At 38.0% G+C, this 144,179-nt stretch overlaps 2 protein-coding genes across 2 annotated transcripts; both read right to left on the bottom strand.

The window, feature by feature from the left end:
- Nucleotides 1-28,267: 28,267 nt before the first annotated feature.
- Nucleotides 28,268-94,996, bottom strand: SLC26A7 (solute carrier family 26 member 7). Its single transcript, XM_040546449.1, has 18 exons — nucleotides 94,606-94,996; nucleotides 81,640-81,750; nucleotides 77,994-78,166; nucleotides 69,693-69,857; nucleotides 63,172-63,324; nucleotides 61,680-61,762; nucleotides 60,711-60,858; nucleotides 58,455-58,568; nucleotides 55,316-55,393; nucleotides 53,401-53,496; nucleotides 46,177-46,283; nucleotides 43,300-43,366; nucleotides 38,196-38,333; nucleotides 36,432-36,480; nucleotides 33,414-33,514; nucleotides 31,440-31,494; nucleotides 31,247-31,350; nucleotides 28,268-29,387 (listed from the first exon to the last, which is right to left on the bottom strand). The coding sequence occupies exons 1-18, from the start codon at nucleotides 94,793-94,795 to the stop codon at nucleotides 29,352-29,354; spliced, it is 1,968 nt and encodes a 655-aa protein (XP_040402383.1). The 5' UTR covers nucleotides 94,796-94,996; the 3' UTR covers nucleotides 28,268-29,351.
- Nucleotides 94,997-124,043: 29,047 nt separating this feature from the next.
- Nucleotides 124,044-133,395, bottom strand: OTUD6B (OTU deubiquitinase 6B). The gene is made up of 7 exons (XM_040546447.1): nucleotides 133,178-133,395; nucleotides 130,820-130,974; nucleotides 128,863-128,958; nucleotides 127,922-128,234; nucleotides 127,518-127,579; nucleotides 126,729-126,835; nucleotides 124,044-126,193 (listed from the first exon to the last, which is right to left on the bottom strand). The coding sequence occupies exons 1-7, from the start codon at nucleotides 133,269-133,271 to the stop codon at nucleotides 126,109-126,111; spliced, it is 912 nt and encodes a 303-aa protein (XP_040402381.1). The 5' UTR covers nucleotides 133,272-133,395; the 3' UTR covers nucleotides 124,044-126,108.
- Between the last annotated feature and the right edge of the window lie 10,784 nt (nucleotides 133,396-144,179).

Genomic DNA, 144,179 nt, shown 5'->3' with positions numbered 1-144,179 from the left:
TCTAAACCTCACTCCTTAAAGTCTTGGCTGTCACAAAATTCCCACAGATTTCAGCTGATCAAGGTAATATTTTTGAATACCTGCTTTTCAGATTAGATGGCACAATGTTGATAGAAAGCAATCATTCAGAATTAGCTATGAGTGATATTCCTGAGCTTTCAGTACTCGGAGTGCTTGAAGGGCACACAAATAAAAGGTGGTGTTCCTGATTTTTGTGTGCCATGCACATACAAGGAGCTCTCCCTCTTTGCACAGGGTAGCTGGGAATTGGTTCTCCTGGATTTATTAGACCACTTCTCTTGTACACCATCTGAAAATCAAATTGTCTTTGTTTGCACTTTTTATTTTTAAGGTAGCAGTGTACTGCCTATATGTTGACCTTGTGTGTGCCTGTGTCTGTGTGTACATCTATGTAGAAAAGCTTAGTGTAAAGCTTGGAATAATCAACTGAATATTAGGCAAACAAAGCAGAAAGAAAATCCCACTCCTTTCACTTCACTGAAGCTGTGGAAAGGCATGACAAGCAGCAAAACCCCAAGCCATACTCAACCCTGGTTCTGAATGCTGGCTCTGAACTAGCAGTGGACTTTACATCAGAAAAGCTGTGAGCCTAAGTCAAAGTCTAAAGAGTTAAAAGGTCAGGAAGGTAAACAGAATCAGGGCCACTGCAAGCTTTATAAGTCAGTAAAGGAATTTTAAAGCCATATGCTGCTTAACAGGCACTGGGGTAGAGGGAACGTGAGACTGGAGAAATATGATCTGTAGATCAAGTCCTAGTAACAATTCTGGCAGCAGCAACATTCAAAACCATCTGCAGCCAGTTTAGCAAACAATCTGGAACACCACCAGGAACAAATTAAAATAGTCAATCCTGGAAGTCATGAAAGTCTGTATGAACAAGAGCCTGAGCAAATGAAATGGTGTTTTCTTGAGAATATCTTACAATATTCTCAAAAACATCAAAAGAATTTTTTTGCCCTCTCTTTCATGTGAAGACAAAAAGCCAAAAGGAGACTCATATGGGCAAGCAGAGAGAAAGGTGTTGCAGGACTGGAGCTCCAAAGCAATCAAAATGCCACAGATTTCACTGGCAGTAATGTTAATACAAGTCAGGAAGAGTCCTCGTGTACACCGCAGGGCCTCAGACCCGGATATTCCACTACACTTTGTACCACATGTTGAGTGCAGGAGCTGGGAAGCAAGTGTGCTGAGAAATCCCACGGAGAGGGGTGTGGGTGAGAAAACTGGCTAGCATACGTGCGGCTCCAACATACAGCAAACCGAACTCTCACTACATGGATTTCATTGTGCGGCACCTCCCAGCAAGGGGGGGAAAAAATGTGCATGTGTGTAAGAGGTTAGGAGTTTAGGATGTAGCGCCAACAGGAAACGGAAAAGGGAGAGAAATAGAAAACCAGACATGTGTAGAAACTGCAAGGAAACACACCTCTGTTAATGCTATCCAGCGAGGAGCACTGCCTTGGCAAATGGCTGGGATAGCGAATTGTCAGGGAGAAGAACATGAGACGAAGTGTCTTCACAGGCCCACACACTGGGTGCAGCATAGTCAGGGTCTCTGCCATGGGCCAGGTTAACTCCCCCTGGGGACTTCTGTCTGCTAAGTCTCGCATCAGGTGTGATGCTGATGTTCAAAAGAGGCAGCTCCCACCCCTGCTGCTCTGGCACTGTCGCACCGCTCTGCTCCGGCAGTGAGGGCACAGCCCTGCTCCAAAGTGCCCTCCGCTTTACCTGAGAAAAGAGGGAAATATTTTCAGTTGTGCGTTTGCCTGGACTGTTTTCATCAAAAGGGAAGTTGAGCTCAGTCCAAGTTCCTAGCACATCAGATTCTCACTGGTTTAGGCTGAATATGAGGATCTCTCAGAGTGCTCTTTTCCCAGAGCAGTTTGACTCACCAGCAGAGATGGAAGGGCAGAACAAATGATCTGGGCCAGGTTTTTGCTCACACATTGCAGGATGTGAACAAGCAAGGTTCACGTAGGCTGTCACGAAAAGGAACCTTAGTGGGATACCAGCTTCCTTTCTGTGCAGTCGGGGACAACATGAGAACAAAAATTAATTTCATATTAATCCTGCTCTGAGCTTTGTATAGTTTTAGTCATTCGCCTCTCAGCATTGTTAATCTGGAATTAATAGATACTAAAGCAAAGTTTTGCTCAGCTTAATTGCAGATGTAAGTCCCACTGTCTTTGCCATAGACTGGTATGGGTGAGGAAGCCCTGCTCCTCATCCCAAGGAGGGTTTGTGTTCACCAGTTGTCACTGCAGTAGCAGAGCTGTGATGGAGCTCCCTCATTCCTCAGCCCTGACTTTAACCAGGAGAAGGGTGCTAAGCTCACCAGACATCCCAGACCAGCCTTGCACCCAGCTGTGAGGAGCCACATGACTCGTGCTAGGTGGCTGTTTCATCGCCATCTCTCTTTGTTGGTTATGTCATGGCTGCTCTTAATCTGGCTCTAAATCTGCAGTCAGAAAAAATAAAATTAAAGAGTGATTTATAACCAAGAAAGCATTTTCTGACAGACTGGGCTAGAGGAGGGGAAGCAAAGCAGGCACCTATAAAACACTATTTCAATTTGTGTATCAAGACTTTTATTAGCAAAGCTGATGGCAAGCGGCAGTCTGAGCTGATGAAGTTCACAATAAAAAAAACCATAGAGACCATTCCCTGGCTTTTTAATTGTCCTTTCTAAATCACCCATGGTATGGATTTTGGAATTAAGTGGTTTAATAGCTGACTCAACCGAATGGTTTTGATGATGGTTTTATTCAAATGAGGGACAAGCTGTGCTTGCAGCGTAGAGAGGCTCGGGAGGGAGCAGCAGAGGCCCTGGGGGCAGGCACCGATGACGATGGGAACAACTGGAAGCCAGGAAACATTTGTGCCCCCATGCAGAGACCAGCAGCCCCCCCAGAGTCTGCCTGGCTGCCAGGCCCCTGGCAGGAGCCTTGCATGCACCTCGCTGCTCCCCACCAGTGGTACAGGATGTGGTGGGACCAGCCAGGGTCCCTGCCCAGGCAGGGGCCATAGAGAAGGGAGAAGACTTGGCTCCTCCCCCTGGGGCTTCTCCCCCAAGCTGGGGTTGATAGCTAGGGGATTTCTGGGGACAGACTGCTGCCTGAACTCTCAGCACAAGCTAGTAGCTTCCTCACTGATGCTGCTGCAGGGAGCCAGGAAGGGGGGAGGTAAAATACGCTCTGCCCTGAGGTTCTGAAATGGCAAGATCACTCCTTCTTACCGAGGAACAGTTTAAAAACAGAAAGTCCTGTATTCATTCTCTCTCGTATCCTGCCTCATTTCATGGTCAAATTTCAGTATATTCCTGTACCTCACTAAAGCATAGCTATAAGGTACATAGCCCAGCACTCGCTGGGGCTGATACCAATGCAGTACCAGACAGATATGGAGAGCAAGCTGCATACCAAGAAAACATTTGGTGAAAGCCAAAACACCGGTCCCTGTCCTTGTCCCTGTCCCTGCACCCTGACCCTGTCCTTCCATCCTTGCAGCAGGAGCAGGAGGGGTGCAATATTTGGTCAAAAGGGCCACCAAAGGTAGGCAACAAAACTTTCAGTGTAGGTGTTCAGTTAAGTCTTTCTGGCTAAAGCAACATCCTGTAAAATCAATAGGAAAACCTAGATTCCTTTTCCTTCTAAGGCCCCCGGAGTGGGGGTTTGTCTGTCATTAGATGCCTCAGTTTGCCAGAAGAGATCTGCCTTTGAAGACCTTAAAAAACTCTTACCTTTTGTGGTCACTTGCAAGGGAATATAAGCACAGGGTTTAGCAGGGCTGTTTCATTAAGTACCCATAGCACTGATCTACATCTGACTGAATATGCTGTGACCTGTCATGCCCCATCTTTGGCAAAAGATTTTTTTCAATCTTCTAAGAATGTTTTATTCATACCTGTATCTAATTTTATTTGAAAGCACAGAGGATTTGGAGTCAAACAAATAAATATCTGAAAACTCTTAGTGGTGAGTATCATTTCTCATTTTTCCTGTAAAGTTCCCAACCCTCCATAACATCTAATGGGCTGCAGGAAACAAACATTTTCCACAGCTGCTAAAACCTCTGCAAATGAATTAAAGAAGTAGAAATAATGATAAAACTGTTTACATAATTTCAGCCAATATCATTGTATTGTTTTGTTCAGCTCAGACAGGCCTAAAATTTTGTAATACTAATAAACCACAATATTTAGAGCAGATTCAGTAGTTGTGAGCATATACCAAGACCTCAGGCGCAAGACATAAAATAAATTGAAAAAATAAAAATAAAAGAAGGGGAAATGTAACTTAAAGTTCTGTTTTTCTTGAAAAGGAAGCCCCACTTGCCACTCTTAGCACAAAATGGCCACCATAAGAAACAACTGCTTTTTTACTTCTTCTCTTTAAAGGAATATACTTTCATGTACTTTCTGCATATGTTGAGAAAGGGTGAATTAACCATGACTGTTTTTAAAGAGCACACACACAGATTTCCTTACCATTCCTAAGGAATAACTGAGATTCCCATAGCCCTGAGAGAGGGATACCAGAAAACCCAACAGGAAACTCATGGACAAATACAGTCACACGTAAAAACGCACAATGTATAAGCGTAGCAGGTGTATTCTGTGTTCATGGAAACATTGCATGAATCTTGGATAAAACTCTGAGGACAAATGTAAAAAAGAAGAAAAAATAATCTTTATTCCTTATTAAACTTTATTAGTAAAATTGTTTCACTGCTAGGAAGCACTTATTGAAAGAATTTTAAATTATTGTAATTAAGTAGTTAAAAACCCACCGATTAAGAAGTACCAGTGGTGGTTTTACCCTGCTGGGCAGCTGAGCTCCACCACAACCGCTCTCTTACTCCCCCTCCTCAAAGGGAATGGGGGAGAAAATTACGATGGAAAGGGCTCAAGGGTTGAGATAAGGACAGGGAGATCACTCTACAATTATCGTGACTGGCAAAATAGACTCACCATAGGGAGATTAATAAAATTTATTTCCTCTCACTAGCAGACTACATCAGTGAAAAACTAAAAGCAAAACAAAAACACCTTCCCCCATTCACCCTCTTCTACGTCCTCCTCCCCCCTGAGCAGCACAGGGTAACAGGGAATGGGGGCTGCGGTCAGACCCTGGCGCTTCGTCTCCGCTGCCCCTTCACGGTCACTCTCTGCCCCTGCTCCACATGGGGTCCCTACCATGGGATGCCATCCTTCCCGAACTGATCCTGCGGGGGCTGCCCACAGGCAGCAGCTCTTCAAGAACTGCTCCCACATGGCTCCATACCATGGGGTCCATCCCCCAGGAGCAAACTGCTCCAGCACGGGTCCCCCATGGGCGGCAGCTCCCCCCAGACCCCTGCTCCTGCGTGGGCTCCTCTCCACGGGCTGCAGCTCCGGCCCGGGGCCTGCTCCTGCGGGGGCTCTCCATGGGCCGCAGCCTCCTCCAGGCTACATCCACCTGCTCCACCGGGGGCTCCTCCATGGGCTGCAGCGTGGAGATCTGCTCCGTGTGGGACCCATGGGCTGCAGGGGGACAGCCTGCTCCACCAGGGGCCTCTCCACAGGCCGCAGGGGAACTTGTGCTGCATGCCTGGAGCACCTCCTGCCCTGCTGCTGCACTGACCTTGGGGTCTGCAGGGCTGCTTCTCACTCCTCACCCTCCCAGCTGCTTGTTGCACAGCAGATCTTTTTTTTTTTTTTTTTCTTTTTTTTTCCTGTCTTAAAAATGCTCTCACAGAGGTGCAAACAACATTGCTTATTGGTTCGGCTCTGGCCAGCAGCAGGTCCCTTTGGAGCCAGCTGGAACTGGCTCTGATCTGACATGGAGCAGCTGCTGGGCTCTGCTCACATAGGCCAGCCCTTCAGCCCCCCTCCTACCATGCCCTTGCCACGTAAACCCAAGACAGTACCCTAATCTTATGGTATTTTTAATAGAAAATCCGTTCTGTGGAAGAAACATCAATTATTTTTTAAAATCTTCCTAGATTCCTGACCCCCATAAAAGACAATTATGATTTGAACTCGTCAGAAATCTGTTATTTGGTAACATCACATAAAACCTTTGTCTTTCCTGTGCACTGACATCCATCAAACAAAATCACTGGACCATCTTCAATCACCTGGTCAAAGAAATACTACAGTTACTGTGATAGCACATAATCAATATATTCTGTTTTGAAGATAAATCTTGTTTCAGTAAATGCCTTGCTTCTTGGACACCAGGAGACTATTACTCAATGAAAATATTGTTTCATTCAGATTATCTCTTCATTAAAAGTTTATGGCTGGGAAAAAAAAAAAAAGTGTGGTTGGGAAGGCAATTTCTTACATGAATCTGAAGCTAACTAACTCTGTGGCCGAAACAAAAGGAAAACAGAAAAGGTGTTTTCTCCTGTCCATGAATCAAGGTACTACCTCCTGCTTATATGACTCCTCACACTGACATTATCAACAAAGACGATTCACACTGGCCATCTAGAAGGGCTACCTGATCTAGTAGGTGTCCCTGCCCATGGCAAGGAGGTTGGAACTAGATGATCTTTAAGGTCCCTTCCAACCCAAACCATTCTATGATTCTATGATTCTGACTTGTACTTATATCTCCCAGACAGATGTCTTAAATATGGATTTTCCACCGCAACTTAGCTTTACTTCAGTCTAAACTGAAACGGTTAAAACCAAGAAAACATTTATATTAAAAAAAAGAAGAAAGTAATATCTCAGAAATTGCTTCAGACTACATATTTTATAATTAATTTGGCATATTTTGTGTAAGCTAGGAATGCGTATTATTTATAATATAAAATAGATATACTTTGGCAGGAAAAAGTCATTTCAGATTCAGTAATAAGCTTGTTAGTGTTTCTAGGTGCTCTTGAAAGAGTATTTTGGAAGAAATTTCCATTCCATTCTTTTCTTAGGTGCTCTAAATATTCCACTGATCATTGAGAATTGCCACCGCGTGGACAGGTGAAATCCTGCACAGCAAAAAAACAGTGTTGAAAACTCTATGGACATGGATGGGGCAGGCACTGTACTTCAACAGTTTGAATTTTCATCATTGTAGTCATTTCTCTGGAAAATACTTCCCAGTATTTGGGTAACTGATTTATGTATAAAATCTGTTTTGCTACAAAATGCTCTCTGTATTATTTTAGAGCGGAAATATTTTATGTAGGAATTGCCTCGGTTAAAACTTAAAATACAATTTTCCCCATAGTTCTTTTCTTCCATACCCCCCACCCCCAAAAAAAAAAAAAAAAAAAAAAAAAAAAGGATTAGCACCAAGAAATTTAAGTGATTTGCACAAATGGAGGTGTTCAAAGATGCTCCAGCTCTGAAAGTTCACAGCAACTGAAAAGCTTTAAGTATCTGAACCATCCAGATAGTTAAATGGGGGTGATTCAGCATTCCATTAGACAATTCGTGTTATATCTCCAATTACATCTAAGATATAAATGGATATAAAGCTTACGGTACTCTGGAAGATTCCAAGACAGCTTTAATTGATTTCATTGGGAATTCCATTTGTGTACCTAAGGGGAGATTTTGGCTGCTCATATTAAAATGCAGCATCTCAACGTACTTAAATAGTGTTAGAAGAATCTGAAAGAATGGACAGCTTAGGTTTTTCTCAAGAGACATCAGGATGCTGCATCTTACATGAAGTATATAACAATAATAAATATAATAGTATATAGTATATATATTATATAGTATATACTATATACTATACTATACTATATAGTATATACTATATAGTATATACTATATATAGTATATAGTATATAACAATAATAAATATAATAGTATATAACAATAATAAATAACAATAATTTGAAAATATGAGTATTCACATCAACAAGGATTTCAGTGTAGTGACGCACTTTGGAAAACAGGGCTGCATCAGATAGCATTCCTGAGTTTACACTGGTTTAATTTCCAAGAGATTTCTGAAAGAAATAACAAAGCCTGATCTGAGAGTTAATGGCTAAGGACTGCTGTATATTCATATTTATTTGGAACAGTTTAGTAGGCTGCCTTGTTGTGCCTTCATGCCCCTCTGCAAGCAACAGTGGTGCATGAGCATGTGGTAATGAGCATCCTTAAGGCGGAGGGATTCCAGCCAACCCTGCAGAGTGTTCTCGGCTGTCCAGCAGCATGAGAGGGACTTCAGTTTGTGAATAAAATACTTGCATCTCCTTCAGTTCAATATACTGTCCCAGCTATTTCTTCAGGAACAGGAAGGGAGGGGAGAAGCAGCAGCACTGCAGGCCCCTCTCAGGGGTTAAAAACCTGGTATTTTTTGGCTTTGGCTGGATGGCTGCAGGTCGTGCACAGAAGTGTGAGTGTAGTGGAGTACTCACTGGGTGAGTATGCAATAGCCAGGGACAGTGGTGCTCTGTATTTTACTCTCAACAGATGCCAAGTCAATGGGCAGTAGGACAGCAAGAAGTAGTTTTCATTTCCTGCCTAAATGTTTTTCTCAGGGTAGCATACAGTCAGCAGAACTGCTCATTTATGTCAGTAAGTTCAGTGTCTGTTGGGCATTAACTGAGGCAAGTGTACCCTGCTTAATTTCATAGTTGCCAAGTAACTTTATTTCATGCTATGCTCTTTTCGCAAGAAAATCTGAACAATGTTTTAGAAGGAAGCTTGTCTGTCCCATTTTACCCTCTTGCATTTAGTCTCCTGACTGTCTTTAGCCCACTGCTGTCTCACAAAATCTCCTTTGGGCAGTAGTAGCATAGTTAAAAGCTCAGAGATTTATGACTTCAATTGTTTAGCTCAGTGGCAATAATGCATCATGACAGAAGCAATTGTTGGAACAGGCAGCTATGATACCATTCTTTTATGAAAAACTGTAGTTTGAGATAAGGAAGGCAAAAGAAGTCTCTTGTGAATATTATTATCCTCTGGAAATTATCCCCAAAAGATTTGCAGTTTCTCTATAGGCTATGGCTAGAGTTCATTGATCCACAGACTATCATCCTGAATAGCAGATTAAAAACAGATGGCCATAGATCTGCTCTTGGCTACAAATCTCAAAAGAAATGAGAGGGAGTACAGTGGTAACTGACCACAAATGAAAGGTTAGTAAGGATTATTATTATTTTTTTTTAATTCCCTCTTTGGTTCTTGTATAGTTTTATACAACGTCCATTGTAGTTAGAACTCAAATAATATTAACATAGAGAAGGTATGCAAAGTAAACCAAAGTAGATCAAAATTATACAAAGTACCCTAAAAATACATTACAAAATCTTTTATGTGGGGCCTTTGTTAGGTTATTGTGCTGGAGCAGCACATTGCCAGTGAAAAGAGTCTTTGTATAAACTGACTTGAATTAATGGTAGTACTTTTGCTTTAGTGGCTCGGGTCAAGTGAAGAGTAGGTATAAATTATGTGTCCTTATAAAAGTGATAAATATATACTGAAAAGTAAGGCAATATAGAGGGTGAATCCCTAAATATTTTAACTGTCAGGTCAAAATCCTTGTTTTCATTTAACATATGTCCATATGCAGATTTGTTAATATACCAAGTAATATGAGTCCTTTCGCATATAAGTGCAACCTCACAGACCAAGGTCTCCCATCTTCTTTTTTTTTTTCATAGTGTTTGGAATAAAGATATTCCATTTATTGTGGAGTTCTATTCCACATTGAGTAATATTTTCCTTTTTCTCTGCTCTGAATTTATTGAAATGGTGAGCCGAAACTCCAAAATTACTCATGATATAAAAATTCCAGAAAATGTTAGTACATGCTCATTGAAGCAATATATTTCAACACTGTTTTATTCTGACCTCAGTATCATCATTCTGACAAGATAAAAATCCTTCAACTCAAGACTGTAAAAATTCTGAATTTCCAGTTATTGTGTAAGACGTGTTTGGATTTGATTTTTTTTATTAAAACTATATAAAAAATCAATATTCAAATCATTTGAATAAGACAGTCAAACAATTAATCTTGTTTTGACTTTTTTTTCACAGTACATTTTCTCAAAATTAATAAATTAAGTATTTTGAAAATAAGGAAACTGCACTTTCTTCAGGAAGCTCTTCTATTAAATAGTTTTCAGGCAATACTACTCTTAGATAGTAAGTCACAAGCCTGGGTAGTCAGTGAAATTCGCATACAGTTCATTATTTAGTTTCAATTCAGCTTTTTTTAAAATGTTTTTGAGCACAAATCAAGTGCAAGCATTTTTCATCAGGAATATACTTAATAACAACACGTTAATGGACTCAATAATATTAATTGTAATTCTATAACAATGCATAAACTATATAATCAATATTATTGTTATAAACACCTACAGTAAATGGTTGTAGGAATCAAATAATCAAATTATATTGTTTCTGTTCTTAGATTGAGAGTATTTTTATATTTCATTTATTCTTGGATACAGTTTACAAGCACAGCTGCACATACTTCAGATTCACTTTCAATGAAGCAGAGCATCTGTAAATGTCTGTTGTTCAAATATTTGAAAGAATTTAATTCCAAAGAATGTAGCATGAAAAAATCTTTTTTCTTTTTAATGTTGATAGTACATGAAATACATGTCTACATTAGCTAGGTTTCTTTTTTACTATGATTGAAAGATGAAATATAAATAAATAAAACCATCTCAGCTCAGCTGATGTTCAGGAATTAGCATCAAATTATTGGAAGGTGTCAGCCCTTCGCAAGCTGCCCATGCTAGCATCTCCTGGAATGGTTAACAACTTAGAAACAAACCAACACAGAAGTTCTGGTCAAGACAGCTCTGTTTTCTGAATTAAAATCTGGATCTTGTAAGCGTCCAAAACATCAGATGCAACTCAGATGTTCAGCTGCAGACCCTAAATTAAACTCACTTTTCCCCAAGACATTATAATTTCATTTACATTGTTATTCTCCACCAATATGGAATGATTTATTTCTCATTTACATCAGACTAAATTGACAATTTTCTGTCAAAATGTTTTCCCCTGTGAAAATTACTTTGCAATTAACACATAAGTTTTACTAAAAGAATTCAAGGATATTAAACCTTTCAATTAATGATAAAAAAAATCAAATGGAAAAAAATATTTTAAAGAAATCTAAATATACTTTCCGTTAGTAGTGAACAAAAGGCATTTTATGTGCACATTTATTTTACTTGCCAAATCAATTTAGCTACTGGAAAAAGGTTTTTTGTTTGTTTATTTGTTTGTTTTTGTTTTTTAATGAAAACAGCATTTTTCCCCCCAAATCCATCCTAAACATATGAAACTATTTGTTTTTTAGAATAAAATATAAGAATTAATTTGTTCTGACATACTTATCCTCTCTTTAAACATCTCTGTTTTACGATGCTGCTGGGTACTGTCACAATTCACCTTCTAGACACGTTAGGGAATATCTCAGGCACATCAAATATTTTTCAGGGGTCATTCCATGAATCCAGCACTTCTTCAATTATCTTTTTTGATGACCAACGAAATGATCCTTGTTGTCTTGATAAAAATCCATTCTTGGGAATGCTCTGCCTTTTCTGTCACTACAAAAACTAGCTCCTCACAAATCCCAGATTGAAGACAGCACCACTGCCATTATTCCAGATGTAGCCCCACAAAACCATTTTGAAAAACTGTCAGTTCCAAAAAATGTTACCTCTGATAATGAGTATTCCCTGTTTTCACTCCTCTGTAGCTAAATTTTAATGTAAGTTACACCAACTGAATTTTTTAAGGACTTCTGGTGGAGCAGATCTTTAACAGATGTATCAGCTTCAAGGTTAAAATCCTTACGTAACTAAGTTTTTGGAACATAAAAGGAGACTGAGACTGTCTTTGCTGTGGGCTGTTACTTAGCACATGTGCATGTGAAAGCTACTACTTATATGGCATTATGTCAAGATCTCAAAAACCAGAGGCTCCTCCAAAATATGGAGAAGAGTACTTACATATTAAGGAAATAGTGTGCTGCTCAAAAGTGAAACATAGAGAGGATCAATCTTACTGTTTTGGTTCAGTAAGTCTGTGCAAAGAATGCTAATTCTGACATATTCATCCTGTAACAAAATGAATTCTTCTTTTCTCCTTATGAACCAGGTCTATGGACTTAAGCAAAGAGGACAGAGATGGGTTGTACATTGTCTGGAGAACGGGAAATCATAAACAGTTGATTCCTCTGTTGAAAAATGGTCCAGTCCTTCAACAAAATATTAGACAAGTTAGAGTTTAGCTACATGGTTTTGAACTCTGTGAAGGAGGTGGACAATGAAATTCGTTCATTAAAGCAAATGTCAGCCAAACTTGCAATACCTCTTGATTAGCAAAATGGCTTTGCATGTTACGCCTCAGAGTACTTCCTCAAGGTCCCATTTCCCTAATTTTCTAAACTTGTGCTAATTAACTCTTCATGTGGAGACTCGTTGTTACTGATGCAGTAATGAGCTGCACCAGTTACCAGATGCAAAAAAAAAAATATTCCTGACTCAGCTTCCAAGGCAAAGTCTTTGTCTTGTTGTTTCCCTTTTATAAAGCTTTCTCTTGTGTGTTTAGTACAGGAACATCCTCCAAAGGAAAGGTGGACTCCCACATCATGCCTAGGCCTCTGTTTAGGAGGAGGCTTTTACTCATTTGTATTTCCAAGCTCAAGATAGCCAGCACATGAAATGCCCATGGAGACATGAGGTGGGATTCTGCATGCTCCCCCAAGCCTTCAAACCTTTCTGATACAGAGTCTGGCTCTGCACTGTTGGTGCAGTGGTTAAAAATAATTTTGAATAAAAAATCCTTATCCATAGCCCAGACTCATATCCTGAAGAGTTTATTATCTGAACAATGAAGGTCTGTAATCAAAATATCCTGACGTTAAAGTTGCTGTTGTATCACCATATTTTTAAATATAGCCACAATTTCTCTCTAATTTAGTGTCTTATGCTCTGCAAAGACAGGCAACTGTTCAGCCAAGAGTGGTAAGGAAGGTTAACTAGCAGTTCCTGTCTTCAGAGATCAGCCGATGTCATTGATTATGGCAGTTGTATAAAGAAGGAAATGAGGAAACCACATTAATTTTAGTGTTGTTGAATACTCATCATAGTGAAGGGTGAAGGACAAATGAATGCTTAATGAAAACAATTAGAACTATTGGAAAGGACTAGTTGTTCACAAAGTAAAACGGAAAAACCTATGAAGAGGTGGGTGTGTTTCTATGTGCTATAAATGACATTACAGACTACTAAGTCTTGGGAGGTGCAAGATGTGTTTGGACTACCAATTTTTGTCTATAATACAGAGGTAGATGCTTAGAATTACACCTATATTCAAAAGGTTGATGGCAACTTACTCACCAGAGCCAGTAAGTCATAGCTACATGCACATTCAATGGGAATAGCACACTGGGAAGTGTGAACTGTCTGAATGGGACTCCCATGTCATTCGGTAGACTGCCCAAGGAGTCAGACAGCCTTTGCTTCACTCACTAACTGGTCTGTTGAACTTAAACATCTGTTGGGCATGCAGGGGCGTTTCAAACACTATAATAGCTGCTAGGAATATGTCTTGTTACCATTAACCCCTTTCAGTCACCAACTTCAAGGAGCAGAATATACACTGCAAGGTCTGGTACAAGTTAACATACTGCAATCTTTGCATGCAGACATAGCCCTGGCCAGGGATAATGAATTAATTCTCTCTGGAACTCAGACAAAGGCTGGCAAAACAGAATTTTGCAGTGATGCTTTTCCCCTTGCTGTCTTTGTAAGAGGCAGGCTGACTGTGGATTGCTCTGCAGTGACTGTTGAATTTAATCTCGAGCAATTTTTTTTTTCTTTGAAAGAATGCAAAAGAACTCAACCTGGTGAGTTTATCATATTCTTGCCTTTAATGCATTCCAAGAGAAAACAGATGACATCCTAAATGAAATCAGATACATAAGAGTATCCTCCACATAAATTTTAAGGGACAGAAATATTTTCAATTGAGGGACATTTGTTTAAGGTTGTATTAAAAATAAATAAATAAATAAATAAATAATGTTCCCATTTCTTTTGGCTTTAGGCCTGTTTTGAAATATAATGTGGCTATTTTGCCCTTCCACCCTTCTACTGTCACATTTTTATCTGGAACATTTTTTTATCAGATAGCAGTATCCTGTGCAACAGGAAATATGTATATATATTTCTCTTTCAAAAAAAATAATCCAAAGGTTTCATTGTGGAATGAGAAAGGGTCTGATGACATTTTCTAGCAGCCAGCAAATCATGCTGTCATGCATAGGGAAAAAGCCACTAAAATATCCCCAGCTAAAATATCGCAAAATTATGTAGAGCTCAATTCTAGGGAGCCATCTGCCATGTGAAAGCTCCACTGATTTCTAAAGGCGTTCATTGCAGGCAAGCTTGCAGGACTGGACGCATAATTTGTCCCTTTTAGAAACTGTAGCTGTCAAAAAGAAACCTTCATCACAAACACATGAGTGGCAGAGGCTGCCTGGAAAAAAAAAAAAAAAAAGGCCATGAATTCAACTGGGCAAAAAATACACCAACATACCCTCGACAGGAGTTTTTGTGCTGTCTGTGTGCGACAGCTACAGGTGTAGAAATGAGCTACCCATGAAAGGTCTGATCCTGCCACGCGTATGCATGGAAATCTGGCTGCTCTCAGGAAGTTTTCTGTTCAGAAAGTGTGCAGATAAGGTTCCTCTTCAGTAATTGCCCCTTTCTGAATTATAAGGCCCCTTAAAACAAAAGTTAAATAATGCCGGCCCACTTGGAAGAATCTTCATAATACAGATATACAAACTATAAACTACAGATCTATAGACTACAGTTATGTATGACTGAGATATGTATATGTGCGTATGTGTAAAATTTTAGTATTTCCAGTTGTTTTATTAACAAGTATATGCTGGAGATGGTTTTGTGGGTCCTACCTTGGGACAGAAAGATGGTCTAAGCCTCTCAGTGTCCTCCCTCCCAGCTCTATGTTTTTGGGAACACCGAACCTAGATGTGGAGGAAGAAATCTGCAGAGAGGCAGAAGGGGATGTGTTTTACAAATTGCAGCCTGATGAGGACTGCAACAACATTAAACACCCATGGAGAGTTTCTATAATACAAATACTAAATGAAAAATCTTTTATGGCAATAGTGAAAGCAAAGCCTTTGATATATATATATAAAATAGACAAAATTCCATTAATTTTCAACTCAGGACAGACGGTATATTTGAATTTACAGACATGCCAAATGGTAATTTTGGCTTCCAGTCTTTGAGATGTGGCTGATCTATTATGGGTGATAACAGCATATGCTACTTTCTGAGTCAGTTTCTGTTATGTCATGAGAGGCGCCACTGCTAGTAATGGGAGGTATTTTTACGTTAGCTAAATTGCAGAGTGAGGTTCATAACATAACAAATAGGTGGGCTTCAAAGGTATATTCAGTGCTTGAGATGGATGTCAAATTCAATACTGCTTAAATAAATCAACAAAAGCAAACCTCACATGACAAATCAACATGGTATGTATTTTGTTCAGGTTTTTTTTTTTTTTCTTTCTCGATGTCAAAGGGTTGTGTGCCTTGACAACTTCCTTTAGCTGGTTATGCCTGGGAGACTCAAAGGAGACATTTGGCCTTCATGAGTCTGTGTCTGAACTCGTATGTCCTGGGGAGGTACGTAGCTGCTTGAGACGCCACCGAGCAGCGATGAACAGCCAAGGAACGGCAACGTCTGAGTGCAATTTGATGGAGCAGATGTTGCATCCCGGCATTCCACAGCTGCCCCAAGGCTCTGTCTGGTGTCAGCCCTTCCCTAAATGAGTTTTCATAATGAATTTATTTGTTAATTGACACATAAAAATCTATGTTAATATAACATTAAGGACCTATCTTAAATTAACATGGCCAAGAAATTGGAGGGGAAAAAAAAACAAACAAAAAAAAACAACACAAGAAATCCTGAACTCGAATGTCACCAACACTTGTCTGCTGTTTTCCATGGGGAAGAAACTGCTGGTACAGACACACTTTACACCCCACAGAATTAAGCATTGCTGCTTTTTTTTTTTTTTTTTTTTTTTTTTCCTGCTACTTGCTAATGAAAATACTATTTACATGGGAATATCCTTTCTGATACCTGCATTGGCAGAGGCAGCACCTCCAAAGCTTGGTTGAGGTTTTGGCAGTTGCTCCTGACCTGGATGAGTGCAGCACCATAAGGACACTTTATTTGCTTTTACCTGGTGCCCAGACTTGCAGCTCTGGTGGCACCAGACCTGGGCACAGCAAATTTGGGGCAGATTTTGGTGATCTGGCAACACACAGCTTAAGTTCTCAGACCACACCTTGGAGCACACAGCCCAGATGGACAGGATGTTGCCCTTCTAAGCCAGGGACCAGGGAGAAGGTAGGTTCAACAGCCATCCAAACCTACATGGATGTCTCCTGATAAATGGGGCAGTAGGACTATTATCCTAGCTTTGAATTAATCTTATGACTGAACGTATTTCTCCTTTACCTTTCTCTCCTCTAGTTAACGCACTTCTAATCCTATCCTAAGTTTTCTTGGACACGTGCCATGGACTCTGCCTGACACTACCCCACTGGTTCTGGTTGAAGTATCTGAGTAGCTACATTGGTGGAGGAAAAATGACTGAAGTGCTTTGAGTGCTGTGTTTGCAAAGACTGTCCACAACACAGAGGTGTTAATGCTCAGGATACACCTGTTCCTCCTTATGGACCACCTGTCTCTCTGAAAAGGTGTAGTCTGTGAGGTTAAAAGAGGCAGATGTCAGCTTGCTCATACAAGTACTTCACACTGTTATGGATGGAACACCTATAAATACTGCATTTTGTCTGAAAGAAGAAATCTTACTCTAGAGAACAAAACAAAAACAAACAAAAAACCACAACACCCTCTTTTGTTGCTACGAAGTAATTTAAATGTTATTACAACTACATTAACAGACTCGATGGCAGTGTGGGGCAACTATCTTTGTGTGAGGCAAGTGGCACCTCTGCAGAAAAATTACTTTTCTGCTGATCAAGGGCCTGCCAATAGCAAATGGTTCAATTTTTTATCACATGCCTCCTCATGCAGCATCCCCGTGCAGCCTGATATCCCAGCTGCCCCACATGCCTTCAGCCTTTTCATCCATGCACAGTATCACACACCCCCATTCCCTTGATATTTCTTCTCTCATTTGGTCTCTTCCCACACCCTGCTGCTTCCTCTCAGTCCCGTGCACCATGGCCTCATATTTCACCAGCATTTCAGCCCTAGTCTCCAGCTCTGCATCTGAACCATTGCATGTGTGTCACAGTCACTGTTGTGCTTGGGCTACTCAAGCTGCAGAGCAGCCTATAGGAGAGAGGACAGGGGAAGAAGGAAGGAGCGAAGCCTTCAAGACTTCTGTCTGTACATCTGTAGAGCATCATGGGTCCCCTAAAAGTCACCATCTCAGTTTCATGGTGCGGGGAATTGAAGACATTAGACATGCTGGAGATATGTGAAGTGGAAGCAACAGTGGAGCCAGGCCAGCAATGAACCACTTTTTGGTCAGTGGAGCCAGGCCAGCAATGGCCACTTGCCGAGGCGATCGGCTCCGGGGCAGACGCGTTCTGCAGCGGAGAGGGGGATCGGGACAGGCAGGGCCTTTTTTCCGACATCGAGGCCGCTCGAGGGAGCCGCCAGGACCCGGCAGCCCTCGTGGGGGAGGCTGACGAGGCGGCTGACGAGGCGTAGGCGGAGCCAGCAGCGCCCCCTCCCCGGCCGTTCAAAAGGAGCCCCTAGGGAGCGCGAGCGACCACGAGCGCGGCCACCAGGATGGGCAAACAGGGCGTGGCGCGTCAGAAGGGCGGGGCACGGCAGTTCACGGAGGGAGGGCGAGCAGGGAGGGCGGAGAGGGCAGAGTTTCCCCCCGCCCATAAGAACAACACCTTTAACGGCTGTCGACTGCTAACTAGGCTGCAATGGTCTACACCAGGCAGACTGCTCTCTCTAGAAAGTCTGTGTCCACCCAGACTGACCGCCTGCTCAACAATGCGGCAGTTCAGGTCTCTGGGTGCAGGGAGTGTCTGAGCCTGTTGCTGCCATCTGAGGGAGGCAGAGGCTCCTTGTGTGTGAGGTGCGAGCAGGTGGATGACCTGGTCCGCCTGGTGACAGAACTCAAAGAGGAGGTGGATAGGTTGAGGGCTATCAGGGAGTGTGAGCGGGAGATAGACTGGTGGAGCGACTCCCTGCAGAGCTTGAAGGAGAGGTACCGGGGCGAGACACCCCAAATGGGGGTGGACCCCCTGCCCTGTCGCTGTCAGGCAGAGGGAGGGGACCTAGGAGTTGAGGAGGAATGGAGACAGGTCTCTGCTCGACCTCGCAGGCAACGCACCCCCCCCACCGGCCCCTCCTTCCCAGGTGCCCTTACATAACAGATTTGAGGCCCTGGAGCTTGAGAGGCCGTTGGGTGAGGACGAGGTAGAAAGTCTACCCAGGAGGATGCCTAGGGCGAGGAAGCTGACTCCACGCCTCAAGACAGCCTCCACCAAGAAAGACAGAAGGGTGATCGTTGTAGGTGACTCCCTTCTCAGGGGAACAGAGGGCCTTATTTGTCGACCTGACCCTACCCATAGGGAAGTCTGCTGCCTCCCTGGGGCCAGGGTCAGGGATGTTGCCAGGAAGCTTCCCAACCTGGTTCGCCCCTCTGACTACTACCCTCTTTTGATAGTCCAGGCTGGCAGTGATGATATTGAAGAGAGAAGCCTGAAGGCTATCAAAAGGGACTTTAGGGGACTGGGACGGTTAGTGGATGGAGCGGGAATACAGGTGGTGTTTTCGTCCATCCCTGCAGTGGCAGGGAGGGGTACCGAGAGGACACGGAAAGCCCACCTGATTAACACGTGGCTCAGAGGCTGGTGCCAATACAGAAATTCTGGGTTTTTTGACCATGGGGCGCTTTACTCGGCACCCAGCCTGGTGACCACAGACGGGTCCCTATCTCCAAGGGGAAAACGGATCCTAGCCCAGGAGCTGGCAGGGCTCGTTGAGAGGGCTTTAAACTAGGAAAGAAGGGGGACGGGGCTGAAATAAGTCTTGTTGGAGCTCTACCAGGGGGAACAATGGCAAGGCCGGGGGAGAAGGCAATGGCCCGACTGAAGTGCATCTACACTAATGCACGCAGCATGGGTAACAAATAAGAGGAGCTGGAAGCCATCGTGCAGCAGGAAGGCTATGACTTGGTTGCCATCACGGAAATGTGGTGGGACCACTCTCATGACTGGAGTGCTGCAATGCCTGGCTATAGGCTCTTCAGAAGGGACAGGCAGCACAGAAGGGGTGGTGGTGTGGCTCTCTATATTAGAGAGTGTTTTGATGTTGAGGAACTTGAGGCTGGGAATGATAAGGTTGAGTCTCTTTGGGTTAGGATCAGAGGGAAGGCCAACAAGGCAAGCATCCTGGTGGGGGTCTGTTATAGACCACCGAACCAGGATGAGGAGACGGATGAGGAGTTCCACAGGCAGCTGGCAGAAGCCGCGAAATCGTCAGCGCTTGTTCTTGTGGGGGACTTCAACTTCCCAGACATATCCTGGAAGCACAACGCAGCCCAGAGAAAGCAGTCTAAGAGGTTTCTGGAGAGCGTGGAAGATAGCTTCCTGACGCAGCTGGTTAGTGAGCCTACCAGGGCAGGTGCCCCGCTAGACCTTCTGTTCACAAACAGTGACGGACTGGTGGGAGATGTGGTGGTCGAGAGCTGTCTTGGGCAGAGTGACCACGAAATGGTTCAGTTCTCTATTCTTGGCGAAGTCAGGAAGGGGACCAGTAAAACCGCTGTCTTGGACTTCCGGAGGGCTGACTTTGAGCTGTTCAGGACACTGGTTGGCAGAGTCCCTTGGGAGGAGGTTCTGAAGGGCAGAGGAGTCCAGGAAGGCTGGGCACTCTTCAAGAAGGAAATCTTAATGGCTCAGGAGCGGTCTGTCCCCACGTGCCCAAAGACGAGCCGGCACGGAACTAGACCGGCCTGGCTGAACAGAGAGTTGTGATTTGAGCTTAGGAGAAAAAGGAGGGTTTATAATCTTTGGAAAAGAGGGCGGGCTACTCAAGAGGACTATAAGGATGTTGCGAGGCTGTGCAGGGATAAAATTAGGAAGGCCAAAGCTCATCTGGAGCTCAATCTGGCTACTGCCATTAAAGATAACAAAAAACGTTTTTACAAATACATCAACACAAAAAGGAGGACTAAGGAGAATCTCCATCCTTTACTGGATGCGGGGGGAAACTTAGTTACAAAAGATGAGGAAAAGGCTGAGGTACTCAATGCCTTCTTTGCCTCAGTCTTTAGCGGCAAGACCAGTTGTTCTCTGGATACCTGGTACCCTGAGCTGGTGGAAGGGGATGGGGAACAGGATGTGGCCCTCACTATCCACGAGGAACTGGTTGGCGACCTGCTACAGCACTTGGATGTACGCAAGTCGATGGGGCCGGATGGGATCCACCCGAGGGTACTGAGAGAACTGGCGGAGGAGCTGGCCAAGCCGCTTTCCATCACTTATTGGCAGTCCTGGCTATCAGGGGAGGTCCCAGTCGACTGGCAGCTAGCAAACGTGACGCCCATCTACAAGAAGGGCCGGAGGGTAGACCCGGGGAACTATAGGCCTGTTAGTTTGACCTCAGTGCCAGGGAAGCTCATGGAGCAGATTATCTTGAATGTCATCACGCGGCACTTGAAGGGCAACCAGGCGATCAGGCCCAGTCAGCATGGGTTTATGAAAGGTAGGTCCTGCTTGACGAACCTGATCTCCTTCTATGACCAAGTGACGCTCCTGGTGGATGAGGGGAAGGCTGTGGATGTGATCTACCTTGACTTCAGTAAGGCTTTTGACACTGTTTCCCACAACATTCTCCTCAAGAAACTGGCTGCTCGCGGCTTGGACTGGCGTACACTTTGTTGGGTTAAAAACTGGCTGGATAGCCGGGCCCAAAGAGTTGTGGTGAATGGAGCCAAATCCAGTTGGAGGCCGGTTACTAGTGGAGTCCCCCAGGGCTCAGTGCTGGGGCCGGTCCTCTTTAATATCTTTATCGATGACCTGGACGAGGGGATTGAGTGCACCCTCAGTAAGTTGGCAGATGACACCAAGTTAGGTGCGTGTGTCGATCTGCCCGAGGGAAGGAAGGCTCTGCAGGAGGATCTGGATAGGCTGGACTGATGGGCTGAGGTCAACTGTATGAAGTTCGACAAGGCCAAGTGCCGGGTCCTGCACCTGGGGCGCAACAACCCCAAGCAGCGCTACAGGCTGGGAGATGAGTGGTTGGAAAGCTGCCTGGTCGAGAAGGACCTGGGAGTACTGGTTGATAGGCAGCTGAATATGAGCCAGCAGTGTGCTCAGGTGGCCAAGAAGGCCAACAGCATCCTGGCTTGCATAAGAAGCAGTGTGGCCAGCAGGTCTAGGGAGGTGATTGTCCCCCTGTACTCGGCTCTGGTGAGGCCGCACCTCGAGTACTGTGTTCAGTTTTGGGCCCCTCGCTACGTGAAGGACATGGAGGTGCTCGAGAGAGTCCAGAGAAGGGCGCCAAAGCTGGTGTGGGGTCTGGAGAACAAGTCTTACGAGGAGCGGCTGAGGGAGCTGGGGTTGTTTAGCCTGGAGAAGAGGAGGCTCAGGGGAGACCTCATCGCTCTTTATAGGTACCTTAAAGGAGGCTGTAGAGAGGTGGGGGTTGGTCTATTCTCCCATGTGCCTGGTGACAGGACGAGGGGGAATGGGCTCAAGTTGCACCAGGGGAGGTTTAGGTTGGATATTAGGAAGAACTTCTTTACTGAAAGGGTTGTTAGGCATTGGAATGGGCTGCCCAGGGAAGTAGTTGAGTCGCCATCCCTGGAGGTCTTTAAAAGACGTTTAGATGTAGTCCTTAGTGATATGGTTTAGTGGAGGTTTTGTTAGTGTTAGGACAGAGGTTGGACTAGATGATCTTGGAGGTCTCTTCCAACCTAGACGATTCTGTGATTCTGTGAACCTGAAGATCGGCAGATTTAAACACAAATTTACTGCTGAAAATAAAATGAAAATGCAGATTGCAAATGCAATATTCCAAAACCTGTTTCAAATCTGGAAACACTCCAAGACCAAAAAAGAGAGGCTGATTTTTTTTTTCCTTATCAGTTAGGATTGCTCTCATTCTTTCAAAACATGTCTTCCCTTATGGAAGTACTCTGAATTAAGATTTTGGCTAAAGGAATCAAGCAGAAAGCTTGAAACAGAAAGCAATGAAGTTCCAAAGATTTAAAAGGAGTTAGAGAGAAAGCAAAGAGAAAAAGGAACCTGAAAGAAAATTCAGAGAGCATTTAAAATTATTAGTTTATACTGAAGTATAAACTAACTATACTGAAGTATAAACTGACAATTCCAGTACTGTGACTACTAAACTTTCTTGGATATGAAATGTCATAATATTATTTTAAAACATATTAGAAGAGTACTTCTGTAATAGAGATGTAAACACAGCAGGTCCACAGTGGCAGAAACTCTCCCATCTGTAGACTGCCACAGATGAATTGTTGCTATAATTACTCTAGCCTGTTCAGGCTTCAAATGTTTGTGATAGCAAGTCAAGTCCCTTGCCATCATGAGTTTGGTTTAAAGACCATTCTCTTGAGATTAAAAAACATGGTTACCAGATCACACCAAAAGTGCAGCTCTGTAATGGAACAGGTCCTCTCCTGTCCTCATGTTTCTATAATCACTTTTTCTATCACTGTGCTGGTTCAGTTCCTTCAGAAGCTGCAAGTGGTCCAAACCTGAAACCACCCCAGAGAGATTGTGTGTCATTTTGTAATGCTCCTGGCACTTTGTCAGTAGGCTAATAGAGACCTTGTTTCTTGAACTGATGAGCAACAAGCCTTTTTATCCACACTACCTGGGTCTACAAATGTCAGCTTATTTGCTGGTGGCTTTCTTTACATAAACAAAGCAATTTACAGACAAGCAAAACTGTGCAAAAAAATGACGTTCAACAAAATCTGACAACTATTAGTAACAATTAAAGGATCAAATTCTTTTCTGTCTCAGATGTAATAAAGACAGTGTGTCCAATTTGTGGGATGTACTTTGTGGGATTTAGGTGAAAGCACCGGGTGCAGCTTAATCCAGCATTGTGGAGTTTAAAAAAATTCTTAAGTTCTGGCTGCAGTTTTAAAGCACAACAGGCATAAAAAGCATTTACAATCACCAAGTCAGACAGAGGCAGAATAGACCTTTATGACCACCCGTGCATCCATTCCCTCAGTTCTTCTCAATCCTTAATCACCTGAACATATCCAGCACAAAAAGCCTTTTTATTACTGGAAGGCACATTAGGAAAATATTAAACAGCTATCCATTTCTCTGCTTCTGCAAGCATGCTTTCCAGAAATGCTGTGGAGTCTGAGGGCTCCTGTTAGGGAAGAAGTTGCTCCTCAAGCTACCTCTCAAGTCCCTGGTGAGAGCCCACCTTGGGCTTTGAGACACCAGTTCTGGGAATGAAAAGAATGAGGTTACTCAGCCATCTCACTCCAGAGTGCTTTCCTTGCCATTTTGTGAGTGTAATCAAGAAGCATAGCTGTAGAAAACAAACAACAACAACAACAAAAACACCTTTATCATTAAGAATATCCACTATAAATTGGTAACACTATAAGCCATTTATATTTTACAAGCCATTGTAAAATTAAATTTTAAAAAATGTAGAGGTTGTATTAATTTTGGTAGAGGTAAATGCTTTCATAAATTACCAGGCTTGAAAAATTAAGCTACTACTTTCAAGACCAAATTTTTAAAGGGATGTCAATCTTTTTCTGTTAATGCCATTGCAGTTATTAAGGGAGTGGGAGGATCACCCATAATTTCCCTTATACTGGGGTAAGCCACAGACTTTATATATGCTATACCATCAGCGTGCACCATCTGTAGATGTAAACTACCGAGTTAAACAAGACGTATTCAAATGACTGTATATGCATAGAGGCAATATTGGGAAAATTAGCCCAAGATTTCTGTATTCTTTATATAGGTAAAAACATCTGTTAGATGCTATACTCCCCTAAGAATTGTGAGGAAGCCAAACTTCTGAATATAATACAATTTCTCTTCTCTCATTATTAAGATCTAATATATTTTGAGGTTGGAGAAAGAAAAATATCTCATCACAGATTGGTTAGACCAAAATGTTAAAAAAAAAAAAAGCTGCTAAGTATTGAAATAATGAGGGCATCTTCCTGCTGCCACATGTAAATTGTCTCATATTCCAATTTATTTCTGTATGAATTTATTGTGTATGCTAATACACAAAATTGAAACAACAAAAAAAATATTAAATGCATCGAAAAACATATGGAAACATGCAGATTGTGTGATCTTTACTAAAAATCCATCTTAATGATGAAAGCACCATTTAGCATCCACACTGGAAGTGCACTTGTTCATTTATTTATGAGACGCTACTTTCTGTAGACAAAGAAAGTATCTTCCAAAAATAGGAGTGCCATATTTTCAAGGCATACTGTGTATTTTATTTTTGTAACTAGTAAATGTCAAACAGTATTCATACACAGTATCGATGCATTAAAGTTTTCATTCAACAGTGAAGATACCTTTCCTTGTTACATTATATATTTATGGCACACTGAGCTGTCAAATAAATTATGTCAAAGCAGCTGAAGTCAGACCTTGTGACACTTGAATCATAGAATCAGGGCAAATAACCTTTAAAAAGAAAGACATATGATGAGAATTAGAACCATTTAATTTGCATAAATATAATGTTAACAGTCTTTTCCTTATTACACATTTTATGCCTAATTTATAATTGTCACTATGTTCACTTCTTAACATCAGTTTGCACTCTATTTTTTTTCCTCATTGCTTGCTTTGTTTTGGAATGTGTGAAACACAAATTCTGTAAGAAGCATATGATCAGATCCCCATTTTAACATATTCTGATTTGCATATCTTAAATTTTATGGGAAAACTCTTCATTCACGTCATGTAATATCTAACATTTAGAATTAATTCCTAAAAATAGCTAAGAATTCCTAAACACATCAAACAAATACCAAATCTCTAAAAATATTGAGCAACTCTTGAAAATAATATTATATTAATATTTTCCTATGTAGTGCAGAATACATCAAAATGTGCAATATTGAAACGTTGATCTTTGTAACTCACATGTTCCATATGCTTTGAGTATAGGGCTGTAAAATCTGTGCATCTGAGTATACAGATAGGAACCAAAATGAATGGCCGGATTTTCAGAATTGTTTACTGCCTGGAGCCCCTGTTGGTTTCATTAGGTGAAACCTTGCAGAATGGCACGTTAGGTGAGGAGATGCTTCCTCGAGCCTCTGCTGTGAGGAGTGGAATCTCTTGCCTTCAGAAACCAACAGGAACCAAGGAAGCTCAGCACTTTGCAGGACTGGACTCTTCTTGCTAACACCACACGGCCTTAGGCATGCAAGCACAAGTAATAAAATTTTGCATTACTCTGAAAAGTCCCTATGTATATTCAGGTAAATCAGGCTGGAAGGTACAAAGATGCATGGCTGCCTTAGGGGGACAGAATAACAAAGCCCCCTTATTCTTACTGGCTGCAATTCATCTCAGTTGTGAGAGTGATACCAGGGCATCTAATAGCATCCAGGCTTTGGGCAGCCCCTTTGCTATGGGGTGGGTTTGGTTCACTCTGCCCTCCTGCCCCAGAAGAACAAGTACATTGCAGCTGATGGGAGGTCTGGGGATAAGGTGCTACAGACCTCAGCATAAGTTACAGCCTAATGCTTCCTGTGAGCCAGAGCCAGTGGATAGTATATACAGAAGAACATTGAGGAACGGGTTAAAACTGATATTGAACTCCAAAACTAAAAGGTTTAGGGTGTTTACTTGAAGCTTCACCAAAGAATCAGGCAGTTGTTTGCCAGTTAACAGTACAACTGGAGCGCACACACCATCAGCAGAGATTTGCAGAGTCACGCAGATGAGACACTCAGCATCTCACAGGCCACAAGCGGAGAGATCCATGATGACTCCCTGGCAGTCAGTCACTGCTGTATGAAATCTGACAACATCTGGTCACCTGAAGGCAGGCAACAATCACCATTTTTTTTAAATATCAATAATTTGATGGTAAAAAAAAGAGAAGAGGAGAGGAGAGGAGAGGAGAGGAGAGGAGAGGAGAGGAGAGGAGAGGAGAGGAGAGGAGAGGAGAGGAGAGGAGAGGAGAGGAGAGGAGAGGAGAGGAGAGGAGAGGAGAGGAGAGGAGAGGAGAGGAGAGGAGAGGAGAGGAGAGGAGAGGAGAGGAGAGGAGAGGAGAGGAGAGGAGAGGAGAGGAGAGGAGAGGAGAGGAGAGGAGAGGAGAGGAGAGGAGAGGAGAGGAGAGAGGGGAGAGGGGAGAGGAGAGAGGAGAGAGGAGAGAGGAGAGAGGAGAGAGGAGAGAGGAGAGAGGAGAGAGGAGAGAGGAGAGAGGAGAGAGGAGAGAGGAGAGAGGAGAGAGGAGAGAGGAGAGAGGAGAGAGGAGAGAGGAGAGAGGGGAGGGGAGGGAGGGGAGGGGAGGGGAGGGGAGGGGAGGGGAGGGGAGGAAAACATCAGCACTGAAGTAATTTGCCTTCCTAGGTCACTGGTAGGGAAAAAAAAAAAAAAAAAACAAAAGACTTTCTCATCCAGTAACCACTGCTCTGTAAAGCAGCTCTGGTCTGGCAAAGGCTAAATTCAGTACAGATATTTTAGAAGCAATTGAAAGGGAAGCTTCCATTGCTGCCCAGCTTCAAAACGCCTTCATGGGCTCCTCGAATGCTCTGTTCTGCTGAGAAACAACTGTCATTAGTAGTGCTACTTGCCAGAAAGGGAAGCTAATTAACAATTTATATTCTCAGAAATAAGAGGAAATTTAGGTTAATTATACAAAGTAAAATACATTACAGGAATATTACAAGTATCCCAAGCCCCAGTGCTGGAAGATTAGAGAAGTCAGAGTCATAAGGTAAGAAATGTATTTCATCCTTGATTCTACCCTGAGAGACAATCAAGCAGTAATCACAGCATTAAGACAATTTGAATTTGTAGCCTTACACTGATGAAACACATTTGTAAGTGATATTGTGCCACAGGAAGGTCTTTGACCTAATGGGAGATAAATGTCCATCTCAAAACAGCCATTTAGCTGTAGAAAAGTTATTTCTATTGAACACAGTGAAAAGAGGAAGATATTTTGATTAGTACTACAAATTTCTTAATTTGATGCAAAGAGCTTCATCAGGCACTAACATTACAAATAATTTTAACAGCATCTGTGTTGTTTCATTAACAAGATCATTCAGAACAAAAGTGAAGGTCTCATGGTCGATGCTATCTTTGCTAAAGACCACGGTTTAACAATTTCATTAACCAACATATCCACAAATCTTCAGAAGATACATTTAGCCATCAAAGATGAAATAATGAACTTAATAGAAAAGATAACTTTTATTCATTTATTCGGCTTGCAGTTAAGTAGAGATCTCCATTCAGCTGTGACATACAGTTGATTCTTCTACAATTAAAGCACAATGTAAATAGTTTCTAAAGTGTTCATAAATTACTAAAACTGTCTGAGGAAATTAATAATCAAATGTTATAGCCTGTTACTACGTCCAAGGATGTAATGAGTCATTTGCAATCAACTGCAGCATCTGACACAAATGCACTTGGCACAATGAACAGAACTTACTTCTGTGTATAACAAGCTTCTCACAGTTACCAATCAGCATTTTGCATAGTATTTTTGAAAATTTAGCTTAGTAGAACACGTAGAGAATGCTTCTGCTCATCTGTGGTACGATGTGTGAAATAACCCTAATAGTCACCTATGACTGAAAGGCTAAAAGAACACACGGCTCTCTCCCATTGTCTTCTGGTAGTGTGGAATGACCAAGGACAGAAGAAAGGCTTATATTTGCCTTAACAAAAACATGCAAGATGTGAAAATCACTCCATGAGCTGTCCCATGTACTTCAGGTAGCTGTTTTGGGCAGAGAGAGCTGAGAGAGTCTAGACAAATACATAGATGTAACTGCTGCTGAAAAGAGGATGCTTAGCATTAGATTTTGGCTATGCACTCCAGCTGCACAGAGCACCCTTGTGCTTCTTTCCTCTCTGTAGTGCTAAGATGACCATTACAGCCATGCCATATTCATTTACATTTTAGCTTCCATAGTTTTTTTTAAGGTCAGTGAGGTAATTACCTACTCCTCATCCATTCTCTTTTTTTTTTCTCTCCTCAACTTTTACATTTTACAGCTTGTGTACATATATGGCAAAGACAAGAGGAAAAAATCTTCACATATGTTGCCAAATAATACGATATTGATGTGATAGTATAATCTAATATGATTGATGGCAATCCATAATTGCAAGCCAAACATGTGAATTCAACCTGTGAATTCTTCCCCCCTTTGGTTGCTCGCAGAGTACTGCACACTGGAATTTGGGCTGAAAATTGACACATGCCTTCTGTGTCCCTCTAGGGTCACCTCCCAGCTGCCACAGCTGAAGATTCCAGCCCTGATCAAATTCCAGCAGTAATTCGGAAATGCAAACTATGCTGGAAACAAGAAAAAGTTTTGGAAAAATGTTACCAATTTTTCCTCTTCAGTCTGAGCTAAAGAATACCTGTGGCACTGAAAATATAGCAAACCATTATAATAACTCATGACATCTATTAGAAGAAGAGACAATCCAGTGCACTTAGCCAACATCCATCTGCCTTCTTTCAATATACTGTGCTCTCACTGACCTTGGCAGGCATTAAAAAGCATATAATAACCAAGTATGAAAAATGCAAGGATATGCTAGCTGTGATATGATGCTGTTATTGCAAATAGCTATCTTGAACAGCAAAAAGGATAAGTAAAGCTATTAGAGTATGCATTGGTGTATGACTTCCTGCATATACTGTATCAATTATAACACACTGCTTTTAAGAATTCATAATGTCTCCTTATTCCATGCACAAAACTACAGATGCATATTACAACTAATGTTATAATAGAAGATATCTAAAAGATAGTAAACAGTCAGTACCCCACATCTGCTTTCTAATAATTTTTGTCTAAATGTGTATAAAAATATATAAAACCATTATAGAACAATTGTATGAACATTCTCTGAGTGATGGCAGCTAAAGATTTTTTTTTTTCTGAATGGCAGATCTGTCATTACTGAATGTTGTAAATATGTATGGCATACAAAATAGCATCTATGAGATCTCTTGGAGAAAAAAAAATGCTAAAGAGAAACCGCGGTATAGTTCATTCTGTATATGAGTTGATCAGACTAGCCACATTTGATGGGTCAGCATCACACTTCACTCTGTTCACTGAACTTGCTGTAATTCTAAATTGTGAGAAACAGAAGAAGAAAAAAAAAGAAGTATTAGAATGCTTTCCTAGAATATCACGTAAAAGTAGTGGATAAAAGACTGATGTGAGGGGATCAGAAATGTAAATCCAAACAAATCACGTTCCATAAATTTCCACCTTTTTCTACTCTGTTCTTTTCTATTCTATCCTGCCATTTTTTCTTCACTCAAAATTCCTGCTGACCTGAATGTCTTAAAAAGTCATATGAAGTGTAGACACAGTTACAGTGTGGTGCTGCTACTGTGGTCACCCTGCCGTTTTACTCCTGTCCATCTTATCTGCAGTTGTTAAAGTAAAGGAACACATCAAGAAACCAACTCACATATTTTGAGTGCTCTGAAGAGGCATTGGCAACATACATACACTGTCCATAATAATTACATTCAAAATTTGAGACTGTGTGCAAGTTTTTCAGACAGCTCCACTAAATCATTATTCAGAGTTTTGACTTGCTTAGCAGCTCCCATAGAAGCATGTTATCAGTTCCTCGAAAAATGGACTTCTGAGCTCCTTTTTACTTGAACATTTATCCTGGTCTTTCCCATTTCCATAAAAAGGGAATACTAGCTATCTTACAAGAATGTTAGGAACATTAATTGGTGTCTATAAAGAATGTAGACCTTTTATAACACAACAATCATGCTAATTCATCTAATCAGACCCAGGCAAAATACACAATAGCCATCCCCATTATTTTTGCCCTGCGGTTACCATTTCAGTAAATTATTTTTGCAGAGCAACAAAGAAAAATGTTGAAAAGCACCAAAGAGAACATACTTTTCCTAGTCGATCCACCAGAACAAGAGTCAACTTGCCTTATCTGGGTAAATCAATGGAAAGTGTATTTTGTCCATAGGCAGTTCTAATTAAATTAGTAAAATGTGCTGGATCACAGTAAAGGGGAGAAAGAGAAAACAGAAACCACAGACCATGATTAGTTTAATGTCTCTTGGAGAGCGCTCTGAACTGAGCTCTAGCTATGTTTGGAATCATAAATACAACCATGGGAAAGCACACTGCTTATAATGTATGCTCAGTTACACTGGGATTACAATGGAAAAGGCTTATACAGTTTACGAGGAAAGCCCAGGTTTATAGCCTTTAAAAAAGAATGGAAGAATTATTATTGAGCAAATAAATACATGTTTAAGCAAATGCGTGTTCAAGCCTCTAGCCTCAATTTCTGAGCAAATCCTTCTTCCTCCTCCCTCTAGCTCTCCCTTCCACCTCATACATGTCCTCTCCCCTCTTTCCACCAATGAGCCAACACATTACACTGCAAGGCCAGGCAGAGATGGGCTTTTTAGCTCTGAACAAATTTGCCAGGGATCCAGAAGTGTTTTGGTCAAATCAGCTTGGAACCCCAACTCAAATTTATCCACCTTCTCTGTTACTTAGCACATGTGCATCTCAGGGCAATGCTAACCGGAGGCATGCTGTTTAAGCAACGCAGACTGAGGAACAGAGTGTAGCTTTAGTTATGCACAGCTGGGTACAAGGTAATTTCCCTCACCGAGAGGCTACGTTAGGTATTTTGAGATGACATTATGCTTTCCAGTGGACCAAGCACCCAGGTTAATGCACCTGAACATCATGCCTCTGGATCCAGCATAGAAGACATAGAAGTTATTGCAAAAGGAGAGGAAGAGAATGCAAGCAGGGAAAATGTGATAACTGCAGCCCCAGAGGCTGAGGACTGGTTGCAGAGAATACAGATAAAAGATTTCTGCACAAAACATTCACTGGATAAACGAGATTTCCCCAGACTATCAAAGTGCAGTGAGCGTCCAAGAAGCCCCTCCAGACTTCATCTACCCCTGCTGTAAGTCTCACCCTGTGAATCTGAATGGCATCGATTGCTGAAGAAACAGATTCAAAGAAGACAGGGTTTTCGGATTCAAGATTTCCACCGTACTGCATTGCTTTTATCAAGGAAGCTGTAATAAAACAAACATATGAGCACTGATAAGGTAGTGAGGATATATAAACTGTCATGTTAAAAATTTTGCTGTAAGCTTATACTTGCCTTTGCAGCGTGCTAGCAACACATCAATGTGTCTGTTTTTACAATCCATGTAAATCTATATGTGTGAAAACATGAAATTCAAAAAAAAACAAAACTGTTTAAAATACCAGCAGAGAATAAAATACACAAAAAAAGAATGTATTCAAAGCAGGCAGAGCATGAAGTGCTATGTGTCAGGCTATGCTGACAGCAGCCACCAGAGAGAGCCCCTCTATAACACAAACAAGAAAACCCACACTGAACAGGAAAGCATCATTTCCTCCCCCCTCCACAAAGTACTCTACAGTTCTACTGGCAATAAAACTAAATTGATTAATAAGATAGCATTTATAATTATATTTTTTAGATTAGTTTTTCCAGTATGCCTTTTTCAACAAGTTGCTGCATCTCCTCTCTGTACGCTTACCAACCAGTCCAGAAAGACAGGAATTTGACATAGGAAACTTTGAAACTTCCAGTAGTCTATCAAAAAATTGCCATAGTCATCATGCTACATTCTGCAGTAAGTTGTTCTTTTTCCTTTCTTTGAAAATATGCAACTTCATAGAGACTAGGTATCCAATAAGCTAGAAAGTAACAAAAAGTGAAAATAACTCTAGAACTAGAGTAGGGCCTTTTCTGACAGATGAGGAAGCATCCAAGGCAGTCCCCATTAAAAAATAAAAAATAAAAATAAAAAAGCTTAATTCATCCATGTAAAGTGGAACAATTCTAATAGAAGAGATTCAGTGAGAACCGCATCAGAATAACAGTTTTTTAAAAAGGAACCAAAAGCCTGCTTCAGAATAAAAATCCTTGTAACTCCAGCAGAAGTGATGGTATTTAGAGAATTAGCGAATGAGTGTAACATGGAAGAAGTGCATTCTTCCTTTGGGTAACTCAGTTCTGGACCTGTCTTTCAGATAGAGATTGCAACCCCAAACTGTATCTCATAGCCCAGGATGGAGTTGTATCCCACAAATCTGTCTAATACCTCTTTGATTTAATCTGCATTCTGAGATCTCAAAGACTTTTTGGAAATTAGTTTCACAAATTATTTATTTTTTTACCTACTAAGCTTATTGAATGCCTTTATTTTGAGGGGGGATGTAGTAAGGAATAATTCCTATTCACCTTACTTAATTATCCCAGTTTTCCTTTTGACTATATACACACCTAGATATGTTGTTTTAATTTTATTATTATTATTAATATTATTTTTAATTTAGCACTTCATTATTCACTTCAGTAAACTGAGAAAACAGATAGGATAAGAAAGGGCCTGGGCTGAGACCCAAGTTCAAATCTAGTCTTCTATCTTACAAAAAAAAAATAAATAATATATGAACCAAACCTTGCATACCCAATTAAATCTGTACTAACTGTACATCTTCTATTAAATGCCAAACCCTATGGAAACATAGGAAATGGATTCTGAATATATTTTTTCATCTGCTATATAGAACTGATCATTATGGTTGCTGGTTTTGGTCTTCTCGGGGCTCCTGCAATGAGCAAGGAACCCAACCTTCTAGGTATGTAACCCACAGAAGAAAACATGGAGATCATTAAGACTCCTGGCTTAGAAGAAAGCAGGACATATAGATAAAATCACAGAAATAAAAGCTGAAATTTTAATGGTGTAAATCCACACATAGGTCTGCTACAACTGACATAACTGACATGACAGGGTTGAATATGACCTAAATCAGCTTAAAAATAAATAAACACATAAAAAGCAGTGCTTTCAGAAACTCATTTCCATTAAATATGAATACTTACATTTGCACTGAATGTCACTTAAAATATTTAGAATTATTTGTATACAATTTTATATAAACATAGCGCAGTTTGGTACCAAAATTCTGCTCATCTTTTCTGTAAGTGACCACATTTATCCACTAATGTGAGTGATGTGAGTAGTAGCTGGTCCCAATAACTTGTGTGTGCAATCATATATTTCTATGTACAGAATGTATCTGGTGTTATAAATACCTGAAGCAACATGGAGGCTCCAGTGTAGTCAAACAAACTCAGTCCACTGCAGTCTAATATCAAAACACGTCGCTCACTCTGAGATGGCTGCAGTGACTCACCTGCACATTTGATATGGGAGAAAGCTTTAATTAGCAAATAGTCAAGAAATGTGTATAACGACAGAACAAAATAAGCCCAAAATATCACAGTAAAATTTGTCTATTGTTTACTGGGACATGCATTAAGCAAATGACACATTTTAGAAGTACAGATAAATGAAGTGCCATCAGAGCAATGGGGTGAAGTTGACAGGCAGAATATATTATTACTGAGATGTATTAGACAGAAATAGTCTCTCCAGGACAAAAAAAAAGTTCTTCAGATTTGAAATTCTACATGATTCTGGCTTGTTTGGGAAAGTTCACTTAGGATTCACAGAGAAAATATACCTCTCAGATTCTTAAACTGCATACATACTGAATGTGTCCTGAACTAGCATGCAGATGATTCCTGGCATTTATAAAAGGAAAACAATAAAACAATGTACATCTTATTTACAATGGTCTGTGGACAAATAACAACTTTAATATTAGTTATCACAAAACATAAAATTCAAAAAAAAAAAAAAGATGAATGAAAGGAATTATGAATGTAAAGATAGGTTAATTGAAATGGTTTTGACACAGCAGAAGAAAAGATTTTAAAATCTTGAGGGGACTTAGAATTTTCTTATTGTGTAGATTTATAATGGTGCTAATTCCCTTCTGACAGGAGTCTGAGTCTTTTGCACTTGCACCTCCAGAGATTTACTTTCTTTGTACCGTCCAATGTACATTAATAAACACATTGCAAACAAAAATAAAGAATTTCAAAGAAAGCCTGCCTGGCATTACTGCAGTGGAAAACCAGGAAGGATTTATGAGATCTGCTGGTCTGCTTACTGTAATCAATTCTACAAAACTCTGTCTCCAAACCAAAAGAACTTACTCTTTCCCTGTTACTTACTCACCCCCAAAAGCAAGCACATTTATATCTGCAGGTTCCAACAAGTTTTACCTTAAAAAATGGTCTGAGGTTAATTTTCCCTTTTGATTGTTATGCTGCTTAAATACAAGTTAAAAGTTTGATAGTTCAAAAACAGATTTTGAATAAATATAATTACAGCTAACTTGCTTCTGTATAACAGAAGCAATAATAAAGAAATTGGAAGGAAGGAAAGAAATAGAGAAGGAAGGAGGGAATTGATTTAACTTAGAAATACTACATTCAAGCACAGAAGTTGAGCTCACCTTACACCTGAAGTGTGCTTAGCTGATATGTTGCACAAGCATACCATGAAACCCTACTATTATCACTATACTCTGAAATCTCTTCCTTGACAAACCTCATGAAGGTCAAACCATATGTACACATGTACATATGCATAGAGAGAGAGAGGCTATGCTGGACTGGAGCTCGCATTACCTTCCCCAAATGGCATCCTGCCATTAACTGGAGGCTGCCTGACCTCTGAAGGGGGAGCGGGGGGAGAACCTGCTGCCTCTGAACCACTGGGCAAGGGCAACAGAAGCTAATTAACTTGTTGCTGATATAGACAATGTCAACTCAGTATTCCCCAGAGGTCGAAAATAAAGTTTTTGACAAAGATGCCGCTGCACCTTCTAGGACAACTGATGTCAGGACAAGAATTATGTCTTCCTGCTCCCCTCCTTCCTAAAAATTTAAGCCTAAAATTTTAAGCTTTTTTAGTGATTTTATTTTTCCTCCTCTCCAGTTTTTATTTTAAAGCTCCCACAAAGAGTCACCACACTCTGCTTAGTACAAAGAACAACAACATTTAAGTCCTCAAGGCAGGACTTAAGGAATCAGAAAAGAGGTCCTGTGCTATCTGTCATTTCTGTAATGTGAGATACCAGTTCATCCAGTGAAACCACATTTCAATGAAACCTGAAATGTATACTGACAAAACCTTCCAAAGATCTCCCCACAAACACAATGTTGTGTGCTCATTTACCATTTTACAGTATAGCACTGTATAGTCTCAATAGCCATTATTGTTATGTTGCTGTGCTACAGCAAAACATTTTATCAACCCCAAGTAAACTAAACACTGTAAAAACATAAAAATGTCATGAGCCTAGTTAATAAGCATAAACTATCAGACAACAGCCCCCAAATCAGATTCTTTACTGTGGTCTTAATGCTTATAAGTGTTTTAAATAAACACAGCATTTGAATTCCATCCATGATGAAGTCATCTGTATAAAGTATCTTCTGCAAAAGGTTCTAGCAGCTATCCCATGGGAATGTATGTGCTCTGGTTTGATTTAAATGCTATAAAATGTGGGAAGAGTAGAATTATCCAGTTTAATCCTTAACTAAAAGCAAACCCTTAGGTTTTTTTTTTCTTTATTCTGTGTTGTACTGTTTTACTGTGCTGTATTGGTGGCCACAGTGTCACTGATAACTCAGATGACATTTATGAGTTTTTCTCTTCAGTGCCTTAAAAGACCACAAAGACTTCACATAGCTCTAATCCCACCCTATTTTTAGATTTGCATATTAATGTTCAAGTTCCACAATGAGCTTAAAACCAAACCAAACAAACAAACAAAACACAAGAAAGCAAGAACACAGCTTAGCAAAACAGCTTATTAGGCCTTTGGCTGAAGACCAATAAAGGCAGCAATGCTGGAAGTGATCCCCCCCCTCCCCCACTAGGTACCCGTATCCATATGCAGAGTGATTTGTGTGAAATAAGCAGGGACTCCTGCAGACAAAAATATTTTCATTGGTTTCCCACTTCTGAAATCTTATAAACTCAGTCAAGAACAGAATAAAAACAGGACCTGTTAGGCCAAGGTTAACAGAGTTTAACAATTTTTAGCACTCATGCTTCAGTGAAGGTGAGATCTATCTGAAATACTAGTTTCCAGACAATTTGAGTTCACCTATAAATAAATAGAAAAACCTGGAGCCATTTTGCACACTTACATCCATCTTGGTTTTAATATAATTTATAGATAATAAGCTCACCATGACAACTTCCATTGGAAAATGAACAGAGTAATGTGTTCTGCTCACACTGAAATAAAAGCAATGAACAATTAGCATACCAAGGAAAACTAATCCAATGCAGAGTAACCAGAGGAAATCAATGCAATGCACAAGAATTCTGTTTCTTAATATCAAAATTAACTCATTCTCTCCAAAAACCATATTGTATGCAACAGTCTATTGGATATGTTATATCTGCTGAGCAAGCCTTTCATTATTCTTCTAATGTCATATAAAACTGTAACCTCACTTTTTTTTTCCCTTCAGATGACTCAATCTCTTTGACATTTGTATCCATTATAAAACATATTATGAAAATGATGCTCTCGGGAAAGCAGGGGTTAAGAAGCGATAGAAAGATGAGAAAGATGTTCTTGAAAAGATAAATTCAAGTTAGGAAACTTTTAAGATTAACTTCTACTTGATGCAATCTCATCTAAGGTTTTAGTGAGAATAGTTCTGATGTAAATTTATTAAAGAGTTATGTTTATCTGGAGAAATGTTTTTGTAATGGTTTCAATATGAATGTTAAGTTGTCAGTAGACATATGTTTAAAACAGAAATATAGCATGGAAACAAAATCCAAAGTGCAATACTTTTTCATTTCCATTATGTTCCCTAGAAAGACTATTATTTCACACACATACACACACAAAAAATAAAAATAAAAAAAACTATGCACAGTATTTCAGGCAACTGTACTGCCAAGTAACTTCCAGAATAGACAAAGGATAACATCTCACTCCTAAGTAACTTATAAATTAACTTATTAAATTAACTTATTAATTCATTGCAATTATTAAATTAACTCATAAATTAATTCCATGTAAATCCTAAGTAATTTCTCTCAGTTTGGGAGTTTGTTATCTTGGTAATCCAAATCAGTTAAACTAGAAGAGCCAAGGAAAAAAAGCAGCACAATATCTGAGCTGGATTTCTGAATAACAAGAAGGCACCCATCAGAGTAGGAATGGGTAGTGCAGATCTTTAGCAAGAGACAGCAGAGGTGGTAGACAAATATTACTGTTTTAACAAACCGTCTAGGAAATATCTATGATTTTCTCAGTCCAGTTCACCAAACCAGATGAGATTGCCTACAGTTTATCTTTTATTGTATTGGATTGGAATGTCTTCATTGTAATGATAGAAAAACAGTACGTTTTTCCCTCTTTCTGGGAACATTGTAGGAATTTTTGGTAGCTATGTGCAAATAAACTTTATAAGTACAGTCCTTACTGGGACATTTTCCAAAAACAAGTTATACAAACTTTTTTCTGCTATTTATTTTTCCAATACAATCAGTGCAGAAAATTAAAAAGAAACACTGCCTCAGGTGAAAATTTCAAGCAGTTTGTACCTTCTTCCTATATCTATTAAAATTATTCATAGTTAGAATCAGAAATGAAGCATCTGTCTCTCATGGACTCATCTCCAGAGGGAAGAAAAAATTAAAAACAAAACAAACAACAACAACAAAATAAACAAACCCACAACTTTATTCAAGTAGAATTTTAGCTACTCATTGACTTTTCAAAGTCACAAGCTCACATTATCTGAGGTTATGTAATGGTTCCCAGAAATTTTGAAGAGCTTTGGCTAAGTGTTTTAATGTCTTTTACAGGACCTTATATTGAGAGGTAGGAAAGATATTCTTTTCAAGTAATTATAATAAAAAATGCAAAGAAAGCAGTCATACTCTTCAGCACTGTCACCATGATTACTGAAGCATGTAGCACATCTTACCTTGTTTACATCTTCACATGCCTGGCTGCTCGTGCCATCCTTCTGGATTATTTTTGTAAGGTCTGCCTGAAATTTCCTGGCATTCAGAAAGACTAATGGGTTGGTGACTGAAACTATCTTTACCTGTTTTAATGATTCCTGTGAAATGAAATAAACAAAATGCTGAGAAATTTATCTTCATTTTTCAAATTAAAATAATAATAACAACAGCAGTAATTTCTTTAAAAGTCATGAAAATTCCTGTAAATCAACCTAGAATGAACTTTGGATTGTGAAGATGATCTAATGGATAACCATCTTGATCAGCTTCACACATGACTGAAGTAAAAAAGTAATCTATAAGGAAAATTATCCTTAATTCAGGTTAGCACAAAAACAAAATCATATTAATTCCAATGCACAATACTAAGAACTATCATCTGGCAAATAGTAGGAGCACTGTTTCAGCTGGTGTGATTCCCAGACACAAGCAAGACAAGGTCTGCAGACTGGGAAAATCTTCTACTAGGTAAGTATTACATGTATTGTAAAAAGTAGACGAGTTTTTGGAGCATACAATGTGGCTGGTTTGAGGAAACAGTCATAATGCTAATCTCGGTCATCTGAAGATGACTGTAGTACAATAGGGATATTTCTTCATGGAAATGAAAAAAGCCACCACTGACTTCAGTACGAGAGGAAATTTCCACCAGTCCCACTTCTCTGGTTCTCATACCACCCTGAGCTGAAGTTGAAGCAGAAAATCATTTAACTACATCCTGCAGCAGAAGCTCCTGCCCTGGAAGAAACCTTTCTGTAGCCACTCTTACTTCACTAAGCCCTTCAGCAAAAGCAAATTCCTGATGGTCCCACTTGTACTGACTGGATCCAGACTGAGCCTGATTTAAAACTTTGCTAGCATTTATCTACAACCAACATAATCAATAATCCACACAAGAACCATCATCTGCCCTGGAGCCTGTCTTTGCATTTTATCAAAAAAAGTTTCATCCAAACTTCACACTGTAAAAAGCCAGTCACGATGTGTGTGTATATATATATATAAATATATTAGATATCAACATCAGCAGCTCAGTTGACACACAGGTTTTCTAGGTAGAATTAACCTAATTCTACTGATGTCTTCACTTTTGACAAATTACAAACCAACTGTGTGTCTCTCTTCCTTGGGAAAGAACCCTATTCTTGCTGTTTTCCCTGCAAATATCCCATCTATGTGATAGATACCAACTACTTGTTCTCTATCACCATCTGAGACAGACCTGACTCATTGTGGAGCAATTGCTCTCAGCTGCTTAGATGCTTGCTGCTTGTATTTCAGACTTGAAGAAAAGTCTGCTGGCTATTACGGTCTTCTACTTTTCCAGTTGTACTATTTGATCTAGTAAAAGATACTACATCTGCATGCTTTTTATCTATATTCAAATAAATAACTCTTCTTTTATGCCTCTAGTGTTGTAAAACAGGAATAAGCAGGATCATATTTTCAGTAGCATTTTCTACCCAACAGGCATGAAACTATCGATCTTTAAATATCCATAACAACACTGCTAATAAGCTCCAGTTGGCAAAAACACAATAGGATTAATTTGCCTTTCAGGTATGTCTTTCATAGAGGCTGGACCTCTGGATTACACATGGAAGTTCAGAGCATTTTGATGAGAAGATGAGAACAGATGAGAAAAAAAGAGGATCATTGAATCCACAACTGAACATTTCACAGTAATGATTCTGTTTATTTTCATTACTGAAATATTTTTTTAATACCAAAGTAAAATATATGATTTATGCAAGTATCAGCTCTCAGAAGTGAACTACTCATGACAATGGGTAATAGGAAGTAAAACAAACAAACAAACAAACTCCAAGAGTTTGCAAGAGAATATAAATTCCAAAATCCTCTATTCTTCCTCATGAAAGTCAAAGACATGCAAAGTTACTTAACTAGGTCGTACTTAAACACAAGTAAGTGGAGCTGACAGAGAGGCAATTTTGTAGAAGCTCAAAGAATCATGAGATTGCATTGAAGATGCACAGTTTTCCAAACAGACCTTAAGCAAAACAGGACTGAAAATCTTTACCACAAACCACACAAACGATCTCCTTACTGTAGACTTCTGAGAAGCAGACAAACTCTCAGACACCACCATAGCAGACATCATACAGGCTAATGAAACATCTCAGACATCCAGAAATGAGGCAATGAACCCCAGACTATGTACAGTGACTTACTACAATTTACCTGTGAATGCAATCATCAGATCACCAACATAGTTCAGTCTGTCAAGCGGTAAAGCCTAACCAGCAATTAAAAAGAGTAAGAGTATATGAAAAATAAATAAATTAATTAAATAAAACTTCTTAAACAGGGGTAAAACAGAGGTCAATACGTGGTTGAATGTAGAAATATTGTGAAGTCTAACATTCCCTTAAAAACTATTCTATAGATGGCTTAGTATGGAGACAAGTGGACACTTTGGTGCCATACCAGAACTGACAAAGTAGAATATGCAAAGACAAAATAAGGCAGATGTGCAGAGATCAAAGCCTGTGATCGTCAATGAGCTAATATGAGGTGAAAGACTTGAAAGTCTCAAATCATAAGGCCAAATCAAGCTGATGGAAGACTTAGGTATAACCTTTTGTATGGAATCACAGAATCACAGAATTGTAGGGGTTGGAAGGGACCTCGAAAGATCGTCGTCCAATCCCCCGGCCAAAGCAGGTTCCTTAGAGCAGGCTGCCCAGGTAGGCATCCAGCCGGGCCTTGAATATCTCCAGAGAAGGACACTCCACAACCTCCCTGGGCAGCCTGTTCCAGTGCTCCGTCACCCTCACCGTGAAGTTCTTTCGCATGTTGGTGCTGAACTTCCTGTACTCAATTTTGTGGCCATTACCCCTTGTCCTGTCCCCACAAACCACTGAAAAGAGGTTGGCCAAATCCCTCTATCTCCCACACTTCAGGTATTTATAAACATTGATGAGATCCCCTCTCAGTCTTTTCTCCAGGCTGAACAGACCCAGGTCTCTCAGCCTTTCTTCACAGCGAAGATGGATGGGGAAGGATGGGGAAGCCAAATTTGTCTATCAGTCCTGGCTCTGGTTTAGTTCTAGCTCCTTTCTCAATAAAAACTCTTCTGAGAAAAAAATAACTTATTTTTGTCTGTTCTTGCCCAGAAAGAAAAAAAAAAAAAATCATCTCAGGAGGTGTTTTTACTCTGTCACTTAGAAGGATGCTGCCAATTGCCCTGCGCACATGGCACAGCTCTCTCTACACTTGGGTAACAATACAGTTTAGTGAATGCTTTTGGTACAACGTGTTTCAAACAAGTTTCTAAATACCCTCTTAATTTTTTCCACATCAAAGTGTCTTTTCTCCTGTTGATGAAATAATCCCTATAAATCCACAGACCTTAATGGCGGTGTAGATCATTAAGCTTGCATATTTTCATGTTTAAAAGTCCTGTTGCTTATGTCTAAGCTGTTATTTACCAGTGCAACTTGGATTACTCTAACATTCATACATTAAAAATTACCCTAAATTACCCACTGACTCCATAAATTAAATTAAAAACATTTAATATAATCTTAAAAATATTTTCCTTTTTTTTTTCTGTATAATAACCTCTTGAGCAATTTGCTTTCTTAACAAAATGTTATTTTCCCCAGTGTCTGCAGACACTGCTTTGTTATTACTTGGTTACTGGCACTAATCTTAATCATTCAGGATAAAAAGATGGGGGAACAGTTAGCTTAAAAATGATGCACAGGAATTTGTACAGATATTTTATTAACTGACACACACACACACACACACACACACACACACACACACAAAAGTAGGCAAGTCAAATGTTGGTTACCCATCTCTGACAAATTTACTCCACCAATTTTCTTAAGAATGAAAAGTGATAATAATAATTGACAGTTGGGCCAGCCTCAACAATAGTGTTTTTAATTTACATTTTAGAATCCTCCCCATTCTCATGTACCTCTCACATTCCAGCATTGTTCAGCATGCCAAAACAGTAAACCCACCCAAGCCAAATTCAGATTTTGAGCCTGAGATAGCTCTGATGGAAAACATTTGCCAGACAAAATAAATTCTTCAGAAGAGTGCCTCTTAATAATAGGGTAATAACTGCTGAGCACGTTGCTTACTTGTACAGAAGACCCTTCATATGTGTTGGGAAAGTAAAGCAGGCATAGTAGAAACTGCCAGGATGAAGAGGTCAAGATGTCCTAGTGAATGGACTCCATGCTGAAAGGACACATGATTCTACTTTCTTGGCTGCTGACCTACTGTTTTGTTTTGGAGGAGGAAGGTCACCTCCCTGGGTCATTACCCTTCCCTTCTTACCACAGGCCCAACCACAAGAAACTTTGATAATAATGGTAATGAAAAAAAAATGAATAAAAGGAAAAAAATAGAATCTTTGACTAGTAGGTTTAAGTTTGTAAGAAGCAAATTTGAAAACCACGTTCTTTGCGATAGATGCTTCCATCCATATTTCATATGACAGTACCCTCATTTGAGTTCAGTGTGGTGCGATGTGTGAAGTGGTCTGACAACTTCATGCTGCTGTCTCTTCTTCCTACTACACACAGTGTCCTCAGGGACAGCCAGGTCACAAGGGGCTGGTGGCAGAACCAGGGGTGGAAAAGAGGTGGTAGATGATGAGGGCATCAAAGGACTTTCAGGAAAAGAGGAACTCTGAAAAGAATATTTATTATCTACACAGCTATCATCTGTGTAGACAACCCTTGTTCTTGCTGAGAAGAGATTTCCCTAGGCAGACAGGATTTAGGAAACTTTATAAAGAGCAATTCCTCACTGAAAAGTAACAAATAAACCAAGGCAGGTAGATATAAAAGGACTTGCCCAACTTAACTTTGCAGACCAGCAACAGAACCAGGAAAATATTCCAATTTCCTGAGGCTACTTTTCTATTCTCTATCTCACACAGGCTTTAGATTCAAAGTGATCATTTCATAAAAATGTTCTGAAAATACTGATTATAAGCTAGTAAACAATTACAGAAGATAAACAAATATAAATTAGTAGGACACAAAAGAAGGAAAAGAAAAAGATAATTTAACTTACACAATTATCTTCTGTTTTGTATTTATATTCCACTTCTTTCATATTTTTCAAATTCAGTGTCCTTGCTCTGTAACCAATACAAACAGAAAATCTGTGAGGCAAATAATAATAGTCATGAACAGAAACAGAAAGTGAAACACACCAAAATTACAACATGCAAGTTTAAAGTTATGACAATGCAATCCATATATATTTTTGTGCATATAAAGCTTATTAATCATAATCATAATGAAGTTAAAAGAGTAAAAGGCAAATTTTAGAATTATAGAATATCAATTTGAAAATTTAATAACCTTATATATTTATTCAAATATTAATAATAAAATGTTTATATTAAATTTCATTATTTGTTTATATTATTAAATGTTTATATTATTAAATGTTTATATTAAATTTTATTATTGACTTATATCTGGCCAGAGAGCTAGTCTTATGTCAAGATATGTAATATATAAATTACAACTTCTAATGTACAATTTAATTTTAATTAATATTTTTTACCTACAAAATCATATTGTAAGGAAAGGAAAAAAAGATATTCAATAGATATGAGTTATGAAACTCAAGGATTTTTTTTGTCATTAAAATTGATGCACCTCTGTATGATAAAACAAAACATTATGCTATAGCTGTCAAAGTGGAGGACTTAACTAGAAAAGCCGGTGTCCCTATGTTCTCTATATGGTCAGTGGAAAGAGAAAGCTGCCTTGAAAAGGCAGTTCAGTGTAAGATATTCTACTTCCATACATCCTTTGCAGGAACACATTTAAGTGGAGAACAAGACATCTATAAAATTAGCTATCATCTGAGCTATGTGCCTAAAGCAATGGAAATCATCCCAGAACACAAGCATTTAGTAGATGCAGCAATGCGCAGGGAGGTACTGGGTCACTGCAGGTACTGGGGTCAGCTAAATGAGGCTTGCAAAACTCAGCTGTTCTCTCCTGTCTGCATAAATCTAGCTGTAGCTGCTGCTGTTTTTTAATATATTCTGATACATTACATAACATACCATGTCCAATACTCTGGTGTCTGAACAGAGATTTCACAATAAATCATCTACAACATTTTTTGTGCTTTAGTGTCTAACTCTTCTGCAACAGTCATTACTGAGAACATTTTTGTCCGTGACTGGGTGACTTACTGCATGTTCCCGTGCTAAACTTACCTGTGCAGTACAACTTTTAAGATTGTTAGATCTTTCAGTGCCTTTATATTTAATGGACAATCATGTGCAACATGATCAAAGACCACAAAAATCACTGGAAAGAGTCTTATTTATTAATTTGTGCAGGTTCAGGCTGAGGTCTCCGTCCAATAACAGAGGATAAAGCTTTTTTTGTCAAATATCCCTACCCTTCTGTTATAGAATCATAGAATCATTAAGGTTGGAAAAGACCTCCAAGATCATCTGGTCCAACCATCCCTCTACCACGAATGTCACCCACTAAACCATGTCCCTAAGCACCACGTCCAACCTTTCCTTGAACACCCCCAGGGACGGTGACTCCACCACCTCCCCTGGGCAACCCATCCCAATGCCTGACTGCTCTTTCTGAGAAGAAATGTCTCCTCATTTCTAACCTAAACCTCCCCTGGTGCAACTTAAGGCCATTCCCTCTAGTCCTATCACTAGAACCTCAGTCATCCAAACACAGTATGTAAATAACTTGGAAACTTATCTTTTCTTTTACTAGCAGAATTTACTCATAGCTTAGTTTGCTGAGTAGCAGAAGGTTACGAGAAAGGTTCTGACTGTTTCAAGCAGAAACCATCTGCCATAATTTGCAATTGTCTTGCAATTTTGAGCTACTTTCATGCCGATTCTGCAAATTAATTCTGTGAGAACAGAGCTGTGCACAATTTTAATGAGCATTAAACTGAACTGTCTATATGGTATTTAATTCCAGTGCAATTAAACGTTCGTGCAAGCAACTGTCTGCTTGCCTACAAGTCATTTGTAGGACTGGTGAGTTATGGATTAATTTTGTAGTACGAAATGATCATGAACGATGATATTTTCCTTTACCCATGATCAAAAGTAGCAACTGTAATATATTGAAAATAATATATGAATATATGTTAGATTTAGTTACTTTGTCCTGACTTTTCTAATTCACACATAGAATTTACAATGAACATTTCAGACATCAGAAAATGTTGTGTAATTATCTTTCATTAATGTGTTTTAGCAAAACAAATATCAGCTTGCCAATCCTGTGCTAGTCTTGTCAGAAATACTCTTCCTCAGAGGCAAAAAATTATTGAATGGAAGCAAATTTATACTACTGATTGCCCTGTTGATTTTATGCTACCTTCATTTAATGGGTCCTAGAGATGTGTAATATTAAGAGAAATCACAAAATAATGCCATAGTATAAAAAGTTTTAGCCTACAGGTGTGACTTTTCCTTCTGAATGATCTTATCCTATAATTTTCTAAAATTAGAAAGGAGGGTGCAGTGAGGACAGAGCCAATCTGTTTTCAGTGGTGCCCAGTGCCAGGACAGGAGGCCCTGGGCACAAACTGGCCCCCAGGAGGCTCCCCCTGAGCACCAGGAGCACTTCTGTGCTGTGCAGGTGATGGAGCCCTGGCACAGGCTGCCCAGAGGCTGTGGGGTCTCCTTCTTGGAGCCCTTCAGAAGCCGCCTGGACATGGTGCTGGGCACCCTGCTCTGGGTGTCCCTGCATGGTTGGACCAGGTGGCTTCCAAAAGTCCTTCCCAACCTCAACCATTCTGTGATTCTATGCAACTAAAAACTGAGGTCTCATTGTTAAATTTAGTGTACTGTATATATATATCCCATCAGTGAAGCAATATGCCAGAAAGAAGACAAAATGATGTGGTACTAGAACATTTCAATAAATTATAACTTACCTGGAAAAGCGGAAAATCACAGTTATTATAGTGCAGACAACGCCATACAACAGTCCCACATTAGCAGCAAAACAGATTGTGAACACGTAAGTACTAACCCATATGCTCTTTAAGGAGGGAAGAAAAAAACTTGATTAGGTGAATGGCGATTAGCTTTAATTTTGTAACAATCCACATTATATGAGTCAGAAAAAAAAAAAAGAAAAGAAAAAAAAGAGAGGTGAACATTTGGATCTTTGAACTGACAAATACAGAAGACTGAATTATCGATCAAAATAAGGTCACTCCACTGAGAACACATCATCCTAATGCTCACAGAAGTTCATTTTGGAGTTCCTTAAAACAGTATATGAAGTTGCACTAACAGTCTAATTCAGAATAAACTCAGTTTGTTAAAGCTATATTTGATTTTTTCATATTGTAAGTTATTGTCAGCTTCTTCATTGCACACAGTTAATATCCTCCTTTCCTTTTACACAATGAAGTACCCTAAAGATTACATACAGAGAGCTCTTCTCACACTAATTATTTAATTGGGAATTATAATTTGATAGGAAGTTAATTAAAAGTGGCATTTAGCAGACTATAGCTGACTAAATCAACTCTATAACAATTTTAAAATGTTGGGGAAGGAATTCGTTCACATGAAAATGGTAAGATTTCAGATTGCTTCCCCATCTTTCAATGCTTGATAAATAATACTTTGAATTCATTTTAAGTATAATTAAAAAAAATACAAAGAATATCTGAAACAAAAGTCACTTTAAAAGGGTTTTTAAATATTTAAAAGGCAAAAAAAATTTGACGTTTCTTTTTTTTTCTTAATTTATTTCTAAACAAAAATAATCATCTATATTTCCATACTATAACACTCCATGTGGCATAGCAATGTATAGATTTTTAAATTAAAAGGCGAGAAATATAAATGGCTGGATTTCTTATATAACTTTAATGTTAGGGATATTCAGCACGTATTTCTTTCCTTGAGGAACCCTTAAGCAAAGACTGCCACCTAATCTTTATATAAAAATTGTTAAAAAAGAATGGCAAGTATTTTCACTCCTATGAATATACTGTTCTCCACAGGTGCCCCTTTGAACAATTACAGTGCTTCTTGTTAATGTTTGCAGAGGAACAGATCACATTACAATGGCACGATTGGTGTTAAAATTACCCTTTCTGATGCTTTCACTTAGCTCGGAAAAGCCAGAGACAATAGCATACTTTCAGCCTACCACAGGAATTTTGCTCAATTAGATTTCAGAACTGTTATTTTATGTATTATAAACTGTAAGTCATACTGTACTAATTCATGCTTCATGGAGGACAGAGTGTTACATGACTCTACTGAGAAACCTTTTCCTCCCTCATCTTCAAAAATTCTTAACTACTGCAAAAGGTTTTGCAGTCGCCTCAATGACCCAGCTGCCAGGAAATGAGGTGGTTCATTCTTTGAAACAGTTCTCAGTCTCCAGTAATATTTTAAAATGAGATCTTATACAAATTGCTGTGGATACATTTGCACACACACACACACACAAAAAAAAAAAAAAAAAAAAAAAGGAAAGCAACTCATGTTTAGCACTGACTGATCAGAAGGAAACTAATTCTAAACTTATTTATTATATATTTACAAAGGAGCTTTCTGAATATGAAAGGGCTAACAGAAGGACTACAAACCTGAAATTCATTTGGATCAAGAGTTGGCCCATTCTGGTAAGGCTGAACCCTTGACAAAGCCTGAGATCAAGCAATCCACTTCAACTGCAGACCTGTGCCTTGTTGTCACCTTATTCTTGATATCACATCTAACTAAATATCTGCTGCAAGACCTGCAAAATTCTTCTTAGTCTCAGAAGAAAAAAGGAAAGATGAAATCCCAAAACAAAGTCCACACTGGAAGAATCAAAGCCAAAAATGTTGAAGTACTGCTGAGTACTGAGAAAGCTAGTTGAGTACCCCTTTAGCAGCATAGTATCTTACATCTTAACTGTAACCAGAGACTCCTATTGTTGTAGAGGACGAGCCAAAGCAATCATATTCTCATCTGCCAATCACCCTTTCAGTGATTTATATTGGCCTTGAGTCAGTACTTTTTATGCAGAGTAGCATCAAACTTGTAGGAAGAAGTTATGTTAATCTGCTAGACTTTTTTTTTTTTTTTTTTTTTTTAAATTCATGGGCTGTTGTAAGGTTCAACAAAGAAGTCATAAAAACATCGAAGGTTTCTTTGGCAACTTACTTCAAGATTGTTAGTACATACTCCAGGATAGATAGGATCTAACCACTTCATTCTTCAAACCTCAGAGATAATGTATTATATGGGTACATGTTACTCTCAAAAATCAAAACAAAATCCAACTTCAAAATATGCTTGTACTATATTTTAAAGAGGGAGAAAAAGAAACAAGTAGAAGATACAGATTTATGTTGAATCCTGCGTGTATCAGAAAGTATCAGAAGCTTTGGGAGGTATTGTGACTGCATGCATGTAGCAACTATCTCTGAAACTCTATGGGCAGTGTGTTTCCATGTAGACCTTTGAATTTCATAGGATCTACACATCCACCACTGGGGGAAGGCTGCGACAGGAACTTGGTGGGATAAAAGCATATCAACAGAAGTGGGAGAATACTCTCTAGGTCAATGATTAAACAATGCAACACTAAAATACAGTGATACTAAAAGTTTCTGTACCACTTTGAAAACTGATGATAGATTTACTTTTAATTGCAAACTGAAATGATCAACTATTGACTGTATGGGTATGGTTCATTTCACTCAACATTATCTACAGCACAGATGTCTGCATCTGGGTGAGCTATCTAGATTCCCACTATAATCAATGGAGACTTGCTTATCAGTGAGAGAGGGGAATTTAGGATGATTCTTCCTGATTGTGTTGGTGACTACTTAAGGAAGAGATGAGTCATGCCCTAACATGACTTGACTGACAAGCTTTGCACTGTATATACTGTGAAGTATGCCAGTCACTTGCATGTAGCCAGGAGAATCCTATTAAAGTCCTCTTCATTCAGCAGTTGCCTTGGCAGAGAAGGTGCTGGAGTCCAGGAGGAGGCTCAGACTACAGGGAGGATACATAGTACATCCATGCCCTAACATCCTTCTGCAGACAAATGACTGATGCCTGCATACATTCCTCAGAGTACCCTGCACCAAAACTCAGCATTTGAGTGCTCAAGTCCACTACAGTCATACAAGAAGAACTGCTGAATAGTAGATGATACGGTACTTTTTTAATATCATTTTTCACAAGCATTCCATACTCAAGACTTGAGAGGGTATTTGTTTCTGCAGACTGCCTGGAGATAGATGGACTGATATAAATATTATTTTTTAAAAAGAATTTATATGGCAATCACACTCTCAATGGATTAGGCACTTGTAAACCTCTTCCCACTCCACTTAGACAAACTGCAGCAAAAATAATGTAACACAGAGTAGCATGTTCATTAATGCAGGAGGGATAGAAAATCTAGGACTTCATAACCTAGAAGTATTTGTGTAAAATTATTGTCATAGAAGAGCTGGAATGTTTGCTACTCTGTGGAAATTTGATTATTAACAAAGCCCTCTGAGATCTCTCATGAAATAGGGCCTCACCATGATGAATACCTGAACAAATCTACAATGTTGTCATGAGGATATCCTCATGAGGATAAGAAGATAAAATGTTCTAAAAATGCATGAAATTACACCAATGGGCTCCAAAATCCCATGGAAGACCTTCCCTGCACCCCTTACTCCAATCTATTTTGACAAAGTAATTTGACAGTGTGGTGGCTTTGTGTCTCAGAAACCCACACTGGCAAGATGCTGGAGGGCACTTGTTGAAAGTAAGCCCTCCCTTGTTGGCTCTACTTTAATTGCTGACTTGGTATCATTGATTACATCTTTTACATATTAATAAATGTGCATACACTTACAATTCATTCATCCATAACTACTTCTCGCATCACAGCACCATGCAAGGAATGTGTAATTTTTACCATAAATTGTTCCTGTTTTTTCTGTTTTACAAGTCAGGCATACAACTTAGCTCTGCCTCAGCTGAGGTCATTTCCTGGCCAAGTCATTTGTACAATTTGTAACACTTTTTATCTTTAAATAAAATATTATTTTTCTGTTCAATACCCTAAATCCCTTTTATATAGCTGTTTAACTCATGAGAATAATCCTTATTCTATTGTCATTTTTCACCTTCTGAAAAACATTTTCCCTGTATTTGGTAATTTCTATTTCCAAATGTTAACAACAAAATGAATATTTTTCTTTAGCGGTCCATTATCAGTCTTTGACTAGTTAGAACAGCTGCAGCTCATCTGGGATTTTCAACCCTAAAAAGAGTTAACAAGAACTTTGCTGGCCTTTTTGTTGATACTAGGAAAGTGCACTCTCAAGTTGGTGAACAGAAAAGAGAAGATACGTTAACAAGTAGGCCTGCAGAAGGAATTAGCCTTGCGGGGAAGGGTACAGAAATCAATGCTTGAACTGATGACACTTACAGAAAAAGTCCACTTTCCCTCCCCCACCCCACCTTGCCTCCCTCCTTCCCCCCGTCACCCAAAAAAAAAAAAAAAAAAAGAAAAAAGAGGCAAAAATTCATAACAAATCATTCTCGGGTCAGCGTACAAAACACAGATAACACAGGGATCAACACCTTAGAAACAACCAAAAGATGGAGGGAGGAGAAAATTTGTAATGTATATAGTTATGTAAACATACTGTTATTTTAAAACACATATCAGTGGAATAGAACAATTATTTATCTGAAATCATTGAAGTAATCTGAGAAGGTGCTGGGGCTGACAGAAGACCTTAATTGAAGCAAGAGACCGTTAAAGTTAATGTGAAAGTTGTGAATGACAGAAAAGGACTCTGGAGCAAGAGCAGTGAGGTTCTAGCTGGAAAGTTCATTGTGATTTGAGGGGTGGGATTTAAAAGCAGGACATTCCTGAAATCTGATTTAAAAAAAAAAAAAAAAAAAAAAGTTGAAAGAAAACTGAAACAAGTATATGTAATTATATTAACAACTATATGTAGTTATATTAAATTTGCAAGAAATTATATTAAATTTGCAAGAAAAAGCAATCCATGGCTGAATGGAGAGATTTCAAGCTGTACCTTTTACATTTAAAAGGATTATGATGTATAAATCACTAGTTTACAAACTGTGTTCAATGAGAAGCTTAAGCGTGAGGGAACAAGGTAACAAAAACTATAACATTCTGTTTCCATGCACTATCACTTGCCAGACACATGAGCATAACAAACCTGACTTCTATGTTACATGACACACACCCTTCAAAGAATCAGTTCCAGAAAGGACAGCTGCTAATTACTTCCAAATGTTTTGTTAGAGTTTCTCTCTTCAAAATGCTCTGGATAACCTGGTAATGGAACTGATTTGTTTCCAACAAGCTGTCAGGTCTTGGGTGAATGTTTTCAGGCCAAAATCAACACCACTGTAATTTCTCAAATCACTGGGCTTGGTGGGGCTCCTTAGCCTAGGCAGCAACATAAGATGCATGTTTAGAGCTTTAGATTATGCTATTTAGAGCAGGATGATTTACCCTGTCAGGCTAAGGATTGATGGTACAACTACTTGAAGATAAATCGTTGTTCAAGTACGTTCAGTCAAAAAGATAAACCCAGTAAACTCTCCCTCTCTATAAACTCTCAAAAATAATGACAGATGTCAGAGATGTAATAACTACTCACCCATCCTTTTCTGCCAAAACTACAAAAGCAAAAATCAGTCAGGCTAGTCTGCCTATAAAGATGCATCAAGGCTAGTGAGCTTCTAGAACATTTGCTGGAAAACTTAACCATTTATTTTCTCAATGCATTGTTAGGGAAGCTATAGATGCTTCCCATAACTACCAAATTTCTTAAGTCCACTGTCCCCAAAATAATTCTTGATCCACATCATTTATCATTTGGGTCAGTGGCAGCCTGGGTCAAGCTGAAGACCAAATACAGTACATGTGATAGAAAATATTTTCAGAATGTTGCTGCTTGAGGAATATAAGGCTTCATGAAAGATAGACCTTTTCTTCTTTTCTTCTGGATGATACCAATAATAATAATAATAACTCCAGTCTTCTATCATGGAATAGGAGAAACCTCACATAGTCAAACTTGATGATGTTTACTCAATTCCGTTTTCCATACTGAAATTCAATACCTTTTAAAATATATATATTTTAATCAGGCTAGACTGACCATTACCCCTGTAGAATACTAAGTCACTGGAGAGTTCAACAAAATTGAATATTACCTCCAGAAACCTGTATCTCCCACCACAGAATAGGGGGATATGCCCCAAATACTTTTATAAATATTTGCTAACTGAAACTGCATAAGCAGAAGTTTCAGAATCATTATGGAATATCAATATGTGTTTGTGTGATCTAGAAAGCTGTTAGAAGTTTTGGTTCCACTAATTAGGTAATGTATTCAAAGGTTCCCTTGGAAAAGAAATCTAGAAGTCTTCCTAAACATGGAGTCCTCTTTAATATTTGCTGGGAATTCTGTGCAAAGGTATTTCAGATTGTTCAGACTTTGAATTAAACTGTATTTTCATACTATGCCTCTTTCTACCTATCTGCTCTTTCTGCTCTATTTTATCTCTAATACTGCAGAATCTTTCATTATGATCCAATACATATTTTCTTTGCAAAATCTCTGAGGTAAGGCAATTTACATCTTTCTGCATCTCTTGTGTTTCCAGTTCTGTTTGTCATGTGTGGTCATTCCATATCCAAAGAGAACAAAGATACTGGGATCTTTTTAACAATAACAAAAAATAGCAAAATAATAATAATAATAATAAAATAACAATAGCAAAAACATGCTAACTGGCTAGAGTAGGCTTACAAAATTAGATACATATCTGACCCAATTAGTCTCGTCTGACTGTATATACATTTTCAGCATTAAATTGGGTTTGATTCTTTATCACTTGCCAAAATTTCTAAAATTTCTTTTTCTTTTTTTTTTTTTAATACAGACAATTGACATTTCAGATGCAGCTATTCTGAGACAGAAAATAATCTGATTAATACACAAAAACCCTAATAACAATGTCTTGAATAATGTCTTGCACTTATCTATTCTAGGGCCATAGAACTATTCAAGTTTATTTAGCAGGTATTTATTAAAGGCTCTCAAGAAAAACTCCTAGGATTGAGTCTCACTTACCCAGTCTATTTTATCCACATTCCAATATTTTTTTAAGTCACGGAACTGTATTAACATTCCTTTCAAGCCCACAATGATAATGCTTGCTAGCACACACTGAAAAAAAAAAAAAAAAAAGAGAGAAAAAAAGAAAAACAAAAAGTCGTTATGTAATTAGTAGGGAAAATGAATGTTCTTTCTCCAGTTCAATGATCAATATTGTAATTAAATTATTGAAAATCTGAAGTTAGTGTTTCAAAAGTGGGATAAGTTCAAGTATTCTTCTGATGTAAATATAATAGTATCACAGACATTCTTTTTCTTTCTTGAAGGCATTCTAGAGGGCACTTGACTACGAGAAAATGACAAAAACTTCAGGACATTCCAAGACTCTCCATGGATCATCAGACCAACTAATTCTGATACATTCGGGGGACTCCAAAGCAAATCAGCGCTAAACTTCTCCACAGTGAAGAAATCAAATTTCCCATCATAATTACCTACAGAAAGTGCTTAATGCAAAAATAATAAATAAATAAATATCCATTAATTTTGTGGCAGACAAGATAATTTATAGTTCTCCAAATCAAAAAAGAAGGCATAAAGGGATGAAGAAATCTTCAGGAGCTCAAGAGTGATGGAGAATAATCAACTTGCAGTGGGGAGGTGGGGAGAACCAAAAAAGTGTAGGAGAATAGTAATAAAATACCAAGAAAGCAACATATGAAACATTTTTCTTTTTCTTTTTTTTTTCAACAGTCAAAACTTACATATATTCCGTATAAAAATGAAGGGAGGAAAAGAGTATAGTAAGAAAAAAGACATATTGTGCATCTTCAAATGTCTCTGATTTGCATGATTAGAATAAGCTATAACAGGATGTTTTTAAAAGTGTTCTGCCTTCATCTGACACTGCAAACGATAGCATGAAGTACATTTTAAAATTGTATACAAACATAGCAATATTTTAGATAATTCTGGAGCTGTATTCAACATCTTTGACATCTTTAGATAAAATTCATAGAATCATAGAATGCTGGGTTGGAAGAGACCTTAAAGCTCATCTAGTTCAACCCCCCCCTTGCCATGAGCAGGGACACCTCCCACTAGACCAGACTGCTCAAAGTCCCATCTAACCTGGTCTTGAACACCTACAGGGATGGGGCATCCACAGCTTTGCTGGGCAACCTGTGCCCGTGTCTCACCAGCTTCTGAGTAAAGAGTTTATATCAAATAATCTCATATCTAATAATATTTAATAATCTTATATCTAATAATATCTAATTTAAATCTCCCCTCTTTTAGTTTAAAGCCATTACTCCTGGTCCCATCATTACACTCCCTGATAGAGTCCCCTTAAAAATAAATAAATACATAACAATTCATTTTCAATATCAAAAGCTAGATATATCTTATGTGAAAATACATCATGTTACCTTATAGATTCTTAATGTAGAAGATGTATTCCATGACAGTTATAGGAATATCTCATATTTTTCTGTAATTAAGCTTAGATCACTATCTTCAATCATCTCTGTTACATTTATTTCAAAAGCATAATCATACATCTTATACATAATTGGAGTAATATTGTGGATCTTCATTAATTTCTACCAAGCTCTGTCAATTTAAAACCACAACAATCTGGCTGAATGCTTTTCACAAACTACATGTCAAAAGTAAGTAGAAGAGAAATACTTTATTATATGCTTAAGTGATATCTTATGTATATGACTGTGTATGTGTAAAATCTACATATACTATGCAGTCACCTCTATATCTTATTATTCTAGGACATGTTCTACCCTTGCTATTTTCTCTCTCATTGAAATTAAAGGGAGCTATTTCTAATAGTATGACGTTTCTTTCCCTCAAAGAAATTAAGTCTTTAGAAAATATTTGATGCAATCTTTAAAAAATAAGATAGGGAACATACCATAGGCAGCCAGTATAGCATTGGTCCAATTGTGTAGAGCACCACAAGAATTAATGCAGAGGAGATAAGGCAAGCCACCTAAAATAAATAAAGAAAATCCAATCCAATCACTCAATTAAAAAAAAAAAAGTTTTATTATTAAAAGTTGTAGACATAGTTAAGAATGAGATGCTGAATATGTCAGCTATTCATGTATCTATGGATTGCAGAAACATGTAGTTTCAGTTTCTGTCTAAGGTGATTACTTTCAGCCAACTACAGTGAAAATATAGTAAGGGATACCAATATCTGGGTTAGACCATGATGTCAGTACACAGACTGAGACCACAATGCCACTGACGTAGTTATTAAATGGAATGTGTGTAAGCAACATCTCGTTTCAGATGTTTTGCTGCATCCAGTGTCATTCCATAACATATTTATAGCAATTGCATTCTATGTTGCACTGAATCACAGATCTGTCATAACACAGTATAAATTATATATGAAGAACTGTATTATTATTTTTGCACAGGACAAGTTTTCTAACTTCTTTTACTGGGATTGGCACTGAAAGGAAGCAATTGGGTTAAGTCAGAAACTACCAATGACCCTCGTGTTATAGCAGCTATGCATTTTATTTTAGAAAATGTAGCAGCAAATTACATTTATTTGTATATATAATGATAATTAATGTAAGTAACATGAATCCAGACAAACATATGGCCTAAGAATTATATGTTACTTCACAGTATTCATGGTATTAATCTGATGGAAAACTACAGTAAAATTGCAATCTCCTTCTCCACTCTGACTGTTCACAAAGTAGAGAACTTCTGGTCTCATTAAGATACAGTCCAGATTCACAGAAGGTTTTGATGGTAAGTAGACAGATGCTCACTTTATTTTTATATTGATAAAATTTTTCTTTACTAAAATAATTAAGTTTAATTTTAAGAGACAAGTTGTTAAAAACAAAACCAGACAAGTTGTTAAAACACTAGAAAAGAGCGCCATGGTGTACATAAAAATACCATCAAGGAGGATAGACAGAGTGTTTATAGAAAAAGGGACACAAAATCTGCTGGTAGAATCACAAGGAGCTTTTCCCTTTCTCTGCCTTCTCAAAAAAGCAACACACCTCCCAACCAAAAAAAAAAAAAAAAAAGTGTTGATTCTACTTGAAGGACACTTCTCAGTCCATGATACAGTCCTTCACTTCTGTTGTCTCCTTGGAAAATATGTCAGTGAAGAATAAGCGACATCACTAAATGCAAAATGTAGTCTTTGGAGAAAAGAAGACTATGCATAGCCCCTGCAAAGCTCTTCACATTTCTCTCATGTCTCTCTGTGTACTTAAATCTTAAATCAAGCTGTTGCTCCTTTTTTTTTTTTTTTTTTTTTTTTAAACATATGATCTGGCAAACATCCATTAGTGATATTCTTCTAATTTGTTCATTCTGCCTAGACAGACCCAAAAAAAGGGTCTGGAGCAGATATGTTGTTTTCCAAAACAAAGGCAAAGAAGACAGGAGAGAGAATGCTGTTATTTATAAAGTATTGACATAATCCTAGTGTATGACCACATTCCAATTTGTGGATGCAGACTCTGTAATACTATGAAACCTCTGGATAAACCAAGCCAATACTTGTTGTTTTTACCATGGACTTCCCTACCTTGACTTCAAACCATGTTGGTTTCTTTTTCCATTTCCTATCATGAACAATGTTCTAGTGGGTCATTTTCCTATATGTTCCAGTACTCAGATGTCCTATATGCCTTCGGGTTACTCATACAGGTTACTCAGATAGGCCTTCAGGATACCCTAAAGCTTCCCACAATGCAGTAAAACTGCATTTTGCCAACAAAAGATACGAGTAGGTAACAGAAGAGGATATCTGTGAGGGTGAAGGCACATGGCATGACATTGAATCCAACACAAAAATTCGAAATGGATAATAGAAAAGTGGTAGCTAAACTATTTGCATATAAATGCTTTCAAAGATGATTATTGGATAAATTATTCATTATGATTAACTGTGTTCAGAGAAGTGTGCTGGCTAATTAGCAAGTAATTAACATGCAGAGTTTTGAAATAAAGCTCTGTATCATTTCTCAGTATTGTGGTGTCTGCATGAGAAACAATTGCACAATACAGTCAAGAAGAATAGGTACCTACGAACTGTGCTTAAGCTTGTCAGTCATATTTTGTTAGCATTTTCATTGTAATTAATGACCTTTATACAGGCAAGGACAGCAGTTATAAAAGGACAATTGCAACAAACTCCATGGGACATAATATTTATGTGGCAGGACACTTGATTTTCAGAGGAAGGAGGGAGAGGCAGTGTTTAGGGTTTCCCAGCTGGGGTGGCCCACATGGTGCCATCATATGTCAAGGTCTCAGCAGAGCAGTTTGCTGCCTTTCTTGTTCCCAGGCACAGGTAACAATATTACAGGGTCACAATGAGCATTTTCTTCAATTACAGTTCCCTCTTTTCCAAGCTACTGCCATGGGATCTTTTGGATTTCATTTCCATCAGAAAGAGAAAGACAAAAAAAGTCTTGAAAAAATGAAATGTCATCTCTGTGGGCTCAATGAATGCTGAGGGACAGGACAAGTACAGGTCACAAGTACAAGTTCTGTCACAAGGCAGAAGTTGAAACATTGCTTCCTCTAGGAGCAGCTCTTAAGATTACTTTCTCTTTATTTTGAAAATCAGATAAGAGCACCAAATTAATTAAAAACAACAACAAAAAACAACAGTTTAGCCTGAATCATTGAATTCCTTAGACACCATTAGAGGGCACTTTTGTTACAGTGCTGACAGATTCACAAAAAAAAAAACAGAAAGGCTTCTGTATAGTTTCCTGCAGTCTGAAAACAAAGCACTGCAGACTCCTTACTGCCCCAGACTTTAGAGTTTGTATTGAATTAAACTGGTAAAAGTGCATGAGGGGAACTGTTAGCTTTTCTAGTAAGGCAGTTGCTGATCCATGCAGTAATTCCATGCAGATTGTTAGAATTAATAGGGCAGAGTCATTTTCCAGGATAGAGGAAAAGGGAGAAGAGAGGAGTACAACGGATCAACGAGTGCAAGCTCCAGTGAGCAGTATCGTAGACTTATTTCTCCTACTGACTGCACTCTAACCCCTTACCTGTGTTCTGGCGCCCGTACTATATAAAAGTGCCGTCCGTCCCATTGCTGCCGCACTTGGTATGCAAAAGAAAAATGAAGGAATCACGTTGCTGAGACCATGAGCCAAAAATTCCTGCAAAGTTTTTAAAAAGAATGTTTTTTCCTTTTCTTTCTATTATTCTGCCATTTCAAGGCTTCTAGCCAACAAAGGAGTCCCCTATGTAAATATTAGCAATGATAAAGGATGGGCATATTTTTTGAGGGAAAATATCACACACATACATGATAAAATATCTCCCAGTATAATATATCTTCTTGCAACACAGAGCTATCTTGAAAGGTAGAGCTGCTGAACCCAGATTCATCAAAAGCAGAAGACGACATATTTTGTTCACAGAACAAATGATAGTGCTAAGTTTTGAAGATGAAATTCAGCAAAAATATTTACATCGTGATCCACATCTGCTTTTTAACAGGCGGCAGTCTCAAGTAGTGGGATCTGGAGAGCGTCCAAGTTTTTTCTGGTTTATGACTCTACTGGAAGAAGACAGCCACTGTCTTTTTTTTTTTTTTCTTCTTCTTTCATAGCATGCTTTAGTGAAAGTGAAGTATGGCAGAAACACTATCCGTGCACTGTACTTCATTACAAATGTATTTGATGTATATTCACAATCAAAATGCAGACGTGTCTGGAAAACGACTTACAGAAGAAAAAAGTGCAGTGGGGAAACTACCTTGTATCTGCAGCCTCAAATGAACAGCTTTTAAAGCTGTTCAAAAGCACCCCAGCTTGGCTACCTAGCGTCAGTCTCCTGTCCCAGGCTTTAAGGAGCTCATTCATCTCCTGAAGGCAATGCGTAAGAGAAGACATCTGTACTTCTAGAAGGGCTCAGTACACGAATGGTATTATATCCAGCCAGGACAACACGTGATTATATGTGGGTCTCCACAGCACACGAGAGCACCACTTTAAAGGACGCAAGATAGCCTTGCACACCCATGCGTCACCATGTACCGCCCTGTGCCTGGTCCCTGAATGCAATGCAGCTTTGCCACTATGCTGCCACACTGTATGCTCTGTTCTCATGAAGGGTTTGCTCTTTGCTCCATTATTCTGTGCAGACATACAAATCGTTCCCACCACTTCAGTAATTAAGGAGCATAAGTTACAAGTTTTCCAAACATGCAGAAAGACACACAGGCTGCTGTGCTCCATTTAGTGCCCTTGAGACACTACAGCATATCAGCTCAAACAAAGCACTTTCCCCCTGCTACCTAGGAAACACTGTTCTGCAGCATCAACAGAAATTTGTGAAACAAAGTATTCATTCTGAACATTTTTTTAGAGAACTGAGTAGACAAGAACATTGTCACCATATTTTCCAGTGATAGCAGAAGCTGCAAGGCACATGCACTGATGTAGCAAGACTGACCTGCCGAGATAGGATGACCAAATATGTCTCCAGCTGCAAAACCACCTGTTCTTCATCCAGCTTTATGTCATTTATCTCAAACCATTTAACAGAAAAGTGGGGGGAGAGCATTCTCACAACACAGCAGTATTTGGTAGTTAAGACCTTATTTAAAATTGAGTGTTTTCTACCACGGATTTCCACTTGGCTTGAAGCTACCTGTCCACGATGACCAGCAGTGGGGTAGTGCAGGAAGCAAATATCCCACTCCTATTTGAGCTTGCCCGCTGCAGAATGGAACTCTGCACAGAAAGCTCTTACAGCTGAAAAATTGGCAGTGCTCTCTGAACCCACCCTGCTTCTTTTATATAAATAAAGCTTTATTTCAGATGGGACTTCTACTCTGCATAACCCTTATTTTATAACTGATAAATGTTATAAATGTCCTGGGGCTGTAAGTACCTAGTTTATTTTTAAAACTGCTTTGTTTCTTTAATCAGTAGCTGATTTAAAATCTTAGCTGGTCTTTAAGACCTCAGCTGCCAGAAGAGAAGCTGTCTTGCCTTAAAACACTGGAAAAGCACATTAACGCCTAAATTGGCTGCTGGCTGGACCAAATGCAGCATTGTGAGATTATCCTGAAGGATGCACTTTCCCAAAAGGTATATCTCAACTAGGCTATTCTGCAGAGCTGATTTGTACTAGATTGTGGTTTTACAGTAATCACTGGAAGGCCTCAGGGTGCCACATGAAACTTACCCTTTCCTACTGGGCATTCATCTATAACATTTTTCCAAAATGGTGAAGCAATTTCAAGGCTTACTGACCTTAAGGTTTCCTTAAGTGAGGAGAAAGAGCTTTACCTGGTTGTCATCCACAGTATATTTAAACTTTTTAGCAGAGCCTTGGGCTAGAGCTAGCGATGCTACATAACCAACCAGTGCTACTCCAAAAGCTTCAGTGACTACTTCAGACAGGATATTCATGGGTGGCAGTTTTGGTGGTGGTAGCCTGTAAAAGAAAAGAAAAAGAAAAAAAAAAAACCACAATCCTTTTTTCAATTCATGAAAATACAAGAGAAACAGAGAAACAATCTCTTCATGCCTGGTTAACATTTAAATACTTGTAAGGTGACATTTATCAATATTTTAGATTAGTAAGATAACAGTCTATTGGGAACTGCAGGGAAAAAATTGTACTGGCAGATGAAAGTTTTAGATAGATAATTCCATTTGTAAACTGTGGTTTGAGAATTTATGGAGAACTCCCTTTAAATTAGCTCTCTCCACTGAGATAAAATCCCTAATTCATTAATTTTTTAATGAGAAATAGAAGAGATTCGACTGTATATCCTTTTTCTTTTTTCATACTTGGCTTTCCTGAAAAGTTCAATTTAAATCTTTTAAACCATTTAGTATCTTCATAGGTTATGGACAGTATGGAAATGTACTCCATCTAAGGGAGACTTTGTAATGGGGGTTGCTATGAAATGCTGCAGTTAAGAACTGAATCACCCCAGCCCACCTCTGCACTCCACGAAAAGATTTCAGGATCTCCTTTCTATCATATATCCATTAGACATCATCAGGTATTCCGTACCTACTCCATAAAGTATTGAAATAACTACAAAAATGCACAAGAAAGTTTGCATATCTATACCAATGCACCTTTTTAATGTGGGACTGAACTGTGAGAGAGTATTTGAGGAATTCAAAAATGGACAAGACAGATTTTTGCTATTTCTTATTTCAGAAAACTACTTTGACCTCTTAGCAAGCTGTTTGCAGAACTAAACATATTTAAAAGCCACAAGCTAATAAAAAGCACTTTACCCTTCAGGAATATGTCCCACAACTTCTAGCCCATAGGCGTATTCCATATCAGCATAGTAGCAGGCAGCAGATGTAGCAATTATCTATTTGATTCAATACAGAAAAAGACATTATGTTTCTTTTGCTTTCAGGTTCTCACATGGTCCCTGTTATTGCCATAGCTAAACACATGACAGTGTTCATGAATTTATCCTTACTACAATTCACTATGACAGGGAAGTATTATTACTAAAATTTCAGCAAATGTGGAAGTGAGGCAAAAGAATCTAAGATCTGGATGCAATAATGGGTTTAGAAAATACGTCTGAAGAAGGTCTATAGTGGAGTTTGGCTGCTCTGTGTTAATAAAAGCAATCTTCAAAAGTCTCTGGAAAGCCTCTTGACAATCAGAATCAAACTGTCCCCGTGCAGCATGTGCCTCAGGCCACTTCCATTCATGCCAACAGCTTAAAGTAATTCATAATTTAGCCATTCCTGAGTGGTCTGAGGCAGATGATGTTGTCTGAGCACATCTAATCCAGACTGGCAGAGTTGACTTCAGCACAAAACCCAGTAAGAGATGGTGTGTTTGCCTCCTATTTATATGTTCTGGCACGGATAAACCTTGCTGAGGGAGAGGAAATTTTGGCCCCAAGGAGGTTCAACTTGTTTCCTGTACTTTTTGTGAGCTAATCACATAAATCCCAAAAGAACAGGATCAAGCTCCAGTCCATCATCCTTGGTCTGCTGCATTGTCTGGTATTGTTTAAGAGACAATACAGAAATAGATCCTAGAGCAGGGACCAGAACCTCCTTTTCCAGCATTTTTCCCATGAGAAAGGATTCTTTTGTAAACTTTAAAAAAAAAAAAAAAAAAAAAAAAAAAAAAAAAAAGAGTAATTGTGATGATCCACTCTGAAAAGAATCTTTCAATTTTTTAAAATTTTCTTTTAGATGTCTAGAGAAAATCAGAAACTTCTGTCCTGGTGCTGGTTATCTGACCATAGCTTAATCCTTAAAGTAGAGATTTACAATGCAATACCTAATTTCAATTTAGCCTATGCCATATGAAAGGAAAACTGTAAGTAAACTTACAGAGAGCAATAGCTTAGGTATTTAAATTTGTTGCAGATAAATAACAGGCAATATCTAAGCCAGAACTACCCAGTACAAGATTTGCCTGGAGTTACAATGTGTCAGTTACTTTTCATTTTCTACTTCAGACTTACACTTTAACATTCTAGGCTCCATATTCTTGTAATTATGTAAAAAGTAGTAAGCACATGAAAAATATTACACAAATTGGGAATGTATGTCACTTCTTTCTTAATTATTTAGCCAAACTGTTTCCTGTTCTTACATTTAACATACAGCCATGAAAATTAGCTATCCATTTAATAAGTGGCAGGTGTGGTTGTGGGTAACTATAGACAACACGGTAAACTTTAGCAGATTAGTTAAACCACTGAAAACTCTGTAAAGAAAAACGTCTGATATTTGGCTTCATACTTACCAAAACTAGATCGATAGGAAGAACAATTTTAATGTTTCTCTGAAATTTCTCATTCAGTTCCTTAACAAGAACAAGCACCAGAATGCTCAGCAAGGAGAGAAGTAAGGCCTCTTGTTGAACTGATCTGATATTTTCAAATATGTAGGCATAAATCTACGGTGATTGAGATGAACAACAAATTAGAACTAGATTACAAAATACACCATTCTGGGTCATGTGCTATGACATCTTCTACACAACTTCAAATGCTTTGAATTACCCATGAGATCAGAATCAGTGCTCCAGGAGCTGAGTCATCTGACACACTGGCATCCACTTAACATTTTGCAAGGAAAAAAAATCACCAACATACCATTGCTAAATTCTATGAATTTTCAAAGACTCAAAATCTGTAGTGAATATTTGTATATAAAAATTCATACATTTCTACTGGTTGGTAGAAGGAAGCTAGAAAATTCCAGTACATCTGATATTTATCCTTTTCTTATTCCATTTTATTAAATTCAATGACATAAATGAGTGTTGCACAAAAATGTTAAGAAAAAGCTCGCACAAAGATTTATTTTAGGTGTCCATAGCTTGTGACATCCATCAACTCCAATGGTAAAAGTAACTTCTAAGGAAAAAAATTAAAAGACAGAAAGGAGGGAGAAGGAGAAGGAGAGAGGGCAAGAAGAAAAAGAGAATGAATAAATGCAGTATTGGCTGGGAAGAGAAGCAAGAGGAATCTTCCCAGATGATTGTCCTTTTCAGGGCCTCCTCTCAGCGCTCAGGGAGGTACAGTTTCAAGAGTAACCGTATAGTTTCATCAGGATACACTCAGTCTCTGTGTTGGTTGCTCTTGCCCATTATACTAACAGCGCTCCACAGAGCACACTTTGATCAGGTCCAGATGCTGCATACACTAATTAGCTGTCATGCTTTGTGTGTGTATTGTTGGCTATTTAAATGACTATTTAAATGACTAATGCTATCTATGAATGAATAAAAGGGATCTGTGATGATGAATACAAAATTATAAGTAACAGGCTTGGAAGAACGCAGTTGCCTTCACTCCAGCACTGAGGACACAGTTATCAGTGAACTGTAATTTCAGTTCTACTCTGAATTTAAGGCTCCTGAAAATGAGGCATAAATCAGTATGATAACAGATTAACAGAAAGTAATGAAAAAAATCACAAGTCAATTGTAATGGCTACAAAGGGCTGGTGAAAGTTGGCGGAAACTTCCATCATGATATACAAAGGAATAATTATATCCCCATCACAAAGTATTTTCAGGCCTTATGAATAAAAGCAGCAGTCCATTGCCTAGAGGAAAAAAAGAGTAATGAAAATGGAAATAATGCATATGCTTAATAAAGCTGCAGGGGAAAAAACAAGGTAGGCTCAGTCCCTCGAATTCTGCATTAAGGTTTTGGTAACTACTGTGTAGCCTGAAATGCAAACTGTATAGAGAACAGAAGTTGAAATCTAAGCTGTAGATTTAGACTGCCTTACAAGTATCTTCCTTTAAAAAGACAGCATAAAGGATAACAAAATCAAACAACTGAGACTGAGACATTTAATTAAACAAATGAAAGGTGTTTCTTTTTCTGACAAAAACAAAGATCACTAAAATAAATTAGAAGTGGCATTTGTAGTTTTATCAAAATATAGATTAATAATTTTCTGCCCCACAAAATCTGTTTTCAAACAAATGTATAATGCTAACAAGGTTTGGTGGTTTGGAGTTTAAATACAGATATTTATGTTAGATGGGAAAAAAAAAAAGACTAGAAAAATTGTCTTAGGAAAGGTTCTAGGAGAAAGGTAGTCAATATGATGGCATTTTTTCCCATTCTAGTTCTGTCACTCCTTGAAGACACGATGCTCATTTTGAAGAATGAGTAAATTACAAATAGGTTCCTGATTTTTCCTCTTGTCATTTCTATGAAGTTTTTCATAATTTATAAGGAAAAAAATACAACAAAAAGCTCTAAAAATAATTATGGAAAATAAGAAGAAATTGGAGAAGAAATGTATTTTTTTCTCATAAAGGGGAAAATGTAGACCACCCCATTAGCCTTGGACTTTTGACTGAGGATTAACAGTATAAACCAGCACAAACATTTCTCAGAATCTGGAAGAAAAACATTTTAAAATCAACTTGTTAAATAAAATGATCTACATGTCATAGTTCTGAAGGATGGTAATCGAATGACAGTTTTTAACCACATATTGTCCCACTGTCATCAGACAATGTGGACTGTGTCTTGAGTGACTTGGGATGAGTCTTTGTATCCATAATTTTCTAAAAATGCATTTTTAAGAGAGTGCAGACCTTGGCTCAGTGCCCAAGCAGGAGCTGTGATTAATTAGGACAAAGAAAGCAATCTGGAAAACTGCATTGCAAGCTGTGCCCACGAAGTCACTAAAGTCTGAGCTAGATCAAAAGGTAAGGAGGTAAGAAAAGGGAAGAAATAGATTGATTCTTAATTGTTAAAGTCAAAGAGATGTGGGCCTTTTAAAAATGAGCACTGTCAGCGTTAGTTATCTCTGGCTTTGGTGTTGAATTTAATTTGCCTAGACAAACTGAAATATAAAGAAGGGTGAATAAATATAATCCTAATGAAGGATTACTAAGAAATGTGCATAAACTTTTAGAATGTTTTTCTTTCTTTACAAATTGACTAAAAAATAAGATTTGTTATTTTTCTAAAAATATATAGCCAAGACTCCTAGAACTTTCACAGAATGGATGAGGCTGTCAGGGACCTCTGGAGGCCACTTGATCCCACTCCTGCTCAAACAGGGGTACCCAGAGCAGGGTGCCCAGCACCACATCCAGGCGGCTTCTGAAGGTCTCCAGGAAGGAGACCCCACAGTCTCTGGGCAGCCTGTGCTCCATCACCCACATTGTAAAGTACTTCCTGGTGTTTAGGCACAAACCCCAGTCTGTGCTCATTCCTTCTTGTCCTCACACTGGGCACCAGACTGAACAGTTTCATCTCTCTCGGCCTCTCCTCATAGGACAGATGTTCCAGTCCCTTGGTGGCCTTACGTTGGACTCTTTCCAGAATTTCCAGATCTCTGTTGTACTGGGGGGCCCAGAACTGGACATAGTACTTCAAGTGCTGCCACACCATCACCGAGTATAACAGAAAGATCACCCTTCTTGCCATACTGGTGATACTTTGCCTAATGCAGCCAAGAATACTGTTAGCCTTCTTAGCAGCAATGGCACATCGCCCACTCATGTTCAACTCGGTTTCTACCAGGACCCCCAGATCCTCTTCTGCAGAGCTGCTTTCCAGCAGGGTGGCCCCACCATGTGCTGGTGCCTGGGGTTGTTCCTCCCCAAGTGCAGGATTTTGCACTTCTGCTTGTTGAACTTCACGAGGTTCCTGTCGGCCCACCTCTCCAGCCTGTTGAGGTCCCAATGGATGGCAGCATGGCCCTCTGATGAAGCAGCCACTCCCGCCCGTTTTGTGTCATTTGTGATTTAACTGAGAGTGCACTCTACCCCATCATCCAGATTGTTCACAAAGACATTAAACAGGATTGGACCCACTACTGATACCTGGGGTACACTGCTAGCTACTGGTCTCAAACTAGACTTTGGCCACTAGACACTGTAGTGTAGACAGATTCTCTGAGGATCTTGTGGAGAGCAGTGTCAAAGGCCAAAAAAGATTATTTCAAAAATGAGTATGGAAGCTGAGGCAAACAAAAGAAGAATTAAAAGCAACAAATTAGTTATAACACCTTATACAGCTTAAGAGTATATGGCCCTATTACATTTTAAAAAAAAATGTTTGTTTGTTTTTTGACAAATACAACACATTGTATGAGGAAAAAAAAAATCAGGTAGAGGGAACAAACATGAAAAAGAGGGGGTAAAGGACTGATATTGGGAACACGAAGACTTTCGCAGCTAACTTGCAGCACCACAAGGATTTTGCAACCAAGTTGCAACACAACCACAAAAGACTGTTTTTTGCAAAGTAGGTTTGTTTACATTGCAGGAGATCACTTTGTAGTGCTACATTTTCTCAGAAACTTGTGGTAGGATAAATATATCTACACAAGGATAAGGGGCAAATATAGATATGTCTTTCTGTTTTCGGATACTAAGAAAAACTTGTTGATAGTTTTCTTCTTGTCCCTCGTGAAAATTAGGCTTCACGTGTAGCGCTGTCTTACCATTTGTCTTTCTCACATTCACCTTGCCATTCCATTTTGTAAAATCTCTATTGATGCTGCAATGTGCAGCTCAACTGCAGTGTTACAAATCATGTACAGGGAAAATGAAATGTAATAAATTACATAAGCTATGTGTAAACACAACAATCCCATAGGCTCGATGCCAGTGTAGTAGATTTGTTCTCCATATACAGTGCTCATTTTTACATATTTACTCGTGATCTCACTCACTGTAAAAGAATACATTTTACTTGCTTGTTTTACTTTCAACTCTATCACACTTTATTAAACATTCTTATTCTTGCTTTGCCAACCCAAAGGCTGCCTGAAGCAAAACAATGGGCTTTGTGAGTGGGAGGTGGTCTGAAGTGGAGAAAAGAAAAAAATACAAATAAAATGCAAAAATACCAGTCTTTGGGGTTTCATGAATTTGGAGAAAAGAACGTGTCCAGAAACACATTGCCAAATTCAGTGCTGTTGACTGAGATACTGGAGTTTCTTGAAGCAATCCATAAGTCTAAACAGATACCAGAAGCATTTAAAAATACTTTTATGGTTAAATTGTCCCTTCTATATATGAAGGCTTTCTCATTTGTTATTATTTTAAGTTGCACAGAGTTTTGTTGTTGGTGTTGTTCATTTGTTTTTACACAATTCTACAGAGCAATTGAAAACCTTAAAAAAATATATATTTGGAAAATGCTCAAAGGGGTTTGATTTCAAAAGTGAAATGAAGGGCAAAAACCTTGTTTCAAACACATTAAAAATACAAGGGATAAGGGAATAAATTTCTTTCAAAGCATTTGAATGACTTCACTTATGATATCATCAGCACACCAACGTGGAAATATTTCCTTGTATTACTTCTGTTCTTTATTATTGCTCATAATGTATGTTTTGATTATGTCTTGGCTGTGGTGCTGAACACTAGTCGTCTCCACAAGATGATAATATGCCTATATGTAAGTAGAATCACCATGGAAATATCATGAAAAACAAAAAAAGGAAGAAATAGCTGCTCTCATTTTATATTAAGAAGTATTTATGAACAGGCTTTTAAAGAATAAACAACTTTTTTAATATATGGTGAATCATTTGTAATAGTCTCACAGGCCAACCAACTACTCATAAAAATTACTATGACATTTTTACTTATATTCTTACAAGATATATTTACTTGTCTTTATTATATGTCCCTAATTCTCATCAATAAACTGTTCCTGTAGAAAAACTTACTGATGTATTATCCAAATAAAATGTTACCAAATGTATAAAATACTATAAAACAACATTCTGAAAAGCAACATCTTTTTTTTTATCACATAGTCTAAATTAACTAAGTTCCCAAAATAAGAGGAGAAAATGAAGAGTTGAGCAATGCAAGAAACTATGGTCAATCTTTTTAAATAAAGTGTCCTAATTTAGTAGCTAACTAGAACAAGCCTCACCTCTTCCCTCATCTGGTAACCGAATCATCAGTTGCTATCAGTTCAAAGTAAATATCTACTGAGCGAGTAAACATAATTTTGCTATGAGTAAAATGTCATTTTGACAGATATTATTGTAATACTACTAATTCTTCAGACAAGATATTATACTCACAACACCTAAACTCAGAGTTTGCTAGAGTAAGTTATCTTAAAGAATCTATTCTCAGATCTTTTATGCAGTAAAATCATACAGCATAGAAACCCTGAAAGGTTTCAGCCATCAATATCTACTTTCCAAAGGGAGCCACCATGATAATATATAAAAGGTTATATGCACTTTATAAAAGCTACCTTGAAGCTGTATACTTGCTGTACTTCTGGCCAAATAAATAAATCATGTCATAAAGTAACACGTAACATATCTAGGGTAATTTTTTGCATAAGAGATCCACAAATCATGAGTCACATTCTTTTTACCACAATGATGGTTAGGTTACATTGAGCAAAATATGAAGAAAATAATGACATTTGTAATATACAGTGTTCCCTCTCAGATGCTGGTCATGCAAGAGTTAACCCTCCCTGTAAAAGTGTATAAAATCTGTAATTGCTCATGTTAATGAAAGGAATCATTGATGCTATAATACATTTATATTGCAAATTATTTATTGTACCCTTTCAAAATAGGTCCTGCTAACTCTTCATCAAGTTTTCCTAATCTGTTTCTACAAACAGAAGTAGCGAAACAAAGATTTTGGTATTACTTTTTTGTTCATTCACGCACATGCATCACAAATTCTGCATATATATATATATATATATATATATAAAGAAAAAAAAAAAAAAAGCATAGTGTGTTAAGAAAACGTTAGCTAATGAAATAACCCATCTCATTTACAGAACTCACATGAAAAAATCCTAGTGGTCCTGATATATACGGCATTTTCATTCCCAGCAAGTACTTCACTTGTGAAGTCACCACATGTGTCGCTGCTCCTGTTGTCATTGCGCTGATCACTGGTTCTGTTAACAAGAAGGTGGCACTGCCCAACTGCAGCATAAACATTGCTACCTGGAAAGCAAAGGTATATGCATCAGCAAGCGTAATAAAGTGCAGCTTCCTGGTGATAGGGCAGTGAGTCCTTTTAATAAACTGTAAGATAATTGAGAATAGAACACACAAGTCCTCTGAAGGATGAACTGAACTTAAAACTGAACCCGCTGGTTCATCTGCGTTATCTCACTCACATCACGGGTTTACCAGACTCTACCTTTAGCTTAGTAATGAAAGCCAACTTGGAAAAGCTGTCTTCATGTGATGCTTATTATTCTCTCTTGCTCAAATATGGGATAAAAACAAATACTATAAAAACATCAGCTGAATAAGCATGGTGCTAAGATTCATTCCTGCTCCTCTGATATTCATACTGAGTAGGCAAAGGGTCGTGGTCCACCTAACCAATGCCAACTTGTCAATAGCATGATTCCCAATGTCAGTAATGTCAATAGCTACCAAATTTATTAGGTGCTAAAACTGCAGAGACATGAGGCTTACACTGAGCTTTGCCCTGCCCCAGGCCACTGTGCCACCAGTGTCCCCATCCCACAAAGTCACACATCATCTTAGCTCCTCTGGCAGAATTTTAGCCATCTGATATCCTACTGAACCTGAGCATATTGTCTGATATATCATGATACTTGGTGCTCTTGTGCTACAATATCATAATATCAAATATTTCTTGTATGACCAATCCAGTATCTCTAGTTACATCAACTTCAAATGCAGAGGTTTCTGTTTTTGCAGCTATTCAAGTAAGGGAGCTACAGAATTTGCTTTAGATGATGGAGGGTACAAAAATATTTTCTTCTTTACAGAAAACCAGAGAAGTTTATATAGTTTCATGTTCTGTTTCAACAAAATTTATAAAGTTATAATAAAAGTAAGATATCTTAAAGATTTTAAAAATCTACTTCCTATGTACTTCGGCAATACTTGAACTAACTTAAAATAGAATATCTGTATACAATCAGAAAATTTAAAACAGGAAGAAAAACTCAACATCTAATTTCATAAACACAATCCTATATTCAAACTAGATTTCTCCTCTAGGGAAAAAAAAAAAAAAAAAAAAGAAAAAGAAAAAAAAAAAGACTTTGGCTCAGCTATATTTGATCTTGAAGATAATTTCAGCTGCCCTGCAACTTTTACAAAAGTTATTTCAGGGTGCAGGGATAAAGATCATAGAATATTATTCCTCTCTAATCTGGGAATCTGTTTACAGCTATTGTAGATTCTTCATACGAATATAGTACAAAACCCCAAAGTATTAAGCGTCCTACTACATTATCTCCCTTTATCCCAGACTGCAATCACTTATTTTCTTTAAAGAATGAGATTTGACAGAGCTTATTTCTTTGACCAAGGTTGTTACTGACTTACAGATGCTACTGTGGTTTGCATAACATGTAATACTTTGCTGGATGACATTAAATTACATTTAAATTATCCCCCTTACAATGAGTTCTGCAGACTCACTAGATCAAAAAGTGTTGTGGTTTTTTTTTTTTTTTAATATAACTTTTATATCCTTTTGCATTTGTTGTTCTTCTGCCTGAAAAGTTAAACAACTCTGCTCAGAGTTGTTTATGACAATACTTTCCATGAGGATTAGTTTGTGTTTACCATATTAAATACAGTCATTTCAGAACACATCAGTCTCCTTTATTTTTGTTTTTGTTGTAGTTTTGAGGTTAAGACAATCCTTTTCAACTGTTATTATTCCTTACACATGACCACCATTTGTTTTTTCACCATAAATCTCACCTGTATGCAGCAAGCTAGAAGTATAAAAGCTCACAAAAAACAACAATACAATTAAATAAATTTAAAAATAAAATAAAAACAGAGTGGCTTTTATTTAACAGAATAACCTCTAGTGAACAATTTCCTAATCCCTTCAAGAGATGAAATATGAGAATCTTTTTCTCTATTCCCAACTAATAGCATGTGAACTGCTCAGTACTACAAAAAAAATCAGAATATTGATTGCCATTCCAGATTGGACCCCAATAAAGATAATTACTGTTACACTCTCAGTGAGTAGTAATTTAGTTAGTCATGCCTAAAACCAATAATTACTAGCTTCAAATATTTTGTTTATCTGTTCCAACAGTGTGCCTATTCAGATATTTAAAATATTTTTCACAGTAGCAAAGTTCAATAAGGAATAAATTTTCCCTCCTCTGGCGAGTTTTTCTTTGTTTCTTAAGATCAGTTTGTATTATATTGATGTAAAATTTCTAAACATGTTATATTTTAGTTTCCAGAGGATGAAATGGATGTTTCTTTAGTTGCGGAATCAAAACCACAGAGGCTGTTCAGTGAAGTAACTAATATCACTGAGAAATATTAGTTAATATTAGCATTTCAGATAAAGTTATTATTACTACAGTGAATTACAGAGATTTACGATTGCGGAACATTACAACTTCTGCATCACACTCACATTTACTTTTTTTTTTGACCTTATTTTTTTTTACTTAAGTTTTTCAGCATTTTGAGGCCATGTGACCCTACTTCACAGGTAGAAACTAAAAGGTTGGTCACATTTAAAGCATTCTTATTGTTTTTGTATAACTATGGGTTGTATAAGATAAATACAAATCATGACTATGGTTTCAGATGGGCAATTTCTGTAGCCACTCAATGAAACAACAAGCACCAGCCTACGCTGATCATCAGTCTCTTACTGTAGAAGGTAACTCAGGACTTCCAGAAACAAAGGCAACTCTTTATCAGCATGTACATCCTGCTCTTTATTTACTTTATAGCTAAATTAATTAAATGTGCATCCACAAAGCAAACAGAAAACACCTGAAAGGAAGGGTGTAATTTTCAGCATAAGCTGGCGTGTGAAATTCCTGCTGTCCTTGCATGTAATGTACAGAACTGCTTAGATGGAGAGGAGGTAAAAAGTTGTTTGGAAATCAACTTCCCAAAACCATTTTCATGTGAGTTTTCTTGTGACATACATACTTTGTATTTTTAGCATTTATACAGTCATAGATCAAGTCTCAAGTTAACCTTCTCTGCTGGAGAACAGACAGTCCATAGCTTGGCTACCAATGCTTTTTGGATAAACGCTATTTGAGAGTAAGCTAATGTGACACTGCACAATTGCAGCACATCACATTACATCATAAAATCTTTCACCCACTGAGCAATAATCAAAATGCAGAGTTTAATATTCTTAAAGAAATTTACAGTAATCTACTTTATCTTCATTACTGTCATGATGCTCATTTTTGTAGGTTCCTAGTCTTTTCTGGTATACTGTATGATTTTCCTTCCCTGTTGATGCACAAAAACTACAGAGAAAACTGACTGTGAAGCTTCAGAATAACAAATAAAATACAAAATACTGTCAAAAGCAAATAAGTTTCTCTTTTTGTTATTTGTACTAATGCCGTTTTTTTTCTAAAACTGTAAAAGGAATAAAATTTTCACATAGTTTAGGATTGTCTCCAGGTTTTTTTCCTTTTTCAAAATTTAGTTCTTAGGGGATGAGGGGATAAGTAATTCAAAGAGAGAGTAATCTGAGTAAAAAATAAATAAATAAATAAATAAAATAAAACAGTTTCTTTCTAGTTTCTTTCTGTGTCTTTTTCAGTACCTCACAACAGGAAAAAAAATGCATTAAGTAAATTCTCTTGAGATTTTGCTTTCACCAGATATACATTCTTGATAAAATTCATGCAAATGAAATCAGAAGGAGCTGTCAGGGAAAGGGAAAATACCCACGATAATTTGAAGGGAAAAAAAAAAAAAAAAAAAAAAAAGAGATCACAGAAACAAATTATAAAACCAAGTGATTAAACAGAAGTGGTGGAATAGAAGAAAAAGATGGGGATTTAGCAAGGAGAAGAGATATGAGTAACTGCAAAAAGCAGACTCCTCTATGTTCATTAATTCAAGCACTTTTGGTTCTTGTCCACTTTCAATACTTACTTCCCATGACAACGAGCTCCGTTTATTATTGTTAAAATTCCACTCTCATTGTGTAGTCAATTTAACTTTATGGCCAGTAAGAATTTTTCATGCAGAACAGGCTCTTTGGAAATCACTAATCTCAAACTTTCTGTCCAAAGTAATTGAGTCTGATAACGTGTTACCTGTTGCATGAATTCAGTTTTGGAGAACATTTTAAAACTCTCAAAACTCCATGTTCTTGAAGGAGATGATTCTTTTTTGAACAATACACAGAACAAGAAGTGGTGGTACTCTTTTGGATCATTTGCTGCCTGGGCTAAGATGAGTTCAAGCAGAGGGAATATCTCTTGGAAGGAAACAGTACAGACTGTGAGCCTCTCATTTGGTATTTTCTGTAGATTATCTCAAAATCACAAGTTGCAAAAGTGAAGATATCTGGAGAACTTCTGGAGACCAACATGACACGGACAGTTCAGCTTCATTGAGTCACCAGTTTAAATTTCTTTTTGGCCTGTTTAAATAGACATAATTGGTAGCTTTTGTTCTTTTGATTTAGAATCACAGAATGGTTTGAGCTGGAAGAAACCATAAAGCCCACCCCGTTCCAACACCCTGCCATGGGCAGGGACACCTCCCTCTAGACCAGGTTGCCCAAAGCCCCATCCAGCCTGGCCTTGAACACCTCCAGGGATGGGGCATCCACAGCTCCTCTCCTCTGGGCAGCCTGTGCCAGTGCCTCACCACCCTCTGAGTAAATATTTTTTTTTCCTAGGATTACTGCTCTTAAGTTCATTATAGTTGAGTTAGAAGTATTTTGTAGCTTCTGGTGGTGTGTGGAATGAGCTTTCCTCACTCCAGGACCTGAAGACGACTTCTTTCTGTGGTCCAGACTAACAAGTAGCATGCTGTGTTGTGCTGTCATTGTGGGAACCAGAACTCCTATCCATCCTAGCTGTCCTTTCTAAAATACAGAATATCAGCCTGCAGAAAGTCATTAACCAAAGCTTTCCATTGTAAAAGGAAAATGAACTATTTTCCTGATTACCACCGTATAATAAAGATTCATGTTTGTTTTCAGAAAGAACTACGTATTACATAGAATAGCGCAACATAATTTTCTCTACAGGGAAGCAACTTATTGGATGAGAATATTAGCCTTACAAAAACATACTTCATGTTCAAAGGTACTCCTTCCTTATTAAGCAAACTTATAGCAGGTCACATAAATAACCAAGTGTAAAAGTAGAGTTTAATGCTTTTTAAATATAGTAGCTGAAAAATAGTGTCAAATCATTTTTCTGGCCAAGTAGGTTCAAGTCTTTACCTACCCTTTCTAAGAAGGAACATGCTGTTTTGGAGAAGGACAGTTCGTCCTTTGGGTGGAAAATGCCCATGGTAAGGAATAGTCATAGCATCAGCCATTTATATGTAATTAGGGACTGGTTAGAACACTGTGTTTCAGTGTAAAGAAACAGCTTTATGAGCAGATAACAAAACAAAGGTTTGCTCCTTTCCCAAATTAGTACCGTCCCAACTACAGTGACGATTCCACTTCTTTTCACATTTCAGGATGTCCTCAATGGAAATCTTTTGCCCTAAAATACATCATATAAGCATTCTCATAACAGAACACCACACCTATTCTATACGATTCATTAATTTTTAGTTTAGTCTGATCAGAAGACGACACAGGTCACTGATGTAGCTCTCCACTACCAGCAAGATTCACCTTGTCTCCTTATCTGATAATTGCAGCAACTGCTAGCCAGGAGAATGGAATCAAGAAGAGAAATGTGGATTCTCACAATTCACAGCACCTAAGATGATGGCAAAATTTAATCACAGCCTTTATCTGGACTTCCACCTGAATGTCACTGATGCGTAGCCTCTAGGCAGTCCTCTGGGATATGGGAAATACATATTTTAATCTGTTCTCTGTGTCCTAGATAAATGCTCTGACCATTACACTTCCATGAAGCACTAGTGGCAGCACAACAAGCACCAACTATATTAGTAGGACTGTAATAAAAACAGCCTTACTGACCTGGGAGAATTGCCCACACACTTGGCACAGCTCCCTCCCAGACTCACTTTGAAGACTCGGGCAGAGGATTTTCCAGTTCTTCTCATTCCAATCAGGCATAAATAGGACGGAGGTTAAGATAAGTCAGCTGGGGCGGTTTAAAGCATATGAAAAAGCAGAACTTTTCAGAATGAAAGAGGAAGAGACCTAGAGGATTTACACACCTAATGGGATTCTGCAGCAGCTAAGTAAAATTTTTCTGCATTGGATTTTGAACTTAGATAAATGCACGAAACTTCCCATTTTAGGCATTTGGGCATTTTAACACACATGTGGGGATGACATAAGAGACTGCCATTCTCTGAGCACAGCACTCCCAAATGTGTATGCTCAGAGGACTTTTAGCTGTTACAAGCACTGTGCACATGATGTAGTGGTGTGTTACACTCATTGGTGCACATACAGAAGCCAGGCACAATCACAGAGTCACTGAATCGCAGAATGGTTGAGGTTGGAAGGGACTTCTGGATGTCACCTGGTCCAAACCGTCTGCTCAAGCAGAGCCACCTAGAGCTGTTTGCCCAGGACCATCTCCAAGGAAGGAGACTCCACAGTCTCTCTAGGAAAGGCATGATGTGATCTCCACCAGGTCTATCTACTCTATATGTTGTCTCTGGGGGTTCCTTCGTATGGCAAACTGTTGTGGTTTAGCCCAGCTGGCAGTCAAACACCACACAGCCGTTCGCTCACCCTCCCCCCTCCCTCTCCGGGATGGGGGAGAGAAACGGGAAAGTGAAGTCTGTGAGTTGAGATAAAGACAGTTTATTAAGACAGGGAAAAGAATAACAACAACAATAATAATAATAATAGTATTAATAGTAATAATGTATATGAAATAAGTGATGCACAATGCAATTGCTCACCACCCGTTGACCGATGCCCAGCCTATCCCCGAGCAGCCGGCACCCCCCTTCACCCCGGCTAGCCACCCCTATATATTGTTCAGCATGATGTCAGATGGTATGGAATACCCCTTTGGCCAGTTTGGGTCAGCTGTCCTGGGTCTGTCCCCTCCCAGCTCCTGCTGCATCCCTAGCCTGCTCGCTAGCAGGACAGAGAGAGGCTGAAAAGTCCTTGGCTTGGTGTAAGCACTGCTCTACAACAATTAAAACATCAGCATGTTATCAGCGCTCTTCTCATTCTAATCCAAAACATAGCACCCTGCCAGCTACTAGGAGGAAAATTAACTCTGTCCTAACTGAAACCAGGACACAAACTCAAGTTATAAGTCTGTAACCAATAAAAGAAAACAAAACCAACAACAACAGACATAACAACAACAACAACCACAGCTAAAATGGCCACGCTTCTTGATACTCCCTACCAACTAGCATAAGCACATGCCCCAGTCCCTTCCAAGTCCCAAGCCACTGGAGATGCCAATGTGGGCTCCTTAGCTCATCCTTTGCATGGTAGAGGCACCCAAAGCACCAAGTGTAGGGATCTGGGTTTCTTCCAGGAGGTGAGGTACCCAGGAGGTGTTACAATGTTAAGTGCTGGAACATTTCTTCCATTTTAATATTTACAAGGAAAGATGGAAGCCTTCTTTGAAGACCTAAGCAACTGGCAATACATAAAGGAATTCAGTGCTTGTGGTGAAAATAGGAAAAGAGAAAAAATTAAAAGACCTCTGATCATTTGAATAAGCTTTGGAGAATCATTTGAAGACATCTGTTTTACTAATTTATTTTGCTTTAATGATGGGTGTATGAACTCTAAAGAGAATTTAAAGATGTTTCCCCTACTGTATTTAATTATTGAATATTGTATAGTATTTCTCTTCAGGCCAAAAGCAATAGAAAACCTCAGGAATATGTCGGTGTTTACCAGAGAGCTGATTCATGTTTTGTTTCTGAAGGAGAAGGAAAGGGAACACCAACAGCAACTGAATGTTATATTAGAGCTGACTGAATGTAGTTTTACTTCACATTACAACACCCTAGGGGCATGTATACAAATAATTACTGCATCTCAACCAGCAAATTCTTAAACCACATTCAGTCTATCATTCATGAACATTAGACCAGACCCATGGTCAGTTTTTCTCAGAGAAGTGAAAAAAGTATATTACAGAAGTCAGAGCTGTCACAAATGCCAAACATCAGCAGCATACAGAATATATGTTCACCATTTACCTGAATGATTCCTCCCAGAAATGAAACTGCAGCTGCAACTCCAATCCTCTGCATTTCAAACTCTGATAGGCCCAAGACTCCTGAATTATTGTTTGCAGTGAAATTAGTGCCAGCTGAGGGAACAAGACGTTCGACTGCATTGGCAGATATTAAGGAAGTCAAAGCAAATGTTCCTATAAAAAAAATAAAAAAGCCGCAGATTAGTTACCAAGGATTGTATATCTGTGCTGATCACTAATGGTCCCTTTTTCAAAACTTGGCCATTTTGTGTGAGTGTCATTTTGTGCAATCCTAAAAATAATTTCTGCGATAATATTTTTACATATTACAAATTTCTTCATGTAAAATACCATTTGTACATGTAAATTGAATGCAAACTTTTCATGAGAATATTTATTCTCATATTAAACATATTAGACAATATTAGACATATTAATAAAAGAGGTTGAAACATAATTATCAACAATTATTTGAAGATATCACAGATGCTTTTGACTTACCATGTGTGTGATGAAATATTTTTTGTCTAAAGGTCCCAAATGTTCACCATTCAAATTTCTAGGGTAATTAAATCATGCTATATACCTAATACTTAGCACAATATAGTTAGCAGATGTGTGTGTTAAAAAAAAAAAAAAAAGAAGAAAGTATTTGCACTGGAGGCAGGTTAAGAAAAAAAAAATCTTTTCTTAGAGAGGTAAAGCAAGTTTAATGAAACATAGATAAAGAAGGATGATAATCCAATATTTTAAAGGACAAATATATCACATGGAGCTTCAGTAGCACAGAAAATGCCCAGTTATGTCAGTGCCCCTCAATGGCACATCTGGCCCAGTACTCTGACTCCAGCTGTTGAAATCAGAGGTTTTACTCAAGGAAAGCACACAAGCCTGGCCACTTTCTGTGGTCTATTCCCCTCGTAAACCACAGCATCCATAGCTGTTGTATTGAGGATGCTAGTGGGTACATCCTTACCTGGTCCTTTTAGATTTTCCTTATGGACTAGCATTCATGAATTTGTTAAATCTCTGTTTGAGCCTGCTTGTATTTTCTTCCTCCACAGTGTCCTCTGGGAGCAGGTTCCAGAGGTTAAGCATCTGCCGTAGTATTCTCTTTATTCTATACTTTCTTTTAAAGTGATCTCTCACCAGTTTCACTGAGCTCTCATTATTCCTATTCTTCCTTATTTGTACAGAACCTGGTGAGAACAGTTCTACCATCACCTTGGCCTCGATATAGTAAAACTCCCATCACAAGTTCTTTGGGACCCTACTAGGACTCCTCCACCCTGAAAAATGACCATTGAGTCTTATCTTTGTCTTCTTGTCCTTTAACCAGCTAATAATTAATAAAAGAACTTTTCTTCTATCACAAGGGCAATTTAGTTTCTTTAATAACCTTTGGTGTGCAACCATATCAGCAGCCGTTTGACCATTCTGATATCTTACATTAAGTATTTATTTTTGTTATGTGCTTTCTAACACTCCTACAGAACTCTAGGAGGTTAGTGAGATGGGATTTTTCCTACATAGAAGTCACGCTAACACCTTTCCAGCAAATTCTGATCATACATAACTTTCAGTGATCTTATTTTTTACTGTAGTCCGTAATAATAGGGGAGAAATACAGTTTCTAGGATTCCATCCAGAGCCCTTCTGGCAGTTGAAATCACACTGATAGCTCAACTGTCTTGTGACCTTGTCACAGAATGTCCCAGTTATATCTTTGTCAGAAAGGTGTCACAACAGTTTCCTTCCTGTCTTCCTCATTTTGATGTATTTAAAGAACTTTTAACTACCAGTTTGATCATCTTCTCCATGGCAGTTTTCAAATTCATTTTTTTAGCCTTCTAAAATTCCTGCATATGTCTGACCTACCACATTTCATGGCCTTCTTATCACAGATAAAGACGCTGTCAGAGGATCCTCCAAAATCACTTATATCAAAAGCAGACAAGAAAAACATGTAGGGATTTGTTATTCAGGTAAATAATCTTTCAAATTAGATCAACCGTGTCACAGAAGAGATATTTCAAGTAAAAGTTGACAGAACATGGCCATTGATGAAATTTCCCATTTCATGCTAACATAAGTGACTTAACTAACAAAGGACACTCTTGTAGCCTGTGCACATATAGAGAGTCCCGTTGATATTATAGAAGCTGCTGTTAGGAGAAGAGATTTTCAACTATGTACAAGAGCAATTACGGAGCATTTGGAGATCTGAGAGAGGCAGTATGGCTCCAATTCAGCCTGCTTGCCACAATTACTTAACTGTGGCTGATGGGATAATTACATGAGACATTTCTACTGAAAGGATCAACAACACATATCACACAAGTTTATTTAAAATAATAATAATAAATTTGTTTGTCTGGAAGACATCTGAACAGGTTTCCAGGTTTTCACAAAAGGGATTGTGCAGGAATCCTCAGCCATAGAATTGAGGAACTCTCAGCAAATCACTCTTTGAATGCTATTCCCTCCCAAGGATAAAAGATCAGCCTTAGCTGCTTGCACTTACCTGTTGCCTTATCTGTTTTCATTAGTAGAATTTAGGTCAACCAGATACTGATTTATCCACTTTCCTACATATGAGCATATGAGACATTCTTATCTTCCTAATAATCTCACAATAACAAACAGCTGACAATCCACTGCCAAATTGTTGTTTTTAAACATCTTTTTGTTATAGATTCGTGTTTTAATATATTTAATGAAAAAAAAAAAAAACTGTTCTGAAAAAAAAAAAGTATACTAATCTATCTCTACTCAAGTGCCAAAATTATTTTCCATATTCTAAATTTTCACTTTAAAAAAATATTTCTTAAATCAGCGGAGTACATTCCATCACTCATTATAGCTTCAAGTTAATATCAGCATCCACAGCTCCTTCTCAGACATCAGAAGGCTCAAAAACTTTCTGCGCCTTTAAGGAAAACAAACTTCCAGCTTTCCTCCTACTCTAAAATAATGTATACCTGTTCAGAAATTTTAAATAATTTAACTGAATATTAGAATGCCTGGCATAAGAATTACTAGTCAGTCAAACATAGCATTGATAGCTTTTCCCCTAAAAGGTAAACAGAATTTACCAAATTTCTTTGTCCATGTTGCAAAACCTAAAGACACTAATATAATTCAGACGCACTTTGCCTTGTACTGTATATAGAGATATACAGATAGATATTTCTAATGGGTAAAAAGAGTTTTATTAATGCTTTCAGATCCAGTCACTGGTCCCACAAGCATACATTAGTGGGAACAATACGGGATGCCACAAGAGTGGATCATATAACATGGAGTGCACACTACTTGTCCAGGACTGGACAGAATATTCAGGACTAGGCTTATATGCAGCTCTGCCGATGTCAGGAGTCTGGTACTTCTGGGCTGTCGTTTCCTCAAGCTTGTCCCTGTTGAACTAGGTGAAACCTCATTTAAGGAAGAGGTGGATCTCCTGGTGTTTGGGTAATTCAACATTGTGTAAAATGGAAAAAGAAATCGTTGTAAAAAGAAGAAAAAAATATATAAATATATTTCTGTTTAGTCTTTAAATTATTTTCCTTCCATTGATCTTATAACACACTTTTACTTCAATTGCCAGTTCCTTATTTCTGAAAACATTTTAACAAATAGACACTTACCTGTCGCAACATGACGTCCCATTCCAAATATGGCATAAATAATGGCAGGGAAGAAAGAGCCATATAAACCAAAAACTGGATGGACTGAAGACAGAACAGCAAAGGCCAGCCCTATGGAAAGTTAAATGAAATTACTTCTTTGCATGAAGGTAAAATAAAATTGTTCTGCATTTTTTTTTTTTAAATGAGGAAATGTCTATGATTTTATTAAGAGCAGTAAAAGAAACACATTCATTTACAAAAGTCTAGACCGTAAGCCACTGCAAAGGCAACTTTACAATGAGGATCAGGAAGAACTGAGAAAGGTTTTTCATCTATTGTCTATAATCAAAGTCTTCACACTTTCTTCTGCATCTTCGCCACCAACAGAAACAAATTGGTCACAGATATGATCTATGGCCTCAGCTACTGTTTTTCCAGGTTGTCTCAATAAGTGTTTCCAAACTATTTTAATAGAAAACCCACACAGGAGGAGGCAGTACCATTCCACACACCCCCATCCCAACAAACAAGGGTTTGAAACTGCCAGGGCTCCAGGCAGTCAGATGGTTATTTCTTACAAGCAGTTCGAAACCTATAATTTTGGTTTGGACAGAGCCCTTTCAGTCTGCTTTCTTCTAATTTTTTAAACAAAAAAGTATTCCAGAGTTCATTGTTTTTAGGTGCCTGGGGTTTTTTAATCCTTCAGATATTAACATTTTTTTCATTATGTAAAGCTGTGTGTCCAGAAACACAGAAAATATTTTATTTTTATATTGAAATGGAAAATGAACTGAATCGGTTAGGATTTAACTTTACAGATTACTAGTTACCTTCATTGCTTAGCTATGGAGGACAATGTCCATCTTTCTCCAGGAAATCTTCTTTTAACAGAGACATATCTGCAGAGCAGCAGCTGTGGTTGCTGTTCAATTTCAGATATCTAAGATAGCAAGCAACTCTACATTGACTTCTTACAATGCAGCAGATAGACTCCTCTGTCTGTCATTTCACAGTTTTTCCTTCTAGCAACTAAGATTAGGAGAAATTGCCTGGCAGAGTTCCTCCATAAATCTTGTTGGATACCACATCCTGCAGTAGGGAACACAGGAGTGGCTTGTGGAACACACAAGGTGCCTTTCTGAAGTCCACCTTCAATGTGAGTGACCAGTCTAAGCTTTTATATAGATATATGTGTGTGTTCTGGGAGAATGATCGTGCATGGTCTGGGACAGAGAGGTGGTTCATATCTATGGATCCAAGGAATCATTAGTTCTTTTATACGCTCTCTGTCTTGCATTAAGTGTTCAGCCTCCATCAGTGATTACAAGGGAAGCACAAAAACTCCCTCTTCACTAGGAAAAGGTAACAATTTTGAAAAGCAAGTTTTAAAATAATGTCCATTTTTGCAGAAAGCAGATTAAAGTCTTATAATACCTAACATTAGAATTAAATTGTATTAATTTTGGACCTTGAAGCTTTCCTTCTAAAAGGAACTGAAGAGTTTTCCTCATAAAAGGAAATGGTTCACATTTAATAAGTTTTCACCCTAAGAAACTTTATAATTCAGTTCAAGAAGAGGTTACCTTAGAAGTTGTACAAAACAAAACTAGAGGTTACTGTGATATACCACAAGCTAAGCTAAAATACTTCCCTTCTGGGACCACTAACTTTTTCCTATTTGATATTTCCAATTAATACAGGATTAAGAACAACATACATTGTTTTCCTTTTAAATACTGAGAGGAAGAACAAAGGTTCAGCTACCACAAAATATTCTGTTGTCATCTGACTGTAAAAGCCAATTATTGCCTCTCTACATGTATTTACATTTTTATATGTTTCCTAGGACATTATGACAATTGAAACTTTTGACAATTATGGCCAGAATGTGTTTGATCCAGCATAAGTTGTACAAGCTGTGTGTAGAGCACAAGAAGCAACACAAAAACTGCATCAACATCTCATTTCAGTTCTCTGAACAGGCCACAGAAGAACAGGGAGGCACAACCTGAACTCCTACAGCCAAGTTCTATAAAACTGAAAGGGGCTAGCCAGACCAGCAACCCCCAGGATCCGTCAAGGAATTTTGCTTTGCTCACAGACTTACTGCTGAGAAACACATCTCATCTATAGGCAGATAATCTGAACATAAATCTGGCCCTTGTTCTTGTCTTTTCACTTGTGGACTTTCATAGTCTTCTTGTATTAAGTTTCTAGAAGTGGTGGCTCATTCTTTTCATGGTGAGGTCATGGCAGTTAAGACAGAGCTAAAATTACCAGTCTTTGATTCCAGTCCTAACTCTGTTGGGTTTTTGTTCCTGTTACTGAAAAGTGTCAATTGTGTGTAAGAGCAGAGGGGCATTATAAAACAGAATTAGTAAAGACTTCAGGTTTTCTGGTTCGACATATAATGTTCTAAAAGTTCAAATACATTTTAAAGATATAAGCAGTAGTATATTTCAGCTCACTTCATTAATTTTCATATTAAACTTTGCTACAATGCATTCCATATGCTCAAGAACTAGTCAAAAGACAAGAAACATTATTTTAATTTTTTTCATTCCAAACAGTAAAAATACTCAGAAGAAATATATCATAAAACAAGGATCCCATGTAATCTTCAGTGGTAACGTGGAGAACCCTCAATGGCAGTGACATTAAGGTTCTCATATAAGAATATAAATTCCATGGAAAGAAATGCAAACAACAATAAATTCAAATACAGTACATTAATATTGTGGTTCTTTGCTTTAACTAACTCCTTATCATAAGATAACAGTGTGCCATGCAGTTTCATTGAAAACCATGCTCTCTGGCTAACACCAGATGCATAACAATCACAGCTTGCCACACTGAAAAGCAAGAGGTGTGGCACCACTGTTGGTAGCTGTCAAATGAAGTTAACTATAGAATAACAAGCTTGATACAAATAGAAATAAGGCCTACCACAGGAGAAAGGTCTCTCAGTTTGCTAATGTGATAGTTTCTCCTAATTAGGCTAGAGGCAAAACCACAGTCACATAAATAAAAAATATTTTCCATAAAAAGAACTATGAATCATCATATTATGATCAACTAGTTAACAATTTTCTGCATTTGGAAAAAAGCTGGTGACACATATGTATGTTCAGAGGATATCTATACCATGTCTTTTAGAAATGCTGTATGCAAACCAGAAGCAGAAAAAGTAGCAAGTCTACAATTAATCCTAGGAGTTTAAAAATTTTCTTCATTTACTATTTACTGTGAAAAACTATACATTTAATAGATTTTCCTGTAGCATATATATTCAAGTAAAAGTGTATTATTGTAACTTTTCTTTTCTTAAATGAGACTATATTAAGAGGGCCAAACATCAAGTTTATAGAACCCCAAACAACACTAATACATCTTATCCCGCTCAAAACGTTATCTACAGTCAAGAAAAATCTCTGATGCTTCAGAAAAAAAGTCATTTTTCTACTTATTTTCAAAGCTGAATTATGTAATAAGAAAAGCATTTCCTCTAGATGTCCCGAAATGTAGAATTAACACATATTTAATGAGTCTCCTATCAATCCCTCTTGGAAAACCAACAAATTAAACAGCCGATGATTCATATCTAAGGCTTTAATTTCTAACTCCAGGCTAATAATTTTTACTGAGTTAACAAAATATATATATATTTCATAACAATTACTTAACACAAATCTACAGCCCTGGAAGATTATTTGGCACTGGCGTGTTAAGAGCTATTAGCACAAAAAATGATCCTTTGTAAATAATAATATTTTCCTCCAAAAATTGGAAAGCTCGGTATCAGTTCTTTTATGGTGCACACATACAGCTCATGCTTGCAAGATCCCTGTTTCCTAATGGCATAATTTGCTGGGGCTACACACGCAGATTTTACCTTCTGCCTAACTTATTTGAAGAGAAGGTACAAAGAGCTAAAAATCATTTCTTAGTTCATCTGCCATTCAGAGCCTGAAGAAAATGAAGAATTTAATAGCAAAATGGGAGGACATATTCTGCAAAACTTAGCATAAGTCTTTCAGAGTTCACACAAGTGTTAGCAACCATTAGAGAATGGTTTTTGAGGGATCACAGAATCACAGAATCACAGAATCGTCTAGGTTGGAAGAGACCTCCAAGATCATCTAGTCCAACCTCTGTCCTAACACTAACAAAACCTCCACTAAACCATATCACTAAGGACTACATCTAAACGTCTTTTAAAGACCTCCAGGGATGGCGACTCAACCACTTCCCTGGGCAGCCCATTCCAATGCCTAACAACCCTTTGAGTAAAGAAGTTCTTCCTAATATCCAACCTAAAGCTCCCCTGGCGCAACTTTAGCCCATTCCCCCTCGTCCTGTCACCAGGCACATGGGAGAATAGACCAACCCCCACCTCTCTACAGCCTCCTTTAAGGTACCTATAGACAGCGATGAGGTCTCCCCTGAGCCTCCTCTTCTCCAGGCTAAACAACCCCAGCTCCCTCAGCCGCTCCTCGTAAGACTTGTTCTCCAGACCCCTCGCCGGCTTCGTTGCCCTTCTCTGGACTCTCTCGAGCACCTCCAAGTCCTTCTTGTAGAGAGGGGCCCAAAACTGGACACAGTACTCGAGGTGCGGCCTCACCAGAGCCGAGTACAGGGGGACAATCACCTCCCTAGACCTGCTGGCCACACTGCTTCTTATGCAAGCCAGGATGCTGTTGGCCTTCTTGGCCACCTGAGCACACTGCTGGCTCATATACAGCTGCCTATCAACCAGTACTCCCAGGTCCTTCTCGGCCAGGCAGCTTTCCAACCACTCATCTCCCAGCCTGTAGCGCTGCTTGGGGTTGTTGCGCCCCAGGTGCAGGACCCGGCACTTGGCCTTGTTGAACTTCATACAGTTGACCTCAGCCCATCGGTCCAGCCTATCCAGATCTTCCTGCAGAGCCTTCTTTCCCTCGAGCAGATCGACACACGCACCTAACTTGGTGTCATCTGCAAACTTACTGAGGGTGAACTCGATCCCCTCATCCAGGTCATCGATAAAGATATTAAAGATGCTTCAGTGCAGCACCTTCCCAAGCAACCATCACCTTCAGTCCACAGAGACTGGAGTATCTCAGCTGTATTAGTCATACAGTATCTGAATTGCATCTTTCCCCATGTGCCATCTGAGAATTACGTCAAAAGTATTTTTGGGAAAGCACTGTTCTACTCCTCCACTTTGCAGATTTCCAGATACTGACGCTTGTATCTTTATGTTCAAAAGAAAGTATAATCAAGTATTACGGTAGTAGAAACAAGTGGACTGTGTAACTCATTTATGAATTCTCTAATCAAGATATCTTGACCTTTCTGTACATAAAATTTTACATACTTACACCCAAAAACAGGTAGAAAAAAAATCTAGAATTTTCTTTTCTTTTCATGAATATCTAGGAAAGAAAAAAAAAAAAGACTATTGACAGACAAGCAGAGATTAAAGATTTAGACCTATTACTATTATACACCGGTCAGCCATAACACATGAAGAACCTGGCCATCTCCAGTTTAGAGAACTAAACTATGAGGTAGCCTCTTGAGTAGCATCAACACTGTAGAGAAATAAAGACCAGTCATTGGCTGATAACAGGCCTTAACCCAAGATAAACCCAACTTTATGAGACCTATGATGAAAACCATCCATTTTGACAAAATGATGGTCAAGGATCTCAGCACTAATAGTCTTCTTGATCTCTCTGACCTAGAAGTTTCTAGGTGAAGTCATTTTTTTCTTCAGGGAGTCAACACTCCCTGGGTTTGTCAGTCTCTGTCCATGGTGCTCAGGTACCTCCCAGGTGCAGGGATGGGACATCATACAGCTTATCTGGTCATACTGACACATATACCTGTACCTAAGGCTCCAGAGGATTCAGAGGTCATTCAGAAGCTGAATTCACATTCCTAGGAGTCAGTCAGACAGGTCTGCATTAGCATATGTGCAACTTGGAAGAATCTTAGCAGACATTATGAATGAAAATAGTGCATTCACAGCAGCACCAATGCCTTAGTTGTCTGCTGGAAAGTTGTATAAATACGAAATATTGCCCTGCATTTACTTACTAATATGCTACATTTCATTATCAGCTTACATCATTATTCTTTGTAAGGGAGAACTATACCAGAGTTCATTAGGAGACTTTCTTCCACAAATCATTTATGAACTACATGGATTCTCCAATGCATTCTCTAGGAAATTTTTTGGCTCTCATTCCAAACGTGCTTATTCAATTTCATCTACACATGCTATTTGTAAGCCAGATGTATATTTACAAGACAGATCTATTCCTTAATAAAATTATTAGCTCTAGTTAGTCTGCTCAGAGTATATTTATGTCTACATTTATGGTCAGAGCCTGAAAAGAAAAAAAGAAAAAAGAGAAAAAAAAAAAAGAAACAGCAACTATCACCCCTGAGAAGACAGCTGGGGTTCCTCCATGAAAAGATATGTGTGTGTGTGTATATATATATTATTTATATACTATATTATATTATTTATATATATTATTTATATATAACATATATATATATATATACACATATACACACACACACACACACACACATATATATATATATTTGGCATCGTGCCTTCCAAAACACTGGGCACCAGTTCCGGAATGCATGAAGGCAGTATAGTCCTTTTTTTTTTTTTTTTTGTCAGCATGATCTCCAGCTAGTGTTAAGGAATTAGTTGTTCAGCAATAAATCCAGCTCAAGATTAAATTAACTTTAATTAAAACATACAAAACACACCAATCCTAGGCAAGTTATTATTGGGCTTGCAGAATTAAAAAAAGTTGGCAGGAATAACAATCCTGATTTCATCAGATGCCATCTACTTATTTCACTTTTAGAGGAAATATGCCTCAAGAGCCCTCCACCCCTCCAAAAAACAATCCACCAAAACCTATTTGAGCCAAAGCATTTCTTTCTCATGATAGGTCATAGGAAAGCCAGCTAATGTATAACACTACATATAAATTCTATATGAAGTATATCCATGTTCTCACTGACTACAAAAATAGACTTTTTAAAAAAATTGCAGACCACCACTGTAATCTCAAATCCAATAAACATGAAAGTCCAAATCTTGTACCCACATGCTTCCATATGGGTACCCTTTGAGTATATGCAGTATAGCACATAGTCACACCTTTATTTTGGAACAAATAGCAAAATGCTTATGAATCCACCAAATATCAGGAACTTAACAAGATGAAGATGGAATCAGAAATACAGTGAGGGTTTGTGGAAGATTTCTGTGTGTTTTTTTGTTTATTTGTTTGTTTTTAAGATAAACACTTATCTTATACCGCTATCTTATACCGCAGTTTAAAACTTCAGTTTTGGAGGAGCAACTGATATTGTAGGGAAACAAACTTGTGAAGGATCCCCTTGTGCACTGTGCTCTGATCCCCTTTACAACAGGCAAATATAATTTAATGCATATATGAATTATGTGATAAGGAGATATATCTCTTTATCCTGATATTTTAATTGACTGTTTTTAGATTTTTTAGTCTAAATGGATTCATGCTACTTTATACTCATTTGTTCATGTGCTCAACTGTTTTTTTGTTTTGTTTTTTACTTTAAATGCTATTAGTAGACAGTGTAAAGGTCTCCAAGATCCTACAATGGAAAGTGAAAGGTGCAAGTATTATCATCACCTGGTGAATGACAAAACATAAATTAAGTCATGTATTTGCCAAAGCAGAATTCTCTCTGGTCATTAATAGCTTACAGAAGAGGATTACAATTATCTAAACCTAGATCAAGATCTTGGAAGGAGTTTTGAGGGAAGGGTTCATATTGTCTAAAGTTAGGTACCTATATTAGGAATTTACCTCCAGAAAGAGTAAGACAACTTCAGTTGTTAATCGGAGAACTTGCTTTGAACATTATGTAATGTCCTAACCAAAGTACTCTGATTTACACTTTGGATACATCTGTGTCCCCTAACTATACAAAGAACTGACATATCTAAATAAGTTATGCACACTAATATATGTATTCAAACAGATTATGTGAGATAATTAAGGATAATTTCTGTGGCTATGAACTCAACTGCATAACAGAGGGTAAAATTGCATAGCCTTTTTCAGACAAGCTCAGATTTATGTCTTTGCAGACCATGACAGTCAGAGAAGCTTACTGATGGGTAAGCATTACCTGCATGGCTTCTAGATGCCATGTACTGTGTGGACGGTACACATAGTTCTGAGGGGAAAAAAAGAAAAAAAAAAAAGAAAGAGATTCTAAACAGAATCAAAAAGAGAAGCAAAAACTGAGATGGGCATGCAATATATCAAGCAGTACACATTGTATACTTTATACCCCAAGAGAAGGCACAAAGGTATTTGTTTGAAAAGATTACATTGGATGAAGAAGGCTAGCAAAATGGATTAATCAGAGATGTATCAACAGATTGGTAATGAATAAATAATGCCAGGAAAGATCACCTATGTAAGGCCTTGAAAGTAAAGATGAATAACTTGCTTAGTGCAATAAAATGTTACCTCAGACTGAAAATGAGCTAAGCAGCTGCATTCTGAACAGATATGAATAGGTTATAGCACATGTTCAAGAGGCTACAGAAAATCAGTTTGACAGGTTTATGAGATTTAGCTGCACGGAAAGACTACATCATAATGCATCTTAATGTTATCATGCAAGAAAACTCAGAAAAATTCAGACAAAATTTTATCAAAGTATACTTCTTGCACATGTAGATGAAGTCCAGGTCACATGGCAAAGCCACAAGCAAAAATTTGGTATTACTGTGACAGGTTAATGGATGCGATACACTAAAGAGTACGATCTGCTTTTAACTATTTTAAACATGAACAGTTTATTACCCACAATACCACAGTTATAATGGCTGGGAAATACCTCACCTAAATTTTCATGTCTACATCATCAGTGGCTACACCTGAGCCAGTCCCCTATTACTTTCAATGGAAATCTTACCAGTACAATCAGCCTTGACAATGTAGATGCCTGGAGTTAGATGAATCACACCTGTAGTGGGTTGACTCTGGCCAACAGCTAAGCACTCCCAAGCCATTTGCTTGGTCCCCCCAAAGGATAGGGGAGAGAATCAGAAAAGCAAAAGTGAGAAAACTTGTGGGTCAAGACAAAGACAGTTTAGTAAGTGAAGGAAAGAGAAAAACGAGCAAACTAAAGTGATGTAAAGATAATAACTCACTACCTCCCACAGCGTCAAGCACCATAAATTCACTCTTACCAACTAGATTTCCATTGACTGTAAGGAATGCAAGAGCAGCTCCTTGACAACTAGATACCTACACTGCAGAATGTTTATTTTATTTACACAAGTTTAATTTGGAGAGAAAAATCTTATTAGGGACTTGCAAATCATCTACACGGAGACAGTAATTGAATTTGCGTGTATGGGTAAGGAACAAAGAACAAAACAGAAAGAAAAGTCTTCATATTTTAAAATCATCTTCCTGCTGATGGGGTATTAATGAGTTTTAAGAGGGAATGAAGTACTAGTCTGAGAAGCAAATAAAGGATTCAATTGCTAATTTAGAGACTTGTTTCTCTAGTCTATCAAAAACAGATTTTTGAGAAACAGACAAATCAGGTAGTAATTACGAAAACATGAAAACTCAGATTTCTTAGCTATCTCTGAAAGTGTGCTGCAAACTTCAGTACTGGATAACCAAGTTCATTTAAGATTCTACGATTATTTTTCAGCCTTAGGTATCAGAGTAAGAGTAATGATTCTATGTTTGAAAAATGAGATATTGAGAACGACATTATTAAATAATTATAGTTTTGTGGGCTTGAACTAATGAATCTTGGTTTCTTTTGTCAGTTTAGATTAAAGGTTGACTGCCTTTGCAGTCCAACAGTGCAAGCTCCAACTGAATCTTTCCAGCAATTAGGGCATTAAAAGGCTTTTTTTTTTTCCACTACACTTTAACTGATGTCTAACAAGATATGAGTTTCTATTATCAATTTTTAGAACATGTAGGATCTGTTTTCAATGGTTATTTTCATACAATTTGTAGAAACATAATCAGATTGGACACATCTTTCATCATCTTCTGTTGAATTAGCTAAAACACTAAAACTAGAGGACATAGAGACTGTACAGGTATTGTTTCAATAGGTAAACAGGACAGAAGAATTCACCAGTGAATTCTGAGACTCGTGAATTAAGATTAACTTGCATTTGTAGTAGACAATAAAACAACTATAGGAGCATGTGGAGACGTACTGCTTGGTTTCAGCACAGACTTGGTGTTGAGCCCTCCTTCTTCGCAAATGCCAAATAGCACATCACGATAATCCCATGACTTTCTTTCCCATCTCCCTACCCTACCCTGTCCAGTCTCCCCTACCTCAGTACTGGATCCACTACTTACACTGGATGATCAATGAATTCCCTACGCATGGTCAAACACAAATTAAGCGTGTTTTGAACAAGCTTCAACAGAATTTGAAGGGCAGTTTCAGAAGGTTCACTTTCTACAGAGATTATTACATTATGGATTCTTTGATAATGATTATATTTTAGTTGGATAACATGAGAGAGTAAACATAACACCTTGGAAGCCTTCTAAAGGTCTATTTCTTCCACACTGCACACAGAAGTAAAGACAATTAAATATTCAGGTATCAGGCCTTTCTTGTGCACCGTTCCTAGACTCTGCCCCACAGGACATACGTTCTACTTATTTATGTCATGATGGAATTCATTTTAATCCTAATTAAGTGATATATGAACTCGTGATTTAATTTTTGAGTACCTGACTTGAAGGTACCTTACAGAGTTTAAAGGCATAAGTCACATTTAGATAGCAATCACTTCTACACTGAAAATCACAAGATAAGTGGAAGTAGCTCTTTAAAATTCTGTCCAAACCAAAAGATAGCATAAAAACAGCTATTCTAAACTATTCAATACCCCTGTAAAAAACTTTGGGGAGCAAACGTTATCTGCATACATTGATCACTAGTAATATCATTAATTTAGTCTTTTCTTTTTCTCCCTTATGCAAGGTAGACTCCAAAAACTGCTCTTGCATAAGAATTATGCAGACGCAATTTCTAAAAAGTCTACAAGGAACAATTATAAATGTAACCTTTGCTGTATTTAGTATGATGCCATGACACACTAATGGCAGTGACTTCCTTCTTTCCCTTCCTTTACAAAGAAGAGACAGCTCTCTCCTAATTTTTTGGTTAGAAGTTGAAATGCAGACACTTTACACCAGATCAGAGCACCTGCCGTCTTGAATATTCTGAATATGGCCAATACCAGATGAGTAAGATATCCCACAGTAGGAAATTGTGAAAAACAGCTCTGAGGGAAGGTCTTTCTTTATTCTCAAGCTACTGGACTGCTCTCTGCCCTGGAGCATGCAGCTCTTATCACTCAGAAAGCTGTTGTGTATGCATACTACTTCAGATTTTTCCATAACTGAAGTATATTTCCTTATACTTGAATTTATTTAAAATATGTTGCTGTGACACCCAGTGACACTGTGCTCTGCATGACAATTATCAGTCGTTTCTAACTTTTTCATACCAGTGTTTGATTTTTCCATTTTCTATCTTTACTGGATCATCTTAAATTAATCTCTCATATTAATTAACTTCTTGGTACAAGACTCAAACAATAAATTTCTGTCTAAAACCATGAGCAATGTAGAACTGCTGGTAACTTAATATTTTTCATGTATTTCACCATGCTGTTATAACAGCATTTTAATTACAATTGTTGCATATGTACATACCAGTGAAATTAGATACTTTACAGTATTACAGTATTAAGGTTCTTAAAGTTCAATCATGCCAATGCAGATGTTCCTAATTACCTTAAAAGCACAAATACTTATACAAACTGGTTGTTTCCAGCTCCAGTGTAATTCAATTAAAGTAGTGCTTATAATTTAACAACGTGGATGATAGTTAAGCATAGCTAATATGGGAAATTGTTAAGAAATAGCATATATAGTTTATATAAGGCAAGGAGCTGAAATCCATCTGAAGCAGACAAGCAGCTGGGATTTGCCTCAGACATGTATAAAATATTACATAAAGAAGGTGACACTATCAAGATATATCAAAAATGGATGAAAGCTTTTATTTCCCAGTAGCAATCACTTTGCAAACTTGCATTATTGGGACTTTTGGTTTCTGCAGGTCATTCCTCAGGGTTTTCTTTCTGAGAGTTTTTTTTTTCTTTTTTATTGATTTTTCTTTATTTTTAAATTGCCAAATGGAGTCTAGCTCCACCCCTACTTTGTATCGCTGCTTGACAAGAGGTGTGCTAGGTACTGTAATACAGCCTTAAATCAACATAGAACTGAAATATGCAAGCTGCGTATGCACACAGACCCTCCCCATGGGTAATGTTTCTGGCAGAAGCACCTCTTAACTACAGAGTATTGTTAACTTTTACTGCTGCATACTGGGTTTACACAGGTAATAGTAGCACGCCAATGCTTACTCCAGAACGGCATTTCTTAAAATTCAGTTATAAAATAGACACATTACAGTGCAATTATCATATAGATATATTTTGGTTTTTTTTCATGTAAAATAGGAAAATATGGTCATTTAACTGATTAAAACATCAGATACAACCATATAGCTGTATGAACAGATTTACTGTTCTCCTACCTCCAATATTAAGTCTGAAAACCTGTCAGAGGGATGGGATAGTAAAGTTTCAGTTCAGAGCAATCAGTTAAAATAACACGAGGTATTTCCATCCACATTTTGTACTTCTATTATATACACATAAGAGTTAATACTGTAAACTCATATTTTTATTGAGATTAAATCAACATTGAAAAGGTCAGCATGTATTTGTCTTAAAGAAAGTTTTAGGATAATAGTAAACAAGGCGGGGGATAAAAGAAGACCAGAGAAGTTCAGCAGGACCCCAGCTCCAAATATGACCCTCAGCTGTGCTAACTGTACCTTGTGTCACCTGTTGAATGGCTAGCATCATCCCAGAAACCGCGTCGGGAACCAAATTCTCCTTCCAGTCGTAGGCGGGCACCCACTCCAAAACGGGCAGCCGCCTCATCCACCAGTGCCTGATGTCCTCCAGGCGAAGAGCCCGAACTTTCCTCCAGCCCTCACTCCGTGTCCTTTTGCCCCCCGGCATTGCCAGCCCCGGCCGAGGCTCCCTCCAGCGGGACGCACGGCTTGGCACCACCCCGCGCCGGGGCGCTCTCCAGGTGGCTTCCGAGGGTTTGCAGTTCCAAGGCTACAAGGGGGGGGGGGGGGGGGGGAAGTAAAATAGAAAGGAACAGAGGCACGTAAGGTTTCTGCAGCCGTTCTCTAACCCACACTGGATAAAAGTACTTATTAAGCGCTTTTAATCATCTAAAAGTGAAACGCAGAGATCCCGACTCCATTTGGGCTCGCCTCCCCTTAGTTTGGGATCCCTGCCCGTCGCCTCCCGCTTTATATCCCGGGCAGCTTTATAGCCCCTGTGCCTTTGGCCTCGCTCCAGCTTTAGCACGGCGGGACCCCCACCGGCACCGGCTCCCCCGCCCGGCTCCTTCCCGGGGGTCCCCCGGGGCTCCCCCGCGGCCGCAGTGGCCGCCCTGCCCTCGGGGTGCAGGTCCTGCGGTAGCTGCTGCTCTTGTACCCCTCGTCCCGTGGTAGGCAGCGTGCAGATCCAGAGTGATAAGAGCACGGGGAGCTGTAAATGTCAAGTTTACACGCCTTGTCCCATATGGAGCAAGGACACGGTGGCAGTAAGGCTTTCAGGTCTCTGGATGACAGAAAAATAATTAGGTTAAAATAGAAGATCCATCATCTTCACAAAAGTGCCCTCCTTATCATTGTTCTGCAACAGGCAACAAAAATAAAAAATATATTTAAATATTTCAGGTTTACTCCTATACATTAATTTACGTTTTATGTTTAGCTTAAGATGAAGAAAGCTAAAGCACCATCCATTCAGCACGGTAGCGTGGTTTTGATATTCTGCTCAAATCACCAGCAGCGCTGAGCCATCTATTTTAAAGGAGATCTCGGTTCTCATTCTCAAATAAAAGCTATTTCATAGCTCCTGAAAAGGTTAGAATAATTAAAATGGCAAATAAAAATAATTAAATTTCATTTTTAATCTATTAATTCAACTTCCTGTAGTCTGAACTTGACTCATTTTTTAACTCCTGGGTTTGGTGGTTCTGAAGCAAAGCTCCAGTTTTGCAATATCTGATTAGGTTTCTAACTTTCAGAGTTAATCAGTGCTAAATATGACCTTGGTAGTCTCCTAAATATTATGGTTTTAATGCTTTTCATAGTTATAAATGTTTTTTACAATGTATATTACATCCTTGTTCCTGCGTTCCATTTTGATTTTTCTTGTTCAGAATTTTATTACATCTCCTATATCATATCAGTCCATACCACATTTAAAGTTTTTTTCTTCTAACATGTAAAAGTTTCATTTGGTTAGCTAATTTTTTGTGATATGAATTTTCTTCTAATCACATTGCCAGCACATCTAATGATCAAAATATTACTGACAAAAACATTGTGGCTCCTGGGTGTACACCTTAAAATTGATACATTCTGAAAGAAATCACATCATAAATAAATAAATAAATAAATAAATAAGCACAATTTGTATACAAAAAAAAAAAAAAGGAGAAAAACACAAGGGCAAATGCACCACAGACTGTGTCATTCGGTGATGTCCACTGTTGTATCACTCAAAAGTGGAAAGAGAAAATGGAAAAAAAAAGGAAGAGAAGGGAAGGGAAGGGAAGGGAAGGGAAGGGAAGGGAAGGGAAGGGAAGGGAGGGAAGGGAAGGGAAGGGAAGGCGAAGGAAGGAAGGGAAGGGAAGGGAAGGGAAGGGAAGGGAAGGGAAGGAGGGAAGAAATGACACAAAAAATATCTTCTCTAAAGTTCCCATAGTAGGACTACACCAGGCACTTACTTTTTTGCCCTGCCCATCCTTTAAACATGTACATCTTTTTAAAGAGCAGAAGAAATGCCCAAGACAGGTTTGTTTTACTTCTGTTCACTGTAACAAACCTCCAAGATATTAACTTTCTTTTTTTTTTTTTTTTGGGGGGGGGTGGGGCACGGGCCTTGCCATAGCTTAAAGTGCAGTTCATGGAGTTCAAAATCGAGGTTTTTATAACTGCCAAGTTTTTCAAAACACAGCCTTTTGTTTATTTCAAATGTTCCGCAGTGGACAGGAATCCATCTAGCTACAGTGAGTTACCTGTCATGAGCTGCTTATTTTTAATTAAACGTTCAGTACCTCTAACTGTAACAGCATTTACTGAACAAAATACATCTAAATACACTCTACACATAGATATGTATGTACAAAAAATATGGGTACTGATGTAAACAGGCTAATCCTAATTTAATAAAATACATGGTTCACTAGCAGCTATGAAGAATATTCTGAAGCTGTCAGAAAAGTATTATGGAACCAAGACTCATCACTAAACACACAAGAAATCTAATTGCTATTCTTCAGGCTTCTCACATCCAAATGCTGAAGCTGTTTGAGAAGTCTGTATTGAGATTTTCCCAGCTAGTATTTGTAGTGTCAGTAAATTTGGAAAGTTTCATCAAGCCCAGATTAGTATCTGAACTCCTAGGATTAGCTGTATCAACAGACTTCTGTCCATCACCAATAACAGTGGATGGTTTTTCTCTATGGGTGTGAGCACGCATGAGTGCAAGCATCTTACAGCTAAGACTTGAAAATAAGCACTGCTAGTTAGACTCAGACAGAACTGAACATGCAGAGTCGTTAGGATGTCCATGATGATGAGGTATTTGTGTGGAAATTTGATTTTACTCCCAACAATTGCTTTGATGAGAAAAAGGACAGATTGAATTATCATTAGATCTGGAGTTGATCAACATCATCAGCAGTCATGAAAAACATTGTTCCTCATTGTAACTTGGAAATTAATAAGTGCTCACAGCAGTGACACAAAGCATATATCATTTACAACACCCCAGACAAAGAAATCATTTTTTTTTTTAAGGGAAAGTAGACGTACATATACATAGAAGAGCAAACCTTTCACTACACGGTAGTGCAACCGAAAGGAAACATCAGAAAATTATTTTGTTCTTTTGTAAAACAAATCAGTATCCTAATTGAAAGACATACCATACCAGACACACAATGTTTAAATATTTTCACACCAGGTGGCTCCCATTAACCTATAAATCTATAATCTACAAATCCCCAAACTACAGAGACTTGTCATACTACAAACTGTATTACAATGTCTATGAGCTACCAAGGCTCCAAAAGCCTCTCCTTTCCTGAAACAGGTGCATAAAACTCAGTTTTCTGAAATGCTAAATGCTAACCATGAGAAACCTTTGGTTTTATGCATTTAAGTCAGTGTGTTCACACACATATTTGTAAAGTTAGTTTACAGTTAGCTTTTTTGATGGTCTTACATAAGTAATACCTATTTTCAAGTGACTAAGTACTTGTTTTTCTGGAAAATACACAGTACTATGATTCTAATAGTGGACATATGTACAATGCTAAAAAGACAGCTACATAAGTCAAAATTCAGTATATAAACACTATGCAAAAGCAAAGAATTTTTGTACTATATATCAAATCTGGAGGGCTTTTCACATTGTTTTAAAATAGGTTCACTGATAAATGGGTTAATTTCTGTTAATTTACATACATGGTGGATACATGGAGTTAGAAGGTTTGATTTTCTGGCCTCAAAGGGTGAAAAAAAATAAAATGTTTACACCTTATTTCCACCTAAGCCTGAAAAAGAAAAAATCTGGTAAACTTTAAGACAGAAGTCCTAATCCCCACTTCATATGGAGGCAGTTTTGTAGGAAATCATTGGACTTTTGCACAAAAATTGTATCACATAAACTAACTGGAAAGTTCTAGATCTATAAATATGTTTACATATCCTCACAGAAGTTAAATGAAATTATTTGTACCTTAGACTGTCATTGATGTCAGGATGGCTATAATGTGAGTTGCTTTTTGCAAGGTTTTTCAAGAAGACAGATCACTTACTAAATATCTGCAAGCAGCCAATATGAAAGCAGTTGGACTTTGGGCTAACCGAACCTGTGTTCCTGCTGATTTACATCATATGTTCCCTAAGAACATTCTGTTCATCCAAATCACTGCCCCATGGTCTCTCACCCATCCTCAATGAGCAAGGGAAGGTACATGCTGTGATCAAAAATATATAACTATTGAGGTCTCCTCACCTTTTTTTAAGTGGTGAAACAAATTTCCACTCATCCTTGTCCTCTATCCTGATATCTGACCTTAGTTTTGGTACTACTTTCTTTCTGCCAAATTCATATAAAAATGGCTAAAGGATTCAGAGGATATCACATGAAAGACAAGAATAAAAGATGGACAAAAACGTTAGCCACACAATCATTATTTCTTTAGGAAAGCTGGTTAAAATTCCAAGAGAAATCATATAAAAAATTCCAAGTATGTTTGACAAAACACAGCTAGATTGAGAATGATCCCTATGGGTCCCTTCCAACTCAGGATATTCTATGATTCTGTGATTTTATGAACGGAAGTCATATTTAAAATGAAGGGTGGTATGTAGGAGTTCAAACAAGTTGAACTACCACTATTATATATACAAGCTACTGGAATGATAAGAGGGTGCTGAAAAATTGAACAAAACAAAAATCCATGCCTTCAAAAATGTATTCCTGAATCCTGAATTTTGAGAATTAAAAAAAAAAAAAAAAAAAAAAAAAGAGTTATCAATTACATATATTACATAAAATATTAAACTGGGCCACAGAGGCTGTAGTATGCCTAAGTATGCTAATTATTTACTACTGAAATTTAAGGAACTTCATGCCCTACAATTTTAGCATTGAAACCAAATATACTTCATGAAGTCCAAAGATTCCCAATACATCTTCCAAATCTGGATGTAATACTTTTATTTTCAGTTATACTTAAGCTTAAGAATTCTCATTTCAAACACCAAATACTTAAATGTGTATAGAGAGTGAAAAAATAAGATCCTAGCCCTTCACAAAACAGATTAAGCCAAAAACTCCCTCTCTTCACCATATAAGATATTTAGGAGCTGCTGTGGCTTGACACTAACACCTCTTGTGCCAAGGAGTGACCAGAATTATGCCAAGATAAAGGTGAACCTCCAGGCAGCACAGAAGTCAGATCCTGACCCAAAAAGCTGGGGTTCGGCTTTAGCATCTCGTCTGCAAATAGGGTTTTCAGAACTCTTCAATTAGGCTGTGCTATCCACAGCTGTGTGAAGCAACACTGTCACCCAGTGGCTTTGCTTGGGATTTTTCTTCAGTTGTCGCAGGGTCTGAGAGCACTATCCAAACCGGACTGCCACATTACATGACAGTTTTCGAACTGGATAACATTAAGTATACAGCTTAATAACACTGTCTGGTAAAAATCAAAGTTCTGTAGCAGCAATAAAAGTACATACAGTACATTATTCAGTACATTTCAAATGTATTTGCTGGTCTGAAACTGAAGACTGAAGGTGGATTGCTAGATTAGCAAGTACTAAACCATAAGTGCTCCCGGTGCTCAGGTACAGTCTGCCCTCAGCTAATTAATAATTGAAAAATGTAAGCACAAACAGGAAGAAAATCTAATACTGCACCCATTCTCTTAAATTCCACTCCTGTTGTGTTACCATTGTCTGCTACACAGTAGCTAATGAAGAAAAAAAAATGATGGTGAAATGATATTGGATTATTTTAGCACACTTAAAAGGAGTATAAGAAACCTAACAGTGTCCAGCTCTTAGGGAAGTCTTCTGTAAAGAAAATCTCATTTTTTTCATTCTCTCTTAAAATTGCTTCTAGCAGCTGTTTGAAGGTGAACTTTCCTTCAAAGTAAGAAAAAAAGGTTATTTTGTTCTTTTTAAATTAGGGATAAAGGTCACAAAATGGGCTGGAAATTGAGGCTTATGAACTACATTTGACAACTCATAGCCAAAATACATAAATATATTGACACATCAATACAATGACATTAAACACAGAAATATTTTGTTGTAACCTTGACACAGTCTCATCTGTCCAAAACAGATGCTATTTAAGGACTAAACACCAAAAATGCAAGTTGATAAAATACTTAAGTCATAAACATCAGCTTTTTGTTATTATTTTGCTTACCTGAATGTTGGGACAGAGCGAATAAACCAGATTTTCTGATTTCCAGGTGCACAAAGCAGCCTTCAGTTTTGGACACTGATGGGCCTAAGTACAAGTGACCTATCCAACCTCATCCTCGCAAGAATGAGCTTCTCTGCTCACTCCAAATCTTATTCCACTGAAGATTAGTGGGTGCCGAGCATTTAAATCTCTTGAAGAAATAGCCATCTTTGTGTCTGAGACCTAACACGTGAAACACTGCCCCAGGACCCGGCCCACCCGCAGCTGTGGGACACTGAGGCACTGATGCTGCTGGGAAGACAAAATCCCCATCTAAAATGTAGGTACATTCAAAAAATACACCACGCTGTTCCCAAGCCTACAAAGGACCCATACATTGAGTTACTTTTTACCTGAATAAATGTTTCATTTAGGTGCTCACTAACTACAGTTTGTCTTACCAGAAAAGCATTTGGGAACAACTATTGTGAAACAAGCATTCCTCAGGAATTTTATCTCCAAATATCCTCAGAATCAGAGAACAATTTAGGTTGGGAGGGACCTCAGAAGGCCATCTAATCCAAACAGTTCCTCAAAGAAGGGATAACAGCAAAGTCAGCTCAAGTTGCTCAGGACCTTGTTCAGGAGCATTTTGAAAACCTCCAAGGCTGGGGGACAAACTATTCCTGTGCTTAACTACCCACTGCATTTTGTTTTTCCCTGTGTGTCTCTTTTCAAACAGAATTTCCTTTGCTGCCACTTGTGACCATTGCCACTTATCTGTTATACAACTCTGACAACAGCCTGGTTCTATTTTCTCTGTCACCTTCTGGTATTTCTTCTTCAGAAAGGAGAGCCCCTTGCTTCAGTTTTACATTACTCCACTTTCAAGAAGAATAAAAACAAAATAGTCTTATTACAAAAATGATCATACAAGAAGCTATTCAAAATGGTAATTGTTTTTTATATAAATAGACAACATAAATTGATTTCAAGTTTCAAACATAAAATATTTATTGAAGGAAAATGGAACTAACTTCACTTCAGTCCCTGGAATAGTAGCAATGTGTGACTCAAAAGAGCTACCCACAGTGCCACAGCTACTGTGAGCCTGTGAACATGATAAAAACAGGAAAACCTTAAGCACCATCAGGATCATGAAAAAGGATTTTCAGAGCCATATAACAAATCAATCAAATGAATTTCAAGGAAAAGATAAAGAATGTTGAAATGTGATGTTGTTGTCCTTTTGCTTCAAAAATGTGCACCATTGTGAAGGAATCACTTTGCTGTTGCATCCCATGAGTTGCCATTTCTTCCTCCAAACATACACTACATTCAACAGTGTGAGCAATGTAGAAAGTTTTTCACACTGTCTCTAGCGTTACATCATCTATGGCAGGGGGATAGACTACTAAATCAAATATTATCCCACTTTTTGTAGCCTTCTTTCTAATGTAAGTTTTTGTTCTGACACTGTTACAGACCTAAGACACCGCCATATGAATAATCAATAGCTTGCCTCCAGATACTTCAACAGATGAAATCCCTTATTTTGCATCCCATGGTAATATCTCACTCATTTTTCTCTGCGTGAAAGCCTCTAAATACCTAATTTCTACCCACTCTTACTGCATACCATGCTGCTACATGTTTTACAGAGATGCATGATTCAGTGCAAGTGTTAGTTACAAAAACCTGCAGCTTTAGAGTGTTCATAGATTTTATTCGTTGGGTTGATTTCAACCAGTGAAAAGGATACTAATCACTTAACTGAAGAAACAGTTCAATTATCAAGCACCATATTAAACCAGATCTGTAGGCTGCCATAATATGAATTACTACGGTAATATATTTACAGCTTATGACAGAAAATATGGCCATTCAAAAAGGAAAGCCTATAAAGGGTAATAATTAAATTTAGCAATTAAATAGCTAGCATTTTACTGCCCTCAGAGACAGTAAGCCTGAGAAATTCCAAAGTGGCAACCAAACGAATTCCCTGAAGCTGAGAAACAGCTAAAACAATTCTTGAAAAAGTGGTCTAAAAATATTAACAAATACATATAATCCTTGGTTTCCTCATTGTAATTTCAAATATCTTAAAATGTACTTCAGAGACTAATATCTTGTAATCTGCATACTTTGCAAAATGTTTCACAAAAAGAATGTACAGTCCATGCTAAATAAAAAAAAAAAAAAGTTACTTTTCAAGCATGAGCCCCAGAAGACTTGAATGCTTTCCCTTCCAAAACTTGTTTGTTAAATTCACTTTAAAAAATATCAACACGTATAAATGAAAATCCAATGTATTGTACACAATGCTATCCTAGTGGCTAAGAAGGTAGAGAGAAGACAAAACTTGTGTTAATAATACTCTGAATTGTAACATCAGCTTTTACAGACACCAAATGTAAACCAGGCAGATATATATATTCATAAGAACATTATTTTTATAAAAACTTTGCTACCAAAAAGGATAGTAACTTCAGAAAACTCAACAAACTGTTTTGCTGAAGTGTCTTTTTGCTTCAATAAGAAGTCTCAGCCTTGCCTGGGACTGAGTGATCTAGACACACAATAATTAGGCTTGATATGAAGTATTTTAAATTACTCCATAGTCTCCATAGCTTATAAAAAAAAAAATTTGCAAATGCTAATTGTTTAGAAATGAGTCAAACTAAGTCCTCCAGTGTACTTGCCAACTGCTCAGAAACCAGGAACGATGCTGCTACCTCTCCAGCACTTTCTTCCCAAGTGTAGGAACAAAACCAGCCCAGTCTGGGTGCAGTCACCCAGCACAGGGTGACTCAGCATGCCAGCTCCTTAATTAGCCATGACTTACCCAAAGACTACCACAACTCCATATAATTCACTTAAAGTTTCCACTCCACAGATGCATATTCCCCAATTCCAAATGCACTCAAATGCACTATCCAGTTTTAATTTGCATTAAAATACAGAATAATTGAGATGAGAACCCAACCAAATGCAGCTACTTGACCATTTTATGCAACTGCACATCTTTTATACAACTGAATATAAGAGAAAGCAAGTCTACATATGGCAAGACTTCCATGGCCTAGACTCTATCATTTGGAGATTTTTGCTCCAATTTTTACTAGCCTATATTTGCAGCAGAAAAATCTGTTCTAGATCATCTTGAGTAATGCATTCTATCTTTGTACCTCTGCTCCATGTTTTTAGTATATACTTCTGTTCTCCTATTATGTGAATGACAAAGACTGCATTTATGAAGAAAAGGCTGCTTTCTTAAATAGCCACTGTTGCTCACATTAGACAATTTAAAACTAGATATCTTTCTTTCCTGGAAATGACTGAATTATTCTACAATGAAAACAGTAAATTATTGTTTAAATCACTACAACTACATCTTGGCATTGCTGTGGTGTATAGCGTTGAAACCTGGTTGGGACAGGGAGAAAGGATAAGACCTTCAGTCATGGTCCAATACAAACTAAAGGTAATTCATAATCATCTGACTGAATTGCACATATTTTAATTAAATCATGATTTTAAGATGTTTGAAATGTGCTTCTTGGGTCAAGAGAAACCCCCCACAGATACTTATAAAGGGTTGCAGAACTTCAGTTGGTTTTCCAACCAATCAATGCCCCTGACACCCCCAACTCTTATGATGTTGTCATCTGTCCTTTGTCATGGTGAGGGAACACAGACAGCTGAGACCATTTCAAGACCCTGCTCTCTAAATACATTTAAAGAGTGGGATGGGATGGGATTGGGATGGGATGGGATGGGATGGGATGGGATGGGATGGGATAGTTGGAAAGGACCTTCAAAAATCATATATAGTCTAATTGTCTGACCTCTTTGGGACTAAAAAAGTTAAACAAATTAATAAGGGCATTATCCAAATGCCTATTGAAAACTGGCAGGTGGGGTAACCATCTCACTAGGAAGCCTGTTCCTGTTCCAGTGTTTGACCACTCTCACAGCAAAGAAATTTTTCCTAATGTCCAGTCTGAACCTGCCCTGGCACAGCTCTGTGTTGTTCACTCTGTTTCTACCATCAGTTACCAGCGAGCAGAAACCGGAACCCCCCTCTCCAGTTCGCCTCCTCAGGAAGTTGCAGAGAGCAATGAGGCCACCTCTCAGTCTTCTCTTCTTCAGACTAAACAGCCCAAGTGTCCTCAGTATCTCCTCATAATATGTATTTCAAGATGTATTGCCAAAACAGAAAAATATCAATTGATTATATGCAGATTTTCCAAATACAGTTTTTAAAGTAATCAGGAAGACTGTGTTTTTCAGTGTATATGTATTAAAATTTCAGGTTAAACTCTTAAAAAATCTTATAATCATCTTTTCATCTTCATTTTCTGTAATCCTACAAAACCTATGTCTCACTGAATTTAATAAATAAATAAATAAATAAATAAAATTGTCCAAGGGATTAAACTAATTCTCAGAGCAGCTACGGAAAGGTTTCTGCAGACCCCAGTGATTACTCAATTGACTGTAGAGTGTTTTGTTAAATAAAAAATGCACTTGAGCATATGGCTGGATAGTCTGCTGATTCAGGTGCTTAGCAGTTGCTTTTGTTTAGTTTCTTATTCTCTTAAACAACACACACCACCTTCTTTGGTCTTTTCCCCTCATAGTTATGTTGTTACTTTTGAAGTTTTGATATTGTTTAGCTTATGTTTTGCTTTCTCTCCACTGGTTTGCAATTCATTTTCCTTTTATGTAAGATTTCCACTTTCTGATTCTCACATTCTGTACAGACATTTCCCTTCCACCTGGTTAAAACCTGTCCCATGTGCTCAAATTTGCTGATGGGACAGGATTTTTCCTGATTATTCAATGGTTTTTTTCACATAGGTCAGTTGTGCACTTTCCCAGATTGGAATTACTTCCCTCAAATGAGTCTTTCCTTGCCCTTCAGAAATTCACAATTTTGTAGGTTAGAAATTAGGCAGAAAGTGCCTCAAACAAGGCACATATAGCACAGATTTTTGCTTCAACTTTGAGCCATTTTTGGCAAAGCTGGAATTGCAATAGGATTTCACTGGAAAGAGGAAGCTTTCTCCAAGATACAGTTATCTAAAAAATAATCTTGTTTTAAAACATATTTTGGGACAATTTCTGTAGAAAACTTGATATCTGTCATGAGAGAGAAACTCAGATTCAGAGAGTGACTTTCCATACTTCAAAGAAATTTGGTGTGCTTACTCAAATATTTTGAGTGAGAAAGGAGGCTAATTTCACCCATGTGCAGTGGCATCAGTTTGTCATTTTCAACTAAAATTTCAGTCTTCATGGGCCAAAATATATGCTCTTCTATTACTTTGCAGATGCCCTCTGGACATCAGTAAAGAGAAGGAGGAAATTTTACAGAGAAATTGATGAAAAGGGAAAGCGGTGGCAAGTCCTGATGACCTACATTTACACAAACTGTACAGAACTAAACTGAAGTAAAGGGAACCGACATTGAAAGACCAGAGATTTGGGCAGCTATTAGAGCCACACCATGACTTTGTTTTTCAGCTCTTCTTTTAGCTCCTTTCCAGCCATCTTAGATCTCACTGTCTGATAAATGAGGGTCCTGTTTGCCAGTAACGACTTACTTTATTTGCATATATAATTATTCTGCCATTATATTGCCTTATTTTCATGTGTGTTGATTTTTAAAGTGTGTTATTTAAAGAGCCAGCTACTTAAACCAGTGTCAGTATAAAGTCAAACAGGAAGCACCGAGAAACCTGATGCTGGAAATGAAGGTGTTTTTGAAAAGGAAAAATGAGATAAACAGCATCAATTACAATATCTACATCTAACAACAAAACCTGTAGCAGACATGAAATATTTTTTGTATTCAAATTATACAAATATTTCCATATATTTTTTCCTGAGGTTTTTAAATGGTAAGCCTGCATGTGTGTGTGTATTCCTACATAAGACAAAGTCTGTACAAATGCCCACACAGACAGCACTTGTGTAAACAGTGATGTTTTTCTACTTGTCGCAAATGGATTTTGATTTATGCCCTACCCAAAGGAGAAACTGCATATTTTCTCTTTAAACTATTGAAATAATTGATCTTTAAATCATGCATAATATTACATCTTAGACTAGTCATATATGAAAGTATTCTGACTCTGATTTTCTTGTATTTGGAAGCACAATATGACTGCATATAAGAGAATAATCTCTAAAGACCTTAAAGGGAAAACACCACTAAGATCTCCCCTCTGACTCTGGTTTTGTCATTCTCATACATTTGGGCACCTCTCACAGCCTTCTTAACAACATCTTCATCATGATAAATATAAATTTAATATGCCATGTTTACAGTTCTTATAGCCATTCTGCCTCAGAGTCAACAACAAATGGAGTGCTTTTAAACTACTCTCTTGCTCAAATGTTCAGATCCAGGAAGGTGTCAGAATATTTGGAGCTTTGCTGAGGTAACCCAACCTGTACCTCTCACAGCCTGCACAGCAGTATAAAAGTTCATCTCCGCTCAGCAATTTGCATCCTTCAAAGTGAAAAGATTATGCTATAAGCTAAAAGTCTCCAGAAATGATTGCATTCCAATGATCCTTTATTCTAAACAGAAATCTTATAGAAGTACTTCAATTACAGAAGAATCTGCATGTTTATAGAACTTTTATTTACTCATTCTTAAGCCTTACAGTATCTATAATAGTAGTAATTAGCAAGTAATTTCCAAGCAACTTTGGACCAGCTGAAGAAGCTTAAAACGCACATCCCTAAATTCAGGCACATTGAGAATCCCTCTGAAATTACTGACTTATTATGTACTTAAGTTTAGGATTGTGTTTCCTGAATCAGCTCTGTCTGTGTAACATCACAATGATTTCCAAAGAGTGGGAAATAACTAACAACTGTAATTTCTGAGGAGGGAGAAATAACATGAATAATCAGATTCTTACCATAAAAGAAAGAGTAATCTTGCTTCCACATGAAAAGGTCCATAGGAGTAAGAACAAAGAGTATAAATCTTTTTTAAATATAAATTCATTCATGCTTTCTCAGTGTTTTCCATGAGGCATAAGAGACTCTTTAAGTGTAAAGTTGTTCCAGGAAAACAAAAAAACAAACAATCAACAACAACAACAAACACAACACAGAGAAAAAAGGTTAAAAAAAAAAAAGCAAAAAAAAAACCTCCAAACATTTCAAACCTGATTCTTATTCCATATTTTTCATCATTTCTTCATTTTCTTCCATATCAAGACATCTGTATAACAATTTTAAAAGACAATTTATAAACTTATGGAAGGTAGGATTTATAATGGAAATGACAAAATACGTTAACAGGCAACACTTTATGCAAATTTAAAATTTGAACCCAAAGTCTGTAAACAAAAAACATAAATCACAATATCACATTAAAAGGCACGGATTGCAAGAAGAAGCCAAACAAAAAGCAATCATATCAATTGTTTACAGCTTACCCAATAAAACCCTGAATAATGTTTAAGCGATGTCATCTGTTTGATCTATCCATTGCTAGAGCTTAAACAGCCAAAACCACTACCATTACACAGTTACAAGGAATAATTATGTATATGGATAGATTACTACTTTGGAATTAATTTTCTCTCCATCTGGTGCATCTTATTTTGACCACAAATGAGGTACTATGCTAGGAAACTAATTAACAATTATTGTAAACAATACCAAGAGAGCAATCTGATTGATCTACTGAGCACATTCTTTCCTTACTCTGCGGTGCAGCAGCAGCAAAGACCATGATGGGCAGGAGCACAGCAAAGTCCCTATAGACAGCAGTGTACAATTTGGACTCTTTTCATTTTCTTCTGATAGTAACAGTAAAAAAATGATTTTTTTTTTAAATATAAAACCCATTGATATTTTACATAATTTTTAAAGAAAAGTTGTAACATTAGTATTTTGAAATCACTTTTCACTTTCTCATTCTGTCAAGCAACCTGTAAATACTCTTAGCTTTTTTAAAAAGTTTGCAAGGCATGAAGGCTTCCAAGGGCACAATTTAAACTAAAATTTCATCTTTAAGACAGATGTTTTCTTTTAAAGATCCTTAGGACAGGGACCACTGCTATCTCCTGGGTCACATGTAACGTTAAGCTAAGAGCAGACAGTAATACTGCTTATATAAAAGGCTGGAGCATTAGGATATAATGAAGTTAAATAGGGTCATACTATGAAAAGACTTGACATAGTCTGAATTGTTACGTTTTCAATTACTTCAAAAAATTGAGACATTAACAGGTGATAGTACTACAAGATATTAAGGAATTTGCTTCTTTAAAATATCTAAATTAACAAGATACTAAGTAATGGCAGTCAGTGCTTGCATTTCATGTCCAGAGACTCTGGATGATCAGTGTTAGGTCACGGTGATCTGCAATTACAATTTCTTAAAGTGTGTTTATTATGCAGCTGCTGATGGCAACTCTATAACTCAGACAGATTTTTACAGTTAAAGCAGGATATATATTTAAAACCACAAACAAACAAACAAAAACTCTTCATATTTGAAAACATTATTTCTGGAATATACAGCTGCCTGAGACCATAGAAGGAACTTAGCTTATTTTCAGATTAAGAAGCAGGAATGAATTTGCACAACAGCACTACAGGCTAGTTAGCCTGGACTTCATGGGAACCATCTACACAGATACATAGCTGAGGGCCTAAAAATGAAATTATGCCTTGGACCCTCGGTGCTCATATTGATTCATTTTTAGCTCATTCCCTTGATCTCTTGGATTGCTTCAAGTAACTGAGCAAAGTTAGGAGGAAGGTTCACTCCAAAAAAACAGCCAAAAGGCAGCACAGTTAAGGCCACATCAGTCCTGCCTTCTTTTGCATACCCAGTGCTTCAGAACTACAGCCCAGAAGTTTCTGCATCCCCTAAAAATCTTCATGGTGCAGTATAAAACACGCTTACATGCCTTCTGGTGGGCTGGACAAACAGCCCTCACTTTATTACAGAAACTTTAAAATGAGAAAGCACACAAAGAATAAGGGCTGCTCCTTAGAGTCACAGGCACACTGTGGGACCAAGAAGATCACCAAAGCCAACAGCTCCACTATGTGGAAAGGGACAGGATGCTGCAGAGAGATGGTGTCCAGCAGTGAAAGCAGTGGTTGGAGTAACACAAGGAGAGATCACACCAGCTCCTGACAGCAGCAGCAGAAGCAACATCCATCTGGGAGGCTGCTGAAGCTGCTGTGAAATCCAACAATTTTGTTGGATATGAACAAGTCCACCTTCAAGTAGCTCTTAGGAGATTTGGTTTTCCAAGGTGCTGAACTTCTTCAAACCTCTTTCCATCACCTGTATGGGGACCCAATGCATTCATACGTGATGTCTTGAAAATGCCTTATAATTCTATAAATCATTAAGCAAAATGTACTATAAAGCCTTTGAATAGGAAGCTATATAAAAACAACCAAATATTAAGTCCTTCTATGAAAACTACTGTAAACCCACATACCTGGGATCCTCCAACAGAGCTTTAAGTCCAATACTTCAGCCACTTCCTTAAAATCTATTTACTTACATATGCTTGTGCTGAATAGTACACATTCAGGATTTCCTGTTTTTCAGTACTGCACTTCCAAATGCTTTCTACAGATTTACAATTCCATCTCAATTTCTCAACCCTCTTCCGCATGTAACCCAATTCTCTGTTCTATTGTACTATTCATCATATTACAGAAAAATCATTTAACCTCTGTGACCTTATCTACCATAGCAATCAGTGGTCTGTGTAACTAGCACAAAGATGCACCTGTTTTCAACTGATAGCATAGAAAGAGCAACCACAATTCACAACATCTCATAAAAATTAGGTTTGTGTAAGAGCACATACTTTACGACTTGGTCATGAGCAAAAACTAAGCGGAACTGAAATAGGCTATCAGATCAGGCCTTTGTTTTGAAGTGATTTGTCTTCCCCTGTGCTTTCTGGCTTACGGAAGAGAAGTGCTAGTGCACTTCAATGACGGTGTGTCCGTGACTGAAAAGCCAGCCGGGTCCTGTTGGAAGTCTTGGACTAAGACATTGCTCCAAGTTGTTCCAGAATATCAAGCAGCAGCAGCAACAACAGAAATAGATGGATTTTCTTTTCTTCCAAATTTTAAGTTTGGTTTACCACTCTTATTTCTTTTAAATGGAATTGCTCATCTGATTTATACCATGGATTTCTTAAAAAACAGTTAGTGAACAGAAAAGTCCATCTTGCACAATGATGCTGCAGATATAGTCCCAAAGACCAAACTGAAAAGAAAGATATTGTTGACTGATGAAATATAACTATCTCATTTTGCTCTAAAGTACTTGAAAATATCCTGATAAGTATAAAATCTTGTGCATTAGATCTAAAAAATTTATTACCATCAAATGGAAAAAGGTAGAGGATTACACAATTTGATTTTTCTTTTATTACAAAGATCTCCAGTTCCTATCAGCTTTATTCTTGCTTCAGAACAGAAAAGAAAACAAAAAAAACGCATAAACAAAAGTGCCCTATCCCAAGCAGGATAAGAAACTTATTAAAGAAACACCACCAACAACACAAAAAGAACAAAACAAAACAAAACAAATGAAAAAAAAATTAAAAAAAAAGTGAAGTTCTCATTTGTTGCTTTGCTTCCACAAGTTACCAGAAGAATTTCAAGGCTGGAGGTATTTCCTAACCTAAAATCTTAGCACATTCCAATACTGTTCTGCTAATTAAATAAAACACTGTGTATTTACTGTTATGAAACCTGAAATATCTGTTTTATTTGAACGCATTCTCAGCAGGACCAATCATAGCTAAAAATAAGGAATTTCACATTGTCTTTTAGTACTTAAATAAATTACAATAATATATTTAAGCAGGAAAAAAAAAAAAACTACTTGCCACTTTGTCTAGCTTAATTATGAAGCTTAGCTGCTTTTCACTGACTTCATTCTGTCTAACCCAGTGAGGTTTTTAGCTTGCATGCTATAAATCATCGGTAAGATTAACAACAATACATATTAAGATGATCTATGTTTTATTGCTGCTCAGCTGAACGTCAGCTAAGTAATTATGGCTATGAAGCTATATTTGTTTTTCCATAATGTGATCCTTTAAGTCACACACATTTGTAATGAGGAATATCCACTTCAGTCTCTTTCAAGAGTAGTTTTTAACTGCATTACATCATTTAATATGGGGTTGAAAGTTCATTACCCAACACACAAATCTTTTACTCCAAAAATTCTGTAACTTTAAGAGGATCTAGGGAAAAGTTAGAATTATCAGCACTGCAGAAAGTAAATATATATAAAATGTGTCTTGGGGACTGAAAGGCTGCAGGAGATAGCAATGGAATTTAGGACCTTCTACTTCTAAGTCACTCTTTTCATTATGTACTCTATGAGTAATAATTGAGTGTTGTTACTACAAACTAGTTGGTATTAGCTCCATGCCCTGAATCCAGATACTCATGGATGAAGCCCAGATTTTTTAAAAATCATTGTACAGTGGGAATTCTTACTGGCAGTTGCAGCAGAAGCGTTAAGAACTGGCAATGCAGAGAAATTGTTATGTACTCTGAGGTAGAGTGCTTTCAAAAGAGTGTAAGTTATATTAATGTGTGATAGTTGATGCAGTTTAGGTCTGAATAGGCAAAAAGGTATTCAATACCACATAACAAAATTTGACAAAAATGCTCCATGTTTGTTGGGACTGGAGCTCCAAGAAATAGACTAAGGAAAAATTGCATTAGCTAAGTGAGATAGCTAATGCTGTGTGACAAAGTACATTACTGCTGTCCAGCCCAGTCTTACATAACATTCATTTAATGAGGTGCAAGAAATAGAAAATGCTTTAATGAATATGCAGCTGGTGCCAAATTGGATGGAGATGCAATAATAAAAAGATCTTTGGAAATACAAATGAAAAATAACAAACTGAAATTCAGTGGAAAAACAATATGAGTTGCTCACCATTTCACAAATGTGGACAAAACACCTCTCTGCATGGATTGCTCAAAACAGCAAGTGATACAGGGGAGCTCTGGAGTCTCAGGAAATGACGGAGGTCAACAGTGAATTCTTAAGTACAACTTCAACTGTTTCCCAGCCCCAGCAGAAAGAGATGACGATCCATCACTGTAGTACTGAATGATTCTCCAATAAGATGATCTATCTGGAAAGACCTAAGTATGATAGCTCATATAAGAAATGGATGGCTAGGGATGAGAATGGAATGGATGTAAGACCTGTCTAAAGGAATAAGCGTCAGGTGATTTTATCCTACTGAACACAACACGGCATCATAAATAAGCTGAAGAGACAGAAATACCTCTCAAGCTGTTCTAGTCTGTCAGCTGGATCTATGAATCTAGGACAGAAAGTAAGTAGAAAAAAACAATCAAACCCCGCAGTCACTATGAACCAGGAATCAGAGTCCAAAGAAGTTGTAAAACTCAGCAGAAACTGAGGAAGTCATCAGCTAAAGAACTTCTCTGAATTGTGGTCCCTTTGACCTGCCAGGCCACAGAAATATGGGAACCACAGTCAGAAACACATAGAACCAGTGTTTCTCTTCTGCCTGGATGTAGAGAGTGCTAATACCCTTTCCTCCCCTTCTTTTTTTCACATACAGGAAGATGCTCAGAAAGTGGAAGAAAGAATAATCTGGTCTATCTGAAATTAGTGGTGCCTTGAGCTAGATGTTCATCTGGAGGACCTTCAGAGATCTCTTCAAAATTAAAATATTCTCTGACTCTGCCATACCATACACTGTAACAGAATGTAACTATGAAATTTGTGCTTCATATTTATTCCTCTGTTTTGTACTGAATTTCAGAGAAGTGTGACTGAATGTTGACATTTTGCAAATGAGCTGTCGGGGGGTACTTGAGTAATAAACTCGGATTTATTGAAACGTGGGTGTTACTGAGTTTACTGATAACCTTATTAAGAATTCTTTTTCACCCAATTTCAATAATCATATTCTAACCCCATCTCACCTTAACCTTTTGTTTCCCGCTATTTTGAAAATAGGGTATTATCCTTTAGAGATAAAAAGTAAATGAGAATTAATACATATCACTAACCTTGGTGTAAAATCACTCAAATATTTGGTTAAAGTATCATTGCAGGCAGTAAATTAATGAAAGCTATGTGCTTTAATCTTGTGTCTTGTAATGTGTTCTGTACTGATTCCAGAAAAGAGCTTGTGTAACTACTGTTTTACTTTAGAACATAAACTGAAGAAAACAAAAGTACCCAATTGGTAGATTTTTATTTTTTTATATGTCCACGGGAAGATGAGTGGCATGCAGAATTCATTCATAATTTAAAATATAAGTGGAGTTACTCAGCACAGTTATGGGTTATCTACTCCCAGACTTCTATATTTCAAAAGTAAATGTTTGTTAGAATTAGAAAAATTAGATAAAATTAGATAAAATTAGATAAAATTAGAAGTGAAGTTGCTCCCATAATCTTAAAGTCTGTTCCATTAAGACTGACAGTTTTATCCTTGACAATGAATAATTAATTTGTACAGTGTTTTAATAAATAATTTGTCAGCTTTCATGGTAAAAATTGGAAGCAAGAAGTGTTTCACTACTGAGACAGTATACTGCTCTGTCATTTGCACTGAAACAGTTATAGATAAAATTTAAGCACATCTAAAATAAGCCAAGTAGAAGATATTTTAATGTATTAATGTCAAGGATTCTGATCTTGATGGGTTGTTGCTGACAATTTCTAACTCTCCAGTAAACTGTCATTCAATTGACAAGATTAATCTAGTACAGCAAGTAAGGATTAGCTGTCTGGTTAAAACATGTGAACTATTTATCAGAAGCACTAGGGGACTATGTGCTCCTAAATTATTGCAAAGGAAGAGAAGCTTCAACCTCACATACTGCTTGGAGCATATCTTTACTTCTTTATGCTTTTACTTTATGAAGCATCTGTCTATTTCTTTCTGCTTACATTTCTTTAACTCGCTTTTTCATTTGTTAAACAGTTGAGGTAAACTGAAGCAGCAAAATTGCTTAGTTATTGATATTAGATGCTGCAAACATTTTCTGTTGAAGTAAAGGGAGGTTCTTAGGTTAGGGAAATCATAACGTGAGATAATCCACTGCTTTAGAAAAAGCCCATCAGTATCATTCTGAAAGAACAGGTTTGTCTTCGTAAGATTAGTAATGAGATAATTCAAATATTCCTTTATATGATTAAAGTCATATAACTAAACCCAACTATTTGAATTATTTTGAAATGCAAAACATTTTAAGAAACTCCAGATTATCAACTTTATTGATGCTATTCTCTGCTATTTCTTCTGGTGGTGTTCACTGTCATGATTAACAGGAATGTACCCACAAACAAAGCAGAACAGAGTAGGCAACTGTATGGAAGTTGTTGTTTTGTTTTTTTTTTCACCATTCCAAAGGTGCATTTTGCTTCACTTAACGTACTGATGTGAACTACAGATTTTTTTCTGAAAATTATTGTTTTCGATGAAATCAAAGATCTTGCATTAGTCAATGTTTTGTGAGAAACAGCATAAATTTTGAGAGATGGGCAAGTGGCCTTAGAGATTTTTGATGTTTCTTTGAAAACTGAATCATAGGAACTCTGGGAAATACTTTGTATTTAATATTCCATTCTAGTTATGGCCTTACTATTCAATGTGATGGTTTTAATTCACTAAAACAACTTTTAGCTCACAATACGTATTTTTTTATGCATAAGAAATTATATTTTTAAAAAGTAAGCTTACAGATCTAACTGATATCCTGTTTGCTCTCTTCTTGGCCTGGTTACTTAGGTTTCATTGTAAAAGTAGTCAGCAGTTCTCATCTCCTTTTACAGTGTACAGTATAGTGTTGTTTCTTTTCCCATCACTAAAATGCATGTTTGATGACAGTCACTGAAGAGATCTCTTAATAGTGATCTGATATGAAAAATGTTACACACTGTTGCAGATGAAATCTGTAAAAACTAGCTCAAGACTCTTCTTATATCATGTAACGTCTGTAATAAGTCTGGGGAAGCCCAGTCAGTCTTTGAAGGCAATAGCTTAGTTTGCCCATCTGACAACATATAAAGTTTCATGCATCACTGCAATATGTATTACACATTGTGTGGGATCAGCAAGGATAAAAGACCTCTACTGAGGTCATTTCACCTGTTGTACAAATACACTATCTTGTGTATTCCTCTCAAAATATGTAAATAAATTTTGCAAGAAAAGACACATAAGGGATTAAAGGGAGACTTTATTATATATTATAAAATGTATTTACTAAGCAATAGTTTTCAAATTTAGCCTACTCTGTCTTATTATTTCATTAAAGATCAAGAGCTAGCCAGGGAACTAGAACTCTGCAAAAAAAACAGTATTAAAATAAATAAACAAATAAATAGAAATGCTCCATCAAATCTTTTTCCCCTTATTCTTTTCTGGTAGAGTATACAGACAAGCAGTAACTTCACCTTCAATTTTCAAGGAGGTGGGAAGCTGCTTTTGGTTCTGCATTTCAGCCACTGGAAATGACCGTGGAAAGATCCGAGAAAAACATGGCAATAAGCATCAGAGATGAAACCTTGTTCAGTTATTCTCTGGCAGGACAGATATGGTTACCACATACCATCTGGGGTGGAATGGGCTGCTGCAGCTCACCATGAGTGCAGTCAGCCAGGCTGACCAAAAACGAACAGAGCCCCACAGCCAAATCAGGGTGGTTCCTAACTCCATTGCTGATGGAAAAGCAGATTTTTTGTTTGTTTTTCTTTCTTTTTTCTTTGTTTTTTGAGGGAAGAATACTTATGGAAATGAGAAGTTAAGCCATAAATTGGGTAAATAATTTAAAAGTGGTGCCTGTCTTCATAAGTTAATGCAGTGAGTGGCCAGAAGACAGTGATGGAAACAATTAGATGGAATGACTAGAAATTATGACATGCAGGGAAAAGAAGAGCACCTTCAGGTTTTTTTTCATCAGAAAGAACAGAATTTTCCAATATGTAAAGAGGGCAACTGATACCAGCCTTTTCCCTGAGTACTAAAAAAAGAAAATAATTTGTATATTATCTGTGAGAAATGGTCTTTGGGAGCATGATCCTGTTTAGAAAGGGTAGACATGGGTCTGTTGAAGTCTTTTCCAGCTTTGTAGCAATCTGATTTTTAATTATTCTTTTTGAGTGTCAGTAATTTTACAACATCCAGCATTTAAAAAATACAGTGGGATCCTCTTTGGGAAACAAATAAATTAAAGAAAAACAACAACAACAACAACAAAACTGCCCTTATCTGAAAATTAAATTTTAGCATCTTTCCAGTAAGCAAAAAAAAAAATACATGACAAGCCACAGTAAGTCAAAGACAGGTACATACAGAGAAATAATATCTGTAGATACTATTCTCTCAGATAAATTGTAGAGCAGAAAAAAAAAATATTTAGAAAATTGGAAACTTAATAAAAAAGGAATAAAATTTTCATGTTTTAATTTATATTAACCACTAAAAGCTTTTATCTTGATTAAAAATGCTTTAAAGTGTAGCTGACTATGCAATAATCTGACAAAATCACATCCATAATTTAAATTTTCCTGCTTTATTAGATGGTCATCATGTGTTTCTGAGTAACAGTAGCAACTATTGGTTATTAGAACATACTCAGAATGAAAGTGGTATAATTTGTCTTATGTTTTGTACAGAAGGCATGAAGTGAACAGGGAAACCTCTGTAAGGGAATGACAGTTTAGAATGTGCTTAGAATGGCAGGGGGGTTGGTACTAGGTGATCCTTCAGGCTCCTTCCAACTCAAACCATTCTATGATTCTGTTTCTTTCTGGAATCATGGAAAATGAAGCAAAACGGAAGACCTTAATTTCTATATAGAAAATCCAGTAAAACAATTGTGAATTGCTCAAAGGAGAAAAATGACATCAGAAAAAATTGTTTGACCTTATTTAAATAATACATTTTCAATTACTAAAATGCTCTCTGGGAAAATCTTTTTCTGTCTGAAAGGTACAGCCAGGTTTTGCTGACCTTTACATTTCTTGGCATGCTTTTTTTAATCACTCTTTAATTTGCTATTTTATCTGCATTTTTCAAGTGTTTTTGTCTAGGAAGCTTTTGTCTTGAACAATCAACTCAACGTACTTTCACGTCAAGCCTGTGGTAAGTGTAATTAGAAATGTTCTCAAATATTGCATCAGGAACACAGAGAAGTCTGTGTCCTGGCAAGCGATTAGCAAGGAGGTGCTCAGATCTCGTCAGACATCAAAATCCTGATACTTTAAATTTCCATCACAGGCACGCTGAATCACAGAAATGGTTTGCTTTTAATGAGTGTGATGCAGTGCCTGAGAAGTCATGCATGAAATCAACTTACCAGTGATGGACCTTAACTTCAGGGCCTGCAACCAAGAAACCTCTTCTTAAAGGCTCTTCCAATGGCTTTTACAGGCTCTTCCAGCTGTTTGTAAAGGCTTCGCATACATTCTTTTCTATATCGGTTGGTGTGTTGAAGGCACCCCAGTGTTTCTGACCCGCAAGCTGTGGACAGAGCAGTCACCGGTCCCACAGCAGAGCACCAAGCATCAGGGCTCTTCTCTCATAGAGCACAAGCCTCGTCTCCTCACCTTCCCAGCCTGCCCTCCCTGGACAGCCCACAGCCAGCCAACACACCACTTCAGTCTCACAACCTAGTCCTAGTTTCTTTATAACCATGCCCTAGATCTGCAATGGTCCACAGACTTCCAGCATCAGGGAAAAAACTCAGTAGCTAAGACGTTTTTCCAAAGGACCTATCATGTGAAGAATTCACTTTCTCTTAATTAAAAAAAAAAATAAAAATAAAAAATGCAGCCCTACTCTTACACACAGTATCAAGGCTATTTTAGTGAAGATGTTAGGATCTAAAAGCTGTCTAAATAGAAAGAGACCCTTATCACAATTTTTGTTATGTGTCCTTGCACTAGAGGGCGGAAGATCACTTGTTATGATGGGGAAAGCTTTTTTTATTTCTTTTAAAAATAACAGAATCTGCAAAAACTGGTAACACTATCAGAGGCGTGACATCCAGTTTCTTCTTTATTAAAATAAACAAACAAAATTTATCTTTGACACAACTAAAACAGAAAAACTAAAATTTAAAGTTTTGGAATAACAGGTAGGTCATTTTCCTTGAGAACCCTTTTGTTATTGGCTTTTCCTTATGAACCCTTTCATTATTGTTTTTACTGAAATAGCTCAGTTTCTCAAGTTGGATTTAAAATATCCTTTTATTACATTCTCCAACTTCTTGTCAGTATATTGTTAATTTTCATTTCATTAAGAAAATTATGAGCTAGAAAAAGCAGTAAATCCTCTGCCTTTGCTTCTTTCCCCTTTTGAAGAAATGTCTTTTAGCATAAGAACAGATCCCGTGGAGGAGCACACAATCTACCTTGTGCAGATCATGTTTTCTTTCTGGAAAGCATGCTACTGGTTTAATTTGCCATCTCTGTACGTGGCTAATTTTATAGCTAACCTAGCCTTCATATTTGCATTCTTTGCCTGGATACTTTTGTGCATTTCACACAGGCATCCCCAGTTACCAACAGCCTTCTCTATTCTGCTTTTGGTATTTTGTGCTCCAACTTTCTGCATACAGGTAAGAGAAAAATGCTTCTTTGGTAGATGTGCCACCCTTTGTCCCTCACTGTTTCCAAATTCAGTTGAGCCTTAATAGGTTTTAACAACAAACTGTTGACTTTTTGTACCACTGAGGTCTCATTTGTATTTTGATTTTTATAGGATATGCACGTGAATGAGGAAGAAAGACTTAGTTTCACCAGAATGGCCCTCAAGTACCTCCAGAATGCAATTACTAGAGTGAATTTTCAGGACTTAATAATCATTAAATATATACATATGCATGTGTGTGTGTATATATATATACAAATGTTTTTGAAAAAAACATTATTCTCCAAAAAGAAAAAAAAAATCCTTTAAAACATAAAACAGCATTACTCACATCTGAGAGGCCCTTAAGTTTGTTTCTGAACAAACACAACATCTTCAGACTTTTCATAAATCTAATCTCTTCAGATACTATGACAAAACATTTGCAAGACAGATAAAGTTCAGGGAGCCTTTGCAGAAAATCTATCTCCCTGGAAATATATTTTTTTTATTTTTGTTACTATCTAAGGCTATGCACTCCAATTTTTCTAATTTTTAAAGAGGATAAAGCTTTTCAGTCAACACCTTTACGTATTTAATTTGGAACATAGAGATTGTGTCAGTTTATTTGCAATTTTACTGATTTGTGTCTGTGCGTATGTGTGAACAGTTCATTTTATGATATACCTGTTTTTAACATATGGAGGCAGCTGATAAGGATTTTAATTCTATTTGAAAGTACACATACCATATGCCTCGGGTGATTAATCATAACCCATCTGCTGCTTTTATTAGTTTCTCAAAACAAAGGAATTGGTGGGTTAGTGTTCTTCCTAGAGCCAAAGAAAGCAGAAAAAAATGCTTTTTATATAGCAGGTCTTATTTTTATGTCTGCTCAGCTGCTTACATCGATTAAGTAATCAACAGGGGCTGCTTGTCATTAATAAATACAACACAGGAAAGCAGCTGGGAGATAAAGGGCAGCTCGTGTCTGAGAACTAAAAACAAAAAAGTTGTACTTGCAACAGTTTCATGGCTTATGAAAGATGATGGCCCAAAGTGCTGTCTTTTAGACTAACCAGGTGATGCAAATGGGACATCCTGACACACGCTCTCACCAAAGCCTTCAAGGGCATCCCTCGGGTGTTCAGCATCATTCCTCTTGCACAAAGGCTGTTGCACCCCTGAAGATGCCTCTTGTCCTACACAGCTGATTGGGATGTCCTGGAACACACACCACAACGTACCCCCTGCACTGTGATCCCCCACACCATCCATGAAAGAGCTGCTGCCTCTCTCTGCTTACTCAACCTTCACATCAGTGAATTCATGAGCCACAAGGTGACCAGAGCTGGCCAAGGAGGAAGGTTGGAGAGCTGGGCAAAATCCACAGGGCTGATACCAACCACGTGAGGCAGTGTCCCTGCCCCACCTGCTGCCAGCGCAGTTAACTATAATTCTCACCTTGCAATTCATAAAAACATTACTCGAGCAAAACATGGCAGCTGGAGGGCCAGCACCCCACCCTGTCAGCTCTGCCCCATCACACTGCTGCTAGCACCTCTTACTCCTTGAGGCAGAGTAAGACCAGAGGTGACGTGCTCTGCATATACTTGAAATTTCAGCCTTGCGGTTTTTTAATGTGGCCTGTCACAACTCCTGTTACACTGCTTGTGAAAAAGGGAAGGTAAGGACCGAGCATGGACAGCTGGCAAAATGTATCTCCAGTGAAATTTTTGCCCCAAAGCAAGCTGTTATGAAACAAATTTCCCTCTTCCCGGTGTTTTAGCTCTGGGATAATATTTTAGTATATGCAAACACAACAGATTATGAAAATCGTACATGCATGCATAAGGAATATAAATGCTTTATTGCGTTTAATACTGTGTATTTACTAAAAATAATAATAAAAAAAATCTTGAAAGTAATGAAAGATTTAAATAATTTATGGCAAAAGGTGAGCACTCCTGCCCTCCCTCCCGCCCCCACCTGCCCTGCTTCCCAGGGCTTTCCCACACTCCCAGAGGTAAAGTAAAGCCAACACACTGGATAGCTTTTGCCTTCAGGCAGTGTTGCTTGGTAGGAAAATACTGTATTATTTTGCATCAAGAGAAATGTCTAATCTCTGTATTTAGCTTTTGTTTATGTAAGTAATACAGTATTCAAAAGTAATATAGAATTCATCCAAATTATTATGGCCTTTTGTTGTTCTTTAAAAATAAAATTTAGAAAGTCTTGTATACTAAAAACCAAGATTCAGGATTTTAAACTTTTTGTTGCTGGAAAGTATTCACAAAGACTAGGGTTAGGGTCTCTGTAAAGTAATAGCTGTCTGTGGTGTCACATCAGATGTGAAATTGGTTTAACATTCCAATGGAAATCCATATTAGGCAACTGTAATGCTGTAAAAATAATCTTTCAGAGAGAGCCCAAAGCCTACCAGGAGCCATATTCAAGCAACAGAACCAGACTAATCCATTTTCTCTCATATCTACTTGTTGTTCTCAACATTAATTCCAGTGACCAGATATGAAAGATTAGTACACTTATACGAGAAAATGATTTTACACAGACTAAATTCTCTACAGAACCTAAAAGGTTTTTCTCCCAAGTATTGACATAATAAAACATCACCCACAATTGCACTAGCTCCTTATAAAGCAAACAAAAATGTGAATAAAAGGTCCCCAACCACCACAAATACAAGCAGTTTCAGGGAGAAAAAAGGCAATAAGCAAAAGCTAAAACATCTAGAATTCCAGCAAGAGATAATTGAGAACATACACTTAATCCACGTAAATAGCGCTGCAATTGAATACAGATCCACTGCAAACAGGATTCTTCAGAAAGGATCTTTATGTGGCTCTTCCTTCAGAGGACACAATACGAAAGGCAAATCTTTTGCCTGTTTATTTTAAAAGATATTATATCTGTTTTATTGCAACTAGCATAAAGAACTTGAGAAAAAAAAAAAAAAAACTAATTCTAACTAGTTTGTCATAACAAATCAAAGACAATAAAGAGAAAATTCCCCTTGGCCTTCAGTTGAATACATGGCGTTCACTTGTCAAATAACTAAATGAAGCGTGGCACGTTGACCTGGATGTCTCTATAAAACTATAATATTTATATCAAATGCACATACTCAAATCTGCTTATTGTCTTTCTGCTTAGTGTTCTGATCATGCCTTCATCTGTTGACCTTCTAAAGCCTTTCCTTGAATACCAGTAGCAGACTGCTGTGGTTGAAATCAACATGGTCTTATAGAGTCTGACTGGTTTTCATCAGGAAAGGATGGGTCTCTGCCACTTTGTCGTACTAAGAAGAGAAAATAAATGTCCGACACTGTACACATGGTCTCCCTGTTTAGCTATTAGAGCAGTGGAATGCCTTCTTTACATATACCAGTTTACAATAGATTTCTAGCTGTTTATACTTTTTGTTATTAATCTAACTTTATTCAAGATTCTATTTATTCATTCCAATTAATTGAAAATTTTACACATGCTTGTGTCTCTCCCCTGCCATTCAGATCAACGCACGCCTTATTTTAACATGAACTCCCCTCTTAGATTAACACAAATAGAGCAATAGGTACTGTAGTCATAATTTGTATGAAGAGGGGGAAAAAACAAGAAGACTTCGACCAAAGGAAGGACCTCTAAAAAACACTTACTTAGCTCATGTGTATAGTGAGACTTCCAAAGAGCCACAGTAACACTGCATCTTAACCATTAAGTAAAAGCTGGCTATGTGTTACACATATGACAGAAGTAAAGACCGAGAATCACTCATCTGTAGTGGACACTTCTGGACAACAACCACCTATTCAGACACAATAGGGCGATTTTCTTTAGAGATAACTACAGTCCCCATTTTCCACTCTGCCCCAGCAGTGAGCGGGCTGTGGGTAGACAAGAGGCTGGGAGGGACGCAGCCAGGACAGGTGACCCAGACTGACCTGAGGGGTATTCCTACCAGGTAACATCATGCTCAGTGACAAAACCTGAGGCAGAGGCAAGAAGAAGGGTGTTTTTTTTTGTTTCAAAAGGACTTGGAGAATGGCTGAGCATCAGTATCCTTGTGAGAGGTGGCTACAGATAGCCTTTGCATTGCACGGATTTTCCTCCTCCTGTATTTCAGCCTACAAATTTTCTTGTTTTTGTTCTTCTTCTTCTTTTCCCCGCCCTGAGGAGAGGGGGAGAAAACTGTCTTAGGGTCAGCCCACCACAGTCCTCCACTGCATCTACTAAGGCAGCAATTTCATGATGTTCACTGGGCTGCGTAACGCAGCCTCCAGCTCTCATCCAAGAACTCTCCAAAACAGGTTAAGGAGACAGCTGAATCGAGTCCCCATCCTCACCATCAAATTGACTACTTTATTAAACCCATTACATTGAGTTTATATCTCCAGCTTGGCTGCCAGTGGAAACACGCCCAAATATCACTCCAGAGATCCAAGATTTGATGGCCAACAAGAATTAAGTTCTTCACTTTAAGAATATAATGCTTCAAAAACTGTGTCCACAAAATGACACTACTATGCAGTTAATTAAAATTAAAAGTGACCACAACAAGATTTGCCACAAATAAACCAATTTATTACTTTTTGGCAAGTTCCATACAGCATGAGCAAGGATCTTTCGCTCACTATATTAAAACATTCTTTTGCTTTACACAGATTGTAAACATCAGTAGCAGCACAAACTGTTGGTACAGGCATTCCAGGATTCTGGTCTCTCTCTCTTTCAGGTAAAGAAACAAGAATGAAAAACCAATAAACCAAACTTCTTTCACAAGGTATCTATGAAAAGCAGCATATGCATTTCGTATCAATTTTGAGCAATACCAAGAAGGGTATTTCAAACTATTATTTTTAGTGAAATTCAGTGGTATTATGAATAGACACACCTTTCATGTATTAATGTAACCAATTTTTTGTTTGACATTAAAATCACTGTTTCATATAATCAAGGTAGTAAAAAAAATCTGCAGTAAAATAGCTGTTATAAATACAGCCATATTTGCTATACTGTATCAGATAAATAAGGATGTAACAAACTCTTGATCTGGTTAATACTTGGTTTATCCCAACAGGCACCAGTCTAAAGAACTTATAATATACAGGTTCTCATTGTTGAACCAGCTCCTGTCCACCCACCAGACTTCTGCTATAATTTTTTTATTTTTCTCTCTCAAAGTGCTTTAAACCAGACATAATCTGATCCATAAAGTGAACATTTCTCTCTTTGAGTAAGAGCAGATTTTTTTTTTTTTTTAATTTTTAAGTCCCAAGAAGGTCAATCTGCTGGCTAAGTTCACCGAAGGATTGCAAAACATGCAGTTAGCTCAAGCTTCAATTCAGGGCATACCTGTCTAAATTTGGTAAGAACTGCTTTTCTCCATACCAACTTATCAGCATTAAAATAACACAGACAATTATGATGTTATTGGCAAAGGCTTTAAAAAAAAATCTATTGTTAAAAACAACTGATTGCATTACAGTAATGCTGCTAATTTTGAAGTCATAATTATAGCAACCTCAATACAAAAATCTTCATTTCCAATGTAAAAAGAGAAGCCATATTTAAAAAAAAACACAAAAAAAACAAAAAAAACACCCTTCAAGTCTTCTCTGTGCATAATAAGGAGCAATGAAAATAAAATTAATTCTTTTGCAGCTCACCTTCAAAGTTACTGGTATAAAACAAAGTGGTTATTTTTATACCTGTATGCAACTGTCTCTTTTAAGCTTTGCAAAATACTGCCTTTTAGGTGACACTTAGATCAGCAGATCCATAAATGATGAGTTCAGATAAATTTCACTACCTAAACTGAAGAAATTGAGGATCTTTCTGTTTGTAAGATTTCTACATTATCAAAATGCACAGATGAAGATTAAGAAGGATGAACTCGCATCAATGCTACGATGTACATAAACAGCAATCCTCTTCCAAACAGATTTAGTAGTTGGAAGAGCATCAAGTGTTCCTACTGCCAGCTGCAAAACAGAAGTGAATCCATCAAACCTTGGCAAAAACTTAAATAGAAGTCCATAAAATCGTATGACTGTTTGCAATTCCTTCAGCCAAGCAAGAGATTCTACTACTGAATTTCTCTCCAGCTCTTCCCTGCCCAAATAAAGAAGCAGATCCCTATTACAGTATTAAAGCTAGATTCTGATGGAACTAAAGAAACACTGCAAAGGATAGTCTGTCAATCTGAACAAACCATTTTTTTTAAAGTTCTCAACTCTTCCATGATCATGAAAATCTGCCAGAAATAACGTGATGGGAACCTTCAGGTAACCTTAATTCTTCAGTAGACTGGAGATTAATCAAAACATTTACTGCTGAGTATTTTCACTGTGGCATGGGATAAAGCTCTATTAAAACAAAAAGTTCTGATCTATACAGCCAGCATTTTAGAGATTAATACCAACAAGTTCAAAATACTGTTGCATTGTTTGCATTTTTTGTTTGTTTCAAATCAAGAGCTTTTTCTGATTCACAGTAAAACCCTGGTTCATCTTTTTTTATTGTTAATCCTTTCCAGGTAGTTTTACTTTACAGTCTGTCTGAGAATTGTTTGGAGCCCAACGTATCAAGATGCAACTGTTATCCATGTGGATTTGTTTTTTTTTGTTAGCTGCCGTTTTCTGTAGCAGAGTCTGTTAGAAGTTTTACAGAATTATAATGTTCTCCTAATCCATAGGCATGTCTCATATACCTAAAAAAAAGTTAGAAAACAAATGTTTAGTTTAGCTAAAATATACTGCATGACAAACATCAAGAGCACTCGAAGACAGCTTAAGTAAATTCAAGTTTTAGCACAGGAAAAAAAAGAGTGAAAATAAATATAAATATATACGGTCAATGAAGAGTTTCTAATTTTGGTGACTTCCAGACATAAATTGGCATAAGCTTTGAATAAAAGTTAAGTTTCCTGATGCATTTTTTAAAAATCAATTTCACAATGATTTTGGAATTAGCAGGTAAAATAACCTTGCAGCATTCTAAAAAGTAGTGACTGAATCACACTTCAGACTCATTGTCAGCATTTTAAGAATGTTAATCACAATATCTTCAAAGTTAAATTGTAAATCACAACTACCATTTCTGAAAAAAAAAATGAGTATTGATCTTGCAGGTCAACGTCAGGCATATAAATGAAAATGAAACAAAACAAATGAGAATCAAAGGTGAGTTCTCTCATACAGAAATAAATGCACTAATTTTAAAAATGGGTAAAATGACACACTTACACAAGTGTTATTGGTTTGCCTGAATATTCTTCACCAACAATAATGGACGGGGAATCCATTTGCACTACTTCAATAGGTGTTTGCAAAATGTGCGACAAAGCCCTTAGCTGTAAGGCATAAAAAGAATTCAACAACAGGATTAAATCCAACATGGTGAGGAGGGAAGAAAACAAGATATTTAGTTTTAGCAAATATGAGTTTAGGCATAACATTTCAAATTTTGTTAGAAATTAAATTTTGTTAAAATAAGCAAAACAGCTTCAACTTTTTGAGGTGTAATTTAAAACAGGTTGCCATAAGTTAATTATTGTTTTGATGATAAAAACAGGTAACGTTGTGCTAGCTTTAGTAATTTAATAACTGCTATTGTAGAAAGCAGTAAAAGATAAGAAGCAAAGGCGTAAATGAAAACAAATATTTTCTCAAACTCAAAGTTTACATTACAAAAAAAAAACACTGCTCCATCATAGTCAGCTTTGCTACGATCTAAGTCTGCATAATAAGATGCTTTCCCCTTAAGAAATATTCTTCCCCCTCACCTTCTGTCATTCTTTCTAGTGATATTTTAGACAACCAAATTCTTTAACTGCTATGTCATCACATTTTTCAGGACAGCAGGGGACCATCAGAAAACCTACTGATGTGGGGAAACTATTTATAGCCATAGGAGAAAGTTCCTGATAAAATTATGAATGTGTTTCCTTATGCCTACAAGTATTATTTCTTCATAAATCCTTTTTTGAAGATATATTGATAATTTGTGAAATTGTGAAGTGAGTGAATACTTACTTCCAGTTGACCACCCCACGCAGCCGTATTTGCTATATCATCACAGTATTTTTCAAATTCCTCTGTGGAGAAAGAAAAAGTCAACTTTTAGTAGTTCTCTCTAAACAAGCAAAGAACAAGCAAGTGAGGAAAAATACTGATCCTGAAGTGAAAAACTAGAACCAGAAAAGTCCAAATGCAGGAAAATATATATGCTCACCGAAGAGATGGAATAACGTTTGCTAGAATCCTTTAATAAAATAAAATTACGACTCAGGTGTACCAAGTAACAAAGTAAATCTTCTGTGTTCTGTAGAACACAGCAGAACCAACGAAGTAATAAAGTTCAGGAACAAACATACCAATTTGAAGAATAATAATTATAAAATAAAGTTTTCTAAAGTCTCTTATGATACAATTCTTACCTCTGCTATACATGTTTCCAGTAGTGGGGTTTGTAAGAAATGGCAGGAAGTCATCAAAATGACTTTGCATATACTTTGCCGTTTGGTTTCTCAGAGTTGTAACAGTCCAGGAATTCTGGCGATCCTTGAGCTGATCTTCGATAGCTCTGTACATGCAGTGGCCATCGGAAGGAATCTGCTTAATCTCCAAGTGTCTTGCTGCCAACAGGGAGGCAAGTTTCTGACTTTCAACATGTCTAGCACCTGTTAAATTCTCGATCTCAGCTTCAGCTATCCTTTCTTCTCTTTCTTTCTCCAAGGCAGCTTTTTTTTCCTTAGATTGAAAACACATACAAATTACATCAAATATTAAGATGTCTGTACAGTTCTTGGCTTAGTACTTGCCTCTGACTCTTCAAATGTTTCCCCAGTATGTTCATGTTTGTGAAATGTTCTGCTGAATTATTACTACTAAGCCTCAGAATCCTTCTAAACCTAAACACTAACAAATGCTAGATGACCAATACATCCTAAAACTCAAATATTTACAAAAACTTCAGAAGTGAGCTTCCTTTGTTAAATCTGTAAAGTCTTACTACTTCCATTTTTCCCCCCACACGGTATCTTACATATTTTTCATACGAATTTCACTAAAATACTAATAAAGAAATAAAATAATTTGTTTTAGACATTTTTCCTATCTCCTATGTCTTTTTATCTCCTATTTTGATTCCTATTTTTATCTCCTATTTTTTCCCAGCTCATGGTTGAGCATAAAGAAGTAGACCTTTAAAAAAAATCCTTACATATTTCTGTGTAGCAACCCTACAGATTTTGAAGACACACAGGAGGTACAAAATCAATACTGAATTAGCCAGGTGATGTCTCCTGTAAAATTGTTAAACTTCAGTTATATTAATTTAAACTGAAACATATTTGTAAAATGTTTAAACATTACATACCCTCCTCTTCTGTGCTTTTGATATTCGAGGATGCTGAATCTGTTGTTCCAGTTGCTCAAGCTCTACATTTGCAACCCCATCAGTTACAGAATCTATCTGAAAAGGAAAAAAAAAAAAGTGTTAAAAGTTTCTATTAGTATAAATAATAAATGAGATGTGCGTTTCCTGAAACAGTTTTAAGCTGTTTCCAGGTAGTTCCAGAGTATATTTACAATGCTTTCCACAAAGATCCATGTAGCACAAAGCCTGTCAAAGCTGCAAGTCAAGCATTTCACACCCCAACCCCACAGTAATGGGCTTGAATACTTTTTCCACTATTCCCCAGAAAATAAATGATTATGAAGCGCATAGCTCAAATTTAATTCAAGCTGTGTGAACACTGCTTATAGACTGCACGGGAAAGTTTTCCTCGCCTTACCAACAAATGAATGTTAAGCTTAAGCACCCAGAGAACTGTTACCCAGTTCTGTAACAATTAAAGCAGGAAAAGGCTCCACCATCCATAACAAAACATAAATACCAGTTGTAAAAGACAGAGGGTTGACCTTTCTCGAAAAGAAAGTCAAAACTAATCTCATTATGGTATCAACCAGATGTCGCCTTGGCATGCGCAGTAATACTTCCAACATGAATAAGGAAGTTGAGAAATGAAAGAACCCATATACTTCAAACCAAAATCCTCTCAGGGAAGTCTATGACCATGGCAAAGACGTTAGCTTGAAAAGTCCTCCATCACAATGTTTTGACAGCTCGTTTAGCAAAATGAAACAAATTCCTGTAACTAATCTAAGACACATTATGTTTAATGCTTACAAAGTAATCACCTCCTTAAGCGTCTGAGCAAAGACTACTATGTAAGATTTTTATAGGGTCATAGTGCTTGCATAGCAGATGATTCTCAGTCAACATCATTTCCCTGAAAGTCATTCACAAATCTTTTTCAGTCTTGTTTTCAAGCAAAAGGGCAATCTGCTTAAGTCTCCATTAAGTTACAAATCTGAAAACACCTGGTCCAGAAAGAATCACACAGACAGATTTTTGTTTCTTTACAAGATTTACTTAGCCAAAAGCCACATACTGTTATGGAATCACTCGAGGAGACAGAAAAGCATGGAGCATTAGCATCAGTCACAGAGAACCATATTGCACCAATTTAGCCGTAAGCTGTACTGCTGTTTAGGTGGACAAAGTAGGAGAGAGGTGGAGAACAGGCCTACTTGCACAAACTGTACTTAAATTCAAGCACACAATACAAATAAAGAGATCTCAGTACTGGATATACAGAATTAAGTCTATGGATTGCAACAATGGGATTCACTTTATTTATTAAGTTATAAACGTAGGTAAATTTTTTATAAATTGTAAAGTATTTAATTGTATCTAATTTACTCCACTCAGTATTTCCCTCAGTTAGATTTGAGTAAAACTAAGCCTCTGTTAAAAATTAAGTGGTTTGCCATCCAGCTGGAAACTGGAATCCAAGTAAGTAGCTATGCTGTCAACACGGCAGAACAGTAGCATTTGAGCCAACTCCCATGTCTGCAGAAAGTGTGTTCTTAAAAACAAGGTCTGTTATACTGCAGACAGAATTGCAAAGACAATCACACTGCATTAGTCAACTGCCTGTCAAAGTCCATCAATACCCTAGTAGCCTACATAAGATAATTAGAATTACTACACAACTAAAAAAAAAAAAAAAAAAAAAAAAGAAAAATCGTTAAGAAGCCTGAGCTACTAACATACCGTAAGAGCAAAACCAAATACCGCTCACCAACAAGAATACAGCTAAATAACCCTTCCAGCGTAACAGCTGGATCTTTCCAGAATTACCAACACTGCAAGGAAAAGAAGAAATGCTTTAAATCATTACACATTACTTTATTATCATTTTAAAAAGTTAAAGAAGTCCTAATACAAATTGTATCTGTGTAGCTCCAGCTGAAGTTAAGGCATATACCTTATTCTGCTCAGGTGTAGCTTCCTTCAGCTGCTTTAACTCCTCCTTGTGCTTCTGTTCAAGTTCTGCCTCTAGTTTGGCAACTTCATCAGCCAGCTGTTTTCGTCTCTTTTTATCATTCTTGGGAACAGCATTTTTCATGCCTTGAATTTTTGCTGTTAAAGAAGCAGTGTGATAAAATGTTACCTCTAAATATAGCTACTCCACAACCATTGGAGGAAGGAGGACTGCAAGTCTTAAAAGAAATTACACGTGTCAAGATATCGCAATTATCACATCTTAAAATCACATACATTTTCTTAACAAGACACAATCATGACATCCAAAGAAGAAAACAACTTGTATGGGGTTGCTATTAAAAATACTTATGAGTTTTAACAACACAACAGACCTCAGCCTGTTTCTTTCAAATAAAATTATTTGGGCATTGACTTCTCAAATCCTGTCACATTAAAGATGTGTATGTTTTTAATAACAGACTGAAAGTAAAAACAGAGATTACCTGTCCTTAAAACAAAGTTTCTAAAAGCTGAATGGGTACTCAAGAAGAAAAAGCATCAATTTGCTTAAGTTCCTCAAGTATTTTTAGGCCTTAAGTCAAGGCTTCATTTCTTTAATCACAAAATAGTTTGGTTAGAAAGGATGTCTAGAAGTGATCTAGTTCAACCTCCTGCTCAAAGCAGGACTGATGTCGAAGTTAGATCAGGTTGATCAGGAATTTATTCACATGACTGTGGAGTATCTCCAGTGATGGACATTCTGAAACTTTTGGGGGCATTCTTTTCTATTATTCAACAATTCTTGTTATGAAAATGTTTTCCTTTTTTTTCTTCCAAAGAGAATCTTTCTTCTTACCACTTCCAACTCTTGTTTCTAGCCTGTTCACTATGCTTTGCTTTGAAGAGTTCAGCTCCACCTGTTCCATTTGGTAGTGGAAACAAGCAGATCCCCCATAACCTCTTCTCCAGGCCGAATAAACTCAGCTTCCAGAGCCTTTGCTCTTACAAGAATATGCCCTGATAGCCCTCCTCACTTCTGCATTCACTGTTACAGCGTTCCAGCACTAGCTGTTTAACACCCTGCTTGCCATTCATCACTAGTACATTTTTACTGCCCTTCACCCTTGACTGGGTGATGACGATGATAATGAAACTTTTCAAAAAGAGGCCACAAGAATACTTACACTAAAAGATTTATGTCAAGTATTCGGCCTCACAGATGAAGCACTTGAGTTAGACAAAGACGCAGTTCTGTTCATAAAGACTGATGTAATGAGGGAGAAAGAAATCCATGCACGGACTCACCAGTACGTAAGGAGAGTACATTGTGGGGTGGCAGCTACAAGGATCATTAAGTGGAAGAGACGCTGGGTTCTCTGAGGCTGAGATGTACCTTACATTAATTCTTAGGAACAAATTGTTTTGCTGTCAGTTAATCACTGTACTTCTCAGGAATGTGTTTTTCAAGTGAGTAGCTTTAAGTTACCTGCCTCTCCATCAAGAAGACTGAATCAGTCTTCTGTAAAGAACCTGCCATCCTTTTAGGCAGGGGAGGACTGAAATTCCTCAGCATCTCCCAGCTAGCGTACCATGTGCTCCAGGTACCTAACCTAATTCTTGATTACTACCTGTCTTTTCAGTGTCACTTAACTTTAGGGGATGAAAAGCCATCTCAAAATACTAAGTTCCTATAAATTTAATATGTAGCCACATAGTTTCTCTCCACCTCTTTAACCCTTTAATAAGAAGGCTGCAATTGACATATTACATACCAAAGAAACCAAACAAGGAAAAGGCCGTATCAATGTAGCTAATGAAAAGGCTATAATCAACAATGAAACTCAACAGAATCCAGCTGACAGAACTAATTATGTTAATATATAATGGGGCCAGTAAACAGGGGCTCATGAACGAGTCAAGGGTGGCACTGTAAGTCCACATGGGTCCTCTACTCCAGGTATGGCTGAGCAGGAGGTAGAAGCTCAATGCAGATCAGCCGCATTTGGGATGATGAAACGTGGCCGCATGGGCAGCAGGGAGGCATGCTTCCCCTCAACTTCAGGGCAAGGCAGCGCAGTGCTGGCGCTGGAAGCCAGGCTGTTATGGCGGGGCTGCCCATATCAGCGCTACCTCACCCTCCGTGCCCTTCCTACGCGGCCAAACACAGCTTTCACACCTCGGCCGGCAGGCAGCAATATCACGACTATCGCATTCCTTCCTGTCGTGAGCGATGCCCCTTGCTCTCCCGGAGCTGGGGCCGCTGTAACCCCCCCAAGCACCACGAAACCTTCCTCCTCCCCCCGCAGAGCAGGGCGCTAGGCGGGGAAGGCCGCTCCCTCCTCCCGGCGAGGCGCCTCACCTTGGAGCTCCCGCTTCTCCTTGCGCTGCCGCTTGACGAGCCGCTGCAAGGGCCCGCCGTCCTCCTCCTCCTCCTCGGCCCCGCAGCCCTCCATGGACGCCCGGTGCCACCTCCCGCCCCGCGCACACGGCGCCTCAGCGATAAAGGGAAGCGGCCGCCATGACACGTCCCGTCCTTCCCTTCCCTCCCCTTCCTTCCCGCCGGCACCGGCCGCTCTCCCCGCCGCTGTCGCCGGGGGGCGCCGGTAGCCAAGGGCTTCTCACCGCTCCTTCAGCCGCAGGTATGGCCGCCGGAGCCACACCGGACGAGTTTCTGCTTTGTAGGGCCGTGAAGGGGGGCAGGGGATGTTTAGGGGGAGAGCAGCCCCCGTCTCCTTTCTGCCCCCTGACGAGAATAACCGCCGAACTCCTCGCTCCGACCTCCTGTCCAATGCTCGATGAGGAGCTTATTTAACCTGTTGACTTTTGTGCAAAATATACAGTATTATGTACATGTTTGTTTATTTATTTATTTATTTATTACCTGGAGTTAATTAAAGCTACAAAGTACCTTATAGACTCCGGCTTTTCCAAGTTTGTGTCTCCTCGCCACCATGAAGTGATTTCTCATTACCTCTTGTCTTTGTATTACGGTAATTATAATATCTCTTGTCTTTTTATTATAGTAAAACCCAAATGTCTTGTTTGGGATTTAAATCCCCACCGCAAAGTGTGCTGAAGAGCACGCAAACCTTCCTAAGGATGTTGTGGGAGCTACAGGTTGCTGTGAGTTAGCGTGGAGTGAGTGAGATGCTCTGTTCACTGCTGCCACTGACGTTCTTCTGTGTTCAGTTAATCTGGGTAAAAATATAATTGAAAACTTTAATAATTGTTTTTGAAATTATGTAAAATGAGCATAAATCTTGCAAGTGGAAATGTCTGTGTTCATCTGTTATGGCATTGCTATTATTGTTTTCCACTTGAATTAGCAGATCCTCTGCAACAAGTACAGTGCCAAGCGTGAAGAAAGGAAACTGACCTAAAGCAGAATTGCAAGATGATGGGTCAGACTCCTTTGCTACGTAGAACTACACAATTATCTGTATCCTGAATATATGCTCTATTTTTCCCTCCATTTGCCTTTTCCTGCCTGTTGGAATAAAACCAGATCACAGACCTTATCTGGATTGTCAACCAAAAAAAAAAAAAAAAGTCTAATTGAAAAAGAATGAGGAGGGGTTTGTTTCCAGATAGAAAAAAAGGCTAGCACTGGAACTCAATAGTGTTGGCCCTGTAAGTATTTCTGTATACTACTAACAAATACAGAATAAGGACAAATCCAGATTTGGGATAGATTTGTCTTGATTAACATATATATGTACTCTATATCAGTTTGTTAATGACCTGTTTGTCACACATGTATGCATATATGAATATGCTGATGTAATACATTAAAAATGCTTTATATTTAAAAATAATAAATACTGTTTTTGTCTCCTACACTTTTTGTCAGACTTCTGTCACATCTTCAGCAGTAATCTGAAATATATATAAAACAAATACCAGTGAGTTCCTAAACTGACCAAATGCAAAGTGTTGTAATGATAGAGATGGGCTGATACAAGTGATCTCATGATACACTACCCACATTTGAACACCACACATCTTAATTATCAAGGTTTCATGAGACTGGAGATTTTAGTACACAGTAAGTATGAGGGAGTACATTTTAGAGACTAGTCGTATAATAAATGCTGGGGAGGTTGTGCTACACAGCCAGCTAAACCTGAGTTTCCTCTGCTTCCTTGAAGCATAGAATGAATGAAGATTACTAAAAAGAGCACTGCCATTGCTAGCAACAGGCCACAGGCTCAATGCCAACTTCTCAAGGCCTCAGTCCTGTTCTACGGGGTTTGTTATCAACCTGTTGTGAGAACCTGACCTGTGAATGGGAGCTTGGTGCCAGACATCTATTATGAACTAGAGTTTAATGTGGGATAACAGCAAAGGCCTTGAAAATACTGGAACAGGTTGAAAACCGAGAGCCCAACAGTATAAACAACTGGTTCTCATAGCTATGAGAAGGACTCCTCCGAGCATACCAAAGAACAGCAGCTAAGCAAGAGAATAACAAATGAGCAACAGGAGGCGTTTACTGAGACCTGAGAAAGGAGGGCTCCACAGTACCACAAGGTGTGCGTACAGCTTAGGGGTGTAGTCCAAAGGCTGCCTGCCAGCTGTCTCGGGCAAACCATCATTATGGGGATCTGCAGTCATGATGTGGGGGTATTGACAGGGCTGCAAGTGTGCTACCTGCTCTCCCTGCCCGTGCTAAGGGTCCTGATGCCCCCTGCCCACTTGCCCCATGATCTCTGGCTCCTTAAGGATGTCTTCACCTGCCAGCTCATCAGGAACATGTACATCAGGATCAGGTCCATGCATTTTTTTTCCCCAAAATATCCTGTGCCTTTTTCCTGTCCAGCACTTAAATAAAATGTTTAAATAAAGCCTTACTGTGTCTAAGCTCAGTTCAGCTGATTATGGTTCCTGGGCAGAAAGGATGATTTAACAATAAGGTCATAATAAAATCTAACAGTTAGAAGCTGGGAAAAAAAAAAAGGAAAAAAAAAAGGAGAGAACTGAAATCTGAGGTAACTAACTTTGAAGCACTTTATCTAGGATGTGATAGGTTCACTCACACAAGTCTTTAAATCAAGTCCGGGTGCCTTCCTATGGATATGCAGTAGCTCATCTGTAAATTACAGGTTCCATGCAAGAAAAGTTATTAAAATTCTCTCAGAATTTAAAGAAGTCAGACTGGATTATTATAATCACCCTTTCTGGTATTAAAATTTAGGATTTTATTAATCTGTTTTGGAAAGAGAAACTCAAACCTCCCATCCAAACCAATGATAGCTATAAAATGGTCTGTACTAAGCATCGTCTGGCTTACATGGTGTCAAAATAGAAATTTTCAGAATTAAAGGCGCTTTTGAAATGTGCCTCAACATTGGCAAGTTAGTCACTGAAGTCATTGACCGAGGGTTACCTTTGATAACAGCTGACTGGGACAGTGAATTTACAAGCTGTTTTGTTCTCTTTTTTTTATATTAATTTTCTGAAAATGAAAGCATGCATTGCTATTTGTAGTATTATACTTTGACATCATTTCTGGTATCTTTCTCCCAGTAGTTTCCCAGTGTTTAGTAAGCATGCTGAAGTTCAGGAGGACCTTTTGTTCATAGGTATTTTATAAGTAAGGCAGGGTGGAACCTGTAGTACTTCCGGCACTGTGAAAATCTAGATTTTGTATCTTCAGTACCAAAATCAGTAAGCTAGTGCTGCGTAGCAGGCAGTTTTCACGACAGCAGTAATGAGCATCCACATCTTACTTCAGCTGAATGGTATAAAACATTGGTCAAGCAAAGAAGCTGTCTTAGTACTTTTAGATAAATGTGTATCTCATTTCCCTCCATTATCTCCCAGATGTTTCTTGCTGGTTGGACATTGAAGTAAATTACGGACTTGGTTGTAGCCATACACAAAATTCTTAAAGTGGCTTAATTGTTTCACTGAGGTTTTGTTGACAATTTCTTGACTTACATGCTATGTAACCAGTCTCTCCGGATCATTTGATCCAGGGCATTGAATAAGAAGTAGCTAAATTTTACTTTTCTCAGTGTCATAAATCAGCTTGTAGTAAGATTTGCAATTATTCTGCATAAATTAAGAAGTATACATTAAGTTGCACTGAAGCCTCCACATAATATGAGGCTCAATATAGCACATTTTAATTTGCTCCTAAAACCTGACATGGTATATGTGCACGTTAAGATGTTTAGATTGTTTATGCCATACCTCTATCTTAAAGATGCCAGCCTTGGATCAGAGCACTATCTGAAAGTTCACTTACATCTGTAAATGAACTACATGAGCTTTTCCTGTTGTTAGTTATGTTTTCTGGAAACAGTGCAAACAGATTTTAGTAGTAGGACATCTGCAGTTAAGATCCCTCATCCATGAAACTGTTTCCTAATATTTCTTCAACATCAATCTGACAAGTATAGGCTTGTATCTGACTGGTATAGGCTTGGGGAAGAGTGGCTGGAAAGCTGCCTGGCAGAAAAGGACCTGGGAGTGCTGGCTGACAGCTGGCTGAACATGAGCCTGCAGCATGTCCAGGTAGCCAAGAAGGCCACCGGCATCTTGGCCTGTATCAGAAATAGTGTGGCCAGCAGGACCAGGGAAGGGATTCTCCCTCTGTACTTGGCTCTAGTGAGGCTGCACCTTGAGTACTGTGTTCAGTTTTGGGCCCCTCACTACAAGAAGGGTAACGAGTGGTTGGAACATGTTCAGAGAAGTGCAACAAAGCTGGTGAAGGGACTAAAAAATGAATTATGAGGAGTGGCTGAGGGATCTGGGGTTTTTTAGTCTGGAGAAAAGAAGCCTGAGGGGAGACCTCATCACTCTTTACAACTACCTGAGAGGAGGGTGTCGGTCTCTTTTCTCGGGTGACAAGTGACAGCATGCATGGAAATGGCCTCCAGTTGTGCCAGGGAAGGTTTAGACTGGATATCAGGAGGAATTTCTTCATGGAAAGGATGCTTAGGCATTGGAATGGGCTGCCCAGGGAAGTGGTGAAGTCCCCATTCCTGGAATTATTTAAGAGACGTGTATGTGGTGCTTAGGGACATGGTTTAGTGGTGGACTTGTTAGGCTGATGTTTGGATTTGATGATCTTGAGGGGCTTTTCCAGCCAAAATGATTCTATTATTCTATAAATCTAAGTGTCTGGACCTAATGCGAATCCAATCACTTAAATCTGTAATGAGTCATGTTTATCAGTTAAACAAAATATTGGGATTTATTTCTGGAGCTGACATTTCAGAGCTTACAAAGCCAGATATGTTTACCTTTCTATTTGTTGGACTAGAAAGTGTAAAAATAATCTCAGGTCTCTTTGCAAATGCAAACAGATTCAGGGTCACTCATTATTCAGTTATCTTACAAACACTGGGATCCAGAGAAAATGTGGATGTTACCAGGAGATGTCCTTGATTTCTATGAAGACTGCTATTGAGAAAGGTGAATGTTAGTGGTAGAACAATTTTGCCAACCTCTACAAGTGTATTGTTTCACAGTGTTTTGCCTTCTTAAATCTCAGCATTTGGAACGGAGAGATTTTATGCAAACCTATAAGTCTGGATTTGCAAACAGTTTTCTTGGCTATATGACCAAGAGATGTGACCTATGTTTGACAAAAGGTGACCTGAATGCAACCTAAATGCTCAGAAATAAAAAGTAAAAAGAAAAGGCCCAGCTCCAGCTCTTCACCCTGCTTTTCAGTAGATTTTTTTTTAATTGGACACTTGGGATTTCCAGTACCAGTAGTCACTTAAATGCATTCAGCAGAGGCTGTCAATCAGGTTTCACAGGGCCAGCACTGAATGTCATCAAATTTTGCTGATGTAGTCTTGGCAAGAACCTTGGCCAATAATCCACTCTCTGCCAAACCCCTTGAAGCTGTGGTAATTTTCACCATGATCTATATTTATTATCTAGATTGTGGAATGGCAAAATATAGCTCTTTAGAGATATATCTTTAATCTTCACTAAAGATTTTTACTGTGTTAGTATGTTCTTCACCTACAACACAGTACAAAGCCAACATACCTAGGAGTGTTTGGCCTACTAGTTTAATGTTTGAGCACAAGAACGAAGAGGCCACCAAAACAGATTCTTAATTTGCTATGATATCAGAAACACTTGTATTGTGAACATGGCTGGTAGTAAGCTTGCTGAAAATGTTTATTCTCAAATTATGCCAGAACCCTTCATGCTGCTCCAGCAGGGCATGAATGGTCCTGCAGGCTGGAGGAGCACCTTCTGGCCAAGGCTGAAGCACAGGCAAGACCTGTCCTCTACCTGCAAGAGGTAACTGACTGCAGTTACCCTCCACAGGGCTAATTACTGGAGCCCATCTCTTATGCTCACATATGCTGGGTACCTGAGGAAGGAAGAAAGGCCCAGCTTAAGTGCCATAAGGACAAGGAAAAGAAGAGTCAGAAAAGGAGTCTGGAGACCTAGACAAGAGGAAGGACAGGGAAACTGTGAAAAGTGCTTTGGCCTAGTGAGGAGATGGTTGGACAGGGAAGGACGATGATTGTGACAAGAGGAAGGAAGGTCTGGAAGCTAGTAGAGAAAATGGAAGAGGGAACCAGAGAAGACATGTTTGACAGAGGGAAGAGAATTTTAAAATGTGAGGTGAACAATGGGACTAAGACTAGTTGGATAAGTAGATGGGGAATCACTGATCCCTATCCTCAGTAGGTGGAGTAGGGAGATAGATCTGGCAAGAAGCAAGGTTGCAAGAAGAAATTAGGATAACCTGAATGAGAAGACGGAGAGAATTAATGAATCATGCATGTTGAAGACAAAAGCCAGGGGCAAACCGGGATAAGGACATGGAGTGGGAAAACAGGAGTACTGGGGCAAGGAAACGGTTAAAAAAGATTAACAAAGCAGATGGATGAACTCCAAAACTCTGCAATGTGATCCCAAAGAGAGTAGGCCACATAATTACACTCATACTCTGACTGACATGCAAAGACATTGTTGCACTCATTCCAAAGAAAACTATCACACTATGTTCAACATTTACAAACAAAGAGCTGATTAAGTTGTTGATGAGTTTGGCAACAGACTATTGTTTGCACTTCCAGCCTGTTAGAGTGAACACCCTCTACAGGGAGTGACTTATGACTGAATTGTGGAGACTGATGAGATGAAATAAAGCAACGAATAATTAAACAATGAGCACAACTTAATTATTTGAAAAGGCAGAGAACATATGGAGAATATAGCATTTGGTAAATGAAGAGAATAGGTCAGAAGAATCATAAAACTCTACATTATGTCTGTGGGGCTCCAAGTCTGAAAGCACTACTTCCAACATTTCAAACCAGTGTCGGTACTTAACGTCAGCCGTCTTCAAATCTTTCTCTCAAATTGCTTTATGAAGTTTTACCTCTGTTACCTGTTAATAAGCACTTGCCAAAACTCTTTGTACTTTTGCTGTCTATTGTCAGCAAAATCATACGGGAGAAAAAAAGAAAATCTAGCAGTTTCCTCAAAGTCAAAGCAATAAATAAACAAAGCTGATGCCTATGCCTGTTCCTCTTCTTAAACATTTCAGAAAATCTTTTTCTGTACTTAAAAGAAAGTGATACTTGCAGAAACCATTGCCACTACTCCTTCAGGTGTTTTTTTGTTTGTTTGTTTGTTTGTTTGTTTTGGTGTGTGTGTGTGTCTTTTTTTCACGGAAAGTTGCTTTTAGGACTTGAATTTGTGGCAGAACTGAATTATTTTCCACTTCCGTGGAAATCCTGAATCAGTGTCTCTCTTTGAACTCCAGAGCTCCTCAACTCTCAGCGTCCTCTCAAAATATGCTGAGAATTGCTTTCATTCTTGGTCTGTCATCTGTTCTAGTCATATGCCCAGAGATGATGCTGTGTCTGATCACTTTCAAATGCTAAGGTGCTAAGGACATATCAGAAAATATAGATATCATAAAATTCAGACAAAAATTACATATATATATATATATAGTGATCTATAACAGATAGCATAATAGAGATCTCAAATGGTATGGTAGGTCATTGGGGAGGGATTGTGAAAGGAAGTCACAGGGAACTACCTGGAACTGTAATAGCTACCTGCAGGAAATAAGTGATTTGGAAACTACTATGTGCATATTAAATAGGATCACAGTGCAACATCTTCCAGCTCCACTGTGAGGGAGCAGAATATTATAACTTAAGTGAGTAACCTAATGGCAAGATCACAAGGAAATTGGATTATTGGGCCCCAAAGCTGATATGCACCAAAAGAACTTTTGCAGAGATATACTAGAGCAACTAAGTCTTGTGTTCTGTTTTGTTCTGTTTTCCCAGATGAAAAGATCACAGTAAGATCATACTTAATCAGTAGAGGTCTCTGCCTCTAATCAAACATGCTCTTATCCCCAACTTTTCCATGACAGTTGATGTCAGCTCTTAAATTTGCCATACATATTCATTGACCGCAATCACTCCTTGCCCACATCAGTCATCACTGACTACAGCTTCCTTTAGTACCTGCTTCTTGAAAGCTGTTCAGTCAGGGTACTGTTTATTTTTTACAGCCTGTCACACTCCACTTTGTTCATGCTTTGTTGGCTTGTTTGAAACTTTCCATCATAAGAGTGAAGGTAGTAGGATGCTGGCAAATCTATCTTGAATTTATCTTGCTCTTTGTACCTTCCACCAGTGATAATCTTCATTAACAACTACATCTCCACCATAGTCTGTGATTCTCTTATTAGCAGCCTCTATAATTGAATGTATAATTGAGAAGCAACAAATTCCTCAGCTGTTATCTAATCAGATATCCACAATATGCCCAAAGATATCATCTCCTGTACTGGTCAGTGTTAGGCAGTAGTATTATCTGTTGGCAGTGCATCAGTATTGTGCCAGTGCAACATGAAGAAAGTGTTTTTCTTTTCTATTTTTTTTTTTTTTTGCTCTGGTGCTCAAATACTAAGTAATTTTCCTCCAATCCTTCTTCCTGTGTTCAACTGCATATATACTGGACTATGAAGTATGTATTCGTGGTATGTGCTTCTGTCTAACACATTCCTTCAGTTTGTGTTGTGTGGTTGCTCAGCTTTAGTGCTGAGCAATTCCTATTCTGATTCAATGCAATTCCATTTTGTTTCCTCCCCTGGAAAGCTCAGCTCCTTCTTCAAGACACATCTCCAGCACTAGAGGTTTTTTCCCAGCTGTCTTTCTAGTAAACTGAAATCATGTTTCCAGCAAGCAGCCCCATCTGTAATTAACGAATGCCCAAACTCACATATGGATGTCAGAGTTGCCAGTTCTTTAATGTAATTATCTATTCCTTCCTTAAATTCTTGGCTTAAGAAATGCTCTTCCTATGTACGAATTGATGGCACCGAACTCATTAAGACTTTAACAGCTTCTTTAGTGTTCAGGCATCAGTCCTTGCAAGCCCCTCACTTCTCACATCTTTTCCCTCAATAATCTCTGTTTTCACTTTTCCGTTTTCAATATGTACTGATAAGATCTAGATACAGATAAAAAAATATTTTGTTATTTTTATTCTTAGAGCTGGAAATTCAGCTTTCTAGTAGCTGGAGTCCCTCCAGGCTTCTAATTTATCTGTTTTCTCATTGCTACTGTGTTTTGCAGTTAATTATAATTTCCTTTTATTGGTGGGTGTTATTATTGTTATTTCCACCCCTGCATCACATGCTGAGAAATACACAATAGGACTCTGTGTTTGTATAACTACATTATTTCTTTATGAAAAGGATCAACAAAAGAGGTTCTGTAGGTGCAGCCAGTATTCAAAAGCAAGCATGCAAACAGTTTAATATCTGGGTATTTACAGTAAACTCACTCCCCACCCCACACAAATGCACCCCTTTTCTTTCCCATCAAGTCACATGGAGGTTTCCTAACCCCTGAAGTCTTGCAGAACCCTGAGCCATAACAGAGCCACCCTCAAGGCACCCACTGCTTTTCAAGATTTTCATTCAGTCAGATTTCCAACATCTGCACATTCCTTTAGCAGCAATGTCTCCTTTGGCAGCTCCCCGTAGTAAAGCTTATCTTGGAGACTGGCCATAACCAGTGTTTCACTCCCCCAGTCTGATTCCAAATGTTTACTTTCAAAGTGCTGGTGATTCAAAGACTGCCAGTTGAACATGACTAGTCTTGATCACATTTGAGAATTATGTTAACAAATGCAGTTAAGTTTAAAAGGCAGCACTGTGCCACTTCAATATATATAATCCATATGTATATGCATCTCCGCAATATGATTTGAAATATTGTCATGAACCTACTAAGCATTAGATCATCAGTGAGACTGCTACTTAGCTGGTATAGATAGATTGATGCTCACACAAAAATATCTAGAACAACTGGCCTTGTTACTCTTTTTTATTCTCCTGGACAAATCATAAACTTATTTATGTTAAGTCGCCCACTCCTGAAATGCAGCAAGTCTTCAATTAGAATGCTGCATGAAACACGTTCTGGTTGAAAGTGAATAATGCTGCTCTTTGAGACTGAAATGGCAAAGGGAATTCAAGTCAGAAGAATAATTACCCAAACTGGAGTTTCACCAAGATGCTGCTATTCTTGTGATATGTGTCATGGGATACCTCATGATCAAAAGCCTTTGTAATCTTGACTTCAGTTTTAAGCTTTTTTCTTTATTACTTTGTCTCCACCTAGTACCACAAGTGTGCAGCAGTTCTGTTCCTCCTTAGAGCAGAGTGCCATCTACTGAAGCACCACAAGTAACTTTAGGTCTTCAACTATTTTTCTTGGATGTCTCCTATCTAGCCATTGACTAAGCCTGATTTTGCTTATTTTTATGACCAAAACCTCAGAGGCATTTCTGACTAGAAAAATAACTCCAACTGAAAAAAAAAAACCTCAAATAAAAGCATAAGAACACATCCCCCCACACCAAGCCCCACACTGAGAACCAAAAATTAAAGATCAAGTGGAAATCATATATAATACCAAAACATAGAAGTGTCTTCAAATCTAGAAGTATGTATCCAAAAAAGCTCACTATATAATATCCATCCATTCAAGAAGCCAAAAGAAAGTAGAAAAAAGGAATTAAAAGGTTATTCAAAAGCAACAGTAGGGTAACATTTGACAGATCACTGAATGAATGGAATGTTTTCTTACAGAAGGAAGGGATCAAGATATAGGTACTTACTGAGTTACAATGCATATTAAATGAAGGAATCTTGAGTATATGCAATGTGATTAGGAGGAAATGAATATATTAAATTAAGATTTTTGAAAGCAGCTTGTGTCTTCAAGATGACCGTGAAAAGGCTTAGCAGTTATGGTAATAGACTGATATGGAGCTGGGCTGGAAAGAAATTTAATCACATAAACAATTTTTCTGCCAATCAAGATTACGTTTTCCAATGT

The sequence above is a fragment of the Cygnus olor genome, chromosome 2, assembly GCF_009769625.2.
Source record: "Cygnus olor isolate bCygOlo1 chromosome 2, bCygOlo1.pri.v2, whole genome shotgun sequence".
Lineage (NCBI taxonomy): Eukaryota > Metazoa > Chordata > Aves > Anseriformes > Anatidae > Cygnus > Cygnus olor.
Note: the sequence above shows the minus strand (reverse complement) of the source record. Positions and strands in the feature narration are given on the sequence as shown.

Bases quoted from the DNA above. Each gene is read 5' to 3' on its own strand.
- SLC26A7 (XM_040546449.1), bottom strand. From the start codon at position 94,795: ATGCCGGGGGGCAAAAGGACACGGAGTGAGGGCTGGAGGAAAGTTCGG. The intron at 61,763-63,171 runs GTAAGTATGAAG...TGAATCAAATAG, and splicing joins TTCCTATCGATCTAGTTTTG to ATAATTGCTACATCTGCTGC. The intron at 60,859-61,679 runs GTAAAGTGCTTT...TTTCTTTTACAG, and splicing joins GTGGGACATATTCCTGAAGG to GCTACCACCACCAAAACTGC.
- OTUD6B (XM_040546447.1), bottom strand. From the start codon at position 133,271: ATGGAGGGCTGCGGGGCCGAGGAGGAGGAGGAGGACGGCGGGCCCTTG. The intron at 130,975-133,177 runs GTGAGGCGCCTC...CTTCTTTAACAG, and splicing joins GGAGAAGCGGGAGCTCCAAG to CAAAAATTCAAGGCATGAAA. The intron at 128,959-130,819 runs GTATATGCCTTA...TTTCCTTTTCAG, and splicing joins CTACACCTGAGCAGAATAAG to ATAGATTCTGTAACTGATGG.